At 35.3% G+C, this 144,179-nt stretch overlaps 11 protein-coding genes across 11 annotated transcripts; 7 read left to right on the top strand and 4 right to left on the bottom strand.

Annotated features, from left to right (window-relative positions):
* Positions 1 to 2,767: 2,767 nt before the first annotated feature.
* Positions 2,768 to 19,169, bottom strand: LOC113769424 (4-hydroxybenzoate geranyltransferase 2-like). The gene is made up of 7 exons (XM_027313870.1): positions 18,627 to 19,169; positions 17,796 to 17,917; positions 16,275 to 16,344; positions 4,822 to 4,971; positions 4,158 to 4,293; positions 3,674 to 3,770; positions 2,768 to 2,837 (listed from the first exon to the last, which is right to left on the bottom strand). Exons 1-7 carry the CDS (start codon positions 19,167 to 19,169, stop codon positions 2,768 to 2,770), a joined length of 1,188 nt encoding a protein of 395 aa, XP_027169671.1.
* A 10,666-nt stretch (positions 19,170 to 29,835) lies between these two features.
* On the bottom strand, positions 29,836 to 32,581 carry LOC113769425 (monomethylxanthine methyltransferase 2-like). Its single transcript, XM_027313871.1, has 4 exons — positions 32,507 to 32,581; positions 31,303 to 31,707; positions 30,896 to 31,156; positions 29,836 to 30,198 (listed from the first exon to the last, which is right to left on the bottom strand). The coding sequence occupies exons 1-4, from the start codon at positions 32,579 to 32,581 to the stop codon at positions 29,836 to 29,838; spliced, it is 1,104 nt and encodes a 367-aa protein (XP_027169672.1).
* A 19,368-nt stretch (positions 32,582 to 51,949) lies between these two features.
* Positions 51,950 to 52,561, bottom strand: LOC113769426 (premnaspirodiene oxygenase-like). The gene has a single exon (XM_027313872.1). The coding sequence runs from the start codon at positions 52,559 to 52,561 to the stop codon at positions 51,950 to 51,952; it is 612 nt and encodes a 203-aa protein (XP_027169673.1).
* A 3,252-nt stretch (positions 52,562 to 55,813) lies between these two features.
* Positions 55,814 to 64,536, top strand: LOC113769427 (4-hydroxybenzoate geranyltransferase 2-like). Its single transcript, XM_027313873.1, has 7 exons — positions 55,814 to 56,362; positions 60,428 to 60,549; positions 61,390 to 61,459; positions 62,449 to 62,598; positions 62,726 to 62,861; positions 63,534 to 63,630; positions 64,467 to 64,536. The coding sequence occupies exons 1-7, from the start codon at positions 55,814 to 55,816 to the stop codon at positions 64,534 to 64,536; spliced, it is 1,194 nt and encodes a 397-aa protein (XP_027169674.1).
* Positions 64,537 to 73,206: 8,670 nt separating this feature from the next.
* Positions 73,207 to 73,627, top strand: LOC113769428 (cytochrome P450 71D8-like). The gene is made up of 2 exons (XM_027313874.1): positions 73,207 to 73,380; positions 73,469 to 73,627. The coding sequence occupies exons 1-2, from the start codon at positions 73,207 to 73,209 to the stop codon at positions 73,625 to 73,627; spliced, it is 333 nt and encodes a 110-aa protein (XP_027169675.1).
* A 75-nt stretch (positions 73,628 to 73,702) lies between these two features.
* LOC113769429 (premnaspirodiene oxygenase-like) lies at positions 73,703 to 74,092 on the top strand. The gene has a single exon (XM_027313875.1). It carries the CDS (start codon positions 73,703 to 73,705, stop codon positions 74,090 to 74,092), a length of 390 nt encoding a protein of 129 aa, XP_027169676.1.
* Positions 74,093 to 84,619: 10,527 nt separating this feature from the next.
* On the top strand, positions 84,620 to 87,916 carry LOC113769430 (LOB domain-containing protein 27-like). The gene is made up of 3 exons (XM_027313876.1): positions 84,620 to 85,485; positions 85,592 to 85,653; positions 87,672 to 87,916. The coding sequence occupies exons 1-3, from the start codon at positions 84,620 to 84,622 to the stop codon at positions 87,914 to 87,916; spliced, it is 1,173 nt and encodes a 390-aa protein (XP_027169677.1).
* A 9,609-nt stretch (positions 87,917 to 97,525) lies between these two features.
* LOC113768015 (ABC transporter C family member 3-like) lies at positions 97,526 to 103,695 on the top strand. Its single transcript, XM_027312230.1, has 10 exons — positions 97,526 to 100,037; positions 100,153 to 100,239; positions 100,326 to 100,964; positions 101,081 to 101,245; positions 101,333 to 101,627; positions 101,720 to 101,934; positions 102,220 to 102,525; positions 102,613 to 102,676; positions 102,769 to 103,008; positions 103,098 to 103,695. The coding sequence occupies exons 1-10, from the start codon at positions 97,599 to 97,601 to the stop codon at positions 103,211 to 103,213; spliced, it is 4,566 nt and encodes a 1,521-aa protein (XP_027168031.1). The 5' UTR covers positions 97,526 to 97,598; the 3' UTR covers positions 103,214 to 103,695.
* A 971-nt stretch (positions 103,696 to 104,666) lies between these two features.
* LOC113768016 (cytochrome c1-2, heme protein, mitochondrial) lies at positions 104,667 to 111,604 on the top strand. The gene is made up of 8 exons (XM_027312231.1): positions 104,667 to 104,776; positions 104,956 to 105,049; positions 106,407 to 106,627; positions 108,150 to 108,429; positions 108,512 to 108,583; positions 110,777 to 110,893; positions 110,992 to 111,057; positions 111,132 to 111,604. The coding sequence occupies exons 2-8, from the start codon at positions 104,981 to 104,983 to the stop codon at positions 111,246 to 111,248; spliced, it is 942 nt and encodes a 313-aa protein (XP_027168032.1). The 5' UTR covers positions 104,667 to 104,776; positions 104,956 to 104,980; the 3' UTR covers positions 111,249 to 111,604.
* A 2,356-nt stretch (positions 111,605 to 113,960) lies between these two features.
* On the bottom strand, positions 113,961 to 120,539 carry LOC113767787 (calcium-dependent protein kinase 10-like). Its single transcript, XM_027311980.1, has 7 exons — positions 119,607 to 120,539; positions 118,557 to 118,700; positions 118,316 to 118,468; positions 116,599 to 116,714; positions 116,078 to 116,245; positions 114,800 to 115,030; positions 113,961 to 114,552 (listed from the first exon to the last, which is right to left on the bottom strand). The coding sequence occupies exons 1-7, from the start codon at positions 120,295 to 120,297 to the stop codon at positions 114,379 to 114,381; spliced, it is 1,677 nt and encodes a 558-aa protein (XP_027167781.1). The 5' UTR covers positions 120,298 to 120,539; the 3' UTR covers positions 113,961 to 114,378.
* An 11,699-nt stretch (positions 120,540 to 132,238) lies between these two features.
* LOC113767773 (pentatricopeptide repeat-containing protein At1g74750-like) lies at positions 132,239 to 137,524 on the top strand. Its single transcript, XM_027311960.1, has 2 exons — positions 132,239 to 132,430; positions 134,651 to 137,524. Exon 2 carries the CDS (start codon positions 134,654 to 134,656, stop codon positions 137,246 to 137,248), a length of 2,595 nt encoding a protein of 864 aa, XP_027167761.1. The 5' UTR covers positions 132,239 to 132,430; positions 134,651 to 134,653; the 3' UTR covers positions 137,249 to 137,524.
* The last annotated feature ends 6,655 nt before the right edge of the window (positions 137,525 to 144,179 follow it).

A 144,179-nucleotide genomic window follows, 5' to 3' on the forward strand; every position in this document is an offset into this window, starting at 1 on the left:
CCGCCTTCCAACAAGAGCACACTTCACCATAAGAATTCATACCAGGGCTATCAAAAGTGACAAAAAGTGTTGTACATAGGAAAATATGGTGGTAGATTTTTAGTTTTTCCTTGTTTGGCGTTAGTATATGAAATTAGTGGATTATTTTTAAGCCATATTAATAGTGTACTTAGAGCACGTATCATTCATATATTGGTTTATACCTCATCCATTTAATAGTTTCTTTTTGAAGGACTGCGTCGGGGCTATTGATGGGACACATATACCTGTTTCTGTCCCAAGAGGACAGCAAGTGGCATACACTAATAGCCACGGTGTACAATCGCAAAATGTTTTAGCTGTATGCAACAATGATATGCGATTTGTATATGTGTATGCCGGATGGGAGGGAAGTGCACATGATGCCCGAGTCTTGGATGGGGCTTTGACCGGCCCAAATCACTTCCCCGTGCCTCCTATATGTATAATTTGTAATCCCTCCCTTCACGTAAATTAAAACCTCAATTGTATATTTTTATCCCAATCCTTAGGAAATCTAATTATTTATTTTTTCACTTTCTTTTTGGCAGTGATTTGATTTAACCCTTATATTATTTGTTTTGCCTTTTTCAATTGAAAAATCTGGGCCAAAATCATCTTTTATTGTTTATCAAATCGTACGGACATTGAATAATTTGAAAAATAGTAAAAAAGTACAAAATGCAACTAATTCGATCGTATCTTTTAATTGTCATAGGAAAATATTATTTGGTTGACTCCGCGTATCGAAATTTGCCCAGTTTCTTACCCACCATATAGGGAACGCCAAGCAGATGTTAGTGGTCGTAGGAGAGGGAGATTTGCAACTACGAAAGAACTTTTTAATTACCGACACTCTGCACTACGGAATGTCTTAGAGCGAAGTTTCGGTGTCCTTAAAAGGAGATTTACCATTTTAAGGAGAGTCGTTCCGAACTACATGATGACAACACATATAAATGTAGTTAATGTTTGTTGTGTCGTGTATAACTTCATTAGGGATCAACAGGCGAATGATATATACTTTGCTAACTCCGAGAGGATGCTTGTTACATTTGGAACTTGCTGACTAAATCTCAAAGCCACATTTTCTATGTTCTATGTTTTGGTGTTATAATGATTCCAGGGATTGAGTATTTTCTTACCCAAATAAAATTAAAATAAAAAAAGGATTGAGACTTTCACCTTTCTAAGATTTTTCTTTTTTTTTTTTTAGTGTGATTTAGGTATTCAGTGGCATCAGATTGAAAAAAAGTTTTAGGCAACATACGATTAGTCCAAAGATTGGGCATACACATGAAACACTCGTATCAAACTTCATCATTATTATTATAACTTAAAACCGTTGATTAGCAGATTTGGCGATTACAACATGCACGAGAGGAAGCTTCAGTGATTTATCTATAGAAGACCATTATGAAATTTTTTATATTTTTCAAATTTGTTAATAATTTTTTACATACAATATCTAGCGATTGCAACATACACATAGAAGGGAGCTGTAGTGATTTATCTATTAGAAGATAATTATGAAATTTCTATAAATTTCTTGTTAACAAATACATTGTACATCTGTAATTTCGAGTGCATGTTTAATCTGTCATTAGGACAGTGATGTAATTGCTAGTGGATATTTAACCTGCCAAATTATAGATCTGCCAAATTGTAGATCTATAATTTCTAGTACATGTTTATCCTGCTATTAAGGTAGTGATATAATTTCAAATGCACGTTTAACATACCATTAGATTATAGATGTGTAATTTCTAGTTCATGTTTAACCTGCTATTAGGATAGTGATGTAAATCAAATCGTACAACCCCAACCCCTTAGGTGAATTTTAGGTGATATTTTTGTTTTTTTGGATAAGTGAGAAGATTTAAACTCAAAACCTCTTACTTATGACCCCTCTTACCTTGTGACCCAATCTAACCCTCCCCGGATTTTAAGTGAATTTGTTTTGTTACATTAATGTAAACATCTATCAAAAGATAATCTCACTTTGACTTTATTTGATGGCAAACAATGTCAACGGAAAATTATCAGATAATGGGAAAGCAAATCTCTTAAGAAAATCCGCTAAGAGTAATTGATATACAAAAATATCAAACAATTATGCCATAAATTATTCTAGGTACAAAGACGCTATGGTGCATTGTTTGAGGTTTCACCAGCCTTCTCCCTCGGACTACTGGGCACCAATTAATCATTTCCAATTCTCCCGATATTAATTAGTTTCAATTGTTATTTGCCTGCAAAATCAAATGGTGCCACAAAAAAAATTAGTGAAATTCAAAAAGCTAGCCATTGTCACTTCTGCAGTCCCAAGAGTAAGATTAAACCTTGTAAATCTCCCTTGTGCTATGGTAAATTTGTATTTTCTTTGCCCGCAAAATCAAATAGTGCATAGGAAAAATTAGTGAAATTTAAGGGCTAGACATTGTCAAATTTGCCGTGCAAAAAGTTAGATAAAACAAACCTTGTGAAAAGGAAAACCAACAGAAAAAGAAGTTCAAACCAAAAAAAAAAAAAAAACAGAGAGAGAGACACACACACACACTCAGAAAAAGTTCAACACGTTTGGAAACTATTATTTGGAAAAAAAACTCCTTATTTGTTAAATACATTTTTCAACCATCTTTTTATTGTTCATCGATCACCAAAAAATGCTATTGTAATAAAACAACAACAACAACAAAAAAAAAGCAGAGAATAAATGCAATAATGTATTTGATGGTTGTACGTACCTCTATGAGAAGAGTCTTCCACATAAGATCGCACCAAAGACAATAGCACCAAACCATATATTTGATACAAATCTGTAGAGTGCCAAGAGAATAACAAACTTAATTAACATATTATAAAGATACATTTTATTTATTTATCACATATATGTGGCAAGTGTAGACTTTTGATGGAGTGTGGCGTGTCTCTAGTCCTTGTTTCTGGAAATGATTAAGGTTCCATTTGGTTGGAAGCAATACATTTATACCAAAAAGTACTTTAGATGAAGAATCAGAGTTGTTCAAAGGATTTTGTAATTATTTCCTTGTTTATTTTTATTTCAACAATCCTAAGATCTATGATTAACATATGATAATAGGGAAATCAAATGATATACCTAAATAAACACACAAGCCTTGGTCTAATGGAATGAACGAGTGCATTGGTTAGATAATAGCATCATAGTTGAAACATTAATTGTAAAAATGCAAACAATGGTTCTATATACGATGCTATAAAATGCTAGAACAATGGTGGGGAATTTCAGTTTTTAAAACAAAATGTTCCATGCCAACGGATATTTGAGCATATGTCTTGTGCAGGAAACTTGTTGGATTCACCTTGAAGCCCTAATCCATGAGCACTACCAAGAATAGGTTAAGGATAATGAAATTAATACAACTAAATTTCCTGCCCCTCCAAAAGTACAACCTTATCCTCCTTGAACCTTAGTAAAATTAACGTTGCTGCTTATCACACAAAAACACTGTGTTGGTATGTTCTATGCAGCCGAAAGAGAGAATAATGTGTTGAAGATGTATATTCCTTTGCCTAAGAGGATGAGCCCAGTATAATTTGCTGAGGGCAATAATTACGCAAAAAACAAATAAGCAGAGAATTCGAACTTTATTTTCTTGACATAAATACTCACTTTCTGGAGCAATCAGCAGGATTTGATAAGTCAACATCCCAAATTTGCCAAGCAAGATGACCAGAAGCAGCAGCCAACAATCCATAGAATGGCCATCCTGCCACACTTGAAATTAAATAGGGAAATGGAACAGAAAAATATGAATGAAGAAAAATGGAGAATTCGAGTAATTCTATCTAATGTTGTCTTTGGGATACCATCTGTGATCTAACATCAAGGTTAGCAATTATAATATGCAGGAAATGTTTAAGGCTAGTTTTTGTATTGTACGAGTAGTTTAGGCATAAACGTTGTACACATTATTTCTTATTACTCTACACAAGTCAGAGTTACATGTGCAGTAAACTATGTGCTACCACGGTGGTCCAAAAGAAGGTCGATCCATAAATCAAAATCTCCCAAAAAACAAAAAGAAACAGGCGTCATTGAGCACGGTTATATTAAAGAATTCTCGGGTAAAGACAGAATAAGTAGAAGTAAATACCAATGTTAGCATTAAATCCGGTTAGAGCAAGACTAACAATGGATGCCGCTGCAAAACCAGAAATCCACAGTTTTGTTGAATCACCAAATAGCAAAGCTGTAGACTTGATGCCCACCTTCACATCATCTTCTTTGTCCTGCAGCAATCATTGGTACATGTTTTTTATTAGGGACCTTGTTAATCTTTTTTTTTTTTGTCCTTTTCTTAGCAGGGGAAGGATGGGATTTAAAAAGTTGGGTGGAAGGAAACAGTTTGTATTTGTTATTCAAGGGGGGGAGAAAAGGCCTAAAATCTTTGAAACATGTTACAAAGGGAAAGAAACCGGGACTAAAATCTTTCTTTGGCTTTTCTTTACCCCTGAAATTATTGGCACATAATTTTGGTGTGTACTTTTAAATCGGAAAATTGCCAAAAAGGGGATTTGGGATAAAAAATGAGGTACACTTTGACGGACAATTTGCTCTATTTTATACGTGAGGGACCAAAAAAGGATTTTTCAAAAATGTGTTTCCCCCGTTACGGAATATTAGATACCTTTCCATGAGAACACAAGTCTCCAGAATTTTATTTTGTTAGAGAAAACAGAAAAAGTTCCACGTTAAATTTATTTTTTTCATAGTTCATAAATGGATAGAATACCAAATTAGCAGAAGAATCGCTCTACCTGATGTGCATATATTGTATCAAATTCCAGAGTCCAAAAGAAGAAGGCAAGGACGAGTGGGAAGACAATAGCAGGCTCAAGACTTCCTTTAACAGCAGCCCATGAGTATGCTGCGCCCCAACTGACCGTCAGACCCAGATAGGCTTGAGGCTGCAGTAATATATTTGCATGTTGGTGATAGGGATATAATTATGCATTTTATTTGTGGTTATTTGGTCTTAATTTTGGCAGTCTAGTATACAAAGTATTGGATTTCTGCTCATAATTAGTATTTGTGTTAATTACAGGCAATTAGTGTTGAAAGTGACGAAAGGGAGACAAAATCCAGAAGACTCTTGCCTCTAAGGCGTGGCCACGCCTTAGAAGGTGGACGAAACCGAAAGACGGACCATGGTCCACGTGAACCCGAAGCACTGGATTGGAACCTTGAAACAAAAGTTGTGGGCCTCCTAACCCTTTGAAGACGACTGGCGGCTACAAAAGGCGAAAAAGACCAAAAGAAAAGGGGATTGACGTTTTGTGATTTGGGGAGATTAGCTCTAGTTTTCTTATTTTTGTTCCCTAGCCGTCAGACGTCGGGAGACCTTTTCGTTTTCGCACTTGGTCTTGGATTTTTCTTCTCTCGGCTTTTGCTTTATCATTGTGAGTGGCTTAGCGGCCGCATTGTTTTTCACTTCGTCTTGGGTTCAGCAAAAACTTCATGAAAACTATGAATTGCTTCGTCGTTATGTGGCAAGGCTGAATCTTTTATCTAGTTGAGGAATAAATCAAGGATTGGAGCACCATAACTGTGAGATCGTTTTAATTGTTTTATTTTTGATTTATATGTTCATGGGTATTTGATTATTCTCTATTTTTCCCTGAGTTATTACTGTTTAGATTTATTGGATAATTAGGCCTGTTATTCGATTGTCTAAATAATTGATAGCCAATTAGGATGTTGGCGCGTAGCCTTTAAACATCTTGATTAGTGGCAAACGAGACAACTTCACCGCCTCGCAAGCGGTCTAATTTGGATCGTGGGGATAATTAATCTAGCCTAAATAAACCCGCATGTGTGTTTGTCATCTAGAATTGGGTCTTTCTAATTCCTAATGCTGTGGCTACATTAAATCCTGTGAGCATTCCTGGGGTTGTCTAATCACAAGAGGGTAGTTTATGAGCGTCTCTTGACTACCATAAAATTAAGGAAAGATTGGTGGTTGGGTGCGTCGCTTGACCACTATAACCAGTTTATTCGTGAGTATATGAATTGTCCCTTGTATCTGTGATCAGTTGTGTGCTTCGGTGCCAAGATTAATTCCTTGACTAGGTTGTTTTAATTAATTGTTATTTGTGTAGTTTGGTTCCTGCTATCTTAATCAACTTTAAATTTCAGTTTTTATTCCTTTTTAATTAGTTGGTACTACTGCTAAAAATCCCCCCCCCCATTTTCCTGTGTGATTTGCCTACCTGTTCCCTGAGGAGACGACCCTACTCACCACTATACTCATTCAGTTTTGGTAGTAGGTCTAATATAAATTTTATTTTTGGTGGTTTGACACCCACCAAATTTTGGCGCCGTTGCCGGGGAACTGGTGTTTTAAGTGACTTATTGCACAGGCTTTAGTTTTTATTTCTATTTTTATTTTTATTTATTTTATTTTATGCCTCGATCTTCTCGTACAGGAGAATTAGAATTTGATCCAGAGATTGAGAAGACTGCAAGAAGGTTGACCAAGGAGGCAAAGTTGCGTAAGCAACAAGATTCAACGTCACCTTCAGAATCTAAGCAAGAGTTTGTTTCCAGTGATTCATCAAGTGAATCTGAAAAAGAAGAAGTGCATATTCCCCGAGTAGCAATGGCAGCCCCAAGAACTTTGAGGGAGTTGGCAACTCCTAACGTGAACCAGCAGCCATTATGCATTACATTTCCTAACACGGAAGAGGCATTTGAGCTTAAATCTGGTCTTATTCACTTACTTCCTACTTTTCGTGGTATTGCAGGTGAAGACCCACATAAACACTTGAAGGAATTTCATGTGGTGTGCTCCACAATGAAACCTCAAGGAGTCACTGAGGACCACATCAAATTGAGAGCCTTCCCTTTCTCTTTGGCGGATAAGGCTAAAGATTGGTTATTTTACCTGCCATCTGGATCCATCACTACGTGGGAAGAATTGAAAAGAAGATTCCTCGAGAAATTTTTCCCTGCCTCTAGAGCCGCCAATATAAGGAAAGAAATATGTGGAGTTAGGCAGGCAAATGGGGAAGTTCTATATGAGTACTGGGAGCGCTTTAAACAACTGTGTGCCAGCTGCCCGCATCATCAAATCCCTGATCAGCTCTTAATACAATATTTCTACGAGGGATTATCACCCATGGATAGGAGCATGTTAGATGCAGCCAGTGGCGGTGCTCTGGTTAACAAGACCACAGACGAAGCCACATTATTGATCTCCACCATGGCTGAAAATTCCCAACAATTTGGAGTGAGAGCTGAGGGAGCAATAAGAAGGGTCAATGAAGTGAATCACTCTGACTTAGAGGGTAAACTATCTGAGCTTACCTCTCTGATACGTCAAATGGCAAGGGGGCAATTACAATCTGTGAAGACTTGTGGTATCTGTGCTACTCCGGGACACATGACTGACATGTGTCCAACTCTCCAGGAGGATTCACCTGAACAAGCCAACATAGTGGGAGATTTTTCTGGACCACCTCCACGAAGGAATGATCCTTTTGCACCCACTTACAATCCTGGGTGGCGAAATCATCCTAACTTTAGCTATGCTTCAAAACCCCCTGGCTTTCAACAACATTTCCAGCCACGGCCACCAGTGCAACAACCATCCACTTCCAATTCAAACATGTCTCTTGAAGATATAGTGAAGTCACTGGCCCAAAGCACGAGTCAATTACAGCAAGAGGCTCAAAGATCTCAACAGGAGTCTCACAGATTTCAACAAGAGACTCGTGCTAGCATTAGGAATTTGGAAGTACAGATGTCTCAATTGGCAACTTCCATGAGCAACCTGGAAAATATCAATAGAGGAAAGTTACCATCTCAAGTAATTCCTAATCCCAAGGAGAATGCCAGTGCAATGCAATTACGGAGTGGCAAGGAGGTACAGTCTCCAAGGCGTGCCCACGCCAAAGAAGAAGAAGTGCCCAGGAAGGGGGAAGAGGAAGATGAGAAATAATCCTCTGAAGTCTCAAAGAAAGTTGACATTCCTCCTCCTTTTCCTGGCAGGTTTACAAGAGGCAAAAAGGAAGAATCTGAGCAAGAGATTTTGGACACCTTCAGGAAAGTGGAGATCAATATTCCTTTATTGGATGCTATTAGGCAATTGCCTAAATATGCTAAATTTTTGAAGGGCTTATGCACTAATCGCAATAAGTTGAGTCTGGATGACAAGGTGAAGGTGGGGGAGAATGTCTCAGCGATGTTTCAAAGGAAGTTGCCCCAGAAATGCAAGGATCCAGGTATGTTTACTATAACATGCATAATTGGCAATCAAAGAATTGAAAAAAGCATGCTTGACTTAGGTGCTTCAATAAATGTCATGCCTCTCTCAATTTTTAAAGTTTTGAATTTAGGACCACTCAAAGAAACTAGGGTAATCATTCAACTAGCTGATAGGTCGAATGTCTACCCTGAGGGCCTAGTTGAAGATGTTCTAGTAAAGGTCAATGAATTCATTTTTCCTGTGGATTTTTACATTGTTGATATGAATGATGCATACTCTACTGATTCAGCAGTGATTCTTTTGGGTAGACCCTTCATGAGTACAGCAAGGACTAAAATAGATGTACATGAAGGGACTTTATCTGTGGAATTTGATGGAGAGAAGGTCACTTTTAATATTTTTGATGCAATGAAGCATCCTGAGGATACTGAGTCTGTAAATTTTGTTGGCATGACTAACACTATTGTGCAAGAGAATTTTGAACAGAATTTCATGGGGGACAAGTTGGACTTTGTCTTGCAACAAGGCAAGACCAATTTGGAAGTGGACGACATGGAGGAGGAGGAAGTCAAAGAAGCTATCATGTCCTTACATTCACTACATCCGCTTCCAGGCAGGTTTGAAAATTCTTTTCTACCATTACCCACTTCTAATGAAAGGATTCTACCTTCTGTTCAACAGGCACCTAATGTGGAATTGAAGGAACTGCCCCAGCATTTGAAATATGCTTACTTGGGAGATAACAAGACTTTGCCTGTAATCATTGCCAATGATTTAACTGCGTTGCAAGAAGAGAGGCTCTTACGGGTCTTACGGGAATTTAAACCAGCAATTGGATGGACGTTAGCAGACATCAAAGGCATCAATCCATCCATTTGCATGCATCACATCCTTTTGGAGTCGGACGTAAAACCCGTGAGAGAGCATCAACGCAAGCTCAATCCTGCAATGAAGGAGGTGGTGATGAAGGAGATTCTCAAGCTCTTAGAATTAGGAATTATTTTTCCTATTTCTGACAGCCAGTGGGTGAGTCCAGTCCATGTTGTTCCCAAGAAAACTGGAATCACGTTGGTGAAAAATGAAAAGAATGAGTTAGTGCCAATGAGATTGCAAAATGGGTGGAGAATGTGCATTGACTTTAGGAAGTTAAATGCTGCAACTCGGAAAGACCATTTTCCACTCCCATTTATTGATGAAATGCTTGAGAGGTTGGCAGGTAAGTGTTTCTTTTGCTTTTTAGATGGTTACTCTGGATATTATCAAATTATTGTTGCTCAAGAGGACCAACATAAAACTACTTTTACCTGCCCTTTTGGAACTTTTGCATATCGCCGTATGCCTTTTGGTTTGTGTAATGCTCCTGGAACATTTCAAAGATGCATGATGAGTATTTTCTCTGATATGATTGATAATTGCATTGAAATTTTCATGGATGATTTTACAGTATACGGTGATTCTTTTGATCAGTGCCTAGACCATTTAACAAAGATTTTGAAAAGATGCATTGAAACAAACTTGGTTCTTAATTATGAAAAATGTCATTTCATGGTTAAGGAAGGCATAGTTTTGGGCCATGTTGTTTCATCAAGGGGTATTGAGGTAGATAAGGCTAAAATTGATTTGATCACTAGTCTACCTTACCCTACTAATGTCAAGGATATTCGTAGTTTTCTAGGCCATGCAGGTTTTTACAGGCGTTTCATAAAAGATTTTTCAAAAATTGCTCAACTATTGTCTCGCCTGCTTCAAAAGGAGGTGCCATTCATCTTTGGAGATGATTGCAAATTGTCCTTTGACACACTCAAGGGTATGTTGACCACGGCACCAATCATCCAACCCCCAGATTGGAAGCTATCCTTTGAGCTCATGTGTGACGCCAGTCAGTATGCCGTAGGAGCTGTGCTTGGACAGCGGAGTGGGAAGTGTAGTCACGTGATATACTATGCGTCAAAAACATTGACACCAGCTCAATGCAACTACACCACCACGGAGAAGGAGCTTCTAGCCATTGTTTTCGCTTTTGAGAAATTTAGATCATATCTATTGGGGTCAAAAGTAACGGTTTACTCTGATCATGCAGCTTTGAAGTATCTCTTGTCAAAAAGGGAGTCCAAGCCAAGACTCATTCGTTGGGTGCTCTTGCTGCAAGAATTTGACTGGGAGATCAAGGATCGGAAAGGGGTGGATAATTCAGTAGCTGACCATTTGAGTAGGTTGATAAGAGAAGAGGAAGCAGTTCCCATATCTGAGGTATTTCCTGATGAACATCTCTTCTATCTCAAAGGTAAGGAACCTTGGTATGCAGATATTGTGAACTTTTTGGTCAGTCATAAATTCCCTATTGGCATGAGTAAGAGTAAGAGAGATAAGATAGTCCATGATTCTCGATACTATATTTGGGACGAGCCATATCTGTGGAAAATAGGCTCTGATCAAATTATTCGTAGATGTGTACCTGAAAGTGAAACTCCTTCTATCCTTGCTCATTGTCATAATTATGCATGTGGTGGCCATTTTGGACCTAAGAGAACTACTAGAAAAATCCTTGATTGTGGCTTTTATTGGGAAACATTGTTTCGGGATGCTTATACATTTTGTAAAAGTTGTGACAAATGTCAAAAATTTGGAAGTTTGTCTCATAGGGATGAAATGCCTCAAGTGCCTATGTTATTTTGTGAAGTGTTTGATGTTTGGGGTATGGACTTTATGGGACCTTTTTCTAGCTCTTTTGAATTTTTGTATATTCTGTTAGCAGTTGACTATGTATCGAAATGGGTAGAAGCAAAGGCTACCCGGACTAATGATTCTCAAGTTGTTGTAGGATTTCTCAAATCCCACATTTTTAGTAGGTTCGGGGTGCCGAGAGCCATCATCAGTGATCAAGGTACCCATTTCTGCAATCGCACCATTGCAGCTCTCATGAGAAAATATGGAGTGCACCATCGTGTGAGTACAACATATCATCCTCAGACCAATGGGCAAGCTGAAGTCTCTAATTGAGAGATCAAGAGCATATTGGAGAAAACGGTTAACCCCAACCGTAAGGATTGGAGCTTGCGATTGGATGATGCTTTGTGGGCATATCGAACGGCGTATAAAACGCCCATTGGAATGTCCCCATATAGGTTGGTGTTTGGTAAGATGTGTCATTTACCTGTGGCTATTGAGCATCGTGCATTCTGGGCAGTCAAGCAATGCAATTTGCATGCGGATAGAGATGGCAAAGAGAGAAAGCTCCAACTCCAGGAGTTGGAGGAAATTCGTCTTGAAGCATATGACAATGCACGTTTGTACAAAGAGCGTACCAAGCAGTTTCATGACCGCCTATTGCGTGCGAAACACTTTTCTCCAGGACAAAAGGTACTCTTGTTCAATTCACGGTTGAAATTCATGCCAGGTAAGTTAAAATCTCGTTGGATTGGACCATATGTGGTAGCCAATGTTTTTCCCAATGGTGTGGTTGAAATCCAGAGTTTAGAGACTAATAAGAGTTTTACAGTTAATGGTCATCGTTTAAAACCGTTTGTTCATGTTTCAGACATTGGTACTGTGGAAGAGGTACACTTGATAGATCATATCTATGCCTAATTGCTCACTGAGGAGTCGTCTAGCCAAAGACGTTAAAGAAAGGCGCTTCTTGGGAGGCAACCCAAGGCCTCCATTTTTTGTTATAGTCCTCTTTCATTTTTCGTTGATTTTTGGTTGTTTTGTTTCATTGCCAGTGTTTTTGGTGTTGGGCAGGAGACTTGGATTTACAAGGCATGCCCACGCCCTATAAGTGATGCTGTTGAACATCGTAGAAATGCTTGGGCAGAAGACTCTGCCTTATAAGGCGTGGTCACGCCTTACAGCAACTCTAGTAAACTCTGGGGACATAGGCTTGGATTGAAGACTTCCGCTTCCATCTGAAGCAACGCTACACCACACTACCATCAGAGGCTCCACGCTGCCAGTCCCTGACACCTCCCCTACCATGGTGTTTTGCTGCAGTTTTTTATTCATTCAGGGAAGTTTTTTGCTCTCTTCACTTGACTTCAACTTTTCGTTCTTACATTGAGGACAATGTAGACTTTAGGTGTGGGGGGAGTAGTCTAGCTTTTCCTTCTTACTGCTTTCCCTTTTGCAAAAAAATAAAAAAATAAAAAAAAAAACTTTACCATGCCTTTTGGATTTTTATGGTTAGCCCTGATAAGCAATGGCTAAATTTTCAAATTTAACTATTGTTACGGTTTTAGATGATAATATGTTAAGTATGATATGATAACATTTTAGGATGTCTCTCTGGTAAATATTTGAGATTTTGTGACTCTTGCAATTTCTTTTGGTTAACTTTTCTAGGCATTGTAAATATTTTTCTGACATTTTTGTGTGAACTGGTTCAACTATTAATCTTAGTTCTCCATGTTAAGGAAATGAAGCAGGCTTGCATGGTTTTAATTTTACTTGGGTGTTTATTTGTGAATAACATTCGGCTATACTCCGCTGGTTATCATTGACTAGTAACCGGGGGTCTTCACCTAAAGTGTCGATTTTCGCGTCAAAAAGCAGCGATAACTATGAGTATATGGTCTTTAAGCGGTTAAAGTTGAGTAACCGGGCTCCTTCATTGGAGAGATGTCGGAGTTCGCGTCAAAAGACTTGAATGGCTCAAGACTTAGCACTTCCTTCAAGAAAAAGAAAAAAAAAAGGAAAAAGAAACAAAAAAAAATGAAAATGATGAAAAAGAAAAAAAAAGAAAGGAAAAGTATACGAGCATGAAAGTATGTGAATAATTATATTGCCTGCGGATCCATGAGTCTTTATGTTGAGATTTTGCTTAATAGTTAGACCAGTTATTAAAGAATGTTGGTTGGATATTTTCTATTCTTAGATTAGTTAGTCGGGATTTGAAAGAATCATTGGTTTTAAAAGCTAGTTGGAGAGTTATCTCGTAAAATTTGTCATTAGTACTTGACAGTTATCTAAATCATACATTGGCAATAGTTGCTTTGATTAATAGCCATTGTTTTGAATCCAACTGTTGCAAAAATGTTTGCTCGCTGGGTTGTGTATTTAAAGTTTGAAATGCCTGAGGACAAGCATTGTCTTGGTGTGGGGGAATTTGATAGGAATATAATTATGCACTTTATTTGTGGGTGTTTGGTCTTAATTTTGGCAGTTTAGTATGCAAAGTATTGGATTTCTGTTCATAATTAGTATTTGTGTTAATTACAGGCAATTAGTGTTGAAAGTGACAAAAGGGAGGCAAAATCCAGAAGACTCTTGCTTCTAAGGCGTGCCCACGCTAGACAATGCAGAGTTGCATGAAAAAGCCGGATTGCGGGTCCTATTCCTGGGGCCACCGCCTTTCCTTGGAGCCATACTTTAAAACTTACGTGGGATTAGGAAATAGAATGGGAAGAGGACTTTTTGGCAACACTTCAATAAGGGAAATAAGAAGAAGAACTTGGGAATTCTTTTCCAACAAAAATCCCACTTGGGAAAGCACGTGGGTGGCGGCGCAAGAATAAAAGAAGAAAACAGCAACAGACTAGGGATCATCTTCGTCTTGGACTTTTCTTCTCTCGGCTTTTGCTTTATCATTGTTAGTCGCTTAGCGGCCGCATTGTTTTTCACTTCGTCTTGGGTTCAGCAAAAACTTCATGAAAACTATGAATTGCTTCGTCGTTATGTGGCAAGGCTGAATCTTTTATCTAGTTGAGGAATAAATCAAGGATTGGAGCACCATAACTGTGAGATCGTTTTAATTGTTTTATTTTTGATTTATATGTTCATGGGTATTTGATTATTCTCTATTTTTCCCTGAGTTATTACTGTTTAGATTTATTGGATAATTAGGCCTGTTATTCGATTGTCTAAATAATTGATAGCCAATTAGGATGTTGGCGCGTAGCCTTTAAACATCTTGATTAGTGGCAAACGAGACAACTTCACCGCCTCGCAAGCGGTCTAATTTGGATCGTGGGGATAATTAATCTAGCCTAAATAAACCCGCATGTGTGTTTGTCATCTAGAATTGGGTCTTTCTAATTCCTAATGCTGTGGCTACATTAAATCCTGTGAGCATTCCTGGGGTTGTCTAATCACAAGAGGGTAGTTTATGAGCGTCTCTTGACTACCATAAAATTAAGGAAAGATTGGTGGTTGGGTGCGTCGCTTGACCACTATAACCAGTTTATTCGTGAGTATATGAATTGTCCTTTGTATCTGTGATCAGTTGTGTGCTTCGGTGCCAAGATTAATTCCTTGACTAGGTTGTTTTAATTAATTGTTATTTGTGTAGTTTGGTTCCTGCTATCTTAATCAACTTTAAATTTCAGTTTTTATTCCTTTTTAATTAGTTGGTACTACTGCTAAAAATCCCCCCCATTTTCCTGTGTGATTTGCCTACCTGTTCCCTGAGGAGACGACCCTACTCACCACTATACTCATTCAGTTTTGATAGTAAGTCTAATATAAATTTTATTTTTGGTGGTTTGACACCCACCAGTTGGAAATGAGGCTAAGTATGAATTAGATTTGCATGTTGGAATTAAGGCTAAGTATGAAAAAAGTTCATCGGGATGAGGTTAGAAAGTCATGGGAATAGTATCTGATAAAGAGTTAATTACAAGATGCCCCAATGAAGGTTGGACTTACTTGCACTTTGCCCTCCTAAATCCGAATAATATGCACTTTCCACCTAGATGAATATTTCATTTTGACTGTTAAAAGTTTTGGACAATCCTACCCTTCAAATAACCTCAAATTCTTTTGCTTCCATAAATATTAAGAGCCTTTTTATTTTTATTAATTATTTATATATTTTTTCTATTTTTAGGTATCAAAAATTTTCCTCTCTTTTATAGGACAAATATTTTATTTTTTTTTTCAATTTTTATGTATATATTAACTATTTTTTCTCATCCAAATTTTTTCCTAAAATTTATATTGTCACTATTTGAATTTTATCAATTCTTTATTTAGATATGAAATTTTTTACTTATCAAATTTTGGTCTTTTCTCTCAATACCACAAGTCTTTTCATTTTTTATTTATTTGGATATTAAGTTTTTCTCTCCTAAAAATTTTCCTTCCTTGTAGACTGAGTACTTTTAATTTTCATGAATTTCATTTACATAGGAAAATTCTCTCATCAATTTTTTTTCCTCATAGTTTTACTATGAGTATGTTTAATTTTCGTAACTTTTATTAAGATATTAAAATTTTCTCTTATCAAATTGTTTTCTTCCTTTCAAACTATAAGTGTTTGTATTTTTCATTATCTTTATTTACATATTAATCTTTTACTTGCATTTTGTACCTAATTCTTTTTTTTACAAAGTTTTTCACTCGGAAAGTTCTTTCCATCCTTTATATATAGAAGTCTTTTCATTTTTCTTGAACATTACATATATATTAGGTTTGTCAATTGTCAATATATTTCTCATTCATTTTCTACTTTAAGTCTTTTCAATTTTCATAATTTTATTTTTATTTCATCTATCTATGCTACTATATGTCTTTCATTCATCATGCAATTAGGATTGTCAATGGCATGGGGTTGACTCAAGTTCAGCCTGTTTGACCCGAATTGAGCTTTATGTATTGTTAGGATGAACAAAGTTTGGACCTAAATATTAGACTTAATTTAATTGTGAACTGAGTTTGGATTTTAGTAGGCTCTAGGCCAGGGTAATTATTTATATAAATATGTGTTTTATATACAAATTAATGTGAAAAATTTAATAGTTGTATACTATAATGTACACAAATTATATGTGAACTATCACATATAACTAGAATTTAAGATAATAAAAGTGTACTTGATTACAAGGCAGCAATATTTTGATTAGTGCGCAAAATATACCATGTAAACGAACAGTTATGTTTAAGATGTTCATGCATTTTGAGATCAAGGTTATTTTGGACATACTACAAAGAATGTGTGTGTGTGTGTGTGTATAACATTTTTATTTATTAAGTGTGCAAAAGTGTAGGAGCCATAGATTATAGATATAATACCCAATATGTTATTCTCTTCATGAGCGGGTAAGTAAAGATCCACGGCAAAGATGAAACCCATAATAGACGGCTGCATATAAATAAAAGAGACAAATTTAAAACTAAAATTTGAAGATGCATCACCAAACTGAAAATAAATAAATGAAGGAAAAAATGACTTAAATACTTAGAGCAGCATCGTGTACAATTAGATTTAGTATTTTAGCAACAACAAACTAAAATTCTGACTTATGAAATACTAAATTTGGAAAAGGATATAATTATTAACTCAATAAGGTTCAGACACATTCCATTTGCTATGGAGAATTCATGACAGCTCAGATGAACGCAAGGTATATGTTGAGTGAACACTTGGCAAAGCAAAGCACTCCTACTCTTTGCTGTTTTTCTGTTTGTAACAGTACTTAGCTTTTGAGTTGAATGCTATGAGGTGATTTTCCACTCCTTCGAATGCCTAAAAGCCTCCATATTTTTTGATTTGAAGTTTTTGAGCTATTTGGTGTCTATCACAAACCTTCAAAGTCCTCTCTCTTTCAGCGTCAGCCAATCTTATTTTCATTCATTGAATCTTTAGAGCTTCGGTTGTAAATTCACATTATTGACTATGATTGTACATCCACATTTCCAGAGTTCTATCATTTTCTTATATTCAACCAAACAATGTGCGAAAGTGAGGCTTGTGAGAGTGTAAAACCTTGACTCAAGTGAAGTTGGCTAATTTGACATAGAGTTTTGGATTAATTATATTTACCTCCACTAACATACAGTCAAATTACAAAGTTTAGCTTGTGGTTTTACCAAATTACAGTTAAATCTCTTGAATGGCAAAATGTTTATCAAATGCCTTGCTAATGTTAATTTGTGTTAGAAGCATTAATGTTTTTATCAAGAAAATATGTGGATAATAAATCATAAAGTCTAGCTAATTTTTTTTTTTTTTGGTCTCATACTGAATTATAGATTTGAATGTAACAGATGATTATTGTGTGGAGGAAGTGATCTAGGAGAGTGCATTAGCGATCGAAATTAGCAGTAAACAGGAAAAGAGAAAGAAAATGAGGTTTTTTTTAAAAAAAAAAATTCTCTTTTTATATATCATTCCTCAATAGTTAGCAACTGATTGTTTTCTTTTCATTCGGTTGTCATATTTTCTTGTATGACATTAAGGGCTTTTCTTATAGATAGTTGTCTATTCAAAAGGTTTAAATTGAATTCTGGTCAAATTACACGGTCCTTTTTGTAATTTTTACAAATCTTAAAGGGTGGTAAATTAATATGTTTTTTCAGAGGATAGTTTCATCATTTTACTACTCCTGTTAGGTCAATTTGGATGCCATCACTCTAATTTCGTCAGATAGGGATAATTTAGTCAGACTTTAGAGGAGGTAAATGTAATAAATCCTAAAGAGTTAAGTTTGGGACGAACTCAAAATTGCAATTTTGGTGTGGAACGAAGGTAGGTAGTAAGGGACACAAATTAATGTGATTAGGATAGGAGAGCAAGGTAAAGGTGGCACAAACCTTAGTTTGTTTACTGCGAAAAGAACACCATAACCGAGTAGCAATTGAATGGCAAGGAAAAGAAGTGCTTGAAATCCCGCTATTGCGCCGGAGGCAAGCGGCCTTCCCTTGGTTCGCTCAACCTAGTGGAATAATACTGTCAGTCTATATAAGATTTACTTTAAAATTTATCTTGACCATGATACAATTTGTATATCTATGCAGCTAACATTTGAACATTTAGAGTGCGATATTAATTTTGGCCTTTTGTCAGTCTAGCAGTTAAAGCTCATTTGCTTTGTCAAATCTAAAGGGGTTTTTTCTTTATTAATCCATAAAAGATAGATTAAGACCTCAAAAAAGAATAACAAGGAAAAAGCTAACAACCGCAATTTTTTCTTACCCATGCTTATTATCCCAAATATTACGTTAAGAAAAAGTAATAATAAATAAATGAACTGTACATTATCGGCACTCTATATTTATTAATGACAATTCCTTTATCTTTTACAGATCCCAATCTTAACTCCCCATGTAATTGGAGTGTCATGTAGGGCACATGATTAGAAACGTCAATTTTGAATTGGAAAAAAAAAAGAAGAAAGAAAGCTTGAAAGAAATTTTCAATTGAATGACTTTGATCAGATCTAGACGAGCTGAAGTGCACAGATTTCAAATATAAATTGTGATTTGTGAAAATAAGAGATCTTGAATTAGAATCCTTCTACTTATGCTAAAAGAAAATACCTGTGTCCCTTGATCCGTTTAAGAACGTCAATATTACACATATCCCAACCCCCAAAAAAAAAAGAAAAAAAAAAGACAAATAATCAAATGAAAAGAAATCATCACCTGCGAATCGAAATCCTTATCAAAGTAATCGTTGATGGTGCATGCAATATTTCTTGACATGAAAGAGACGAAGAAAAAAAATGCTAACATCTTCAGATCAGGAAGCGTGCCGGCATTCGCCGTGAATGCAAGCGACCAAATACATGGCCATGCAAATAAAAACGTCCCAACTGGCTTGTCCAAGCGGACTAGGTGGGCGTAAGGCCGAGCTTGTTCAGGAAAAATTGCTTCAATCCAAGGAGGAACGGGTTGTCCTCCTTCGCCTCGCTCTAAGGACTTTGCTGAGGCTGAAAAATGTGGATCTCGGATAGGTAAGTGGCAGCAGCCTCTGCCAAGGAATTTGATATGTTCAACCGAAGAACGGCGGAAGCTGGCTGAGCTATTTTCCAGTATTGTGCAAGGGCTGATTTTGGAGTTTGATTTGACTGGTTTCAGGAAGGATTTGGGGAGATCAGCTAAGGAGGGGCGACGTTGATGGTTCAAGCTGGAGATGAAATGAACACTACTGTGAGAGGAAGCCATAAGCTTGGAAGCTTGGGCCATTTTCTTCCGGTTTGGAGTCGAGCTTGTCTTGTGACTGCTTACCATATGTATATATACTCCCATCAAATCTTACCTTACCAATCCTAAGAGAATAAAAGAGGGAATGGAGTTAGGAACAGTACTTTCGTCCCCTATCAACACCATTAGTGTGTGGATTGTTTGGTCATTTCGTCCCCTAATGGGTTGCACGTATTTCTGGCTGCAATACGTTGATTTTTTTTCCTGACCATGCTACCCTTGGATTTCACTTTTACCCTCGATGGAGTAATCTGTGTTTTCAAACTCGGACCGGACCGGCCGGTCTGACCGGGAACCGGCCAAGTGTCCGGTCCGAGTTGGTCATCAGAACCGGGAGATTTAAAACCCGGTCAACTCCGGTCAAAAATCGGGTTTGACCGGTACAGAACTGGAAAAACCGGTCCAACAGGAGATTTTGTAAAAAAAGTTCAAACTTTTTTAATATTATGTTTTGACCCCCTAAATTGTGAAAACTTATTAATATACTCAAATATTTCATACTTTATAAATATTGTCCTAAAATTTGATGTTATTTTTCAATTAAATCCATAATTTTAATTCTAAACTTGTTAATGTTTATTAAATAATATAAATTGTTACTTGATTGTTCTAATTTCTTTGTATTTTCTTGTTAAATATATTTGAAACATCAAATATATATAAATATACCTTTATTAATATCAATATGTTATTGGATATTTTATACTCCCTCCGTCCCATTGATAGTGTCATACTTTCCTTTTTGGTCTGTCCCAAAATTAATGTCACTTACCACAATTGGCAATAAAAACTTTCCCCCATTTCCATCTCATGCCCTTAAATATACCAGATTCTTTTAAGATTTTGATGGGCCCCAAAAAATTACAAGGATTGCACTTGATATGCGTGAGTTTCACAGCAAATGGAAACAATGGTCGTGCAAAGAACATTCCAAAAAAGCGGCTGAGACATTGTTTGAAACATGGGTCCCACAGGTCTGTCACCACTCCATTATCATTCTAATAGTCAATAAGTTACGCTGCTCCATAGAAACCGGATAGGGGCATTGCTGGAAGTTACACCAAAATCGTTTGAAATCCAGACACTGTTGAAAATAAACACAACTCCCGAAGTGCGACAATTATTTCGGGACGGAGGGAGTATACAATAATTTAATTTTTAAATAATTTTTATTTATGACGTCATCCGGTTCGACCCCTATCGACCCCCGGTCGAATCCATTGACCCCTGACCCCTGACCTCGGCCGAGTCGATATCCGGTCCGGTTCTGAAAACATAGGGAGTAATTAGCCAAAAGAAATAGAGTTGGCTTTATGGTCTTTTGGTTCGGTCTAACTCTTGTAGACACACCTGCTGTATTATCATTTATGAAATAGTTTGACTTCCAATTTAGCGGTGCTATGGAGCCTGCCTTCAAATGAGTGAGTTTATACTACTTAGCATATCTTTTTGTGTTCCTGCTACAATGGATAGATTATTTCTGCACAATTTCTGCTTCCAAGATATCTGAATCTTTTCCATATAGTTATCTATAAGGTTAAATTATTTTTGTTTAAACAGTCAGAATTGTCTTCTCCATACAATAACAAAAGGAAACAAAAAAAAATTGGGGGTGCAACTCAAACACTGACGGTAAGTGATGACTGCTTGCTATCTACAACCTTGTTACCAATGTCACTTCCCAAATAGAACCTCCTCCACTATCACAGACTTTTATGATTTATTTTTTGAATTTTCTTTATTTTCCCATATATTGTTAAACTGAATATTCAAAAGAAGATGAATTATGATTTCATATTTTTGTCTTTTTTGCTTATAAAAATTTCGATTTTTAAGCCTGTTTTGTATCAATTTTTTTCCCTTATAAAATTTTTTTTTGCTTATTAGCTCAACGCTAATAACAAATATCATGAAAAACTACGATGATTAATATTGTTGAATCATAAAGTTTTAGTGTGAAAACATATGTAGAAAGATTCTTATATATGTAAATATAACAGTTTACTATTAGCCTAGATAATCACTATTTTTTTTTAACTTTGATGTGTTCAACTGCAGCAATACTGTATTTTCAATTTATCATGACCCTTTTGAAAACATACCAATTATTATATCTGGGCAACCTCGCGCCTCACGCGAGACCCAAATTAACTAGTATACACAAGTGTGCGAATCGTAAGAATGAACAGTGAATTTCGTCCCCTATCAACAGCAATTGTTTGTGGATATCTTCGTCATTTCGCACGCATTTTATGCTCATGGGTTGCTGCACTGGCACATATGTTTGGCTGGAATTGGCTGCCGCCTTTTTCGTTGACCATATGACCTCTGGATTTCACTTTTGTCCTTGATGGACTAACTGGCCGCGACGAATACAATTGGCTTTATGGTCCTTTACTCTGTTCTAGCTGTTTTGGATAGCTTTATGACGCCATTCCGTTTTAAATGTTTCATATTTCAGAGTCTTGGAAGTTTGTATGACGTCTGTCTCAGAAGAGACTTCCATCAATAACTGATGTTTGATGTTTTTAATGCACAATTAACATCAATAAGTGAATTGCTTATCTATTTGAATGATTTGTTTTATGTTGACTAATAATACTTTCTTTCTTAATCATGCAGCTGAAAAGTTTGATTAAGCAAATTTTTTATTCTTCACCTCAATGATTAATTATCTCTTATTTCATATAATCCAATTGATTATTGTGTATCATATTTTCTAATTCAGGTATAGTTTCATTTCTGCTGGTTAACTAGAATACCAATAAATTAGAAAGGGTGAAATACAAAAAACCCCCGTTCTGGTTAGAAAAATTGACACGAAACCCCCTCATTGTTTAGAAATACCCACTTAACCCATTGTGCTTTGGACTTGTTTGAATTTTACCTGCTAACCAATAGGGAAGCCAGTAACAATATAAAGTACTAAAAATACCCTCATTTATAATATCTGAAAAGATATAGATGCAATTAGCAGATCTTGAGCGGCACTTTATGTGTAGAGAGAGAAACCCTAAACCTACAGTCAAGTTTCGCTGCAATCAGCATCGCCTTCCATGGCACAGATAAACAACGGGATTTTCGTGTGTAGCTCGCAGATGAAAAAGACGTTTCTGTGCAGATCGGTCGAGGGTTGCTACGCATCGAACATAACGATTAACGAGGTAATCTCAAATTTGAATCCTAAATTTCAAAGAAGTTGATTGGTTTGATGGCAGGTGTTTTCGTAGTAAATTGTTGGGGATATTTTGAAACTTGGTAAAAGAAGTGTCAATTTTGGCTTAGTTAGAAGTTTTTCTGACAATCTTTGTTGGAAATTTTTTTTAAAAATTGCTAAATACGCAAAAAAAATAGAAAAGAATGGGTCTTTTTGAAGTAATCAGGACTATTGTGATCTATACTGGTATTGATTATGTTTTTTATCCTTCTAGATAAGTGTGTTAATGTTGACTGTATTTTTTTGAAACCGAAAGTGTATGAAATATTGCATGTCCTTTTCGATACATCTGAAAATGAAATTAATAAATTAATCTCTATTACTTTGGTTTAGGTGTATAAGAATGGGAGATAATCCATTTAAGACCATAGACATACACATGCATTATGGTGAATATTTCAAATGAAAACCGAGAATTAGATACACTGGCGAACATATGAGGGTATTTTGTGAATGGTGCCATGATGAATTATCTCCATTTGAGTTTCAAAAAATTTATGACACAATTGAGCGCGGCATAACAAATATGAATTTTTGGTACTCTATCCTCTTTCATGACCTTGATGTTGGTGTTGTTAGCATTGAGGATGATGTCGACATCGAGTTATTGACAACATGTTATGAGGGGCTTCCAGAAATGCACATATATGCTGAGAAGGGGCCTAATCCCATTGAAGTTGTGTCTCCGGATGAAAAATTACTATACAAGAGAATGGCTTGTGATGGCCTACTTGCACTTCCATATCATGACAATTTGCATGCTGAAATTAGTTCATCCTCAGCTGTTAAAGGCAGTGAAAACATTGACCTTTTAGTAATTGGGAATGAGAACAATAATGACATTCCACACACTCACTCTACAGGAAAGGGAATTCGTGATGAAGGGTCATCACAAATGGAGTCGGATCTAACTTTTGTGGGACCACATAGAGAAGAGATATATGATGCAACTAACAAGTCCAAGAAAAAGAAGACAACAAATGATAAATAAGCTAAGTGGCAAAGAGTAAAGTTAAGTGCAAGAAAGTCAGTCAGACAGTTATTTAAAGAGAAAGAAAAAGTTGATACATCCACATAGGTCCAGTAGTCTCCCACAAGGAATTCAGCAGAAGAAACAACAGCTGAGAGAGATCTAACAGAAGAAACAACTAATTTTAGGGAGAAAAAATAGTTCATGAAGGTGGAGAAGAAGATGATGTCAAACCAGATTATTCAGATCTTCCTTGACTAGCTAAGAGAAGCACTAGAACGGCCTGAAGATGATGACATATTTGTAGGTTTAAATGATCAAGGATCAACACAGGCATCTATAAATCTAGGATCTGCAAATTCTGTTGGAGTTGGTTCAGAGTAGCAACAAGAAAATTAGCAAGCAAAAGCTAGAAAACAAGCTGATTTAGATCAACAAGAAGAAAATCAGCAGGCCCAATCCAAAAAACAAACTTTAGCAATCGCAATAAAAAAAAAAGCAAAGAAACAGCCCATGAACTGGGGAGTCAACCAACATCAAGTGTGGATGATAGCTGCCGTGCCAATGAGCAGGAAGAGGACTGGAATGAGCCAATAGAGGATGATGAAAACATGTTTGACAAAGGGATAAGATCTGATGATGAAATCATCTCTGGTTACAATTACTTCAATACGGAGGAAGAGTTTAAGAAAGAGCACTTTGAACTAAAGGTTGGCCATAAATTTACTAGTTTCTATAAATTTAGAGAGGCTTTGTTGGAATAAGAAATTAGGGAAGGATATGAGCACAAACACATCAAAAATGAAGGCTCTCGAATCACAACTAAATGTGCAAAGGGGTGCAGTTGGAGAATTTATGCAAGTAGAATCTAGAGAACAAAGATATTTATGATCAAAACTCTTAAGGGAGAGACCATTGTGGTAGGGATTACAGCAATAGATATGTCACTTCAACATATCTAAGTAATAAATTTCAAGCCAAGGTGAGGGATGATCTTGGGTGCAATATTCCTGGCATAGTGAATGAGACAAGAAAACTGTTTATGATAGATATTAGTCAGAAAAAAGCTGCCAGGACAAAGCAGAAAGCATTAAAGGCACTGAGGGGAAATGACATGGAGCAATACCACAGACTTTAGAATTATGTAGCTATTGTAAAAAAATCCAATCCTAAGAGTGATATTTCATTACAAATTGATAGGTGAAATATTGAGGAAAGGGTTACATTTTAGAGGATATATTATGAATTAGGTGCTCTAAAAAATGGTTTCCTAGAAGGATGCAGACCTATAATAGGACTAGATGGTTGCTTCCTGAAGAATTCCTTTGGAGTTCAGTTACTTACAGCCCTGGGTATGGATGCCAATGAAAATATGTTCCCTATTTCTTTTGATGTTGCGGAGGTAGAGAACTACGACAACTAGAGTTGATTTTTGCGGGAATTAATCACCCAAATTGGAAGAGGAAATAAAGGAGTGGCTTACACTTTCATTTCGGATAGGCAAAAGGGTCTTGTCCATGCAATTGAGTTGTTCCCTGAATCAGAGCACATATTCTGCCTGAAACATATGTTCGACAACTTCAAACAAAGATTCAAGAATGATGACCTTAGAGACATGTTTTGGGAAGTTGCTGTAGCAGCAAGTATGTCGGAGTATGAAACTGCCTGAGCAAATCTTGAAAGGACTGACCCACAGGAAGGTGACAAGCTAACAGCTATAGGATGGTTCAAACAGTTGCCTCCAAAACTATGGTTCAGAGCCCACTTTAGTATAGCTTGTAGGAGTGACACATGCAACATGAGCGAATCATGAAATAATTACATTCTAAAAGCCAGAGGTGAGCCAATAATAATAATGTTGGAGTGGATTCGAAAGAGATTAATGCAAAGGTTGGTAACCAAACGAGAGGGCATGCTGAAACATGGTGGCACTTTATATCCAAAAATTCATGAGAAGTTAGAGAAACTAAAGATAAAGGCAAGAAATTGTATTGCGGTTTATGGAGGAAATGGGAATTTGGAAGTTGATGGTTATGGAAGGACAAATGTTGTCAATTTGAAGATGAAAACATGTACCTGTGGTCATTTTCAACTTAGTGGCATTCCATGCATGCATGCGGTTGCCTGCATTCAGAGCAGAAAGTTTGAATTCGAGCAATATATTGATGTTTGTTATCATAGGGAAGCATATTTAAAGCCCTACAACTTCACAATTAATCCTACTCCTTCGAAACAGTCTTGGATGGATAACAAAATGCAATATTTGAACCCACCATTGAGAAAAAACAGCCTAGAAGGCCAAAGAAACAGAGAAAGAAGAGTCCAAAAAAGTTTGCAAATCAGCAAAAAACAAGTAGGAAGGGTCTTGCAGTTTACTGCCGGAGGTGTTTGAAATCTGGACATAACATAAGAACCTGCAAATCAGCAATTCACCCTAAGTCCAAACTTTACAAAGGAATGTAACATTCTAAAACCAAATCAATTCTTTAGTTTGTTTTGTTGCTACTTATACACTCATTCATTTCGATTTGAACTTTAGGCACCTGAAGTCGGTCCAATAGTTTCAAATGCAAAATCCATAGCTTCTATAACTCAAGCTAGTGTCTCCAGTACTACTAATACTACTCTTTCGCAGGTATTAGTTCTTAATTGTCTATTTTTAGATGCTACGATCTACTTACATACTAATCATGAGGGCTTATATGCAGGAACCAATTCAGTCTATAAGTGGTACCAACCATGAAAGCTAGCAAAGTAGATCCTTAAAGAGGAAGCAACCATCTGCAAGGATGTCAAGGCTGCGACATTGTGGTTCCAAGAGACCAAGAAAATGAACTGCAGTTATTTCCCTTTTGTTGGTTGAATATACTGCTTATGTTAACTAGAAAACTCAGATTTTTAGCTATGTTTTTGTTGATTGATACAATTATGGTATGGATGTGGCAATATGCTGCCTTGTTGTGGCTTTTGTGACAGTATTACTAGTGAATCTTTTTGAGATTGGATTGTAATATTTATTAAAATTAGAAAACTAAATTTTTTGGCCATGTTATGACAAATTGATACCATTGTGGTATGGTTGTGGCAATATGCCACGTTTTAATGGTCGTGGATAGCAGTATTGAGGGTCATATCTTTGCTGAAGATGACTTAATTTGACAAGTTCTATATCTTGTTTGTGATCTTTATTTGGTGATTTGATGATATTATTTTGACCAAATTATTTATCACTTTTGCTTTTCTAATCATGATTAACCGGCCATTAATTGTGATAATTTTAAGGTGTTAAGTTTGCAATAAGAATTGAAATTTAGCACTAGTTCAAAGAAGTGATAAACCTAGGGAGTTCACTCACGAGAGTAGATGAGCACCTTTGTGGGTTTAGTGATTTGTTTCATGTAATTTTATAGAAGAAATGAAGTTGTAGTTAATTTCATAATCCCGAGAGTAGGTATGGTTTAGTTACAAGTATAGTTGATTCATTACGAGAGTAGATTTCACATACATTAGGAAATTACGCCATAACTAGTCAAGATAATAGCATTCACTTAACCGGTAATCTCATTTGCAAGAGTAGTAAGAAATTTCATATCTCTAGGAGTTTTCTAGTGTTATTTTCATTATTTTTATGTTTATGATAGTTTAGATAATAAAGGAGTTCGAAAATCACCGGTAATTGAAAATCTTCTCTGTGGGATCGACTCTGAATACCCTATACTCGCTCTCGACTAGTATACTTACGAAAAATCGCATGTGGGATATTTAGAATTTATAAAAGTAAAACTTGATTGTGGATGAACAAATTGTATATGTGTATCCCGCGCTCGTCAATGAGCCAATAATAACAATGCTGTAGTGGATTTGGAGGAGATTAATATAAAGATTGGTAACCAAACGAGAGGACATGCTGAAACATGGTGGCACTTTATATCTAAACATTCATGAGAAGTTGGAGAAACTGTAGATAAATGCAAGAAATTGTATTGCGGTTTATGGAGGCAATGGGAAGTTGGAAGTTGATGGTTATGGAAGGACAAATGTTGTCAATTTGGAGATGAAAACATGTACTTGTGGTCATTTTCAACTTAATGGCATTCCATGCGTACATGCGGTTGCCTGCATTCAGAGCAAAAAGTTGGAATTTGAGCAATATATTGATGTTTGTTACCATAGGGAAGCATATTTACGGCCTACAACTTCACAATTGGTCCTATTTCTTCGAAACAGTCTTGGGTGGATAGCAAAATGCAATATTTGAACCCACCATTGATGAAAAAACAGACTGGTAGGCCAAAGAAGCAGAGGAATAAGGGTCCAAATGAGTCTACAAATTAGTAGAAAGCAAGTAGGAAGGGTCTTGCAGTTAACTGGTGAAGGTGTTTGAAATCTGGACATAACATAAGAATCTGCAAATCAACAATTCACGCTAAGTCCAAACTTTACGAAGTAATGTAACATTTCAAAACCAAATCAATTCTTTAGTTTGTTTTGTTGCTACTTATACACTCATTCATTTCGATTTGAACTATAGGCATCTAAAGTTGGTCCAGCAGTTTCAAATGCAACATCCGTAGCTTTTGTAGCTCAGGCTAGTGTCTCAAGTACTACTGCTACTACTCTTTCACAAGTACTAGTTCTTAATTGCCTATTTTTGGGTGTTGTGCTCTACTTACATACTAACCATGAGGACTTAAATGCAGGAATGAATTCAGCCTATAAGTGGTACCAACCAAGAAAGCCAGCAAAATAGATCCTCAAAGAGGAAGCAACCAGTTGCAAGGATGTCAAGCCTGCGACATTGTGGTTCTAAGAGACCAGGAAAATGAACTGCAGTTATCTCCCCTTTGTTGGTTGAATATACTGCTTATGTTAATTAGAAAACTCAGATTTTTTGCTATGCTTTTGTTGACTGATACCATTATGGTATGGATGTGGCAATATGCTGCCTTGTTGTGGCATTTGTGGCAGTATTACTGGTGAACCTTTTTGGGATTGGATTGTAATATTTATTGAAATTAGAAAATTAAATTTTTTTTGCCATGTTATGGCATACTGATACCACTGTGGTATGGTTGTGGCAATATGCCATGTTTTTATGGTTGTGGATGGCAGTATTGCTGGTCATATCTTTGCTGAAGATGTCTTAATTTAACAAGTTCATTGCAGTGAAATCTCGGGTCTTTTAAGTTTTTTGTGATGTATTTTTTCAATGTCCTGCAACAAAAGCAGCTTCATTCGTTCTTCTTAATTGAAACCTGAATGTGTACTTCATTACATGCAATATGTGGCAACATATTGGACATGACAAAATCTTCTATCGTGCCCAACTCCCTCATTTTCTACATATTTTTTACACTACAATTTGTCCCAACTCCAGATTCTGCTACAATACTTTTACACTACAATTTGTCCCCAACATTCATCTCATACATATAACAATTAGTGACAAAAGAGATACAACTACATACACCATCATCATCATCTTCATCAGCCCCATCATTGCTTTGACATTATGAATTTTCAACTGTAGTCTCATAATGATGTTATAGTTGTTACTTTCCATTCCTTGCTTAGATGTGAAAAATCTTTCCACCGTTGCAGGTCCAGTTGGTGAAACCTTTTCCACGTATGGACTTTGGCAGGATGATTCATTAGTGCCTTCCTCTCTACTAATTGGGCTGCACCATGCCCAAAATGAACAAGCACCATTTTCACATATAAAATACAACATACATTTTGATGGTTTCTCAGATTCCACTACCTTGATCTTTGCTTTATTCTTGCAGAAACATCATTGGTTCTGGTAACTTAGGTCCCTCGATCCACTGCCAAAGTTTTGGGAGCTTGACATTTTCGGCTTCTCCCTTGAATAAAGCTTTTTTTTCCCCCTCCAAAGTTGTGCTACACTCTTACAAATTTTTGTCTTAGTTTTGCATCTCTCTGCCCAATTTTTTCATTTGCAAAACTACAACTATGGTGGGTTTCATTTGTAAAGGACATGGAGGGCAAAATTAGAATGAAAACTAGTATCTTATTTCATAAATAAGTCTCTTTCAATCACCAGCGACCATTAGGTCACGTCAGTGTCACTCGCTAGCTTCTCAGCCGGTTAGCAGGTAAAATCTAAATAAATTCAAAGTACAAGGGGGTTAAGTGGGTGTTTCTAAACAATGAAGAGGTTTCATATCCATTTCCGTAACCACAGGAGGGTTTACTATATTTTACCCAATTAGAAATAATGATGTGAGCCACAAGTGTCTCTAAAGGAGGCAAGTCTTACAAGAAGTTGATAAAACAAAATAACAAGCCCGGGAGTGGAGACCCATAAAATAAAAGGTTCGAGACGAAGCTATAAAAATCCACATGAAGACGAATTCTCGTTTCAATTCATCTGTCTGATTCATGAAGACATTTGAGGAGCCATGGGTTCCGGTATCACTTTCTGTAGTTTAACGATCGTATCACTTTTTTCCAAGGGAAACGACCAAATTATCAACATAACCCTTTCCTACCTCCAGATGTTCAGATAATTTCTTTGCTAACCTGCGAAAAAATTCATCCATGATAGCGTCGCCGAAGTGACTGGTTAGGATAGGTTCCAGTATGGCTCTTAAGCTCGCAGCCACATACTCCCCCCTGATGTAATTATCTTCCGGTTTCTTCTTAAAAACCTCCATGTAGAAATCGTCCCAGTGCAACTTAAATGTCTCAAGACTCAAAATGTTGAAGCTATTTTCATTCTCAATTATGCTCCTTAGTTCCTCCATTGATGGTCCGTAAAATGGAATGTTGAACGCATCTAAATTTGCTTCTTCTATCATTCCCTGGATCAGACAACGAAAGAAAAAAGAAAAGAAGTGGTGCGAAAGAAGAATTTAAGGCTCCTGTCACAATTCCATTATTCATAGAGCCAGAGCTAGTTAAATTAATTGAGCACTAGCATATCAGTTAAAAATCTAATATGAAACTAATTGGGGTTGGAAAACTTTTTAACACATCAACTAGTGACAATAATTTCCATTGTCATTTGAGGTGATTGAGTTTTGCACACTTGGCATGATGTTTGCTTTAGATTGATAGGAACTTTGCAACTTGCTACTTTTGAGGAAATTTTGTGAAAGAGGTTTTTTTTTTTTTTTTCCCTATTGAAAGCAAACAATTAACTTTGTGTAATCTAGAAATTTTTCTACACCTACAATATATATATATTAAAACAGTTTAGATGCATGTCACATTTACAAAATTTAGAATTCAAATTAAAATTATGCATATGAGTTATGTCTTTATACATTGTACATGAAGGAAAAATTTGTCATTTACCATTAATAACTCAAATTTTTATTAATTACTCAGAAAGGCATCCCTTTCACCCATTTCTCCATACTGTTGGGGGATTAGATTATTCATAAAGTCTTCTAAATAGAATAGTGGTGTATTTTATTTTATTTATTTTTTGCAAAATACTTCATCCCAAAACTCTTGATAGTTTACTCCAGTGGTAACACGAAGAGAAACACCTACCTGCATTACCATGTCGTTCAGAGTCATCCCAACGGACACCCAGTGATCAAAACTGTCATTCTCATCCATCTTTCCTTGAAGAGTGAGAAATAAATGTCCCTGAGGAACCATCTCCGTAGAGCGCATCCTCAAAAACAATGTAAAATCTTTTCTAAATTGATCCAAGAATGCCTCGTGCACACCGGGCGGACTTGTGACAGTATAGCAAATATTGCGTTTGTTCGATCCCCTTCCTGATTCAACTTCCAATTCCCTAGGAACCTGCAGCCAATATCTGTCTGTTTAATATGCTATTTCTTGTTTTTCTTGTTTTCTTGGTTTTAAGCTTCCTCAAAAATGAAGCCCTTTTGAATCACATAGGTATTGAATGTACCTAATGTGGGCAAAAAGATTACAGAATTACTAACCTGAGACAACCAATGGATTGAATAAGAAGAGTGTATAAAATGGGTGGAATGATCTGGGAAAAGTCTGCCGTAGAAAGAACCAGGCGTAGCTGCAACAAAACATGATCCGCGTTTGCTTCCATTTTTTTCAAGTTTATCATAAAACTTGCTTAATGACCTGAAAACGTTGTTAAAATCATTGCCCTCGAGGTCATTCAAGAAAACTTCAATTGAAGGCGGTTTATGTCCCAATTTATGATAAACTTTGTGAATACTTTCTATCATATTCTCCGCTGGCACCAAGGCGTTAGGTCCCGAAGAGCATCCCAGATCTGCTATTCTTATGCACTTTGCACTTGGGTAAGAGTGAAACAACTTCTCTATGCTTTGTACAAGAAAATGCTTCACCTTCATTATCACCAACTTCTGGAAAGAAAATGATAAGAGGGGGAAAAAAAGAAGCAAAACATATAGTATGAAAACAAAGCAGATTTGAGGAAAGAATTTGAAGTCCATTAGTAATAGAAAAAAATCTGAATGAGAAAACAATATCATTGAAGCAAGGTAAACATGATTATCTGATATTATGATGGATTTGATGTGCATTCTGCAAAAGCGTCGTCTGTGGTAGAGGCATCTAGCATTGTGAATGCGAGCTGGACAAATGCCAGGAAAAGAAAGCCGATCATTTAACTCTTTTGCAGGCAGAACCATAGCTGGCAAAACTTATGCTAATTTTCTTAGTTAAACTTTGGCACTTGCTGATTCCTTTAGCAATATCCTAGAATCATATATCCAAGAAATGCCAATGGTGTGAGGCGAAACTGCATGTGCCCCCGCAACACCAAGCACAAATAGTATAATGTTCTTATTGCCGAAGAATCCAAGATCTCAGTGAACTCGGATGTCCGCGCAATTTAGAATGTAAGCACAATAAGCTTACATTCTGCAAACGCAAAGACCTTGGTTTCAGAAGCCTGCCCCCGAATCAATCGTTTTGCAGAACGATTTACATATCTATTACAATTCTACATATCTATTACAATTCTAGAATTTCCACTAGATGGATCAGTAAAAGTTCAGTCAATTTGCTATCAAAAACTTGTGCAAACAGGCTTGGGATCCATATCCACCCATATGCCCTTATCCAAAAGAACCCATTAATTAAGCCTTGGAATTATAGAGAGAAATCTATATAAATGGACAACAGATGGTGGTTACTTACTTGCCCTGATGAATTTTTGGCATAGCTTGCATCGTCGTCCCCTTTGTTCATGTGCAGAACACGTTGCACTTCCATTGCTCCTGAGTAGAACGTCTAGTTTCAATGAAAATGTACGTACATCTGATGTAGTTATTTGTATATTTATATTCATATATTCATTGTAGAAGTCAAAACCGACTTTTCGATTAATATTTTACCAGTTGGCAATTTTGGTTTGGAATTCTCTAGGCCCTTGTTTAGTAGTATCCCTACAATAATAGTAGAAGTATGGTTTAGTGTAAACAATTTAGCGTCACTTTTTGTGATTTCAATTTTACCCTTCAAATTAACTATTAATTAATAAACATATATATCATGAAAGCATAACTACTTAATCGCCGATATACCACAGTTCCTTAAACTCCACAACTACAAAAGAGATTCCAAGTACACAAAAGAGAACAAATATATGAGATTGAAAACTCTACTACTAATGTTGTCTTCTAAATATTGATGACAACAAACCAATAATGAAAAAAGTAGTAATATTTTACTTGAGTATTTTTAAATTATTAAAGATTTATTGAAACCACAATATCTAGCATACTCAACTCCAAGGGGTTAATTTCACTTTGCATTTGACAACTATATTTGAATTTCCGCTTTGCACCTTTTAACTATATTTGAATTTTCACTTTGGCCCCTACATTTTACATAAAAACTTTAATTCCTAAAATATAAATTTTATCTCATTTAAGTACACTCATTGATGAAAGTGATAAAATATTAAACTAAGTTAGACAAATTCATATTCTAGGGACTAAAGTGGAACATATTTTATATGTTAGGGACTAAATTGAGACAAACTAATTATGAAAAAATAGTACTCCCTCCGTCCCATTGTTAATGTCATGTTTCACCTTTTTCATTGTCCCAAAATTAGAGTCACGCTACACTATTTTCCTTCTAACATTCCGTCCTTGCCCTCATAGTGCATGTGCTAGAAAATCCAAATAAATTTGGTGGGACCTGCTATTTATTATCCATTTGGAGAAGCTAGAGGAGTACGTGAGACTAACTCTCACTTTATAAGGCCAATAATAGTGCGTGTCTCTAACATACAAAGGGATGCTTTTGGTTAAGATGGGACCCACGAAATCATTACTCCATGAAAACACAAAGTGCAGCTGACCATTGTACTTGCGACGGGGTAAATTTGGAACAAAGGCTTGGCTGTCAATAATGATACCACTGTACATAAAAAGTTGCATTCCCTATAAACGTCTCTAATATTGGGACGGAGGGAGTAATATTTTACTTGAGTATTTTTAAATTATTAAAGATTTATTGAAAGCACAATATCTAGCATACTCAAACCCAAGGGGTTAATTTCACTTTACATCTTTCAACTATATTTGAATTTTCTCTTTGCACCTTTTAACTATATTTGAATTTTCACTTTGGTCCCTACATTTTACATAAAAACTTTAATTCTTAAAATATAAATTTTATCTCATTTAAGTATACTCATTGATGAAAGTGATACAATATTATACTAAGTTAGACAAATTCAGGTTCTAGGGACTAAAGTGGAACATATTTTATATGTTAGGCACTAAATTGAGAAAAATATTATATTTGGGACAAATTTTATACGGAAAAGCGTTCAAAATATTTATCACATTTTGCTGAATAAATTTTTTCATCCTTCACTGATAGGGTGTGTAATTGATATTAAATTTGTGAATATTTTCCCTTGATATTTGTCAAATATTACATTATTTGATGGATTTTATTTAAATTTGACAATTGGTACTAATTATAGGAATTTGGCTAGCAAAAGAGTAAAAAGTATTTTAATGAAAATTTTTAGCCAGTTCCTCGTGGCCGCGCCTAAAGGTAGCCTACAAGTTTGGAGAAGTCGGCTTCAAATCCTCTGTCCCCAAAGTAGTCTCTGTCCCCTCTGTCCCTTATTTATACAGCTGTCACGTGTTTCTAATCTTTTGTTAACCCAAACTCAAATAAACCATGGGTTTGTTTGCATGAAAAGCAAGCTTTTAATTAGATATTATGCTGATATAATTTTTTTTGAGTCTTGATGATATAATTATTCATTTATATTTTTTATTTTTAAGCATGTGCATGAAGGTCCTACTGGTAGTAGAGATGGTTTAAACATATGGGAACCAAATAGCCAATGTATGTTGTGCTCAACGCAATTGTCACAGGTAATATTTTCTTGTTTATAATTAAATTTTAGTTATTCCAAAATTCACTTGTTTGCAAGAAATAGTTATTTAATCTAAAATTTATTTGAGTTTGGGTTAACAAAAGATTAAAGACACGTGACAGCTGTATAAATAAGGGACAAAGGAAACAGATACTACTTTGGGAATAGAGGATTTGAAGCCGCTACCGAGGCCTATTACGTGAAAGAAGATGACTTGAATCACGGGTCAATGACATATATAATCCAATTTTAAGTAGAAATTTTAAAATCAGTCCAAGCTTTTGAGGTCTTTTTAAAGTTGAGACTTTACCTTACCACTTCAACTAACAAATTTTATATGTTACGAAGCCTTCATTTCGGAGATTGGCTTCCAAGCCCACAATTGACTTTGACAAGGAGTTGTCCTAGGTATTACTTGCATTTTGTCTGCTTGTCAAAAAGAATATCGCTTAAAAGACATCATTCCAAATAAAGTAGATAGTTTACAATTTTGCTAACCAAATACATTTACCGAAGTCTTAAAAATAGGAAGTCATGTAGACAATGAACCAAGGTTTTGAAACTCAAATCGTTCCTTGACCCAAAAAAATGACTAAGTCAAAAGTCACTAGTCTAACCGTTGGGCTGATCATAATTAACTCATGACAATATTAATACGTCATAAATACTTTTATATTTATTAATTATCTAAAATATTAAAAAAATTGTAAATAATTCACTCTCATGCTATAAATGTTCACTTCAATATCTTTTAACCATTTGAAATTCAAAACTAACCTTCATTAAATAAAAAGTAAAGGAGTTATACAAAGCATTTTTTCTAAAATTTTAACTAATTATATACATATTAGTTTATAAAAAAGGTATTAAAGAAATTAAAGGTAATTAAAAAACATAAGATACATTAAAGAGTCACAAATAACCGAGCTTAATATTACTTTATGCTTACCAAATTTTAGTAACTTATTTATTGTTAATATTGTCATCATCATCATCATTGTCATTCAATTTAAACTCTAATAGACTATATATAAAAATAAATCTTAATGCAACACGAATTGGATTCTAAGGAAAAAAAAAATAACAGTCTGTTTCGATTTTGTCAATATAATATTCTACCTCCAATAGTATTGTAGAGTAAAGGATATATTTGACAATAAAGAGATGACAATAAGATAAAATAAATAGGTATTTTTATATTTTGTGCCATAAAAAGATGAACAAACAAAATATGGGATACTTTTTTTTAAAATCTTTTTTCATCTTTTTATCAATAAAATTTTTCATCTTGAGTATACAAATGTATTTAAGTGATCAAGCAAAAAGAAAAAGAAACTTTCTTTTGTTTATTTTGGTTAAAAATTTTTCTTATTCCTGTTGGATTATTGTTTGTTTGTATATTCTATTTTTTACTTATTTCATTTTAGATTGAATCATAATAATGAGGACAGTAATAAGTAATAACAACAATAAGTGATGCTAAAAAATTTTTGTTAATATAAGATAATAATAAGCTTCTTATTTTATGGATAGTAACTCTTCATTTTTCTTAGTTTAGGTAAACTGTTAGAACGATATGTTGTTATTCTTTGTTAGTTAAAATTTTAAACTATTGTATAATTGAAAAAAATATTAAAAGGGACTAATAAACCACATTTTTAATCTGAATGATGAAAATAGACATCAATTTAGATATTTCTGTCAAATGAATTTCAAATCCATCATAATCTTAGATATTTTTTGGTGGGAAATAGATAGATTGGATGGTATGGAAGAAGAAGGGAAAGTGTAAGTAAGAGGTTTTGAATCTGAGACCTCCCACTTATACTTTAAAAAATGTTATAAAAAAAAACTACTTTGGTCTATTTATTAATGTGCCAGTTGGAAGTAAGGATGGCAATGGGGGTGCGGGCACCTGCACCGCAGGGGTAGAAATGGGGCGGGGGCAAAATATTTCCCCCCACCTTAAAACGGGGCGGGGGGTGGGGAAACATACACCCGCCCCATCCCTTGGCCCGTCCCCTGTATACAATAATATATATATATAAATAATACAATCCTAAATTTTTCAAAGTTGCACCCTTACTTACAAGTACGACGCTAATCAGTGTCAACGGCCGCCGCAACAACTGAAGAAATTTCTTGAACTATTGTTGATTTGTTTCTAACGCCACCCTCCCAAGACTAAGCTATCCAATTCCAACCTGTTTTGCTCCTAACCCTTTTTTATTTCGATCGGTTCCCTTCCTCCGCACAGAATGTAACTTGACTTGTTATACTTTATTTCCATCTTGACAGCTTTTTAATCTTATTTAACAGTGTTTACAATTGTATTATTGTAAATGAACATTTATGATAAGTTGATTTCTTCCCCCGCGGGGGACCGCAGGAGAAACGGGGCCGGGGCGGGGTGGGGGGCAAGGGACAGGGGATGGGGCAGGGGACGGGGGGAGTTATTTGACAACGGGGCGAGGGATGGGGGAAGGATCCCCCGCCTATGCCACCCCTAGTTGGAAGTCAATTACCTTGTATTGGATCTGTGGTGGCCGATCAGCTACAAGTTTTAGCTTGTTTGGTGACTCTGCAGTCATTTTGTGTTCAATGTAGAGGCTGTAATGCAACTGTGGCTTTAGGTAAATTACACATAACTCCCTATAGTTTTACCTATTAGCACATGTCTTCCTTAATGTCTCAAAATATTCATTTTATGCTCCTATAGTTTCAAGTAGAGTGAAAATTTGATGAAAAATAGCCTATGTAACTCCGTTCATTGAAATATCAGTATTGTCCTTATTTAAAATACTAAATCGAACAACGACCTAACCATCATGCATTAAAAATAGGAAGATTATGTGGATAAATACGAAAATTACACATGGTGATCAAAGGGATTAAATAGATATTATAACTCCATCACACGTACTTTTGAAGCCCTTCTAGTTCAATTGCAGTAACCAATGGCACATTCCGTCTATTTGCTACTTTACACAAATAATAGGAAAGTTATATAGTTATTTTGAAACCTTAAAAGGATCATCCAGCATTGTGCAAAATCACATGTGGAGTTATATGTAATTTATCCTTAAATTTATCATACTCCAATAGATGTTTACAACCACCCTCGAATGCATAGTAGAGGAGATTTTGATCTTTAACGATAACATTGGAACAAATTGTTAGAATTATTTTCAAATTTGGGTTTCCACTGATTATATTTGTTTTGTTAAAATGGGTTAAATGAAAACCAATAAAACTCTCCAATAGTATGATCCACTACATATGGGGCTTAGTTATATCTTAGTCATCTATGGTGTGATATGTAAAGTATAGAACCTGTAATTCATATTAAGATTATTTAAATGAGAGGTCCTACCACATCGGCCTCCTCGATTGTCTTTTTTCCCTCACAGATTTGTCTTACTTCGTCTTGTGCCTTTGCCATTAGGTTTGGTTGCCTCATCGATTCTGACATGGCCCATTGGACTGTTACTGATGAATTATCTGTTAATTCAAATAAGTACAAATAACTTGTACTAGGCAGCGGAAATTTAAATGATTTACCTCCAGCCATTGTTGTTGAACAGAGATTGATCTTTGCAACTTCTTGTCTTCTTACTTTGTTCTTGTCTGTGTAGACAAAGAGACTATGTAGATGTGTAGAAGAAGAGAAAAGTAGAAGGAGAATTTAGAGTAGGGATCTTCTAGCCTATGCCTAACCAAAAAGTGTATAATTGATGGAATACCACAGGCTATTTATAGGCTAGGCTAGGGACCCTTACTAGCAAATACAAAAATCCCTAGGATTTCCTTCCATCAAGGAACTCTTGCCAAAATCCATAACTGAAATTAATATTTTCTGACTAATTGATTGATTTGATTGATTAACTGATTGAATAAGTTATCAATTAATAATAGATATCAATCAATCACTAACAAATGGAATATACTAATTAATTATTGACAAGATGTCAATCAATTAATTAGGATACCAATCACCAATCATTGCCTAATGGGAGATACCAATTAATTGTCAATCAATTAATTAGAATATCAATCAATCATGTGGGTCATAATTTGCCTCTAAAGGAGGTAAGTCTTACATTCTCCCACTTGACCCACATGCCATAGTCAGATAACCTTGAGTGACTAGATGCTTAAGTGGCCATAAGTCTTTATTGTCACTCAATAGGCTCGACAGTTATGAGCAGTTGCTTAATTAGGAAATGATAATATTCGAATCATGGCGGTTATGTTCTTATTGCGAACACTTCCTTCCATGTATTACAATATATTATACTTCCTAATTAAGTGCTTTAAAAGAACTTTATGAATAACTTCATATAAGTTACTCAGGGTCCAACTTTATGGATCAAAAGATCACTTCTTTATACATGTATCAATTTTAATGCGTGCAAACATTAATAACAAATGTCTAGACACAAATAGTCAAGAAAATAGAAATAATCTAGCACGAGCTACTGAGTCCCATATGAGTTGCATGATCCTGAAAGACTTTTGCCGACAGTCCTTTAGTCATAGGATCAGCAATTATTAATTCAGTATTAATGTGCTCAATGATTACTTCTTGTTTTTTAACATGATCTCTGACCATTAAGAACTTGATGTCGATATGCTTACTTCGACTTCCACTCTTGTTGTTCTTAGCAAAGAACACAGCAGCAGAGTTGTCACAAAAGATCTTCAGTAGCCTACTTATTGAATCTATCACTTTTAGGCCAGATATGAAGTTCTTCAACCATAAAGCCTGTGATGTAGTCTCATAGCAAGCAATGAATTCTGCTTCCATTGTGGATGATGCAACAATTGTTTGTTTTATACTTCTCCAAGATGCTGCTCCTCCAGCAAGAAGGAAAATGTACCCCGAAGTAGATTTGCTTGAGTCCACAGATCCAGCAAAATCCGAATCAGAATATCCAACTACCTCTAAATAATCAGACTGTTTGTATGTAAGTCTGTAGTCCTTGGTCCCTTGCAGATATCTCAGAACTCTTTTGGCAGCTTTCCAGTGATCCTTTCCAGGATTACTTTGATACCTACCTAGCATTCCAACTATGAAAGCAATATCAGGTCTGGTACAGACCTGAGCATACATAAGGCTTCCAACAAGTGAAGCATACGGAATGCTATCCATCTCTTTTCGTTCCAACTCATCCTTAGGACATTGATCCAAACTAAATTTTTCTCCTTTGACAATGGGAGCCGCAATGGAAGAGCAGTGCTTCATTCCAAATCTTTCCAAAACTTTTTCAATGTAGGCCTTTTGAGACAGACCAAGAACCTTTCTTATTCTATCTCTATGAATCTCTATGCCAATGACATAAGAGGCTTCACCCATATCCTTCATTTCAAAGTTTTGTGTAAGAAACATTTTAGTTTCATGCAGCAAACCCATATCATTACTTGCAAGAAGAATATCATCTACATATAGGACTAAAAAGATATATTTACTCCCATTTATCTTAAGGTATATGCATTGGTCAACGATATTGTCTACAAAACCAAATGAAGAGATAACGTTGTGAAACTTAATATACCATTGACGGGAAGACTGTTTTAGCCCATATATAGATTTCTTTAACTTACAAACAAGTTGGTTGTTATCATTATTGACAAAACCCTCAAGTTGACACATGTATACCTCTTCTTCAAGATCCCCATTAAGGAATGCCGTTTTCACATCCATTTGATGTAGCTCCAAATCAAAGTGGGCTACTATTGCCATGATAACACGTAATAAATCATTCTTTGAAACAGGAGAGAAGGTTTCATGGTAGTCAATGCCTTCCTTCTGAGTAAAACTTTTGGCTACAAGTCTAGCTTTATATCGTTAGATATTACCCATTGAATCTCTTTTGGTTTTGAAAACTCATTTGCAACCCACAATAGAGATCTTTTTGGGTAATTCAACGAGATCCCAGACTTTATTTTTAGCCATTGATTCCATTTCTTCTTTCATGGCATTATACCAAGATGTGGAGTTTTCTCCATTCATGACTTGTGAAAATGAATTAGGGTCATCCTTAAGTCCAACATCATGGTCAGACTCTTGGAGATATACTTCATAATCACTAGAAATTGCTGGCCTTCTAATTCTTGTAGATCTTCTAACTCCCACTGTTTCATGGGGAGTTTGATTAGTGGGATCAACTATTGTTGATTGTTCTTGTTGTGGTAGCTCAAGTGGAGATTGCTCAATTGGTTGCTCTTCAATATTTTGAATAACAACTAGATCATGTAAAGGTGGCACAGGTGCATCCTTTACTTCTTCAAATTCCACTTTTTGAGAACCACTCCCACTGATTTCATGCTCCTCAAGAAATTTAGCATTTCTAGCTTCAACAATATTTGGAGTGTGTGAAAGACAGTAAAATCTAAACCCTTTGGAGTTAACAGCATAGCCTATGAAGAAGCCACTAACTGTACGTTCATCCAATTTCTTAATGTGTGGGTTATATACCCTCACTTCAACTCGACAACCCCATATGTGTAAATGTTTTAAACTAGGTTTCCATCCATCCCAAATCTCAAAAGGCGTCTTGGGGACAGCCTTGGATGGTACCCTATTCAAAATATACACAGCTGTTTTTAAAGTTTCACTCCATAAGGATAAAGGTAAACTGGTACGGCTAATCATGCTTCTAACCATGTCCATGAGAGTTCTATTTCTCATTTCGGCTACACCATTTTGTTGTGGTGTGCCAGGCATTGTATATTGAGCAACAATACCTTCTTCTTGGAGAAACTTGGCAAATGGACCATATGCCTGTCCTTTATCTGTGTGCCTTCCATAATATTCGCCACCCCTATCTGATCTCATAATTTTGATTTTCTTTTCCTTTTGTTTCTCTACCTCTAATTTGAAAATTTTAAAAGCATCAAGTGCTTCTGATTTATCAAACAAGAGATAGAGATACATAAATCTTGAATAATCATCTATAAATGAGATAAAATATCTCTGACCATTCAAGCAAGGGGTAGGAAAAGGTCCACAGATATCTATGTGTATAATCTCAAGTAATTGAGAACTTCTTTTGGCACCTTTTGAGGTCTTGTTAGTCTGCTTACCCTTTATGCAGCCTACACAAGTACCAAAGTCAGTGAAATCTAAAGTCTGTAAGACTCCATCATTCACCAACCTTTTGATTCTATCAATGGAGATATGTCCCAATCTCCTATGCCAAAGTTTTAGAGAGTTCTCATTGATAATACTGCGTTTAGTACCAGTACCATGCACAGTTAAAAGGCTATATTCATATGTGGGGTCTAACTCAAGTTTAAATAACATTCCATCCAAATTGGCAGAACCAATAATTTTATTATTTTTTAAAAGATTCATAGTTGAAAGATGAGAATTGGAATCATATCCAATAATAGATAGTCTAGAAAGAGTAATCAAATTTCTAGAAGAAGATGGAACATAAAAAGTATTTTCAAGATCTAATTGAAAACCGGTCTTTTAAATGAGTCTATAGGTCCCCACGCCTTCAACAGATGAACGCATCCGATTTCCAGAATAGATGCTTTGTTCACTTCCCAATGGCTTCCTTAGGTTTAGAAAGCCCTGCATGGTTTTGGAAATGTGAATTGTAGAACCACAATCAATCCACCAAGCATTATCAGAAACTTCAGTAAAGTTAGATTCATAACACACAAAGGTGAGATTACCTTTCTTTTCGAGCCATTTCTTGTACTTGAGGCAATCTTTCTTCCAGTGCCCTTTCTTTTTGCAAAAACGGCATTTGTCTTTATTGCCATCTTTTTTCATAAGAACACTCTTGCCTTTTCCTTTCTTTGTGTTTCCTTTACCATGAGTCACTAGATGAACACTTTCTGGTGTCTCATGTTTCAATCTCTCCTCCTCTTGAACACACATGGTCAATAGTTCATTAATTGACCATTCTTCTTTATGTGTGTTATAAGAGATCTTAAACGGAGTATATTCCGACGGAAGAGAGTTGAGAATGAAATGTACAAGAAATGATTCAGAAATCTCAACTTTAAGGGACTTTAATTTAGCCTCAATATCCCTCATTTCCATAATGTGCTCGCGCACACTCCTACTTTTGTCAAGTGTCATGCTTGCAAGTTTCTTCATAAGGGTGCTAGCCAAAGCCTTGTCAGAGCTTACAAATTGTTCATCAATTGCTTTCATGTAAGCTTTGACTCGGTCACAATCTGGAATTGAACCCCTAATGCTTTGACTGATATGCGACTTAATGAGCATCAAACTTAGGCGATTAGATCGCTCCCACCGCTCATAAGTAGCCTTTTCATTTGGCAAACTAGAATCCGTGAAAATGGGTGGTTCATTCTCACGAAGGGCCAAATCAAGATCCATGCACCCTAAAGTTAGAAGAATCTTGTCCTTCCATTCGGTGTAGTTTTCACCGGATAGCATTGGAATACGAGATGAATCATTAAAAAGAGTAGTGGTAGAAAAAACTGCAATATCCAAGAATAAACATACATTATTGCTATGAAATTTAAGACATAAGGATTGAATTAACCAATGTTAATTCAAATAATAAATTCAAACCTTCCTGTGGGTAGAGGTTGCCAAACACGCATTGAATTTACTTTCTTTATAATAAGACTGGTAAATTAAAACTACTAACAAAAATAGAAATTTTCCATACCTGTGGGTCTAGGAAAATCTCTTAGCACAATGTTAAATTTACCATCTTATTTCAACTAATCTTATTAAAACTATCACTTTCCTGTGAGCCAAGTGATAATTTTAATAAATTAATTGTTTACTTAATTAGATGTTATTCAAGTAATCACTAGACATTTATGTGATTAAAATTCTAAACATCAAACATATAAGATGCTGTGGCTACTCTTAAATACAAGATGCAAAATCTTTATGATAACATCTATAACGGTGACAAAATGAAAGGTTGATAAATGTCACAAATTATAGTTTAAATAATTAGGTGAAACAAGCAACTTGCTATGCCAATTATTAACCAATAATTTCAAGAGGCATGGAGTTATTTAAATAGAACTCATAAAGTGCCTCAAAAGCAAAGTTCAACCTTCATTTAGCATACATGATGCAAAGTCAAAAGGCATAAGTATACTAATCATAATTCATGCAAGATAAAATTAGTTATGTTGTTATATATATACAAGCATAACCAAATGAAAATTAAATATCATACTAACGATATATGTATGACACATACTTGCATGATAAATAAATCATCACAAGGATGATACATATACATGGAATTAGCCATTAATTCTCAATAATTGAGATAATGGATACATAGATCCCATGACAAATTGAATTTGATTCATTCACTATTAAATGAATCTATATAACTTTTCTCAGATTGCCAACAAACCATGAAGTTATATGTTAAACAACATGGGCTAGAGGGTGGCTCTGATACCACATGTTAATTCAAATAAGTACAAATAACTTGTACTAGGCAGCGGAAATTTAAATGATTTACCTCCAGCCATTGTTGTTGAACAGATCGAGATTGATCTTTGCAACTCCTTGTCTTCTTACTTTGCTCTTGTTTGTGTAGACAAAGAGACTATGTAGATGTGTAGAAGAAGAGAAAAGTGGAAGGAGAATTTAGAATAGGGATCTTCTAGCCTATGCCTAACCAAAAAGTGTATAATTGATGGAATACCACAGGCTATTTATAGGCTAGGCTAGGGACCCTTACTGGCAAATACAAAAATCCCTAGGGTTTCCTTCCATCAAGGAACTCTTGCCAAAATCCATAACTGAAATTAATATTTTCTGACTAATTGATTGATTTGATTGATTAACTGATTGAATAAGATATCAATTAATAATAGATATCAATCAATCACTAACAAATGGAATATACTAATTAATTATTGACAAGATGTCAATCAATTAATTAGGATACCAATCACCAATCATTGCCTAATGGGAGATACCAATTAATTGTCAATCAATTAATTAGAATATCAATCAATCATGCGGGTCATAATTTGCCTCTAAAGGAGGTAAGTCTTATCAGTTCCTGCATTGAAAATATCCTGGAGCAGATAATTTAACAGGTGCTTCGAGCTTAACCAAAAACGGAGTTACATAAGCAAAAGATGATGATCTGCTAAATATGGTCATTATACTTACTAGAAGGAGAGCTTTGATGTTTCTAGTTGTGATTGGAACTTGGAGGTTGCCACTTTCCTGCAGTCGAAGCAGAACATCAATAATATCTTCATCTCCCGACTCAGCATTCCCCATTTTCCCATTTTCGCGGTTGGCTTGATGTTGTTTGATGACGTCGTCCAGAATATCTGACGGGTATTTTACATACGTGCAAGCTAAAAAATACCGAATTACACCCGTTCACTGCAAGTATACAGATCAACTAGTAGTTTAGGGTATATATCGGGTCGATCCCACAGGGAAGAGTGAACAATTACCGGTATTACTAAAGCTTCTCTATTATTTAGACTATCAATGAATTATAACAAATTTAACCTACTGAAATTATACAAAATAACAAATAAAAGCTCCTTGGGTTGTGGTATTCCTAACTACTCATGCAAGTGCTATATTTGGATCATTGAGTACTACATCTAGGCTAGTTATGGTGTAATTTCCTTATGCATTTGAATCCTACTTTCGTAGTGAATCAATTATACTTATAACTAATCCATACCTATTCTCATGGTTATGAAATTAGCTACAAGTTCATTTCTTCAATGAAATTACATGAAATGAATCACTAAAAACCACATAGATGCACATCTACTTTCGTGAGTGTACTCCCTATGTTTAGCACTTCTTGAACCAGTGTTAAATCTCAATTTTTATTGCAGAAACAACACCTTAGATAATCACAATCAATGGTACCAGATTAATCATGATTTAAAGAGCCAAAGTGCTAAATAACTTGCTCAAATCATAACAATCAAATAACCAAATAATAAACACTAACAATTATAGAAAGTTCAACCAAACCCAAGGCTTAAACTTTAGAGACACATATTGAACACAAAATCCAAAACTTGTATATTAACCAAACTTGGAATCAAATACAAAAGATAAAGAGTTTGGAAGGAATGTAACCCTTGTCACATGAGTTCATCTCCTTGCCTTCTTCATCCTCCATCTTCTTCTTCATCTAGCTAATAAACAACAATGGATAACACTCTACTCTATACTAACCTACTGCTACTACTCAGAAAATGCAAGAGCTACATCTCTGCACTCCAAGCTTCTCCCGTATGTCTCTCCCTCTCTCTTACAATGAATTTGGCTATTTTATGATGAAAATGGTCAAGGAATGAAGCTTTACACTTTCTCCTTACAGCTGGTAATGTCTCTCACATGTCTAGCATCCAATGTGAGTTGGTGGGGGTGAAATTGAGTTTTACGCGTACAGAGCAGCCTTTTCTGACCACAATCCGGCCAGGAATCCGGCCACAAATCCGGCCAAATTCCGGCCGGATTGCTACAGTGACCATTTGGTCACTTCTGGTTCAATTTCCAGCTCTGCTCCGATTTTGCATCAACTTCCACTGAACTTTTCTTGATGCTAAAAGCTGATTTAGCTCTTGACCAAAACATAAAACTTGTAGCCCTTTGAGTTAGCTTTCCAATGCATCAAGAATCATCTCATTTGAATCTGTGTAGGCGGAGAAATGACCGAAATACCCTTACCTGCTCATTGCCCTGTTCCAGTTTCGACCAGTAGAAATTTGCTATTGTAATTCGGCATTTTGACCTGGAAAACCTTCAAACTGGATTTAGATGTCTTCACCAAAGTTGTAGATCTATCTCTTATCTTCAAATTGGTTCAAGAATCATCTTAATCCGATCATTGTAGCTCAAGTTATAGCCGAAATACGAAAATGTGTCAAAACTGTCAAAATACACAAAATCCAAGTAAAAAATGATAAAAACCTCATTTAATCACTTAAAAGCATTTTTCACCAATTATAGCCAAAATGATTCATATTCTACCAATAATATAACTAAAGTGACTAAAAATAATATAAAATATCATACAATTATTACGTAAATTAGTCACTTATCAAACTCCCCCACACTTAAACCATTGCTTGTCCTCAAGCAATAAAAATACAAACCAACAATGATCCAAAATTTGAAAATAAACATATGTAGCATTTCAACTTCATTTCCTCAAAACAAAGTAAATAACCATTATGCAATTATTCAATTAAGTTCAAGTACTCATAATATCGAGTAAAGGAGAGCCAATTATACCACCATTATAACAAATTCAAGTCAATTTCTCATCCTTAACCAATTTCATACGCAAGTAACTCATATGGCCAATAATATGCTTTCTAAACCCATGATCATCTTCTTATTTAACTTTAAAGAGGGATTTATTTATATAATATCGCTAAATATTACTTAAGTTGTGAAGGTATCTTTTTACGCGAGGATCGACATTTTTAGATGAAGATCACCGGTTACTCAACACTTCACATACTCAAGTTGCTTTGCATACTCTTAATTCAAGTACCGTTTTACGCGAAAGTCGACATTTTTAGATGAAGACACCCGGTTACTAAGTACAAGAATCATTGGAGTAGAACAAATCTTATTCTATTTTTGTCTTTTTCTTTTGTTTCTTCATTTTTTTTTTCATTCATTTTTTTTTTAAAGTAAAGATAATAACATTCCCTCGAAAGCATAATCATGAGAAGAGTATTGCAATTATTGACCATATTTATCACTTAACTTATAAAATCCAATAAAGAGAAGAAATTTCATCAAATATGCAAAAAAAATATATAGGCATAATTTTCTCCACTTTAAAAGATATACTTTCCTACAAATGCAAAAATTATAATCACATAATAGTCATTTCCAAGTTAAATGAGAAAAGAAGTGCTTAAACCACATATATTTATCTCAAATGTAGAAGGACTTTGAACTACTAATGGTATGGAACTTGTTACCCCTTGGATAAAATCGAAAAAAATTTAAAAATTGTTGAGGCAAGTTTGCAATTTTGGACAAGATTGTAGAAAAATTTTGAATTTTAACACAAGTCCAATATTTGCAACTAATAAGTCAATCACATACAATATATATAATCTCAATTCTCCCCCCACACTTAACATACACATTGTCCTCAATGTGTAAAAAGGAAAATCAAGATAAAGAAAGTAATACTCCCCTATGATGTGATTGAATATGAAGCTTCAAGGTACGTTGTTCGCTTGTCATCATCGCTTCATCAGTTCCATTTGGTAACCATTAGTGATATAAACCTAAAAATGGAAAATGAGAAACAAAAGTGATAACAAAGGCTCAAGACATCAAAACGGCGATCCGTAACTTCAAGCCCTTGTTTTGGTGATGTACCTATAAAAAATACACAATAAGAAACTCAAGGTACAAGAAAATATATGAGGAAAAGAAGAAAAAGAGAATCAAGGAAACTGCATTTTTTTTTTTTTAAAAAATGCTCAGAAAACGCGGCTCAAGAAAACGCGCCTCAAGGTGCGTTTTTAAAGTCGCGTTTCTCCACAAAATTTGCAGCATTGAAAACGCGACTACGTGAGAAAACGCGACTTAAAGTCGCGTATTTGAAGGCGCGTTTTTGGTTTCTGAACAGGCTGGAAAACGCGACTTGGTAGAAAACGCGACTTCCTGTCGCGTTTTGAAGGCGCGTTTTATTCATTATAGGCACAGAATTGAAAACGCGATTTAATGAAAACGCGATTCAGTGGCGCGTTTCTTTGAAAAACGCATTTTCTGCTGCGAAATTTAGCAGAAATTTAACTTTTGAATAATTACAAATGATACCCCAATTTCCCAAAATGCATCAAAGATCATTTGTTTGCTAAAATACTCAATGCATGCACATGTAAAATGATCAAAACATGCATTTTAACCCCTTGTAACGAATCAAAAACAACAATTACTCAAATCGAGGGGTTGAGTTCCTTGATCAAACTTCGCCTTTTTCACCTCATTTGGTCACTTTTGCTTTCATTTCCAATACCTATAAATGAAAAATAACAAAATAAATCAAACACATACTTTAAACATAAAATCACCCCAAAATAACATAAATAGCCAAAACATTGGGTTGCCTCCCAATAAGCGCTTTTGTTTATAGTCGTTGGCTCGACTATTGAACCTCATTTTTCAAGGAGGCTTGGTTAAAGAATAATCCATCATTTTAGGCTGTGGTGGATCATTAAATGGTGACTTTATAGCCAAAGCCACATGATCTAATGATGTGAGAAATGAAAGTGACTTACCTATCCCAAGTGTCCCATAGATATTACCTTGAATATGCACTACTTGAGAACTTACCAAAGGACATGTCATAAGAGTATCTTGGGCAGGAATACCTTTAGAACCTATACTTTCACTGCACTCCTCAAGAGGGGTGAAAAATGAGTCATTAAAACTCACCTCTTGAGGCTCAAAGTTAGTTTCAAAGGTATTATCATGTTAAATGGATATTTGCTCATTGAAATATAATTGAGATTCATCATTTTCATCCAAATGCAATCCATTTTCACATACAACATTCTCACCATTCATGCTAGGATTATTTTGCAAATTATTAGAAAAAATAACTTCACACAATACATTCAATTGCTCATGTATATCACCAAAGTGAGAAGCTAATTCATCTAACCTTTCCTCAATCCTATCAAAACGGTCAGAGGTTGCATTTGCTAGCTTTTCTATGGCTAAATCAAATTGATTAGAAAAATTTTCTACAGCTAGCTCCCAAGATGCATTAGAATCATTAGCTAATGGTTCACTTTCTAACTCCCAAGGTAGAGGTGTATTAGCTAACTTCTCTATTGCCAACTCCCAAGATGGTTTTGATTCATATTGGACACTTTCAGGTTGGTGATCATAAAAATATGAATTATCACTATAAGTACATTGATTATTCCAACCATAAGCAGGAGAATTGCTCCAATTAGCACTATATCGATCAAAACAGGGATTGTAATGCTCTAATTCATCATAATAATCCACATTTTGTGCTTGCATACATGTATTAGTAGCATGATAACCTCCACACAAGTCACAAATCACATGATAAGAATTAAAAACATTAACATTCCTCCTCTGCTCAATTTCATGCATCATGGTGTCCATTTGAACTTGTAACTTAATTACATCAAATTTTGCCTTTAAGCACCTTAAACCATCTTCAAAAGACATGCATTCAGTAAATTCTTGGTTACCTCTATTAAAGGAGCTTTGCACTTGGTAACCATCCATTGCCAATCTTCCACTTCTCAAGCATTGTCCTCCAAATTGACCTACCCTTCTCATTACCTAAAATTACTTTTAAACAACCTCAAAAGCAAAATTAGGAAGAAAAATAGGTAATGAAACATACACACATAAAATACAAAAATAACAGAAAATAACATTCATATTATAACTAATATTATGTCTAAACTAATAAAGTTGCTCTTCACACCGATATTGCCAAATCTTCCCCGGCAACGGCGCCAAAAACTTGACGGGTATTTTACATACGTGCAAGCTAAAAAATACCGAATTACACCCGTTCACTGCAAGTATACAGATCAACTAGTAGTTTAGGGTATATATCGGGTCGATCCCACAGGGAAGAGTGAACAATTACCGGTATTACTAAAATTTCTCTATTATTTAGACTATCAATGAATTATAACAAATTTAACCTACTGAAATTATACAAAATAACAAATAAAAGCTCCTTAGGTTGTGGTATCCCTAACTACTCATGCAAGTGCTATATTTGGATCATTAATTACTACATCTAGGCTAGTTATGGTGTAATTTCCTTATGCATTTGAATCCTACTTTCGTAGTGAATCAATTATACTCATAACTAATCCATACCTATTTTCATGGTTATGAAATTAGCTACAAGTTCATTTCTTCAATGAAATTACATGAAATGAATCACTAAAAACCACATAAGTGCACCTCTACTTTCGTGAGTGTACTTCCTATGTTTAGCACTTCTTGAACTAGTGTTAAATCTCAATTTTCATTGCAGAAACAACACCTTAGATAATCACAATTAATGGTACCAGATTAATCATGATTTCAAGAGCTAAAGTGCTAAATAACTTGCTCAAATCATAGCAGTCAAATAACCAAATAATAAACACTAACAATTATAGAAAGTTCAACCAAACCCAAGGCATAAACTTTAGAGACACATATTGAACACAAAATCCAAAACTTGTATATTAACCAAACTTGGAATCAAGTACAAAAGATAAAGAGTTTGGAAGGAATGTAACCCTTGTCACATGAGTTCATCTCCTTGCCTTCTTCATCCTCCATCTTCTTCTTCATCTAGCTAATAAACAACAATGGATAACACTCTACTCTATACTAACCTACTGCTACTACTCAGAAAATGCAAGAGCTACATCTCTGCACTCCAAGCTTCTCCCGTATGTCTCTCCCTCTCTCTTACAATGAATTTGACTATTTTATGATGAAAATGGTCAAGGAATGAAGCTTTACACTTTCTCCTTACAGCTGGTAATGTCTCTCACATGTCTAGCATCCAATGTGAGTTGGTGGGGGTGAAATTGAGTTTTACGCGTACAGAGCAGCCTTTTCTGACCACAATCCGGCCAGGAATCCGGCCACAAATCCGGCCAAATTCCGGCCGGATTGCTACAGTGACCATTTGGTCACTTCTGGTTCAATTTCCAGCTCTGCTCCGATTTTGCATCAACTTCCACTGAACTTTTCTTGATGCTAAAAGCTGATTTAGCTCTTGACCAAAACATAAAACTTGTAGCCCTTTGAGTTAGCTTTCCAATGCATCAAGAATCATCTCATTTGAATCTGTGTAGGCGGAGAAATGACCGAAATACCCTTACCTGCTCATTGCCCTGTTCCAGTTTCGACCAGTAGAAATTTGCTATTGTAATTCGGCATTTTGACCTGGAAAACCTTCAAACTGGATTTAGATGTCTTCATCAAAGTTGTAGATCTATCTCTTATCTTCAAATTGGTTCAAGAATCATCTTAATCCGATCATTGTAGCTCAAGTTATAGCCGAAATACGAAAATGTGTCAAAACTGTCAAAATACACAAAATCCAAGTAAAAAATGATAAAAACCTCATTTAATCACTTAAAAGCATTTTTCACCAATTATAGCCAAAATGATTCATATTCTACCAATAATATAACTAAAGTGACTAAAAATAATATAAAATATCATACAATTATTACGTAAATTAGTCACTTATCAATATCATCCATTCATGGTGCATCTTTTTCCATTTACGTTTCAACCCAGTGCTAATAGGCAAAATTTCCAGTGAAGGGAAAAAATCTGCCAAATTGAAGCCTCCCGCTATGGCAACTGATGTTGTCAATTGCTTGAGCATGGTTTCTTTATTCTTGCATACTCTAACAAATGCGGCTTTACAAGCCATTGAACTTGAATAGGCCAAAATCATCTTAGTTACATTGACTGGCCTCCCTTGAGCAGATCGAATTGTGCTGATAAGTTTTGAATTTTCGTCCTGTCGAATAAATGTAAAGGACCGGACGTTCTTCCCACTAAGAAGCTCCGTCACACATATTTTGCGCATTTGCTTGACAAAGTCTCCATAAAAGCCAAATGCCAAATCGTCCCGTTTATACCAGATGGTTTTGGTGGCTAGACTCTCGGGCCTTGTAGCAAAGGCAGGATCATGAGTTACTAAAATCTCTTTGGCCATCTTGGCTGATGACACAACCACTGCAGACACTTGACCAAGCTGGATGTGCATGAGTGGTCCATATTTTCTGGCCAATTCCCTGAGAATTTGGTGCGGAAGTTGTCGACCGGCCAAGTTGTGCATGTTTCCAATGAGTGGCAGCTTTGGAGGACCTGGTGGTAGTGTTGGAGTTATTTTATTAGATCTTCCTTTCTTCCAAATTTTAAGTAGCAAAAACATGAAGGAGAAGAGAAGGAACAGATTAAGGGAGCTCAAGAGAAAAGGAAATAACTGAAGCTCCATTTTGAGAAATCTGAACAAATTACGAGGCTCTATTCGTTGCTATTTCACTTGAAGTAATCTATATATACAAATGCTTGATTTGTTGGTCGACTGTCGCCACACATTAAGTTGCGTGCGTGTAGCTGGCTTCTTCCTTTCTCTCTTCTTTTACTGTATTATTTTCTACCCATTGCATGTGCATCGGGTTTGTTATGGCCGAAAATTATAGTATTTAATGAATAAAGACAACTATTTCTACATTTTATTCATTGTCAATTGGCATGATTTGAAGATTTGAAAATCTTGATGATGACAAATAATGTTGTACTAGCAAGAAACAATCAGATTCTGACTCCATATTCAATCTTCAACCGGTTTTATTTTATGCTTGGGTGATGATGCTGTGTGGCCTTGCAGCTTATTACTCTTTCCAATATTCAATTCAAGAGATTAGACCAAGAAAAAATGAAGTCGTTGCTCAATAAAGAATCTCCGAATTCACAAGGTACTCAGTACCGAGTCCCTATTATGCTTTGAAACTCGAACCGAGAAGCGAGTCGGTGAAGCTCAGAATTAGAGGTCAATGGGTCCAACCGATTCGGGTCAAATCAGAAATGACGTCATAGATACGTCAAAAACTAGATCTAAGATTTAGAGTGCATGCAAGTACAAATCTGTTTTTGGATCTAAGATTAGTTGCCTGGTACAATCCTTTGTTTGAGCACTACCATGTTCCTTTTTTAGTTTGATGACAGGTGTCGAGCCTGTGCAATAATAAATACCTACTCGAGAAAAATAAATTTTCTGTGTATAGTAGTGAGTATGGTCAAATCCACAGGGATTGGGAAAAATTCGATTCTTTTCAAGTTCGGGATACGGGGGATTTTTATCAGAAATAAACTAAAAATAATTAAACAATTTAACTAAAAATAATTAAATAATTTAACCAAAAATAAATAATTAATTAATACAATTGTAAATAGCAATTAAATAAATGATAAATAAATTCTAGCTAAGGATACAACTACGCAGACACAGTCCATTCATCCGATCATTGATCCACAGGGGTTCATTTAATTTAATTAATAGGCTAGTTATAGTCGCCGATAATCTCTAACGATCAGCTTTTCCTTAATTTATTGATAACCAAGGTACGACCGTTGATTACCCCTAACCAGGAAATACTCCTAGGTACGACCATAGGAATTAATTTCCTAATTGCTTTAAAAACTAGAAAAGCCTAACCCAAATTAATAACACGCTACGAGGGTTATTTAAATCAGATTGCATGTTCCCCTAGTATGTGCAAATACTAGTTGCCACTTATATTAACCAATTAAACAATTACGGATTTAATTGATTAATTTGACAGGAAATTAATAAGTCAAATTGCACATCGGGCCCTTGATATCCAATTAACAAAATAATCCCATGGAAATTAAAATAGAAAACATGCAAATATTAACAAATTAAGGAACACGTAAAATTAATTAGATCTCACAGATATTTGGGACTGCGTCTTCACGTTGATCCTTGACTAGAGGAGAAAATTAGCCACGCCTCATAAGAAAATTCCCACGTAATTTAGTTGGAATCAAAGACATAAATAACTAACTAAGAATTTAGAAAGAAACTTGAGTCTCCGTAGACTCTTTGAACCAAAATTGCACACTACAAACAAGGAAAGGAAGAACTCCTCTATTCTCTCCCGTAGAGAGCTAAACATCATCTAATGTCCTCTGCACTAGTTCTATATGAGAACTAGTTACGTAGGAAGCAAATGCAAATGGAATAGTTACAATCATCAAAGCCAACATCTTGGCTAATGAGTATATCTCCCACAATAAGGACAAACTTTCTACGTGGTCCCCGTTAGATAATGAAAGAAAACATCATCCCAATTAATTCCAGCACAATCATCAATTCCTCTGCAATTATCAAAACAGAGGAGTCCACTATAATCATCAATTTCAGTACAAATACACCCGTGGAACCTAGCTTGTATTTTCTTTAGAAACTTCCCACGTGTGGATTATTTGTTGTAAGAAGATCTCTCTTTTCTGCTCCACTTCCTGAAATTGAGTCCAGATGCCAAATATAAGTATATGTTAACAATTAAAATAATATTTGGCATGAAAAAAGGAAAAAATTAACAATAAAATTGCTAACAATTAACACCCTATCATTTGAAAAAAAGGGCCTCATGTACGTTCGGGTTGTGACCTTTAATTCATGCATATATTTGTATTGTTTGTGCGGATTTGTTAGATTGTAGTGTTCAAGTATTTCTCAAGATAATTTCTAACAAATTTGTGAAATTTAGTTGGTATTTGAGTTAGATGAAAGAGGAGTAGCCATGATATTCATCCCTTAATTAAGCAGTGACGGACTCAGGACTCTAAACTTAGGAGAGTCAATTTGTCGTAATAGTAAAGTTTAAAATTATAGCAATAGTAGGTCTGTGCACCTATTAGTTCCTACCACAAAAAGCCTCTTTAGGCTCCTCTCCCCTCTAATTTAGGATAAATAGGTTATACAATAGTTATCGTCTAAAAATAAAATAAAATTGGGTTTTGGCAGCCTACTTGTTCACGGCCTGACGTCGGCAAAACAGTCTTCATCTCTGGTTGCTCTCTCAGTGCATCTTCTCCTGTCCCTCTTAGCCTCTGTTCTTGGAGAAAACACATTCATCTCTTTGCAAGTTGACTTCCTCTCAGTCTTGTGTGTGCGTGCTAATGGAATACTCCAACTTATCCTTCTTTTTTATTGAATGATGAGATGGGGTGGGGGGGGGGGGGGCGGCGGTATGTGATGACCAATTCTCATCAATTTGGTTCAATTTATGGCCAATAAAATAAAAATAATTTTAAAATCAAGCCTTGAAAACCAATTGAGAACAAGACCTTAATGTGTTGATTCATCGTTGGCCGAGTCTATCTAACTGTTTCAAAAATAATAACAATAATAAAAAAATTACAGACTGTTAGTCCATGTAAGTTCACAGGTAGCCAACTTTTATGTAGCTAGATTATTCGTATTTATTTATATATTTATTTGATGACAGTATATATGGTAAGCAGTCACAACACAAGCTCGACTCCAAGCGGGAAGAAAATGGCCCAAGCATCCAAGCTTATGGCTTCCTCTCACAGTGGTGTTCATTTCATCTCCGGCTTGAACCATCAACGTCGCCCCTCCTTAGCTGATCTCCCCAAATCCTCCCTGAAACCAGTCAAATCAAACTCCAAAATCAGCCCTTACACAGTACTGGAAAACAGCTCAGCCACCTTCCGCCGTTGTTCGGTTGTTAAACATATAAAATTCCTTGGCAGAGGCTGCTCCAACTTACCTATCCGAGACCCGCATTTTTCAGCCTCAGCGAAGTCATTAGAGCGAGGCGAAGGAGGACAACCCGTTCCTTCTTCTTGGATTGAAGCAATTTTTCCTGAACAAGCTCGGCCTTACGCCTACCTAGTCCGCTTGGACAAGCCAGCTGGGACGTTTTTATTTGCATGGCCATGTATGTGGTCGCTTGCATTCACGGCGAATGCCGGCACGCTTCCTGATCTGAAGATGTTAGCATTCTTTTTCTTGGTCTCTTTCATGTCAAGAAATATTGCATGCAACATCAACGATTACTTTGATAAGGATTTCGATTCGCAGGTGATGATTTCTTTTCATTTGATTACTTGACTCTATTTTATTTGTTTGTACTTTGTTTTGTTCTTTTTTTTTTTTTTGGGTTGGGATATGTGTAAAGTTGACGTTGTCAAACGAATCAAGGGCCATAAGGCATCTTTTTTTTTAGCATAAGTAGAAGGGTTCTAAGTTCTAACTGAGGATCTCTCATTTTCGCAAAGCACAATTCATGTTTCAAATCTACGCACTTCAGCTCGTCTAGATCTAAATCGTTCAATTGAAAATTTCTTTCAAGCTTTTCTTTTTTTTTTTATTCAATTCAAAATTGATAGCCTAAATATGGGTTACCTTGAACGTTTTTAATCATGTGCCTTACACGACACTTCAATTAGATGGGGAGTTATGACTGGGATCTGTAAAAGATAAGGGAATTTTCATTAATTAATAAAGATAACAGTTCATTTATTTATTATTAATTTTTCTTAATGTAATATTTGGGGTAATAAGTTGGGTAAGAAAAAAGGATAATTTCAAAAATCTCCCCTAAGGTTTCTGACGATTTTACTGAGCTCCCTTGAGATTTTTAATATTACACTTATATTCTTTGATGATAGACAATGACTATAATAACCTTCATAATTTTTTAAAAGATAAGCCATTGATAAAAAAAGGGAAATGATAACAAAAAAAAGGGAAATGAAAAAAAAAATAATTCTTCTTGACCAAGCCATATATTGTGGCCAAACCGTTTCAACTATGATCATTAAATTGTAACCTTCTATTACTCAGATATGCTAATCAAGGTAGATGTCTCCTTCTTTATCGTCAACCTGCCATCACCATCTCCACCACCCTTCTTAAAGTGTCTCTTGAATTCCCAATCTCCTAAATGCTAATCCTAAACTTGTAACTCTTTTCTATTTTGCTACCCTATTCATTACAACATTGGTAATTCTATCCATGAATTGAAATAGAATGAAAATCTAAAAGTTTCAAACAAAAAACCCATTAAAAGTGGAAATCTAAAATTTTCACATAGAAAACCCATGAAAAGCCTTTATCTCTCTAATCCTATTGTCATGCTATTGTTGTTGTTGATGATCAAAGCAATCATCACTGCCAACAACCCAATTGTTCATGTCATTGAGTATAAAAAAACTACTGGATTACGGGAAAGTATAATTTGATAGACTGTACTAAAATTACTACCCCAAACTTGCACTTTGTGGATGTTTTACTTGGTTTCTCTTAATAGACATCAAACTTGTTCTCAACAAAATCGTGTCAATTTAGAGGAAAAAATGTGGGCTAATTTAGGATAACCAACCCAAATGTTGAGAGTAGAGGTTAGAAGAATTTTGGTGACTGAGAACTTGGCTGTTTGAGTGGGAAAAAGGTAAGGATTGTGAGTTTTATTACTAACGGTTTGGTTGGCAATATATGAAAGAAACCTATAGAGAGATAAAGATTATGAAGGTAAGAATTACGACGGTGGATTTTGGCATCCAAAACAAAGAGTTTGTTTAGAAGAAGAAAATGTGATAAGAGTTTGAAAACTTAGGTGGATGTAGAAAACCATGTGGCTGAAAAACATCAAGACATTGGCTAAGCAATAAAACTCAAAATTTTGGTAGTATACAAGTGTATTCTTGACTTTTAAAAATTTTGAATGATTATTCATATTAAAGAAATTTAGATGAGGGCAATTTTGGGCATTCATATACTTTTTTGGTCTTACATCATCAAGGTGAAATCCAAACCTATGTTCTAGGGGAGGTATGTGTAATTTTCAGGTTTCTGAAAGTATTCCTAAGAAAAAATATTAAACCTAGTCCACCATGGTGGATGCAAGTGGTATACATTTTTCACTAGAATTAAATATCCTTGTCTTCTGACTACATCAATCTCGAAGTGCAGGGGCAACTAATGCTAGGGTTGGACAAAATTATCCGCTAACTCGAAAACCAATCATATCCGATCTGATCCGATCCGATCCAAAAATTAGAATACCCGATTTGTATTATTTGATCGAATCAAAAGAAGGTCGGGTACCTGTTAAAATGCGAAGCAAGTTAGAATCACATAATTAAAAATCCGAGGGTACCCGATACCCCCGCATATAAATATATATTTTTTATTTAATTTTTATATATAATACTACAAAATAATAATTTAGAGATAAATAAGTAATTTCATTGAACAAATTGTATTATAAATATGAGAAACTATAGTTTATTATAGAAAAGATTTTAATTAATGTGGAACATATATTTCAAATTTTTATTGATTTTGAATTCTTTTAATTTTTTTCTTTATATTGTATTCTCTTCACATGCTTGTTTCTTGGTGGGAGACTTTTTTTGAGACAAAAATCTTTATTAAATCTTAAATAAATGTACAAAATATAAAATTAAATTAGTATAAATCACTTTTTAAAAAAATTAAATGATAAGTGGAGCGGAACGGGTACCCATTGACCCGACCCTATCTCAGCGGATACCTTATAATCGAGTACTCACTGATATGTGGGGCCGGTAAGAATCAGAAAATAATTAACCCGCAAGATATGAGTCGGATCAGCCAAATGGTGGATGAGTACTCGACCTGCGCCCACCCCTAGCTAATGCACCATCGAGGAATTAAACTTAGACAAATTCAGAACTTAAGTCAGCACTTGGCACTATTTGGTTAATATATATATATTTTTTTTTTGGTTAATAGATTAGTCAATAAAGTTAGAAGCACAAAAGAAAAAGGAGTAATGGCTGTTTATCCTTAACTTTATTGTAAAGGATATTTAATTTCAATATTTTCCCTTTGGTCATTGCCCAAGGGAGACCCCTTGCCTAGGCATGCCAATGACCCACTAAATTTATCACTGCTTGTACCAAAATTCAGACTTTGATGGTTTCGGACCAAAAAAAAAAATTCAGAATCGGACCCTCATGGATTTAGATACTTAATGAGTACATATGAGTATTTCTTAATATGCAATTAAAAGTTAAATTTAATAACTATAAAGACAAACGTAACAAAAATACAGTCCAATTACCATTGCCAAACAACACAATCACCATCCAAGATTGTTGAGTGCAATAATTATAATCCACACCTTCACAATCTAAATTCACACCCTTCTAATCGAGTTGACCAAAAAGTCCATAGCATTTATGGGACTTGGTAGATACTTTTTCAATAAAAAAAAAAAACTAACCTTTTCTTTGTGAAAATAGATGCTGCTAATTTGGATTTAAATTTTACATCATTATGAATGGTCTTAAAATTTCTGACATTTTTTTATTCACTTTGATGGCATTTATTTGTTTTCCTCTCTTATTTGGTGGAGAGAATGCTTTTATCTCTTTTTTATCATGCAAGAGGAGATGCGAGATTTTTCTTAATTGTGTTAATGAAATATTTTTACCTTTTTGGCACGTTGCATTTCAAAGTTGATTGAAGTATAATTTTAGAAAACACTAGAGGATCAATAATTAGGATGATGGTATCAAACAATTTCAATTAATTAAAATTTATAATTAATTTTTTAAACATATCTTGTTATATGAAAGACAAGTTTTTATATTGAAAATTTTTTTTAATCAAACTCCTATGGACTTTATTGTCATCTTAATGTTAGGGGTGCAGATTTAGACTGAAGAGATATGGATTTAGTCCCACCCTTATTATAAACTCAAAGCATGAACTATTGTCAAATAACTGTATTTGCTTTTAACTTTTTATTTATATTTAACATTTAAGTTTGCATGTGTTTAAACCTCCTCCAAAGTTTCTCATATATAGATATAGGTTTAAAAAAGGATATAGGTTTGATTAGGATTTTGATTTGGATATATATTTGAGCATGGATCACATAAAATAGACCAGATCCGAACTCATGATTCTCTCACAAGGTTTAGTGAAAAATTGTATCATGGCCAAGGTTTTATAGTGAAAACACTTTGTAAGCCTTTTAAATACCTTACATTTATTAACTTTGTCGCCCCCTCCCCAAAAGAAACATAGAGCTGAGTAAGGGGTGTAGTTATTTGTATTTTGTAATATGATAAAGACTAGTATTTGTTCCACCAGGTTGAGCGAACCAAAGGAAGGCCGCTTGCCTCTGGCGCAATAGCGGGATTTCAAGCACTTCTTTTCCTTGCCATTCAATTGCTACTCGGTTATGGTGTTCTTTTCGCAGTAAACAAACTAAGGTTTGTGCCACCTTTGCTTTGCTCTCCTATCCTAGTCACATTAATTTGTGGATGTGGATGTACAATCATAGATCACAAACATCCTCAATATATAATGTGAATTTACAGCCGAAGCTCTAAAGGTTCAATGAATTGAACTAAGATCAGGTGAGGCTCAAAAATAGTAGACTTTGAAAGTTTTTGATAGACACAGATAGCTCAAAAACTTCAAATAAAAAAGGGAATATGGAGGCTTTTAGGCATTCAAAGGAGTGCAAAATCACCTCATAACAATTGTTAACATGTTGAATGAGTCTCATTCAAATTTTAATTTCAGTACAATGAACTCGTAAACACAAAATTTGACTAATAAGCACTGCTTAATAACATTTCTCAATTGAACCATTCGTCAAGTTCATAGGATATTTGCAGGTATCAACTTATAAATGTGCAAATCGCCACCTTCAGCAATAACAGCTGTCTAATACTTATCGTGTTAGGTTAATTATATTTGCAACCACACCCTAATCAGGTTTGATATTTGGACTACTAAATAACCTCTCCATATATGAGAGGAATTCGACAAAGTTTTTCTCATATCTTTATCTTTTGTGTTTAGATGGGGAAAAAACATAAACTGGGCTGTGCTGTGAACCATAGCAAATGGAATGTGTCTGAACCTTATTGAGTTAATAATTATATCCTTTTCCAAATTTAGTATTTCATAAGTCAGAATTTTAGTGTACACGATGCTTCTCTAAGTATTTAAGTCATTTTTTTTTTCCTTCATTTATTTATTTTCAGTTTGGTGATGCATCTTCAAATTTTAGTTTTAAATTTGTCTCTTTTATTTATATGCAGCCGTCTATTATGGGTTTCATCTTTGCCGTGGATCTTTACTTACCCGCTCATGAAGAGAATAACATATTGGGTATTATATCTATAATCTATGGCTCCTACACTTTTGCTGCCTTGTAATCATGTACACTTTTATTATCTTAAGTTCTAGTTATATGTGATAGTTCACATATAATTTGTGTACATTATAGTATACTACTACTAAATTATACACATTAATTTGTATATAAAACACATATTTATATAAATAATTACCCTGGCCTAGAGCCTACTAAAATCCAAACTCAGTTCACAATTAAATTAAGTCTAATATTTAGGTCCAAACTTTGTTCATCCTAACAATACATAAAGCTCAATTCGGGTCAAACAGGCTGAACTTGAGTCAACCCCATGCCATTGACAATCCTAATTGCATGATGAATGAAAGACATATAGTAGCATAGATAGATGAAATAAAAATAAAATTATGAAAATTGAAAAGACTTAAAGTAGAAAATGAATGAGAAATATATTGACAATTGGCAAACCTAATATATATGTAATGTTCAAGAAAAATGAAAAGACTTCTATATATAAAGGATGGAAAGAACTTTCCGAGTGAAAAACTTTGTAAAAAAAAGAATTAGGTACAAAATGCAAGTTAATATATACATAAAAATTGAAAATAAAATAAAATATTTGCCCTATAAAAGAGAGGAAAATTTTTTATAGCTAAAAATAGAAAAAATATATAAATAATTAATAAAATAAAAAGGTTCTTAATTTTTATGGAAGCAAAAGAAGTTGAGGTTATTCGAAGGGTAGGATTGTCCAAACATTTTAACAGTCAAAATGGAATATTCTTCTCTGTGGAAAGCGCAAATTATTAGGATTTCGGGAGGCAAAGTGCAAGTAAGTCCAACCTTCATGGGAGCATTTTGTAATTAACTCTTTATCATATACTATTCCCATGACTTTCTAACCTCATCCCGATGAACTTTTGTCATACTTAGCCTTAATTCCAACATGCAAGTCTAAATTCATACTTAGCCTCATTGCCAACATGCAAATATTTTACTGCAGCCTCAAGCCTACCTGGGTCTGACGGTCAGTTGGGGCGCAGCATACTCATGGGCTGCTGTTAAAGGAAGTCTTGATCCTGCGATTGTCTTCCCACTCGTCCTTGCCTTCTTCTTTTGGACTCTGGAATTTGATACAATATATGCACATCAGGTAGAGGGATTCTTCTTCTAATTTGGTATTCTATCTATTTACGAACTATGAAAAGAAAAATTAACGTGGAACTTTTTTCTGCTTTCGCTAACCAAATAAGAGGGATTCTCCAACATGATTGCTGCAGGACAAAGAAGATGATGTGAAGGTGGGCATCAAGTCTACAGCTTTGCTATTTGGTGATTCAACAAAACTATGGATTTCTGGTTTTGCAGCGGCATCCATTGCTGGTCTTGCTCTAACGGGATTTAATGCTAATATTGGTATTTACTTCTACTTATTCTGGCTCCGTTTGGATTCCTTGTTTTTGGGTCTGTTTTTGAAAAACTGTTTTTCACATTCCAAATACTACAGTATATGTGTATTTCAAAAATAACTTCAAAAATACCATATCCAAACAATATATCAAAAACAACTCCAAATACATCTGTCTTTACCCGAGAATTCTTTAACATAACCGTTCTTCAAATTTATAACTATAATTAATATTTCAAGAAAACTCTCTATAAGCATAATTACCTAGATTAGCTCAATGACACCTGTTTCTTTTTTGTTTTGTTTGTTTTTTTTTTTTGGGAGATTCTGATTGATGGATCAATAAAGCGAAGCAATGGATGTAACTCTGACTTGTGTAGCGTAATAAAAAAAAAAGGGTACAACGTTTATGCACATGGTCTTAATTCTTGCCGTCGTTTGCCTAAACTACTTGTACAATACAAAAACTAGCCTCAAACATCTCTCCCTGTTTTCACAAGCTATTTTTGTCTCTGAGAATTCCACTATTTCCTGCATAATACATATTATAATTGCTAACCTTGATGTTAGATCACAGATGGTATCCCAAAGACAACATTAGATAGAATTACTCGAATTCTCCATTTTTCTTCATTCATATTTTTCTGTTCCATTTCCCTATTTAATTTCAAGTGTGGCAGGATGGCCATTCTATGGATTGTTGGCTGCTGCTTCTGGTCATCTTGCTTGGCAAATTTGGGATGTTGACTTATCAAATCCTGCTGATTGCTCCAGAAAGTGAGTATTTATGTCAAGAAAATAAAGTTCGAATTCTCTGCTTATTTGTTTTTTGCGTAATTATTGCCCTCAGCAAATTATACTGGGCTCATCCTCTTAGGCAAAGGAATATACATCTTCAACACATTATTCTCTCTTTCGGCTGCATAGAACATACCAACACAGTGTTTTTGTGTGATAAGCAGCAACGTTAATTTTACTAAGGTTCAAGGAGGATAAGGTTGTACTTTTGGAGGGGCAGGAAATTTAGTTGTATTAATTTCATTATCCTTAACCTATTCTTGGTAGTGCTCATGGATTAGGGCTTCAAGGTGAATCCAACAAGTTTCCTGCACAAGACATATGCTCAAATATCCGTTGGCATGGAACATTTTGTTTTAAAAACTGAAATTCCCCACCATTGTTCTAGCATTTTATAGCATCGTATATAGAACCATTGTTTGCATTTTTACAATTAATGTTTCAACTATGATGCTATTATCTAACCAATGCACTCGTTCATTCCATTAGACCAAGGCTTGTGTGTTTATTTAGGTATATCATTTGATTTCCCTATTATCATATGTTAATCATAGATCTTAGGATTGTTGAAATAAAAATAAACAAGGAAATAATTACAAAATCCTTTGAACAACTCTGATTCTTCATCTAAAGTACTTTTTGGTATAAATGTATTGCTTCCAACCAAATGGAACCTTAATCATTTCCAGAAACAAGGACTAGAGACACGCCACACTCCATCAAAAGTCTACACTTGCCACATATATGTGATAAATAAATAAAATGTATCTTTATAATATGTTAATTAAGTTTGTTATTCTCTTGGCACTCTACAGATTTGTATCAAATATATGGTTTGGTGCTATTGTCTTTGGTGCGATCTTATGTGGAAGACTCTTCTCATAGAGGTACGTACAACCATCAAATACATTATTGCATTTATTCTCTGCTTTTTTTTTGTTGTTGTTGTTGTTTTATTACAATAGCATTTTTTGGTGATCGATGAACAATAAAAAGATGGTTGAAAAATGTATTTAACAAATAAGGAGTTTTTTTTCCAAATAATAGTTTCCAAACGTGTTGAACTTTTTCTGAGTGTGTGTGTGTGTCTCTCTCTCTGTTTTTTTTTTTTTTTTGGTTTGAACTTCTTTTTCTGTTGGTTTTCCTTTTCACAAGGTTTGTTTTATCTAACTTTTTGCACGGCAAATTTGACAATGTCTAGCCCTTAAATTTCACTAATTTTTCCTATGCACTATTTGATTTTGCGGGCAAAGAAAATACAAATTTACCATAGCACAAGGGAGATTTACAAGGTTTAATCTTACTCTTGGGACTGCAGAAGTGACAATGGCTAGCTTTTTGAATTTCACTAATTTTTTTTGTGGCACCATTTGATTTTGCAGGCAAATAACAATTGAAACTAATTAATATCGGGAGAATTGGAAATGATTAATTGGTGCCCAGTAGTCCGAGGGAGAAGGCTGGTGAAACCTCAAACAATGCACCATAGCGTCTTTGTACCTAGAATAATTTATGGCATAATTGTTTGATATTTTTGTATATCAATTACTCTTAGCGGATTTTCTTAAGAGATTTGCTTTCCCATTATCTGATAATTTTCCGTTGACATTGTTTGCCATCAAATAAAGTCAAAGTGAGATTATCTTTTGATAGATGTTTACATTAATGTAACAAAACAAATTCACTTAAAATCCGGGGAGGGTTAGATTGGGTCACAAGGTAAGAGGGGTCATAAGTAAGAGGTTTTGAGTTTAAATCTTCTCACTTATCCAAAAAAACAAAAATATCACCTAAAATTCACCTAAGGGGTTGGGGTTGTACGATTTGATTTACATCACTATCCTAATAGCAGGTTAAACATGAACTAGAAATTACACATCTATAATCTAATGGTATGTTAAACGTGCATTTGAAATTATATCACTACCTTAATAGCAGGATAAACATGTACTAGAAATTATAGATCTACAATTTGGCAGATCTATAATTTGGCGGGTTAAATATCCACTAGCAATTACATCACTGTCCTAATGATAGATTAAACATGCACTCGAAATTACAGATGTACAATGTATTTGTTAACAACAAATTTATAGAAATTTCATAATTATCTTCTAATAGATAAATCACTACAGCTCCCTTCTATGTGTATGTTGCAATCGCTAGATATTGTCTGTAATTATTAACAAATTTGAAAAATATAAGAAATTTCATAATGGTCTTCTATAGATAAATCACTGAAACTCCCTCTCTGCATGTTGTAATTGCCAAATCTGCTAATCAACGGTTTTAAGTTCTAATAATGATGATGAAGTTTGATATGAGTGTTTCATGTGTTTCCCCAATCTTTGGACTAATCGTATGTTGCCTAATACATTTGTCCAATCTGATGCCACTGAATACCTAAATCACACTAAAAAAATAAAAAGGAAAAATCTTAGAAAGGTGAAAGTCTCAATCCCTTTTTTATTTTAATTTTATTTGGGTAAGAAAATACTCAATCCCTGGAATCATTATAACACGAAAACGTAGAACATAGAAAAGGTTGCTTTGAGATTTAGTGGGCGAGTTCCAAATGTAACAAGCATCCTCTTGGATTCCACTGAAATAGGATGCCTGAAGGCCCAGAAATGACACATTCACATTTGATTGACAAAACTAACAGAGCCCTTTGCACTTTAAGATAGCTCCATCTATTAGAGGTACTTGTGTCAAGGCAGACATACTATGTTTGTGCAAATAATTAAAATTATGATCATTTGTTAAAAAAAAATTTAAAAAATGGGTGTTCACTTTGAAATATTTCCATAAGAATCTTATTATAAATATATAAATTTTGGTGACGTTTTGTTTTGTATTTATTTATTTATATGGTAGTTACTAACACAATTTAAAAATTGCTACATGAAGTGCCCCAAATAATGGAAGGAAAATAAAAGCTTACTAAGCAACATTGATCCATTTCAAAACACATACCTCGCATTGATGAATCCTATCACTACAGTCTAAAATCAATTCAATCTGCATATGTCAACCCTTGTGACAATGTGACAATACTCAAGTTGACCCAAATCACTTCAGATTCTAGATTATCACCTTATTAGTGCCAAATCTAAAGGTCTCACTCAAAATTCTCTTCGACAATCATATGGCAACCTAGTTTACGGAACCAAAATAAAGTCAATCCACAACTCAGGCCGGTCAATTCCAGGTGTAGGTTATCCATATTTCAGAATCTAGATCAGTGTGAAATGTCTTTTTTCCCAAGATTTGTTAGGTACATGAGTAAAGGATTGTATCCCACATTGATCCGGGAGATAGAAAAAGAGCGGTTAATATGTAGGTAAGGATCTAAGACCTAATAGCTTAAGCTTTTGGGTCAGAGTTGTGTTCCTAACTTACATATTAGACTCTTTGGTGGACTCTTTCGAAGTGTTTCTCCCCGATCAAATTGGTATCAGAACTTCAGGTTGTGAGACTGGGTTACTCATGGGCAAGTGAATTCTTTTTGGAATTGAACCGATGAAACTTCTCTTCTTGGTAGTGGACCAAAGTGCTAAAGAGTTTGGCTCCTGTTGGACCAAGTGTGCCATGGGTTTGGCAGGGGGTCCAGTTGGTGGAAGATAGAGCCAAGAGTTGGCAGGGGTCCAGAATACAGTTTGGATGTTGAAGAAGAGTGGGTTCATGTTTGGGAGAAGAGGTGACATTGGTGATAAAGGTGGGCTTGCATTGAGTATTAAAGTGGGCTCGAAAAAAGGTTTGTAAATTTGGGTTTAATGTGGGGATTACTCATGAAGGAAAAGATTTGTTAGATTCATGAGTAAAGGGTTGTATTCTACATTGGTTCGAGAGATGGATAAAGAACGGTTAATATGTAAGTAAGGGACTAAGACCTAATAGCTTAAGTTTTTGAATCAGAATTGGGTTCCTGATTTATATATTAAGTTTTTTGGTAGACTCTCTCGAAATGTTTCTCCTTGGGAAATAAAAGATGGTATACAAGGGTTGGGTTTGAATTCAAATTGTATTCTTATATAGAGGTTTCCTCTCATAATAAAGAAGGGGTTTCTCTCTGTGGACGTAGGCTCAATAGTAGAGTCGAACCATGTTAAATATTGTGTGTCATTTATCTTTCATGCTTGTAGTTTGTTTACCATTAAATTGTTGTGCACTTGATATCTCAATAATTGTTTATTCCGCGCCTGGATCCTAACAAGTGGTATCATAGTTTGGTTGCGAGACTGGACTGCTCACAAACACTTAGATCCCAACAAACTGAATGGTTGGATCAAGAGATTTGTTGTTCATGGTTGGATCTTGGTTAACTATTGAAATTAAGTGGGTTGGTGGTTGTTACCAATTGAACAATTTAATGAGTGATATCCTTATTTTCAATGGGTTGACAAAAAAGTATTGATGGTAAAGGATGGGAACGCGAAAAGTATGAAGATATTTAATGGTGAATCTAGTCAGGTGATTCAAGGGTCAAGAAAAAGGTGGAGTCCAATGTTGATTTTGGACATGAATTGGTGGAGACTTTCTCACACCTCTAACGGTTGATATTTCATCCCGGTAAATTTTAGATTTTGGTTATATTCTTTTGGTGGTGTGACACGTGTCCCAAAGAAACAAAGAGATCTAATTTCCATGCGCTAGAAGACTTTGACAATTACGTATTTTTCGTTTTAGGTGGAGTCTTGAAAATCACACATGACGAGACAGTCCTGAGGATGGGAAGAAGTATGGTAATTTTACCATTTGGTTGCCTAAATGGTTAGAGTTCGATCTCACAGAAGGAGATTCCCGATTGAAAGTGGTAGTGAGAAGAAATCCTGCAAAAGGAGATGGTGAATCAAGACACCTTCTCACGAGTCAACTGGAGGTTGGACTCGGGGTAACTACACATGTTCATTTGCCGATTGAATCAATTTGGTTTCAAGACTGTATTGATTCGGGTGTGTAGTTCGGTACCAAATTATTTGATAGTTGAAAACAAATAGTTGCTGAAAGAAATTTTCGCCAAGGTAGAGATTTGTTAGGAAATTAGTTTAATTTCTTTTATATAGGTTTCTTGTTTTATATGGAAGTAACTAATTTTCTAATTAGTTTTAGTTACTTGAAGTAATAGTCAAGAAATATTCTATTTAGTTTAGAATTAGAAGTTATTTTCTATTTTGTATAAGTTTAGAAATTAGAATTGGTTTCCTATTGTTATTTAGGTTTTGGCCTTATAATGTTCCCTATAAATAGATAGATTGGCATACTACACAGGTGACACACAAAGGCACACTAGAGGCGACATGTAACCTTATACATGGGGTAGTGAGAGAGGATTCTTGGAAGATGAGAAATAGTATACAAGAGTTAAGTTTGGGTTCAAGTTATATTCTTGTATAGGATTTTCCTCTCATAATAAAGAACGGGTTTCTCTCCATGGACGTAAGCTCAATGGTGAAACCAAACCACATTAAATATTGTACTCCCTCTGTTCCGTTTTGTTAGTCTTGTTTTTCTTTTTCGTCTGTCCTAAATTGTAGTCCACTTTCCCATTAAGGAATGTAGTAATCTTTCAAATTGTCTAAAATACCCTTATTAAATATCTTGTTATTAATACATTGTTATTAAATACTAACCCACTACATTGAATACATTGAGTTTTTCCAATACATAGATAAATGAAAAGTCTATCTTTGTTATTCTTTGAAATTTATTTATATCAGGAGGGAAACAAATAATGCCATCATTATTTACAAAATCATGAGTGAAAATTTGAAAAACCATCCATATTCTCACAATTTTTCTGATGAAACACCAACAAAAGAATATGATCTCATCTCAACTAGTCAAGAATGTGCACAAGATGTCTTTGAAATGCAGAGGATTTTTTTGCCCAAGTTGAAATCGGTGAAGTCTTCAATTGACGTGAATGTTCCATCACAAGAAGATAGTTTTGCTCCTACAACTGAAGAGCATGAATCTACTTTTTCTCAAGTGCAAGAATATTTTCAGCCCAAGTTCAAATCGGTGAGACCATTATTGGATTTAAATACTCTACCAAAAGAAGATGGCTATGTATCTGCTTCTCAAGAACGTGAGCGTGTTGTTTCTGGAAGATGATTTAAATCAATGAAAGTATTTTTTTGCAAAGTTGAGGAGACGTTTTCTGGCAAAATATTCAAATCGATGGCACTAATTATGGATGAATTATTCATTTTTTAATTGCCTTTGCTTAAGCTTAATTAGTTGCCATATTTATAGAGTTCAGTGTAAAAATTGAAGATAATTCTGCACCTGGATCCTAACAAGATTAAGTCAAGATTCAGTCCTACACCTACAGCAATTGTACCAGTTTTTCATGGGCCTACCTAACCCATCCTTGGACGAAAATTGAATGCCTTCTTTGCTCTCACCAGGATTCAGTAGTTCACTATTCCTTTAAACAAAGGTACTAATCAAAAATAAAGATTGAAATTTCATCCAATCCTTAAAATATAAATCTGACGCCCGGGCATCCATGCAAAAGAAACTAGGTCTATCTCTTAGAAACTCAAGTTCTAGTACACTTATGTTCTACGTAAATAGACACACACATTCCACCAGCAAATAAGAACATGAGGAGTCAGGAGAATAAATAAGCATGAGAGAATCAATAACAAGCCACCTGGTCCAATTCATGATATTACAAAATAAATTCTATTCAGCCAAATATTTACTAAAATTCCATTCACAGGTCCTTAACATCACTATTAATGACTTAAACCCCTAAATCTTGGAGGCTTGTAATTGTCTAGCGGTGAGTGGCTCTGCAATTTCCCTTAAGTGATACCACAAAGAGTTTCCATGGGTCAAATTGCTTGAAGTACTTAAAAACAAATCCCTTTTCTCCCTCTTTTGCTTTATCTTGCTACACAAAACAGCTCATTCAACTCAACCCATCCCAAGATTCCTTCTTTGGAAGCCTTAGTCAGATATTTCCAGGGCATACCATTGAGACCTTCAAGCTATAGCTTTAATAAATATCAGAACACTACTATCCATATGTAGTATCCATTTTATCAGGTCGAAAAACTTTATCTCCATTTTGATATTATTTTCTTTAACTAAAGAAGAATAGAATTAAGCTTGTTTCAAATGAGGAATTATGAGAAACTAACTAGTACAAAGCAAGCAAAATTCCAACCCATAGGATGGTAATATGTAAGTTCATAGGGCAACAAACAAGCAAAGTAGCTAAGGATATAAAATTCAAATATTAATGAGCAACAAAACCAATCAGAGCTTTGAGCTACCTAAAGTGATCACACCATCTGCTCACTCCCCAACTTAAACTCTCCCTAGACGACTCTTAGCTCTCACTTCTTCTATATTACAATAGACAAAGGCACTTGTCAAAAAATAAATCTGAGGTCTTATCTAATATCTAGACCTTGAAGAGATCAATCCACAAACTAGACATCCATGCGAAAGACATTAGTTGAGTGTCATAGAACGTCAGGCACAGGCACACTTATTAGTTAATAGAAGTGACTTCTCAAGTTTACATGCTATCAAACCATTGCAATGACCTTCGGTTTCTGAAAGCTGAATGAGGAAAACTATTATTCGAGCTCATTATAATACATGCAGCCTACAGTTGCAACCAGATTATGTCTACTTAATAAGACTGTATCTACTGCAAAACATGTACAATAACTCATTAAATTATTAAAGTGATTATTAAATTAATTAAATAATTCACCTTATAATATAAATTTTATAACTGGTGCAATATTTAGATATAAAATCACTATATTATGTGTTTTTATTAATTAAAACATTACACAAAGAACTGATTCAAATGGAAGACCTTTCCGACTTGTTCATTTCATTCTTATGTTTGGCATGAATCTTTTGAATTGGAAAAACCTTTTTCCATAGAAAATTTTGTTCGACTTTTTTCTTGGAAACCCCGTTACTCATTTAGGAGGTGGAACATCATTTAATTATAGAAGAACTATTGTTTAATTTGTATCTGTCGTACAAGTCACAAGTGACTCAAAACAAAAATTTTCTAAAAAAATATCCTCTGTTTCTTCACTTGAATTTTGGGGCTAGACTAAAATTTTTACAATGATTCCATTTTTACTCACAGGGACGATAGAATCTTCAAGAAAGATAACCAATACATACTTGCTAGTATTAATTATCTATTGGCATGATTTTGAGTAATCGTTATCCAAGAAAGATTTTTTGAAGCCACATCATGCTGGCTTTTAATACGGATTTGGTTTCTCAGAGCGGTAAAAGTAACACTAGAAGAGAATGAGTGCCGTCTAATGCCAGCAACGTTCCCAACTAGTTTCCGATGAAAACAACCTTGGAAATCGACGGACGAAGAGTTGAGCAACCCAGATTAGTCAAGAGAACCCGCCACGAGGCTTATTGAAGGCAGCGTCCGATGTGAACCAAAGAAGTTCAAGCATCGATCTTCTGAGGAATTTATTCCCAATTCGAGCCCTAGATTAGAAAAAGGGGGAAGGCCGTCACATCCCATCTCCCTTTCCTCCTATATTGCCCTAGTCAGGAAAGTCATTCGCATAAGCCCTCAAGGAGAAACCAAGTAAGAATGATTTTTATGATGGTTCTGAAGAGGACATGGAAGCTGCTGATGAAAGTCTGGAGGAAGAAGAGGATCTAGCAAAGGAGGCAGAAATTGCAGCCTCGAATTTCCCTAGAGTGAAGCCCAGGAAGGAGGAGATCTCTGATTTTTGGAAACCTTGGAGGAAGAGCCTGGTGGTCAAAATGCTAGGATGGAAAGTCAATTACGAGTTCTAGAAACGAAGTTGAGAGAGATATGGAGCCTAGATCAGCATTTTGAGATAATAGATCTGGAAAATGGTTGCTTCCTCTCCAAGTTCCTGAAGAAAGAGGACTATCATAAGGTTTTGGAGAGAGGACCATGGATGTTCCAGGGGAACTATGTAACCGTAAGCAAATGGAAGCCAGATTTTCGACCAGCAGAAACAAACATAAAGACTACTCTAGCTTGGGTCAGGTTGCCGGGGTTACCGATTGAATATTATGTTGAAGATTTCCTTATGAAAATTGGTAATGTGTTGGGCAAGGCAGTCAAAGTGGACTGCCAGACGTTGGAGGTAGCTAGAGGCAAATATGCAAGGATTTGTGTGGAAGTGGATCTGAAAAAACTACTAATACCTTTCATCTGGGTGAATAAAGATTTACAAGCTATAGAATATAAAGGCTTGGATGAGATCTGCTTCGATTGTAGCCACCATGGTCATATTGCTGCCGCCTACCACATGAATTCCTATGTGGGAGGTGTGAAGGGAACAGAGAAGGGTCCTGAGGCTGGGGAAGATCACCGGAAGGAGGTGTGGGGGGTGCCAGAGGCCAGACCATACGGGCCTTGGATGCTTGCGAAACAGAGAAACAGAAAGGTAGATTGTAAGACACAAAGTACCCGAGCCCAAGACAGGGGTAGGCCAAAATCGTATCATGCTTTTGGGCCTATCAGGGATGCACAAGAAACGTAAATGGAAAATGATGCACCATGAAATGGATGATATTCTGGACGAGGTCATCAAACAGCATCAAGCCAACCGCGAAAATGGGAAAGTGGGGAATGCTGAGTCGGAAGATGAAGATATTATTGATGTTCTGCTTCGACTGCAGGAAAGTGGCAACCTCCAAGTTCCAATCACAACTAGAAACATCAAAGCTCTCCTTCTAGTAAGTATAATGAATAGATCATCATCTTTTGCTTATGTAACTCCGTTTTTGGCTAAGTTCGAAGCACCTGTTAAATTATTTGCTCCAGGATATTTTCAATGCCGGAACTGATAATTCATCAGTAACAGTCCAATGGGCCATGTCAGAATTGATGAGGCAACCAAACCTAATGGCAAAGGCACAAGACGAAGTAGACAAATCTGTGAGGGAAAAAGGACAATCGAGGAGGCCGATATGGAAAAGTTGAAGTACCTCAAAATGGTCATACATGAAACTTTAAGGCTTCACCCACCTACTCCTATAATCCCAAGATTAAGTAAGCATGGAAAAGCGAGTGGTCAGTGGATATACAATACCCGACAAAACCCAAATAATAGTTAATGCTTGGGCAATTGGGAGAGACCCTGAATACTGGGATGATGCTGAGAACTTTAAACCAGAGCGGTTCGATCATAAATCAATTGATTACTTTGGATCTCAACATGGATATTTCCCATTCGGGTTAGGAAGGAGAATGTGCCCCGGGATAACATTTGGTCTAGCCAATATGGAGCTTCCATTAGCCCATTTGCTTTACCATTTTGACTGGAAGTTACCTGATGGAATGGAGCCGGCTGATCTAGACATGGAAGAACCCGAGGGATTAACCGTTCAAAGGAAAAATAATTTATTCTTGATTGCAACACCATTTGGTCCTTCCAGTGACCGATGACACTAATCAGTACCAACAATAAGCTGCAGTCTCGAAGGAGTACTAGGTTTCTAAATGTTGTACCTTGCTGACCAACCTTGTCGAGAAAAATGATTCAGATGGATAAGCTAATTAGTGGGTACTTTATATTTTAATTTTTTAAATAAAAGAATGATGGGGCTTAAGAAATGAAGAGAGAGAAAGGAAAATTGAGAAGTAAAGAGAGATAAGGAAAATTTGAACTCAGAACCTCCTCGGTATCAAAATTCAAAACTCCTTTAAAAGTTATTTTGTTTGTCCAAATTGCTTGGAGATTTGTGTAGGATTTTCCAATAACTCAATATTAGATATTTGAATACAATTATAAGATAAAATGCTTATCATTCTTCAAAGATTAAACAAGAGATTGAGAGATGCACAAGAAGCTTGGTTGACACATTGTGATGTGTGTGTCTGACATAGGTGACTTCGTCTCTCTCCAAGTTCTATATGATAGGGTAAACTGGTCTAACAAAATGATGCTATTGTTGAGAGAGACCTAACCTTTTATAACTATGGTAGGACCTCTCATTTAAATAATCCTAATATGAATTACAGGTTCTATACTTTACTATCACATCAAATATATGACTAAGATATGACTAGGCCCCATATGTAGTAGATCATGCTATTAGAGAGTTTTATTGGTTTTCATTTAACCCATTTTAACAAAACAAATATAATCAGTGGAAACCCAAATCTGAAAATAATTCTAACAATTTGTTCCAATGTTATTGCTAAAGATCAAAATCACCTCTACTATGCATTTGAGGGTGGTTGTAAACATCTACTGGAATATGATAATTTAAGGGTAAATTACATATAAATCCACATGTGATTTTATACAATGCCGGATGATCCTTTTAAGGTTTCAAAATAACTATATAACTTTCCTGTAGTTTATGTAAAGTAACAAATAGACGAAATGTACCATTGGTTACTTTGATTGAACTAGAAGAGCTTCAAAAGTACATGTGATGGAATTATAATATCTATTTAATCCCTATGATCACCCCCTGTAATTTTCGTTTTTATCCACATAATCTTCCTATTTTTAATACATGATGGTGAGGTCATTGTTCGATTTAGTATTTAAGTAAGGGTAGTACTGATATTTCAATGAACGAAGTTACATAGGCTATTTTTCATCAAATTTTCACTCTTCTTGAAACTATATGAGCATAAAATGGATATTTTGAAACATTAGAGAAGACATGTGCCAATAGGTAAAACTATAGGGAGTTATGTGTAATTTACACAAAACCACAATTGCATTACAGCTTGAACATTGAACACAAAACGACTGCAGAGTCACCAAACAAGCTAAAACTTGTAGCTAATTGACTTCCAACTGGCACATTAATAAATAGACCAAAGCAGTTTTTTTATAACATTTTTTAAAGTATAATTCGAGATCTCTTAATTACACTATCTCTTCTTTTTTTCGTACCATCCAACCTATCTATTCCCCATCAAGGCAGTTCTTACTGCAATAGGTAAATTGATCGAGAAATATCTAAGATTATGATGGATTTGAAATTCATTCGACAAAAATATCTAAATTGATGTCTATTTTCATCATTTAGATTAAAAAATGTGGTTTATTAGTCCCTTTTAATAGTTTTTTCAATTATACAACAGTTTAATAATTTAACTAACAAACAATAACAACATATCACTCAAACAGTTTACCTAAACTAAAAAGAATGAAGAGCTACTATCCATAAAATAAGAAGCTTAATATTATCTTATATTGACAAAATTTTATTAGCTTCACTTATTGTTATTATTACTGTCCTCATTATTATGATTCAATCTAAAATGAAATAAATAAAAAATACTAGTATATAAAAATAAACAATAATCCAACAAGAATAAAAAAAATTTTAACCAAAATAAACAAAAGAAAGTTTCTTTTTCTTTTTGCTTGATCACTTAAATACATTTGTATACTCAAGATGATAAATTTTATTGATAAAAAGAACAAAAAAGATTAAAAAAAGGTATGCCATATTTTGTTTGTTCATCTTTTTATGGCACAAAATATAAAAATACCTATTTGTTTTATCTTATAGTCATCCCTTTATTGTCAAATATATCATTCACTCTACAATACTATTGGAGGTAGAATATTATATTGACAAAATTGAAATAGACTGCCGTTTATTTCTCCTTAGAATCCAATTCATGTTGGATTAAGATTTATTTTTATATATAGTCTATTAGAGTTTAAATTGAATGACAATGATGATGATGATAACAATATTAACAATAAATGAGTTACTAAAATTTGGTATGCATAAAGTAATAGTAAGCTCGGTTATTAGTAACTCTTTAATGTATCTTATGTTTTTTAATTACCTTTAATTTCTTTAATACCTTTTTTTATAAACTAATATGTATATAATGAGTTAAAATTTTAGAAAAAATGCTTTGTATAACTTCTTTACTTTTTATTTAATGAAAGCTACTTTTGAATTTCAAATGGTTAAAAGATATTGAAGTGAACATTTATAGCATGAGAGTGAATTATTTACAAATTTTTAATATTTTAGATAATTAATAAATATAAAAAGTATTTATGACGTATTAATAATGTCACGAGTCAATTACGGTCAATGAGTTGGAATTTTTACCTCTTATCTGAAGGTGCTAGTTCATCTATGGCTGAGGGTAGTAATCGAGCAGAATCGCGGGTAAAATCCTAGGCATAGGTTACTCGAGCTACATATGGCTGTATGGGTCTGAAATTTCTACCTCCTCGGGACAATTGCCCGATGCCGGTGAAATCGAATAATGTGGCATCTACAGTGGAGAAGTGGAAGAATGCCATAGTAATTAGTAGGGTTCATAGTTGGATACTCTTCCTTTTTCTGTAATACACAAATTTGTGGATTCAAGATGGAGTGAATTTGGAGGGGTGATGTACATCTGTTGAAGAATGGTGTTTATGTGTTCAACTTTAAGGATGGAGATAGCAAAATTAATTGAGGCTCTGGAGCAATCTCCATGGTCAATAGCTACTAAGATGTTGTTCCTTAAACCCTAGAGTCTGGTGATGGATTTATACAAAGAGGATTTGGCTAGGGTTCCTCTGTGGGTGACATTTCTTCATCTTAAATTGCACTATTATATGGAAGGAGGATTGAGCAAACTTGCGAGTTTTCTTGGGAAACCACTTTACACTAACAAGCAAACTGAGAGAGTTTCATACGTTAGAGTCTGTATAGAATTGGCTGCTGATACTGCTAGATCTTTTGTCATTCCGTACATTTGTATTGCTGGAAAATGTCCTTTCTTGGTTCTTAGCAAATTGCACTATTATATGCTACCTCAAACTATTGTATCAGAACTCCGAAGTGCCCGTCTACAGGAGTACCAAATGGTTGCATAGGGTAGCCGACGGATCCTTCCCTCCACACAACACCCAGAAAAAGCAAAATCCAACCCCTCCATATAACTAAATAGACCAAATACGAGGTGACAAAATCAACAGTACTTCCATTTCATGCGTGAAAGCTATTCTTTAACTACATTAATCCCCTGGAAAAAAAATATTCCTAAGATAGCATGTTTACATAAAACTGTATCTCTGTATGTGTGTGTGTATATATATATATAAGCAACCAAAGAACAGACAAAATCCACACGAAAATACATTATTATGCTTTAGAAATCTAGAACAGGCTAAGCAAAAGTACTTAAGGGACTGATGTTGGATTCTTAATCCAACGTTGGACTTATATGTGAATAATTATGGGTTGCAAACTGTCAAATAAGATTAAGTCCAATTAAAGTGATCAAATATGGTTTGGGATTAATGTATCTAATAGGGTGTAGGCCTTTAATGTGTAGAGATTTAAGAGATCCTATTTCTATGATGGGCTGAAATATGGTTCCAAAGGGTAACAAGAATGTTATCTATAAATAGAGTTATAGTCCCCAAGTCACACGTATCAGTCTATTTGTCGTATTTTCTAGTACCACAAAATAGTTTTTCCTTGATATCCCATCGTTTGAAAAGATATCAGAGAAATACTAAAGAGTTCTCTCAAGGATTGGCAAATACATGTTGACCTGGAAGGCCACCCCAATATCTTTAAAAATTCAAATATCAGTTTGTCGATATGAATCCAGGTATGCTTCCGTAGTTTTATCCAGGTACGCTTACGTCAAGACTGAAAGATCGATAGTTGTGTACCACATAACAAAATTTTTTTTTTTTGGATAAATAAGAGGAATTGAACCCATGAACTCTTATTTACAATCCCTTTTATCTTATCATTCAACCCAACCATTTCCCTAATAGCTCATTTGGAAGAGCAAATTTGGTGAGAAAGGAAAAGATTACGAAGGAAAGTTGATCTTTTTCACGTTTGGGACTTTGGATAAGAAAGAATTGAAAAGAAACGAAAGGATATCAAATCCCTTCCAAGTCAGAAAAACTTTCTGCCCAAAATCGGGTGGAAAACGGGAGAAAATGAAGTGGGTTAAATGAATTATATCATATACCACTTTTACCCGTAAAAGATTACAATATAACTATATAACCTAATAGAATTTTCATGTAATCTTAAGATTTAAGGACCTTTATGTAAAATTGAATCTTTTCTTTTCACTTTCTCCATTTCCAAACAAAGGAAAGTTACCTCATTTCCTTTCTTCTCCAAAACTCCCATATAACATGGGAAGATATTACAATCTTTCCTATTCTTTTCTAACTTTAAGATTTCTGTTCTTTTCTTTTCTTTCCTAAAATCCCAAACTAGTCATAAAAGCAATTAATTAAATGCATTGAACATATATTATGGTTTGGCCAAAACTTGAAGTCTTAGATGCAAGTAAAACAAAGCTTTGCTAGCTAAATACTGGCAATTCTTTGCTTTGTTGTTTAAAAACACTCTCAGTTTAGCACCAAAACTTTACCTTAGAAGGAGGTTTTCCAATATTTTGTCCCTTTTGTCCACGAGACTTCTATCTCAAAATTTTCCTGCAATTATCCAAATTCTGAGCCTCTTTCTTGCTTAAAGCTATCAAGATTGTTGAGAAATAAAGGATTATTTTGATGTTTTCAGGCGACACAGAGTCCCTAAACTATATTAAAGGGCAAATAGTATTGCACAGCATAAATTTTAGGTCTACAGTAGATTCTCTGTGAAATGACAACTATGCATTTCACTGATCAAATATTAAGATCATTTTGAAAAGGTTGAAATGACACGTTTCATGAATAATTTAATGGGTAATTAAAATAGATGCTGTGGTATTATCACTAGCTGCTATGGAAAAGAGTGCTAAGTCACATCTACGTTCTAGACTCCTCTCTATTGTATTGGAGAGAATTTCTCTCCATTCCACTTCAATAAAATTAATTTAAAAATTTTTTTTGAAAATACATTTCATCCTTTGTGTTAGCTATGAATAAAACTTTGTATTAAATTGACTAAGTTTTACTCTTTGATTAATCATTACAAATTTTGTATAATTTTTACTCATTTTTCACTATTTAAATTTTTCGTGTAAATTAAATGTCAAAGTATTCTCAAAAGAATATTATTTTTTAGTATGTTGATATAAAGATTAAAAGAAAAATAATAACATGATCAAATAATTTTATAGAGTTATAAAATATTAGACATAAATAAATGGAGGGAATAATAGAGAGAAATTCTATGAAAAGATCCTAACTCCACACCTAAAGCACCTATTTCTAGATATGGCCACGGATCCAAAACTGCCAGTTCCAATTTAAAAACTAATGATTCCAGTTCTTCCTAAAAGCAGAACCTAAACTAGCCTTTATAGGAATGGTTATAGTTAGAGTTGCGATACTTGAACCTCTAGTTCTGGTTCGGTTTCGGTTCTAATTTTATTCCGGTTTCTTCCGATTACGGTTCCAATTCTTTCAATTATGTTTAAACATTTATTTTTATGAAATTGATTCTAAGAAAATATGACAATGAGTGTAGAAAAGAAAGAACCTTATCATATTATCATGTGCAAGGAAAAAAAAGAATGTAAATTTTATTTTAAAAAAATGCCTCATTTTTTATTAGATTAGATTGATCTTAAACTTGGATCAGTTATGAGGTCTATGCTTACCAATGGGATGGAACAATGACTTGTTGGATTAGGATTAAGGCTACTAGTGTTAGGTGCTAATTATTAATATTAAACTCTGAACTGGCGAAATAGATTTAGGTATCAAGTACTTTTTAAGATGGTTTGAAATAGTTCTAAACCATTGGTTCCAATTTCAATTCAAGTTTTTGGTAAACCTGAACCTGAATCTTTGGTTTTGGTTATGGTTCTGATTCTGGTTTCCAAAATCCAGTTCTAGATTCAATTCAACAAATTGCTAGTCCGATTCTGATTTAAACCTGAACTGTGGCTACCCTGCCTTTTTCTAGTCTACAAAGGCCTGAGGAAGTTTCCTTTTGTTTGGGTGGATTAGTTAGTACCAAATTGGAATCTTTTTAATTTATCCCAAGAACAAAAAGATTAGGAAGAAAGACTTCGCATTATTCTTCTTCTCATCAGCCTCAGTTACTCCATTCGCGTGGCATGATCAATAACAGTTGCAGCACCACTCAATCTATCGATGCTCTGCCTTTTTTCCAGCAACATTCTGCTGGCAGTATGCATGATTATGAAATGCCTTTTACGATGGATTATTTTCTGGCAAATGAAAATTATGATGATGATGCTGATGCTGATGATGACGAGGGTGTTTGACACCGCAACTCCAATGATCATGTGGTTAAACCTTTACTTGAATTGGAGCCCGTCGGCGTCTATACCAATACGCCCGACCCTTATTGTGATTTTATAAGAAATAACGTTAATTCAGTTGTAGGTAATCAACCTAAAGTTATTGCCAATTCAAATCAGGCTTTTGGGATTCAACCAGAGATCAAAGTATTCAACCAAAGAAGGTCACATGATTTTGTTCTTTACTCGATTTATTAAAGTAGGACTTCAGTTAAGGTAAAACTTGGCATATTATCTATTTCATAGAAACACGAGACTCAATAGGAGAAATGTCATCATAACAAGTCTTCATTTATTTTTTGGTTTTCTTTCGAGAAAGGGAAACAAGAACCTAAAATTGACTACATTTAGGATCCAAAAGTTGTTCAAGAGGCTCACAATTAAAAGATGAAACTTCAAGAGAAGTTGGTTTTTTTTTCTTTCAAAAAAAAATAAAAATCTGCCTACTGATAAAATAAACTATAGTATAGTAACAGCATTAAGTGCTTCCTTACGGAACCCACCAAATTTGGTAATGCTCCACTTGTATCATTTGCTCTAATAAGCAACTGATATTCACATGGCCGTGAACAAAAAACAATAGCAAACCACCTGTAGTAATTAACATCCTACAAATGTTAATTATAATGTATTTTGACTCCTAAGCTGGTCATGACAAGTCTGAGATTATTTCACAATATAACAATCTGAAATTATTCCCGCAATATTACATGTTATTCCACAATATTACTTGTGAGGTGCAGTTAGTATGGATCATATCCATACAATCGGATATAGGGCAACTCTCACAATGTTTTTTCAGTTCAAGAAAAAACATTGAAGCAAAACAACAAATAATCAATATGATTTACCTTACTAAACAGGAAAAAAAAAGGGGGGGGGTACCAAGTGAGAGGAAGAAAAAAAAATAGAAGCAATGTTGAGGAGTAAATGACAAAATTATGACGAAGTAGAAAGGTGGTAGTTAGAAGAAGAAAATATGTGAAGAGTATAGAGAAGAAGGATTAAAGTCATTAAATGGAGAGAGTAAAGAGGAGAAATAAAAAATCATTAGATTGTAGTTTAATTGGAGTTAACAAATAAAGGTAGATTTGACAAATAAGATAAAATAGTTGGAGTAAATCCGCTAATTAAAATTTTAATGCCCAATTACGTGTAACAATTTTCAGAAAATTAAGATTTTGTTTATTAACAACCAAAATCTCTGGAAAGATTCAGTTCAGAATTCAAACAAATATTCAAAAAGAGTATAAAAAGTTCATTGCGTTTCAATTGATTTTAAAAAATTGTGCCAAAAATTAATGATGATATAACGTAACAAAGTGCTAAAGTGGATAATTTAGAGGGCAAAATACAAAATTGTGGTACGGTAACAAAGGCTCGTCGCAATCAACCCTTGTTTGATGGATCTAGAGTAGTAATTTGTTGCTTTGCCTAGCAAGAAGCTAGGATGGATTACAAATGCTATTAACTTGCCAAACTTCAGCCAAATGCTTTGGCTTTAGCTTTAAAAAGAGTTCAATGAGAACCAAAACTTTTTGTGTAATACAAAAATTGTAATGATGCAACGAACCCAACGTTCCAAAAATTGTGGATAAGAAGTTTTGAAGAATACGAATAAATATACCAAAACTCACGTCTGAAATCTTCAATTACCACGCAGTCGTGGCATGGTCTTCCATTAGCACCATAGATCAAATAAGTTAGGATTCAAGAGCCTCAATCTTAACTGTCCTAATCGCTTTCAGTTACCTTACCGCCCCACTACCAGTATTGTGGGATGAGATAATATAGTTCCAAAGTTGTTTACAACGTTGTTGGATGTTGTGAACTTTTGAAACCTACTACTATATAAGAATCTAGGCTTGCGATTTACTTAGCAATTTGGATTAACCATTTCAACTTGTGATTTCGTTCAAAGCAACCCGTAGACTCGGAGCATTATCATTGGTATTAAGGCAAAAGGTCTTTATGCAAATGAGGTTAGGGTCAAGTGGTGTTATGGTTCTGACTACGCAAGAGAGTATAAAGAATTAAATACTATGTGTGGGATTAAATGTTACATTCGATGAGGCCTACCTCTAAAACCTGTGGAACTAATTGCAGAGTCCTTAAATGAGGTTGGATATATGTGAGATTCCAAAGGAAATGAATGATACAGGAATCTAGCTCCGATTATTTAATAAATTGAGTTAATCATTTTAAACTCATGACTTCGCTCAAAAGTTATTTATGCGAGCCTGTGGGCTCGGGGCATTATCTTGTACACTCGAAATATTGTATCAATATATTCCCAAATCTAAATGAGGTGTTGTTTGATAAGACTGAATCTATATTCTGACATCTGAATATTGAAATAATTGATCCGTTGAATTTTAAGTGCCAAAAAAATATATGAATGCTTGAATATGAATATTGAACCTATCTATAATGTTTGATAAATATCTAAAACTAAATGGTTAATGAGCTAAGTTGTACAATTTTTCCAATCTATCTTTTCATCAAAAAAAAATAGACCTATGATTTAATTAGCTTGAAATTGTCAAGTATGAAAAAGACAATAATTTTTTTTTAACTCAAATGAACATAAAAGATGAAATGTATTATGGAAAACATTAAAAAAATAATTACTATCCAATAATTCATCTAAAATCAAATTTGACCCCAAAAAAAAGTCAAAAATGATTGTTTGTAATTACCCAAAAAAAAAAAGAGTTCACATCTTTAAACTTTCTTGAAGTTTGAGAAAACTGGATTTTAACGCTTGATTCTTATCTCTTAATAAATTTTTTAGAGTAAATTTTATATATACGGTCAAAATATAATATACGCTATCATGGTTGGATAGATGGCACATGAGTAAATTTTGAATTTCAAATTTAATTTTGCACGTGTATCATATATCTGATGGTAATAGTGTACACACTGACAATTTATATAAGATTAATCTAAATTTTTATTGATAATTTATACAGACTAGTGCTCAATGCCCATCCAATTTGTGCGCAATCAAAAAATACATAATATTTATGATCATATTTATTAAATAAAAGTTTTATTACTGAAGCAAACTTTAATCTTTTAAATACTTTTTATAAAATAATTTTATATTAGTAGTTTTGTAATATTTAGGGTTAGTTATGTTGAAAATATATACTTATAAATGGTAAAAATAGTTATGAGTAGTTATAGGCAGTTAAAGTAAAAGTAATTTTTTATAAGGACAAAAAAGAAAGTTCATAAAGTATTAACCCCAATATTAACCCCAAATCCCTTCCTCGGGCATTATGTGTGTATATATATATAGTAAGTATAGATGGTAAAAATGATATTTATATATCTTGTCAAGATGAATATATATACTTCGAGTGGCAACACCTGAAGTGATTAATTAACATCCAGCTGTAGTAAATCCGCTGATTAAAATTAAGTAAATTGCAACAATTTTCGGCAGATAGGTTTTTGTTTATTAACAACCAAATCTCTGAAAAGATTCAGAAGAGATTCAAGTCAGACCCTAAGTTCAAACAAATACTCTTCCTTCAGTATCGGAATCAAAGAGTTTACTTGGTCGTCTTCTGAATTCACAAATTTACACGTGTTTTGCAGTTGCAACCGTTCAAGAACTAATAAGGGAACCAGCCCGTCTCTTTCCAGTCCACCACTGCTACCATTCTCTCGTCAAAATTGGCCACATAATATAATCAAGTTTTCTGATCAGTACCTACTACTACCAAGATGACCGTAAAAGGTGGCACCAGCCCTGCCTGCGCTGCATGCAAATATCAGAGGAGAAAGTGCTCATCAGACTGCGTTCTTGCTCCATATTTTCCTGCCAATCAACACAAGTCCTTTCAAAATGCGCATCGGCTCTTTGGGGTGTCCAAGATTGTGAAGATACTCGAGCAGTTAAGCACTCTTGAACAGCAGGAAGAAGCCATGAAATCTATTAAATACGAGTCAGATATGAGGGAAAGATACCCTGTTCACGGCTGTGCAGGGATCGTCCACCACCTTCGTGAACAATTACGACTAGCCACGGAAGAACTTCACTATGTTTATGCACAACTTGCTGCCTATCGCGAACAGATTCCCAATAATCAACAACAGTTGGGCTGTTCTTCTTCGGATTATTCTTCTTCTCATCAGCCTCAGTTACTCCACTCGGGCGGCATGATCAATAACAGTTGCAGCACCACTCAATCTATCGATGCTCTGCCGTTTTTCCAGCACCATTCTGCTGGCAGTATGCATGATTATGAAATGCCTTTTACGATGGATTATTTTCTGGCAAATGAAAATTATGCTGATGATGACGAGGGTGTTCGACACCGTGACTCCAATGATCATGTGGCTAAACCTTTACTTGGATCGGAGCCCGTCTATACCAATACGCCCCCCGACCCTTATTGTGATTTGATAAGAAATAACGTTAATTCAGTAGTAGGTAATCAACCTGAAGTTATTGCCAATTCAAATCAGGTTTTTGGGATTCAACCAGAGATCAAAGTTTTTGATCAGGACTATGAAGACATGCCGCCCTTCAATGCAGTGGTGGACGACAGACAATCATATGTTGAAACCAAGGAAGCCTGTGAATCCAGGTATATATATATACACACACACACTTGAATTCTTCTTGATTAGCACTTGACATTTCTCCTGTAAAATACTAGCTACTCATTTCCAAAAATTTCAATTTATGTCCAGCTCCGTGGAATCATCGTTCCGGGATTTTCCACAACCGGTAGAACAGGAATCAGAGATGGAGAGTGAGTTACGGACTGCTGCGGCCTGCTTTAGCCTTACCAGCGTCAACTAACTAAGACAGGGAGTAAACTTTTTTTTTTTTCTTCTAATTCATACTTCTCTTCTTTCGTCATTTCTTGAATTCTTTTGGAATTTCAATTTTGAGAATTTTTTTGCTTATAGATAAAAAGATTTTGAGTTTCAAATGTTCCATCAGTCAAACTGTGGATATTTGTATTGCCACATAACTAAACAGTCCAAATACAAGACATCCGATTTGATGCAGGAAAAATATTCCTTCACTGAAACACATTAATCCACAGGAAGAATTACTGTTAATCCGATTTTACGAATTACTGTTAACTTTATCCGATTTTACGAATTACTGTTAACTTTATCTTCTATAGATTTTTTTTTTTTAAGAAATTGGTTTGAAGAATTGGTTTTTCACTTCGCTCAATAAAGCCCATCCCTTATTTTTGATAATCTAGGAAGAATTATTCTTGAAATAACTTCCATAAATAACTTGAAATAAATTCAAAATTCTTGTGATGGTAACATTTATGAATTTTTAATTGTTTAGAGAATTTGTTAAAATTTAGTGGGGTCAAATAAGATACAACTTTAAAATTTTCTAAATTTTTCAAGCCTAAAAAGTAATTTCTAAAGCTCTTGATTTTTTTAAAAAAAAATATTTTGTGAATTACTGTTAACTTGATCTTCTATGAATTTTTTTAAGAAATTTGTCTATAGCCTATCATAAATAAAAAATCATAATAACTTAATTCCGTATTATAGATAAAAAAAAAATTTACCATTCACTTGAAAAAATCTTGTTTTTGGAAACTTTGAAGTTTGAAAATTTTGGTTTGAAGAATTGGTTTTTCACTCCACTCAATAAAGCCCTTCCCTTATTTTTGGAAATCTAGGAAGAATTATTCTTGAAATAACTTCCATAAATAACTTGATATAAATTCAAAATTCTTATGATGGTAACAATTATGAATTTTCAATTGTTAAGGGATCCATTTTCAATTGTTTAAAGAATTTGTTAAAATTTAGTGGGCCAAATAAGATACAATTTTAAAACTTTATAAATTTTCCAAGCCTAAAAACCAATTTTTCCATAGTTAAGTGGGGTCAATTGACCCCACTTGCTTACATGTAGCCCTCCACTGATTGAGACATCTTCGTGAATTTTTTTTCTTTTTTCTTCCCTTTTTTTTTTCCCAGCTCCTTACCAAAATAATGCGAGGCAAGGAATCAAATTTTTTTACTTAATGATTAAGTAACATCTTAGAATTTACCCTGTAAATGACGTTAAATTTGGAATTTGAGATAGGTCAAGACTGAGAAGATCAATGGTTGTGCATTACATTACAAAAGTGATTAATTAAATGTATTGAACATTTATAATAAGGTTTGGTCAAAACTTGGGCCTTAGATGCAAATAATGCAAGTTTTGACTGTTAATTACTAGCCGGTTTAGTAACTTTCCGAGATTAGTTCGGCGTAAGGGATTTTCCAATTTTTTTTTCCCCCTCTCTTCGCAAGGCTACTCTCTCAAAATGTTCATGCGATTGTCCAAATTCTAAACAGTCTTTCTTGCTTAAAAAGCTCTCAAAATCACTAAGAAATAAATAAAACCACAGGAGGGTTGTATGATTCTTTTGAAATTTTAGGAAGGTCGTATCAAATTCTACAAAATCATAGAGGATTATATGTAATTTATCCGATTTGTTATCACATCTTTCAATTACTTTTTTTATTTCAGATACATCATACATCACATCTTTCAAAAAAAAATATAACAATACATTTTTCTATAAAAATTTCCAAACAATTACAATCCAAACAATTCCCTTCTTAGCCAATTCGGTAAATGCCCATTCGCACATAAAAATAAGTATCCGAGTGTAATGGAATTGACCATTTTTTTCCCTCCTAATTCTGCAATCAGATCCAATATAGTATGCGGACGAAATGATTTTAGTACAGAAGACTTGTTGATACGCGACTTGTTTTCTAGTAATATGCTCAGATTCTAAGTCTAAGCACAAGTGGAAAATGGGTGCCATCTTGGCCCATATGAGACCGATTGTTGTGGTGGTGGTCCATGGTGAGCTGAATCTTCCACTTTTAGATTTTGCTGCAGACCAAGTGACATTTTTCCCAACGCAGAAATGTCTCTTTTTAAGTCTGTCAGGATTCCCTCGATTGGAGTTGCGTGTCAGTGCCACTGTAGGAGCAGGAAAATCCTGCCTGGAAAACTGGAAAGATCGCTGATCTCTGTTTCACGGCTTGAAAAGTCTGTTTTCCACTTATGTAAAAATAGTTGCTGACAAAGTCCCTAGGAAGTGAATTCCTTCTGTTTGGGAGGACTGTTTCTGTTCAGTACCAAATGGGGATCTTTTTTGTTTGTCCCAAAAAGATTAGAAAGAAAGACTCACTCAGGAGGCCTTTTGCTTCTCCCATTCATAATAAGGGATAATTTCAAAAATTTCAGTGACAATTTTACTTAACTCTCTTATAATTTGAAAAAGTATACTTGCTTCCCTTGATTTGATAGTTTTAATAACAAAATCTTAAAATAATATTCAAAAATGCTCTTGTGTAATGAATTTTAATTTATTTTCCAATATAATTATAAGATTATTTAGTATAATTATAAGGAAAATGTGTCAAATTTTTCATGTCCATATTTACTATAAACAACTATAATAATAATTTTTTTAGTGGGATTATCATAATTTAGTAGTGCTTTTGGTCTTTTTCTTTTTGATTTATTATTAATTTTAATACCAAAAAATAGAAAACAAAGATCAGTAAAAATATTGGATAACATTTAAAATTAAGTCGTCAAAAAAATTACTAGTCCGACATTGATTATAATAGAAACTAGAGGCAATAGTGGTAGTTCTATAGTTTTATTAGCAAAAAAATTAAAAAAAAAAAAGAATAAGAAGGAAAAAGAATGAAAAAATAATTTTAAAATTCATTCTAAGTATAAGCATACCAAATAAGGAAATTTCATTAAACTATTTAAGAGTAAAATTGTTATTTTAAATAATAAGAGAGGTATGTGTAATTGTTCAAAAGCTTAGTGAAATTATGGGGGGAGGTTTCTAAAATTATCCCTCATAATAATGCATCCTTCTTCTTCTTTTTTTCCTTGTAAAGTGCTAAAGTAGATTTAGTTCTATGTCAGCACGGTAGCCTCGGAACTAGAAAACCCTGAAATTACATGCATGAACATATGTAATTACTGAATGGTCGGATACCAATTTTAATTAAATTATGCACTCATTTCTTCATTCAAGAAAACATATATTACTCCATTTACTTATCCTTTCTTTTCTTTCTTTCTTTTTTTGCCCTTTTGTGAAAATTGTGGACTTTGCCCCATCAAAGAGGGCCACGTGATTTTGATCTTTATTATTAGATTTATTGAAGTAGCAGGACTTTAGTAGCAGGACTTCAGTTAAAGTAAAACTAGCCACATGTAGAAACACGAGACCAACCAGAGAAATGTCGCCATGCATGAAAATCTAAAAAGTCTTCTTTTTTTTTTTTTTTTGTTCCTTCGAAAAAAGGAATCAGGAAAACCTGAAATTAAGGATATTTAGGGGGCGTTTGGTAAGAGGGTATCGGAATGGGGTTATGGAATAAACCCCATAACTCATGTTTGGTTTACTGGTATTGAAATTGAAATATTGGAATGATATCTAAAAATATGTCATTTCTCCATTCCTGACTAAGTTCGTGGGTTTTGTCCAAAACCCAAATCTTATTCCCGGTCCCTCTTCTTCCTCTCTTTTTCATTATTTCCGTCGCCTTTCTCCCCCCAATTCTCTGCCCTAATTACCCCTTAAAAACACGACAAGCTGGAGCTTTTGCCGTGGGAAGAAGAAAAAAAACGAATGAAAACCACATCTGTGCTACTAGAGAGGTACGCAAGTTTTCTTCTGTTTGTTTTCTTGTCCCAAGTTCTCTATTCTCCAAGTCCATAAACAAGAATAATTTGTGCAATAGTGGATCTTCTTCTGCTGATTCTCAATCTTCCATTTCCCTTGTAGATTGCTCCTTAAAAGGTTTGTATCTCTAGTTTCTTTAGATTTTTTGCTCTTGGGAGCAGTACGTACTATGCTTTCTGTACGGTCCGGCAAATCTGCACACTTTTCTTATTTTGTTTTCTCTTCTGATATTAGCAGTTAGCAGATCTTCATGATTCTTGAGCTTTAGTGCTTCTTTTTTGTGGGTTCTGGCTCTTTTTTGTTTTGTCTTCCGCTATTGACTTTGTGGGGTCAAAATGAAAATCATAGTTTATTCCATCATCTTCTTGAATGCTGATCTCAAATGCAACCCAAAAAATGCAAAAGAATCCAAAACCAATAAGCATCAGATTTGTATCAATAGGATGAAGTACGGATCTGCATCATATCACCAAAGGTTCCCCACTCGCAAATCGAATTGGAATTTAGGCGTTACTCAAACCATTGATTTTGTGAGTTGAGTTATCACTTGAAACCCACCTACTTCATATTGGTGCAAGATTAGAAGTGCAGACCGTGGAATATTATAAATTTGTTAAATAGCCTGAAACCCGCTTGCGGGTTTCCCCCTTATGTAAAATGACTAAAAGCTGCGTTTCTGTTCTATTTATATCAAACACATACTCTCAAACCCTCACCTGAAGGGTGAGGATGAGAGGGGAGGTTTGCTGGGCATCCTAGGGCCCTCCGATGGGCATGTGCAACTCAACGCAGCTTGCATGTAAAATTTTTTTTTTTTTAAGTAATTTGTTAAATAGCCTGCCTGAAACCCGCTTGCGGGTTTCCCCCTTATTTTCGTCTATTCACTCAGCTCCGTCTGTTTTGACGATTTTCGTCCACTTTTCAGGTTAATTCAAACCACGGGGTATCGACTGGTATGATATGAAACCACAGGGGGTTTTTATGTATGATTGCTTAACCACAGGGGGATTTTTTGTTGTTTACCCTTAAAAATACAAAAACCTGCATAACTCTCCCCAACATATGACAAGATTATTAATAAGATTTATGTAATTTTTCTTTTGAAACTCTAAGACAAGGTTTATTGTCAATTTTACAGGTAAGGTTAAAATTGGAAATTTATTAGATTCCATTCCGAAAGAACCAACGAACCAAACATCAAATATAGTAATGATACCCATTTCAGATACTTGAACCAAACAGATGTATTGGAATGAAAGGTCTCATTCCAAACCCAGGATATCCGATTCCAAATCCGAATCCGATTCCAAGCTGCGAACCAAACGCCCCCTTAGAATCCAAAAGTTGATCAAGAGGCTAGTACAATTCAAAAGATGAACTTGAAGAGTCCAACTGAACCGCCTGACAAGGTAATTTTGTACCTTTCGGCCAGATTTCACGGGCCACTGATAATCATGACTAACTACAAATGACTTTTATGAGTATAGGGTTGCATACGGTCGAACCGCTAGCGAACGAATCGATTTAAAACTGGTTTCGAACTCGATGTTGACTTTTATGAATAGGGTTGCATACGGATTGAACCGCTAGCCAGCAAATCAAGTTTGATTTAAAACTGGTTTCAAACTCGATCAACATCGAGTTCGAGCTGATCAAATTTGAACTTGATCTAAAAAATGCTCAATTCGTTAACTCGCGAGTCGACTTAATTTTATATTTATTTTTTTATTTTATTTTAATAGTAAAATTACATATATATTTATAATACTTCATTATTTGTTAAGAAAAATTACTATTTTATTTATTTTTTAAAAAATAAATTAATTTTTTAAGCTCGAGCTTGAGCTCGAATTTGAGATTAAACTTAAGGTCAAACTTTACATTGAGATCTCGTCGAGCTCGAACTGAGTAAAATTAATTCGAAACTCGATTCAATTAGATCAAAACTCGACTCAACTCAATTCGTTTGCAGATATGAGGAAACTAGTTGCATTGACATCCATTTATGTTTCCTCATAATTCCAAAATACTTTCCTTATAGTTGCATTATCATCCATTCAAACTATTAGAGCCGGTTTGGATTGTTACTTTTGTAGAAAAATGTATTATAGTTATTTGATGTGTGTGAGATAAAAAGGTGATTGGAAAATATATTCATGAAAATATATGAGATAGATTTTAAAATATTTTCTCTAAAAGAATTCCTTAAAGTTTGAAAATCTTCGTTATTAAGGTTGAGAAATCCTCCAATATACGTCCATGGTAGTTTATTTTTGTGTATATCCCAAAACAAATAGAAGAATGATTGGAGTTTTTTCACCCTGCTTGTAGAAAAACAAAATTAGTTTATCCCACACATGACTCAATTAAATTATTACAGAAAGTATAAATTCTAAATTGGTAGTTTTGTATTTGATGACTTCATGATCATATAGCTTTCAACTCCTTTTGTCCCACTCTATTCTGGTCTTAAATAATGGGACACAGGTCCATCATTGACTAAAAGGATACTTAAATACGTGGGACTGAAAATATATTTTTCTTCACACGGGTTGTAGATTTTGACTACAAAAGGAACGCAAGGTTTCACATGAAATTTAAAAAAAAAAATCAAAAATCAAACTTGCAAAAAAATAAAAGAAAAAGATCTACCTACTGATAAAATAAACCATAATAGTAGCAGCATTGAGTGCTGCTCCCTTAAGGGAACCTACGAAATTTGGTAATGCTTCACTTATACCAATTGCTCAAAAATAACAAGCGACTTCTCATGGATGTTTCTCAAGAATCAATTAAACACCATGCATTGGACAGCATCACTTACCAGTAACTAGTTTTCAATCATTCTTATTTCATATTTGACCATATTACATGATATGATGCGTATTTTAGGACTGTCAATTGGATCGGCCAAGCCTGTTCAATTTAAAAAAAAAAGTTTGTTAAATCTAAACTTTAATTAGATCGGGTAGAGTTTGAACCTCAATATTAGGTCCGAACTAAATACGAGTCTAGTTTAGATCATACTAGGGTTAGACCCAATTAAGGCTCAACCCATATCTGAGTATAATTATATATAATAATATTCATAATTTATAATTATACATATTATGACATAAAGCATTAATAATTTAGAAATATATTGATAGTAATTCATAATTATACAATATATATTATAGTATATAATTATGAATTTGGATTGAGCCCAATTTGAACCCGAAACTCAAATGATAAGTGTAAGCTGAACTTAAACTTTTTAATTTAAACCCAAAGCCTAAAAGCTTATATTTAGAAAGTCCAATTGACACCCGTAGCATATTTTGCCGAATTCCTCCTAGTCCACTCTCTGAGTTTTAAAGCATCACAGTCAGTAAAATAATTTTTTTCGGGAACAAAAAACAATAACAAACTCCTCGCAAAACGATGTCGTAAAAAATGCGAGGCCCAGTCACAGTGCGACAAAAATACGTACATCCTTTAGCCAACCGACAAGATACTTTTTCTGTGTACCAATTATTTGTTTGACTTGTTGATTCCGCCGTTCACTGCTTTTTCCTTCATTCCACAAATCTAGCATTTTTGTTCTAGTCGTGCCACCAAATGATTGGAAGAACAAAGAGCTAAGATTATTTAACGTAAGTATCGTTGATAAGCTTGAAAATGAGTGATCATTTGCTACGGATTGGTTCTGTTTGGATTGTAAATTATTTAAAATATTTTTACTGTAGTATTTTTTGTGATGTGATGTATGTGAGATAAAAAAGTAATTGAAAAAATAAAAAGATATATTAAAAATTGTAATGATGATGTAAACAAATAAATTTTGACAAATAATCCTCCATCCAAACAAACCCTGATTAGAATCAAGTGCCAATTTGTTAACTTATATTCACAATCTACCATGTCAACCAAGTTAACCATCGTAACATATTTGCTTTTTACCATATCAACCAAGTTATATTCATATTTTCAAGTAGTCCTTGTTTCCTTTCCCAAAAAAAAAAAAAAAAAAAAAGAGAGAGAGAGAGAGATCCTGGGCTTGCTTTGAATTTCACATGGAGGGCATTAGGTCTTTACGTACAATTAATACTAGATCGATTACTGCATAGCTTTCAATTTGCCTCCGACCATAAAAAAAAATGGGCGGGCTTGCTTTGAATTTCACATGTAGGGCATTAAGTATTTACATACAATTAAAACTACATCGACTGGAGTTGGGGAAATAAAAACATATCTAGCTAAATGATGCCTCGAGAAGGGACCATCAATTACACATTTAGGGTTGTCAATCACGTCATCTCCGAGTCGAGTTTTAACAAACCCAGATTTAGTTCATTTAACTAGTAAGACATTCAGGCTTCGATTTACGAGTTTCGGGTTAATATATGTAAAACTCATACTTGATTCATAATACATTCGAATTTTGAGCCTAATTCGGGTTTAGCCAAACTCATTTATTACTTCTTAATTTTCTTAATATTATTACTATAATCATTAAGTAATAAAATTATTTTGAAATTTACAATTTTAAAACTACACAAGAACAGGTAAAAAATTCATTAAACATACAAAAAAAATTCCAATAATAATTGTATCTGATTCTTTTCAAATACATGAAAATTAACAGTCATTAGTCAATAGACTACTAATTCTCTTTCTAAATATATTTAATGAATCTAATTCTCTTTATGTTAATTACTAATAGTCTAATTCTACATTACGTATTTATTGAATGAATCTAATTGTCTTTCTGCTAATTACTAATAGTTTAATTATACATTAAATACTCTGATTCCATCTTTCTCTTTAAATATATCTATTTAATGAATCTAATTCTTTTTCTGCTAATTGATAATGGTCTAATATTATACATTACATATTTAAAAATAATACATTTATAGTTATATATCTTAGGGTGCATATATATATATATATAATTATATAATTATATACCAAAATATAAATATTATATATGTGTGTGTGTGTGAGAGAGAGATAATTGGCTGAGCTTTAATTGAGCTGAGTGTATGGAGGCAAAACTCGACTCAGATTTTAATCAGAACTCAAATTGAGGCCCAAATTTTGTCCAACCTAGAATTATAATAGGTTTAGCCCCTTTTACTTTCGGCTGAATGAGCCGAACTCAGACTGATTCTATCCCATTGACAGCTCTAGACACAAAGTGGTGCATACTTCCCACCCCCTCTAGAAAGTGGAATACTTGTGTATTGGTCTCCTTTTCAACCAAATAATGGATATTTATTCTAATCTTTTCAATAGTAAGTTGTCATAAGAAGCGACTTAAACTCATTTTCCAGGTTGTGGGTTTGGAATTTTAAACCTTTAATCTCGTACTTGATAAATAAATCAATAAAGGGGGTATACAGGGTGTATTATCAATGAACACGTGCGTGTATAACATTGTAAAAAACATTTTTAAATTCTTAGCAAAATATTCAATGTGAAATCAAGGTTAAAAATCATTTTGATCATTTTAAATTTATTTCTTTACTTTTATATCCATACATTATTGATATGCGGTTGTAATGTGTGTATTAGTAACGGGGATGGGCGGAGGATGAGGCAGCAGTATCCTCCCCATCCACTGCACCATTTCAGATGGGTGGAGAGATATCCTATCCCATGACTTCCACGGTTCCACCGCCCCCACAAAAAAAGGGGGCGGGTGCCCACTGCCCCGAGCGCGTTGCCATTCTGCCACCTTTCGTTTTCATCCGTTCAACAAAAGGAGCTATGGAGTAAAACAAAAAATCAAACACATCACCAATGAGAATGAAGAGTTACAAAAAGGTTGCTATCTCATTGTCAGATTATCAATCACTCGTCGCCTTGACTGACCGACTTAGTGCTCTCCCAATTCTCGTACCCATTAATTGCTCCCTTCCAACCCCATTTATTTGTTTTTTGCCCACTTGCATTCCTCCCCGTAGCCTTTGCTCTCTCCGTCGTCGTCAACTGACTCTTGCTCCCCACGCTATCCCTCGCCCAAGGAATAGATACCCCAGTAGAACACCTCAGCCTTTTTTTGACTTCAAAATTAGTCCATTTCTTCAACGTCATCAATTGGACGGGATATATATATATATATGTATATGTATATGTGCACGTGCACGTGCACGTATTTATATATATATATATACGCCCTCCGTCCTATAAAGATAAATTTATTTCTTTTTCCATATCTTATAAAGATAATATTAATGAGTTTGTTTGGATAAGAGTTTATTTGGATGATTTATTTGATTTAATTACTGTTGCACTTTTTGTGATGTGATGTATGTGAGATAAAAAGGTGATTGGGAAGATAAAAAGGTGATTGGAATTTGTGAAGCAAATTATTTTATCTGAAATGATGCCAATCCAAACAAACCATGATTACAATAGTTATTTTTTGTTCATATTTTTCTCAAATACCCTCTATTAATATCAGATCATTCATTCAAAATAAGAGACATATTTTTGAAACTTTAGAGTACTTTAGTTTTTCAGTGTAAGAATAAATCTAATTAATGTTATATGTTTGGTTAAAATGAACAACAAGAATAAAATTGCCAAATAAATTCAATTTGGAGCCACGAGAAGGCAACTAATATATTAAAAAATTTCTAATAATTATGTACACTAAATATGAATGAATATGTTAATAAAATAACAAACTAACTTCTCTTTAAAAAAAGAAATAGGTCTACAATTTAGGACAGATACAAAAGGAAAATGAATCTATTTTTACGAGACAGACAGAATATATATATATATATATATATAAATTGTTAATTTTATAGTATAATAAATGATAGTCATTTTCTTGACTGGTTGTTACTAACTGAAAAGTGCTCCATGCGACCGGCTCTTTAATCGTGTTCTGCACGCAAAAAATTAGAGACAACTGTTAAGACTAAATGAGAAGAACGTTGAACTTTTGCTGCAATTTCTAACTGTTTTTTACTTGGGTAATAAATAGTACATGAAATAAAAATGAAAAGAAAAGAACCTAAAAATGAAAGGCAGACTTTTAAAAGGTTTTGGATTTTTTAAAGTTGAGATGAACTTCAGTAGCGCCCGACTTAGGTAGAAACACAAAAGAAACCAAAATCTCTTTGCTTTGGTTTTAAATAAATACGAATGAACTATTATGTAGTGAAAAATGGAGAATATAAACCAAATAAAGTCAATTTTATAGTTTTTTTTTATTATTTAATTTTCCTTGCAGGGGACTTGTTGGATTTGAAAAAATTGGGAGGGGGAAGGAGGGATTGGAATCTAGAATCTTTATTAAATTCTAAAACCATAGTCGATCAGCACTAATATATATATATATATATATATATAAATACTTGAATAATATATTTTAAAATATAAAAAATATAAAAAAAAATGTACTCAAGAAGAAGCAGTCTAGTATATTGAAAAAATTGCCACTATATCAAATTACATATTACAGACGTTACTAAAAGGTCACGTGATAAAGTGGAAGGGATTATAAATAGGAGTATCTGAATTCAAAACCTCCTCCAACTCATCGAAAAAATAAAATAAAGACTGCATACATTAATGCACATCCATTGGAACCACATCAAAGTACAAATTATAGACATTAATGCACATCAACAACCAATTTCAGAAACTTAAATAGCTAAAATCTTAATCATATTATATTATGAATAATTTGATTTCCGCATGACCAAGACTTTGCTTTTTAAGAAATGTTAATCATATTCTATTATTGATAATTTGATTTCCTTGCAACGTATGAACAGGACTTTTTTTTTTTTTTTTGCTTCGTGGAAGTTGCCGTCAGACTCAGGCACAGCCCGACTCTCTTTTGAATAGCTTGCTCAACACACACAATCACACATGATTCATCCCACGCCTTATATATAAGATGCAAAGCCTGCAGAGTGCAAAATAAACACAGAAGCTTCACCCAAGAATCACAGACGTACTGTCGACGGACCTCACCCATCTGACAAACAATGGAAGCTCTTCAAACCTTAATGCCGTCCATAAAGGGTATGTCTGTGTTTTCTTCCTCCTCCTCATCAATAATGCCTTTGCACCTTAGCTTTGATTTCCTTGACCCTGTTTTCTTGCATGGTTTATCTGGTTTGTTGCACCTTGTATTGTTGTTCCTTCTGTTTTTCTCATGGGTTTACAAGAAAATCAAGGGGGCCAAACCCGATCAGATTACAAAGGAACACGGTGGTAGTACTGGTAGTAATAGGGGAGCTAAGGTTTCTTCACGTCATAAAGCAACCCTTTTGGGCTGTGTGTTTCTGGCGGGCTTTAATCTTGTTCTCTGTTTATTGAACCATTTCCTTTGGTACAGAAATGGTTGGTCGGAGGAAAAGATTATAACCCTTTTTGATTTGAGCCTGAAGGCTCTAGCTTGGTTACTTGTTTCAATCTTCTTGCACGCCCAATTATTGTTGGAATCGAGTGAAAATAAGTGCCCGTCTGTTTTGAGAGTGTGGTGGGTGCTTTTCTTCTTTGTATCCTGCTATTGCCTTGTCATAGACTTCGTTGCTTTCTACAAAAAGCACCAATCTTTGACAACTCTGTTTTGGGTGTCGGACATTGGTTCCACGTTAGTGGGCTTATTTTTCTGCGTCGTGGGGTTTTTGGGTAAAAATGAAGGGGAAGGTAGCCTTCTTCAGGAACCCCTTTTGAATGGTAGTGCTAGTGCTAATTATGTCAGTGAGGCTAAGAAAGCTACTGGGGAGGATAATCTCACTCCTTATGCTAGTGCTAGTCTTTTTAGTGTTCTTTGTTTCTCTTGGATGGGCCCTTTGATTTCTCTTGGCAATAAGAAAACTCTGGACCTTGAGGATGTTCCTCAGCTCATGGGACCTGATAGTGTAAGAGAGGCCTTTCCAATTTTAGAGCATAAGCTAGAATCCGAGTGTCAGGGGAGTAATAAAGTTACCACACTCATGCTGGTGAAGGGCTTGATGTCCACTGTGTGGAAGGAAGTTCTGTTGTCAGCTGTTTTTGTGCTTCTGTACACATTGGCTAATTATGTTGGTCCAGCCCTCATCGACACTCTTGTTCAGTACCTTAACGGGCAGACAGAGTTCGACAATGAAGGGTATATCTTGGTTTTTGCATTTTTTGGTGCAAAGGTTGTTGAGTGCTTGGCACAGAGGCACTGGTTCTTTAGGGTACAGCAGGCTGGATTTAGAGCCAGGGCTTCCCTGGTTGAGAAAATCTATACCAAGGGCTTGACCCTCTCGTGCCAATCCAAGCAGGGGCACACAAGCGGCGAAATCATCAATTTCATGGCTGTCGATGCCGAGAGAATTGGTGATTTTGGCTGGTATATGCATGATCCTTGGATGGTTCTCATACAGGTTGTTCTAGCATTGGCAATTTTGTATAAGAATCTTGGACTTGCTTCCCTTGCTACATTGGTTGCCACAGTATTAGTGATGCTGGCTAATATACCATTGGGAAAGTTGCAAGAGAACTTTCAGGATCAACTGATGAAATCAAAAGACAGAAGGATGAAGGCCATGTCTGAAGTCTTGAGGAACATGAGAATCCTCAAGCTACAGGCTTGGGAAATGAAGTTTTTGGCCAAAATCCAGGAGCTCAGGAACAGTGAAGCCGGATGGCTGAAAAAATTCATGTACACGTCAGCAATGACCAGCTTTGTCTTCTGGGGTGCTCCAACTTTTGTGTCTGCAGTTACATTCGGTGCTTGCGTGTTAATGGGTATCCCATTGGAGACGGGCAAGATATTAGCTGCCCTGGCAACATTCAGGATCCTTCAAGAGCCCATTTACAATCTTCCTGATACAATTTCCATGATTGTTCAGACTAAAGTTTCTCTGGACCGTATTGCTTCATTCCTTTCCCTTGCTGACCTGCCACACGATGTAATTGAGAAGCTCCCAAGGAGCAGCTCTGACATAGCTATTGAGATTGTTGATGGGAATTTCTCCTGGGAAGCGATATCTTCTAGCCTGTCTCTCAGAGATATAAATGTCAATGTTTCTCACGGCATGAGGGTGGCAATTTGTGGTGCTGTTGGTGCTGGCAAGTCTAGTTTACTTTCATGTATATTGGGAGAAATACCCAAATTATCAGGGATTGTTAAGCTGTGTGGCACAAAGGCCTATGTTGCTCAATCACCGTGGATACAGAGTGGAAAAATCGAAGAGAATATATTGTTTGGTAAGGAAATGGAAAGAGAGAAGTATGATCGTGTTCTTGAAGCATGTGCATTCAAGAAGGACCTCGAAATTCTTTCATTTGGTGATCAAACTGTTGTAGGTGAGAGAGGTATCAATTTGAGTGGTGGACAGAAGCAAAGAATACAGATTGCACGTGCACTCTACCAGGATGCTGACATCTATCTGTTTGATGATCCATTTAGTGCTGTGGATGCTCATACGGGAACTCATCTCTTCAATGTAATGCTGTCCTCCTCTCTTATTGTGTTTACAATTTATTTTTCTCTCTGTGGTCTCCTTCTCTGTGGAACTAAGTTTAACTGGAAAATTCCCTCTTATTATCTCTGAATTGCAGGAATGCATACTGGGACTTCTGTCTCGTAAAACAGTTGTTTATGTCACTCATCAAGTAGAGTTTTTGCCAGCAGCAGATCTTATTTTGGTCAGTTATCCTTTCTTTATTGTGTTATTGAGTTGGCAGCTCATCTCCTAAGACAAAGTTAAATAACCTAACATCTCTGTCATCAGGTTATGAAAGACGGAAAAGTTACACAGGCTGGAAACTACAATGACATTCTGAAATCAGGAAGTGACTTTATGGAACTTGTGGGTGCACACAGGGAGGCTCTGTCTGTGCTCGATTCTGTTGAAGTGACGTCGGCGAATATCAGTGAGGATGGTAGCGGGGTGGGAAGCACTAAGAAAGCAGTAAAAAAAGAGGAAACTGGAGATGGTGAAAATGGTAAAATTGATGATGGTGCTGGGCCTAAAGGACAGCTGGTTCAAGAAGAAGAAAGAGAGAAAGGCAAGGTTGGGTTTCCAGTTTACTGGAAATACATCACAACAGCGTATGGAGGAGCTCTTGTGCCCTTCATCTTGTTGGCACAGATTTTGTTTCAAGTACTTCAAATTGGAAGCAACTACTGGATGTCTTGGGCTACACCTGTTTCAGAGGATGTTGCTCCTCCAGTAACATCATCCACTCTCATCACTGTCTATGTTGCTTTGGCAATTGGAAGTTCCTTTTGCATCCTTTTCAGATCCTTGTTTCTTGCGACAGCCGGGTATCAGACCGCCACACTACTTTTCAATAAGATGCATTTCAGCATTTTTCGTGCTCCGATGTCCTTTTTTGATGCCACCCCAAGTGGACGAATTCTCAACCGAGTAAGGCAACAATGAAATTCCTTGACTGTCAAAAAAAACTTTAATATCACATTTACATTAATGCATCTAGAAGTTTTAACTTTGAAGTTGTACTTAGCTGCTCTTTCCTACCACAGGCTTCTACAGACCAATCTGCCGTGGATTTGAATATTCCATACCAAGTTGGGTCGTTTGCATTCTCCACAATACAGCTTTTGGGAATTATTGCAGTAATGACACAAGTTTCATGGCAGATCATCATCATTGTCATTCCTGCAATAGCAATCTGCATTTGGTTACAGGTACCTTTATATTTGCTTATCAATAATTAGCAAGTGTTGCACATCATTATGGATTGGTGGAAGGGTTCTTATTTTTGTTGTATGCAGCGATATTATATATCTTCAGCAAGAGAACTGGCAAGACTTGTTGGGGTCTGCAAAGCTCCAGTTATTCAGCATTTTGCCGAGACCATCTCAGGATCCAGTACAATTAGAAGTTTTGATCAGGAAACTAGATTCCAGGACACAAGTATGAAGCTGATTGATGGTTATTCTCGTCCAAAGTTTCATACTGCTGCTGCAATGGAGTGGCTTTGCTTTCGCTTAGACATTCTGTCTCTGATCACTTTTACCTTTTTATTAGTTTTCTTGGTCTCTATTCCTGAAGGAACAATTGATCCAGGTGAGTAGCTTTTAATTTACCATCTGTACCAGATCGCTATTGCTGATGGTATTCTGAGATTGTCTAATTGCTTTCCATATTGAAATCTGAAGGTGTTGCGGGATTGGCAGTCACATATGGGCTTAACCTGAACATGATACAAGCTTGGGTTGTGTGGGTCATTTGTCTGATGGAGAATAAAATCATATCAGTTGAAAGAATTCTCCAGTATATGAGTATTCCTAGTGAGCCTCCACTTGTGGTTGAATCAGATAGACCCGACAATCACTGGCCATCACAAGGGGAAGTTGATATTTGTGATCTTAAGGTAAATTATTCTGGAAAAATTGAAAAATGATCAACACATGGCTCATCAAAAGCGTCAAAATTGAGGCAGGATGCTATTTTTATTTGGCTATTCTCCAAAAACTCCCCCTGGGGTATTTGCACAATTCACTCATTGCTTCCATAATTTACTAAGGCATCTACGCTTATCAAATTTGCCAACAAGAAAAGGGATGAATTTCCAAATTATTGGATATACATGGACTTTTAGTAATTATGTGCCTCTTGTGGAGAAAATGACTATTAATATCATCTACTATAATTGTAGGTCCGATATGCTCCGCATATGCCGCTAGTATTAAGAGGCTTAACGTGCACTTTCTTTGGAGGAAAAAAGACTGGAATTGTAGGGAGGACGGGAAGCGGTAAATCAACACTTATACAGACCCTCTTCCGAATTGTTGATCCAGCTGGTGGACAAATAAAGATAGATAGTATTAATATCTCTTCTATCGGACTACATGATTTGCGATCTCGATTGAGTATAATTCCACAGGATCCAACCATGTTTGAGGGAACAGTGCGGACAAATTTGGATCCACTTGAAGAGTATACTGATGAACAGATTTGGGAGGTTAGCTTGCTTTTCGAATGAAAATTGTGTCAGATCAGTTTTAGTGACTTCCTGAAACCTGTTGATGAGCTTTTTTCTTTACGTTAGGTTCTGGATAAGTGCCAGCTTGGAGAAGAAGTTAGGAAAAAGGAAGCGAAGCTTGAGTCTGCAGGTCTTCTAGTCTACAAATTTTTCTAATTTGGTGTCTTTATAACTATACTTATTGCTGCTGCTTAATCATAATATTCCCCTCGGTGATTGCAGTTTCTGAGAATGGAGAGAACTGGAGTGTTGGTCAAAGGCAGCTGGTATGTCTTGGTCGTGTGCTGCTCAAGAAAAGCAAGGTTCTGGTGCTTGATGAGGCCACAGCATCAGTTGATACGGCAACTGATAATCTGATCCAGCAAACTCTTAGGCAACATTTTACTGATTCAACAGTAATTACAATTGCACACAGAATAACATCCGTGTTGGGCAGTGACATGGTCCTGCTGCTGGATCACGGTACTCTATAACCTTAAGAATTCAATGTCAGGTTTTCTTTGGTTACACTACTATTTTGCCTTTGTCCACAATTTCTTCCTCTCGTGTAGGTCTCATCGAAGAATATGATTCTCCGACAAGGTTACTGGAAGACAAGACATCTTCATTTTCCAAGCTTGTAGCTGAATACAGCACGAGATCAACTTCTAGCTTTGGAGAGACCTAGAAAACAGCCGAATAAAGTGTTGGTTTATTTTGTCTGCTGTGATGTGCATGATAATGACGAAAACTAACAGTATCCGCATGTCATGAGTTCTGCATAGCAAGTATAAAGGTGAGGCTAGAGCTTATAGCTTCAGTATGGTGTCTAAATTCATTTTCTTGAAAGGCAAAGTTACCTTCAAGCTTATGGTGCTCTCGCAAGGAGGGACATTCCTATGCTGCTAGATGACTAATTATGTCCAAGACTCAGTTGAAGCTCACCTGCACACGGCAGTTGGAAGCAGGTTATAGCCCAACTCATATTCTGCAATCTTGATGGCGAATCAGTTGATGCAGCTTCATTTTGAGTTAGATCATTTCATCCATGTTATGTACTCTAAACTAAATTTCAGTTTTCTGGTAATAAAAGATTGGAGGATTAAGTACATGTCCTTCTTTTGTATGTACCAGGCGCTATTTAAATCATTGGAACATTATTAAGCGTTTAAATTTTGTAGAGCCCCAAAATCTAATCACCGTTTTATCTCACGTATATCAAATTGTTACAGTAATTTTTTTTTTTACAAAAAATCCAGAAAAATATAATCCAAACAAAGCCGTTCATTGAGTTTTAAGTTACAATGGTGTCTGCTAAATGTCAAATTTAATTTTTGTGCGCCGGTGGCCTTGTTTGGAAAGCTACTTTCTATCAAAAAATTTCTACATTTTTCGTAAATAAATTTTTTAATTATATTTTTATCTCACATATATCAAATCGTTACAATACATTTTTTATAAAAATTTCAGAAAATTACAACCCAAACAAGACTTGGTCAAAGTGTACTGAATCGACAAGCCATAAGTACCCTCCCAAACACCCTAAAGTCTGGTTATCAGCAGAAAGGAAAAATGTCATTCAATCTCTGAGGCTTGTACTTGTCAATTAACAAGTGAAATGCCGTTTTCACCATGAATATTTGGTTCATCATGAATGGTGCATATTTACACGAATTGTTGCGACTGGGTATTCAATTCAATATGCCTACGTGTCTTCATATAAGCCAGATTACTCTACTAGCCCCAGTGCCATAAACTAGTTCAAGTACGTGGTGAGAGCCGAGATTAACATATTTTTGTGCAATTATTTTTTAAAAATAACGTGCGTGCGTGCGTTATCGTATTAAATTCTTACTTTACTTTTATGATTATTACATTACTTAATCCTATTATATATAAATAATTGATTAATTGATCAATGCTTTTGTAGCGCAAAGTTTGCCATCAATCCATTTTGCAAATAAAATAACAAAAGCCAGCGAAAAAGAAAGGAAAAATACACAAAGGGCACTTGTTTATCTCAAAGGTTTAGAAGGGGGAAAGTGAGAAATAACAAAATTGAAGGGGGGAAAGTGAGGCAATGGTATAAATGTAGGAGGTAAAATGTAATTTATGCGAAGTTTGTTGGTTCTCTTTTCTTCCCTTTCCTCGGCACATCTACCGGCAGAAGAGTCCTTCCAATACTTTTTCAGCCGCAACAATCAGATCGAAGACGCAATCAAAACTCCCACTTTTTATTCGAGCAGCCCAGGTAAGTAGTATCAATATCCTCTCCTGCTCCGCCATCTTTTAACTTCGTTAGCCTCAAAACAATTTTATAATTAGGGCCCCTTTTGATTTTCACCCGAGATTTGGAAATTTTTTAAGCTCATTCTATTGATTTCATTCCGTTTCGATGTGGGTCTATTGATTTTTTTTGTTAATGAAAAGGGTTGTTTGCTTTTGAGTGGTGAAAATGTTCGGAGCCGGAGGTAGAGCAGCCTTCCACAGGTTGAGGGAAAGGCTTCAGTCGACGAAAACCACTGTGAGATTTTTACTATATTTTCTTGATTTTTTTGGGGGCATTATGTGCGTAGAAATGATTTCTCTTTCCTGTTTAAATAGCTGGGATATCGGTGTTTTGGGCTGGAAAAACAGGTTGTAGTTTTTGGGTTTTACAGTATATGTAATTAAAAGTTGATGTATGAATGTGATTAAATGAAGAATGCCTTTGGCTGGAAAAGCAGTGAGAGGCGAGTGACTTGACGGTATTGCGTTGACTATTTTGCGTTCGTTGGAACCGGTTTGGTGTTTAGGTTATTCTTGGAAATCATCTATGGCGTGATAATTTTAGATGACTGAATCTTTCTCTCAAAGCAGCTCAATCAGAAGATTTTCTTTTTTAGCTTTTTGTGAATTTCTGCTGTTGAATTTTGTGTTTAGTTTGTTCATTGCGAGTCCGCGTATTTGTTAGGTTAATTGAACTTTTTATCTGTTTCAGTTTGCTTCATTTTCTTTTCCCTGCTTGCACCTTACTAGATTGTCTGCTATAAAGATAGCGACTTTTAGCGTTTATCTAATGTTTGCAGGTGAATAGACGTGTTTGTGTCTAGAATTCTTTGTAGACACATGATTTTAAGCTTTGTCATTTAAGGTCCAAAGTGTTAGAGAGAGAAATAACCAATAACGGACACATTTTTGGAGGGTACAAATATATCTCAGCTAGACTATCCTCCAAGGGGAGAACGGCATTTGGTTGGGTTGTGGTTGCATGTATGGCTTCTATCTTCTTTATTTATTTATTTATTTTTCAATTATAGAAGTTACACGTGAACATAAAAGTCGGGAACCAAGCCAAGCTATGGCCATGGATGGTTGTTTGTTAGGCTTCCTAGGGATTATATTTTACTAAAATCATTCACCTCTTACTTTGAGGGTTTTGTGTTTTAGTACTTTAAAAGATATTCAAGAGACACGGGCTAAGTGCAAAGGATACTGGAGAGATGATGAGTAATGTCTAATACCCAGGCTTTTGAAAAAGGGTTATCACAGTACCTGTGTCATCAAGTTTAACTTTGGAAATCACCACTTTCTGCAGGTCAATAGTGTAGTTTTGTTTCTTTTTATGTGGTGTTGTCCTCTCATTTCCCTGAGCTGTGCTATGTTGTTGCATGGTTATGCATAAATCAAAAGCAGAGTGGAAAAAAAAGGGTCTAACCTTAATCCACTCTTTGATCTGAGAGAAAATTTGTTTTCCTTAACATTGCCGTTATCTGGGATTCAATTTATGACTCAAAATTTCATATTTAGAATTGTTCTGTGTCAACAAGTAATGAAGTGCTTTTCTGGTTAATTTGGCCTTGGACTTGTTAACTATTAGACCATCGTGCTTCATCTTGCAGGCCTCTCCATTTTTGTCATCCCTTGTTTCCAAGAAAGGTCCAGAGGATGTGGGATCTGCTAGCATGAAATCTCTTAGAGCATTGGCTCTAGCTGGGGCTGGTGTATCAGGGCTTCTAAGTTTTGCATCAGTAGCATCTGCTGATGAGGCTGAACATGGTTTGGGGGTTGCAAGTTATCCTTGGCCTCATAAAGGAATCCTCAGTTCATATGACCATGCCTCGTGAGTCTCACTAAAACTTTCTAGTTATTTTGAGCTCTATGTTCTTTACTTGTATTGCAAGTGGATCTTTGAGTCTTCTGAAAATTCAGTCACTGCTGCAGCAAGATAACTACTTGATCTGGTGCTAGATGCTCTACTGCTCTCCACACCCCTTTCTTTTAGGAAAAAATTAATCTGGGGGCAGTTTGGTTTTTTTATGGTACAGAAGTGTGTTGGGAATCATATGCTAGAGAAAAGTATTTGGTTAAAATGTGGAGTTGGTGTAATTGCAATTTTAGCAGTTTGGTTTGTTGAAGATTGGTTCTTTTCTTATTTTATCCCTGCAATGAAACCCAAGTACTTTTAGCGATGCCCATTTGCTCCGTTAAGTCCATTTCTGATTTGTTCCTTATATTTCAAATATAACTGGTCTCCCTTTTCCCTGCAGAGTCCATTTGCACCATTAAGTTTGCTAACATCATACTTATGGCTGCTCTGCTGTACCAACCTCTCAAGCCATGTTTAATGGTACAAAATGTTGAACTAAAACAGTCCTTCAACCTCCTAATCCTATTTTAGAGCATAAATTTTCCCAGTAAAGGACAGAACCTTGCTTAATAAACTGTCAAAAAGTTTATGGTTAAACATCTTGTGACTATTTTTCCCTATCCAAATTTCATATCAGCTTCACTTAAGCAGAAGAAGGTGTGGGCAAAGGAAGGGGTAGAGAAAAGATTATGGATAAGAGGGAGAGTAGAGAGGCATTTTGGTGCTCCTCATGTTGTGTGTGTGGATGTTTCTTTGTGGCTTCTTTTTTTTATTTAAATAGCTGAGGAATTGACCATGAAATGGACTAAAAGCCCAGAGGTCAGTCACTGATATCACCATTTCCCACTTTCGGTATATGAAAATGCTATAGCTGATGGCACAATTTGGTGTACCAAGCACTATTAATACCTGCACCAGTTTAGGATTCCAATTTTGTAGTTCAAAAGCCTCCAACGTCTCTTCATTTTCGCATTCTATGTTGCCATTTGATCTCCCTGAATTGTATATAAAACATGGAATTGATTGGCCAATGTTCTGTTTATCTAGTGTCAGTGCATAAATAATGTGGAAAAACTATTCACCTCTGTTTGAAGCTCTTGATAGTTAATGAAAACGAGGTTTTTTTTTTATCATCCCATGGCTTGAACAGTAAAAGAAAAGCACACACATCCGTCATCTTACTAGAAGTGCGCGGCACTAATTTATGATGCATATTGATTGTCCTTGGCTTGGAATTATGCCTGGATGTAATGTGATACTATCATGCTTCTGCACTAATAGATTCCATAGAGTCTACAAATATGCTATTCATGTTTCATAACTGGCAATTTGAAGCAAAATTATGTCTCATCATTTCTATTGTGCAATATTGAGTCCACGGATTGTAGATTTACAAAGATGATGGATGCTACTGGAGCAGAATATGCATGAATGCTTTGTAGTTGATTGACTTTGTTTAATAATCTAAATCATTGTGGTCATTTTATGCAAACAGGATCCGTCGTGGTCACCAGGTTTACCAGGAAGTGTGTGCATCCTGTCATTCCATGTCTCTGATTTCATATCGTGACTTGGTGGGTGTGGCGTATACAGAGGAGGAAACAAAAGCTATGGCTGCTGAGATTGAGGTGGTTGATGGGCCTAACGATGAGGGTGAGATGTTCACTCGTCCTGGGAAACTAAGTGACCGTTTCCCACAGCCATATGCAAATGAACAAGCAGCGAGATTTGCCAATGGAGGCGCCTATCCTCCAGACTTGAGTCTCATCACCAAAGTATCTTAGTCCTTCCAGATTCTTTTTTTTTTTTTGAATGAAATATCTATGTAATGTCTAACGCTCTTCTTTTTCATTTTAGGCTCGTCACGATGGTCAAAACTATGTATTTGCCCTTTTAACTGGTTATCGTGATCCTCCTGCTGGTGTTTCAGTAAGTTCAGTTTCTTTTGATGAACAGCTGGTCTAATGGTTTTCTATTGTCTATAACCGCACTATATTTTACTATGGACAAAAAACATTATCACGATAGGAAGATGCTTCAGAAGGTTGTCATGTTTTTCTTCCTTTTTTTTGTTGTATTTCTGCTGTTTTTTTATTGAAAGATCAAGTAACCAAACTATGCATGGAGTAGGCTTAACCCTAAAAAACGTACAGCATAAAATGGCGCATACCATTGCCATACAAGATAAAAACAGTTGATGTAGGAATATCATAGGAAAACTTGTTAATCTTAGTGTTCAAATATTTTTAAGGACAACTTTGACACTGGGAAAAGTACCCACATATTGTAACTAGAGGAAGAGGAGAGAAGAAGAAACCATGGAGGGGGAGGGAGCAGCAGAATAACGCTACTCAGTGATAACCAAAATTTTAGTAAATCAACTCTTCAGTCATCAGTTGCGAAGAGATTCAGAAAAGAAAAAGTTTCCTAAAGATGAATCCTATTGTAATCAGGACTAACAATTGTACTTCCAACAGATGACTAAATAATTATGTTACTTAGATACCTGTGACCAAATAGAGCCGTTAAAGAATAAAATTTTTTCATTATCTTGGTAATTGTCAATTAGGAACCAGCAAGAAGGATTGTATCCTAGAGAATATTTCTATCACATCTTCCTTTGATGAAATGGCTTTTGCTTGTTACAACCCTATGGCTTTTGTTTCAGTTCTCGGATAATTATAAGTTATTGTCCAACCAAATTATAGCCATCATCATCTGAAAAACTTGTTGGCATATGGTGCATCCAACATGCCACTGTTGATTTCCAGCATACATGGGTTCAAGCAGCATAGTTCCACAGAGTTGCGTACACTCTGAGCATATATGGGCTATTTGTACTGCAGTAGGAGACGAGTTATTCTGTTGTCAATCTTTGTACACAAAGACAAGCAGAGATGTGTTGTAGTGTATATTTTCTAGTATGAAATTGAAGATTTTGAGGACCGATTATGATTTAAAATGGAGGATGGTCATGGATGACCATTTGGGTAATATACGGTGCCAAATCACAGATCTCTGTGATAACTCTGGAGTCAGCTTTCGGGCATTTCTAATATCTGAACAAAATCAGTCATTTAACTAGACAGAATCTTTAATGTCATTGGAAGCGTTATCCTTCTCCAAGCTGTCGGAGCTTGTAGTATCAAAAACTTGAAGCTTTGACTATCTCTAGTGCTCTGCCACTCTGGTGACTATTTGGTGGCATTTTGTGAGTATTGTGATGTATAGCTGTTCTTTGGATGATCCCTTTTTCCTCCTATTTGCTTTTGACTTTTCAGGCAATCTTTTTTCATCTCTTCACCTTATGCAACAGAGATTTGGTCCACCTGTGCCCTGTGCCATTGCCAGGGTCTTTTCAACATTCCTTCTCTTTGGCAAACTGACATGCCCATGAAATAAATGTGATGATTTCTTTCGCACTACGTAAAGCGGATGGCATAACATCTTTTGCTGCCATCTCTTAGAGCAATTTCCTTGGAATACCCCCACCTCATAGCTGCTTGCATGAGATGCACAGTTAATACCACAGCCTGAATAGTAGCAGTGGATACCCGAAAAAGAAAATTTGGTCCATAGATCGATCTTCCAGTCCAGTTTAATACCACAATCCACCTTCAATCTACCTTTCCTTTAGTTTATATCAGTCTATAACTTCTGCTAATAGGCAAAGCCAGAGAACAGGGTTAAGGATTCTGTTTCTAAACCATGTCTGTTTATAGGAATCCACTCTGGCAAGCATTTCCTTAAATGTTCCAGAGTAAAAAAACTGAAAAATGTATGATATTGAACTCGATTGGAGGTTTGGAAGGACTTCTTCTCTGGACTTCCTTGAAGCCATTGGTGGTTCTTTGGCTCATTTTCCTCCTGGCTCTGTTTCTCTGTCATTTAGATATTGGACTTTGTGATGATTGCCATGATTTTGCAGGCAATGTGAATTGTGAAGACTAGCACATGTCAAAAAAGAGAAAATGCCTGTATTTGTATGGTTGACTAATATAACATGTCTATAACTGGAGCAAAATAATAGTTTCCTTCAGTTGACGGGTTACTCCCTTTTTTTTTTGTGGGCAATATGGTTGGTATTGTGGCTTAATGTTTTGGCTTGTTATGTTATTGTAGATTCGAGAAGGATTGCACTATAATCCTTACTTCCCTGGTGGTGCTATTGCTATGCCCAAAATGCTTAATGATGGTGCCTTGGAGTATGAAGATGGTACTCCTGCAACAGAAGCTCAGGTTGGTGTCTTCTTTCATGACCTTTGAGGTTGTTACTGGTAAACATCCATTGTTTTGGTTAGCACTAATCATATCATTCTATTGCCTTGAAATTGTAGATGGGGAAAGATGTTGTGACATTTTTGTCGTGGGCTGCGGAGCCAGAGATGGAAGAAAGAAAGCTGGTAAGTAGGGTTCTAAGTTGTGGAACATGAGAATTCCTAGAATATAATTTCACTTACATATCTTCACACCTCAGATGGGATTCAAGTGGATATTTGTACTGTCACTGGCACTCCTTCAGGCTGCTTACTACAGGCGTTTGAAATGGTCGGTTTTGAAGTCACGTAAGCTGGTCCTCGATGTTGTCAACTAAACTCGGTTTATTCTTCTCCTTGATGTTTATCAGAGGATTGAAATCAGGGAATAATATTTGTTTCTTGCTACAATATGTGTCTCTCTGCTGTGTTAAGTTTGTTCAACCTGCTTGGTGGTAATTTGTGCTAGCAGAGCAACCTCCTTCCACACGGTGAGGTAAAATAAGAGACGAATACAAAGCGAAAGCTTTTTTGGTCTTCATTTTGGACCGCTTAGAAATCTAATTTTATAAGTCTTTTGTTTTGGTTAGTCTATATGGTAGAGTGGTGAATTTGTCCCTCGAGAGAGCTGCAGTTATTATGCAAAATTGACACTGAAATTTTTGTAATGTAAGGGTACCTTTTTCTTCATTCACGTCCTTTGCAAGGTTAGATATGTCTGCTTTCTACGATTTCATCGTCTTCCAGCCATCAAATAAATGATCAGATAATGTTTGAATGAACAACAAATTAGACTATAGTAGTAGTCTGAATGTGTGGATCCGAGACTGAACGGTGCATGCGGATGCGGATAGGTTTTGAAGCCGTCCCAGAAAGAACATTTTCTCGTTTTTCTCATTTTGATTCCATCTAAAATATATGGATGCTTCATCTAAAAATAATGTACTTTTGGTACCATGAAAAACACAATAACCATTTTACGAAATGTAAGGAGGACACAGGTTTAGAGGTAGAATCCAGGTTCATCATGGTGTCTGTCTTGTGTCTCCACACCTATAACTTCTTTTGAAGTTTGGCAGCAGATGAATTGTTGTTTCTTTTATCATGACTTTGTATTAGCAAATTCCTTTCTTCTTACCAGGGATATGTATTGGTGGTAGTTTAATCTTTTTCATGTTTAGATACTATTTCTTCTTGTGCTTAGTATAAACTCCTTGCATGTTATGCTTATTTGTTTAGGGTTTCATCATTATATGAATTTCTAGCACTCTCTTCTCGCCAATCTACATCATGAAAGCTAAGGAATTTACCATTGAATACGTATGGTGATTAGAAAGGCCAGAATTTGTCACTCCAAGCCATTCCCTACATGTTAAATTGTATTGGTTGCATAGTTTGCGGTTTAGGTCGCGGTCGCGGTTGTTCCACATTCGTCATGACATATCGGTTGGATATTGGGTGGTACGCACATTATAGCACATAAAAATTATAACAAACATAATTATCAAATTAGATTTGTTAAGTAACTACATTGTCTCTCTCTTACACACACACACATATACTCACTAATTAGTTAAACAAATTGATGCTGCCATAACCAATGACCCATAGCATTAAAAGTAAATCATTTTATCATTAAGAACACCTTTTATTCCTATTTTATATGACATCAAAAGTTAAATGTAAGATTAAAACCATTATATTTTATACAACACAATACTAATTCCACTCGAGCTGATGATTACATATAAATGAAGAAATTTGTTGAACAAACCATAAATCTAATCTAAGTAATTATATTGTTAAGCATATGTAACATAAATTTGCAAATCACACCAAAAAAAATATTATATATTTAATCTAGAAAAAATAGTAAATTAGAAATAAAACCTTTAACAATTTCAAATAAATGAACAAATTAATAAAACTAAATTAACAAACCTTTGCTCAAAATGCTGATTTGCACTTCCATGGAATAGGCCCAATAAAATTCATTTGTAAAAATCACCTTCAAAATGTCAATTCCCCTAATTATCATATTGATTGAAAGCGCATAAATTTGAAAGTTGAAAAGCCCATTTTTCTCCTAATTATCACATTAGCACCTATTTAAGTCTTTAACCCCCAAAGCTTCCTAACTGCTTCACCTTCGATCGACTTGTCAGATTAGCATCACTAGTCACAATCACCATTGCATCATCCTTATCGGTTGCCAAATCTTGAGCTCTTCCCTCCCTTCCCTTCCTTTCCCTGCCCGTTACTGATGGATTAAGCTTTCCTAAAAGTTTCTTTTTTCTAACAAAAACAAAGGCAAAGGCAGGATTTGATGGAGATGGGATTCAACTCACACATGATTGTTGGCTACTGCTAGGAAACATGGAGATGGGCTTGACTTCTAGAAAGATGAGTGCATAACCTTTCAATTTGCTTGTTTGGTTTCAATTATTAGGTGTTCAATTTTTCAATAAAAGTTAAAAAAAAAAAAAGAGGTAAAACAATAGAGATGTGATAGAAAGCAATCGTTGTTGTGAACCGTTGGAGTAGCACCAATTTGTGTGCATCTGAAATGGTAGGATAATAACCTCTCTATTTTTGCAAATTTTTGTCCGACTTTGTTTGATTCTCGAGTCGACTCCGAATTGACTCGAAGATTTAGATTCACTCCAGGCATCACAATTTCGACTCAACCAATATTAGTCAAATTAGAGTGAGTTACCGCAATTATGAATTTACCTACAATTCAGAGATCGATATCGTAACGGTCGATATCGTAACGGTGCTCTCTGTTCTAGTTCGGACTCGACTGAGATGGCTAACCATGATTGGTTGTCTGTAATCACCAGTCATTTTGCTAGAGAATGTAAACTATAATTTTATCAAGTTCAATTAGCATTTTTTTTGTTTTTAAAGAACCACTTTCTCATCTAGCCATCAATTTAATTAGTTTTCATCATTGAACTAAATTCGAGTTTTATTCATCTTAGCCCTTGCATGTTTTGGGCATTTGCTGAAAACATTGTACTATAGAAGATAGGATGAAGACTTTGAACTGCAGCTTTTCAATCAGAGGAAACAACTTTTAACAAATTAAAGAATGCCTCCAGCACTGACATGTACCCAATAAGCAACTCTTAACTGCTTTTTGTGCAGTTCAAAGAGGCACAATAGTGGATATGGAACTCAAATCACATGACAATTTACAAGTTAAAAATCGAATCAACCAGCAAAACATGGATGCCTGAACAATAAACAATCGCGACCAAAATGTATCATCCTTCAACTGTCACAGCCCAACCCCCCTCCCCCTCCCCCCTCGGGAACCTGAAAATTAAAGGTTCATCCTTCATTCTGCAATTCCTATAACACAGACTATCCACATAGCAGAAATTATAGACATGGCAGAACTGGTTTTCGTAGGCTATTTACTTCTGAAGCAAAGAAACACTAACTGAGGGTGAAGCATTGAGATCAAACGACGACAGTTTGACCCGTAAACCCATCTTGAAGCTGCAAAGATCCATCCTTCATCAGATTAAGGCTCAAACTCTTGAACCTTTCTCTCGAGTACTGCCGAGATGCCTTTCTCCAGTCGGTTCCAGTTTTCATCATTGCAACAAACTCTTCATAACTAATTTGTCCATCCTGGGAGGAACAGTTCAGAATGAGCAAGGTGAGAGAGAGGAATGGATAGGCAACTCTAGTTTGATTTATGATAGGAAGCGCATGCAATTTCGAATCAACTCCTGCTTAAATAATGTCCTAAAGGTAACAAGTACCTTTTTGCTCAATGAGCAAAGCTTGACTGGTGTTTTAAGGTGAACTATTTTACAGAATGATGATAATTAGGCCTTAAATTGATTAGAGGAGATAATTAAATTAGCTGTCATACCTTGTCTGTATCAACTTCTCGCATAATTTCATTCAGTACAGCCACATCAGTCTCGCCTGATTCATCCGCCAAAGCTTCTTTGAGCTCATCCAGATCAATATACCCGCTTCCGTCTTTGTCAAAAAACATGAATGCTCTACGAAAGTGCTCATCATTCTCCATCCTCTGCAAGTGTATCGTCACTGCTACAAACTCTCCATAGTCCAGAACTCCATTTCCATCAACATCAGCCTAATAAGTTTCAGTAGAGACAGTAGAAAAAGCACATTAACCCTTATGATGGACAAATAGACATACCCATTGGTAATTCGACCTTCCTTGGTCAATCAATAATGTCTTCAATAGCATATAGGATTCCAGTGACATCGAAAACTCGATATCTCTGTTTGTCGTTACCAACTTTTTCTGGAGTTTGGTCACACAGTCACATGTAAATACATGTTCAAAGTAGTGCAGCTATTAGAAATTAGTCGTACTGTAACTTCTCTGGTCAAGAAGTAATGAGTGAATTAAAAGAGCAATCTGTGTTACAGGATTCTTCTTTTCCTTTTATGGTCTCTAGAGATCTTTCTTTTGACATTGACTTCTATTCAGAAAAATATGCGGAAAACAAAGTCAAGGCTCCCAAGACCAATACCAAAATTTAATGCCTTAGTGTAGATTGACCAAATACTTCAACAGATTGATAAAATATAGACAACATTAAGTGCAGAGCAGACTTCACATCCAGGTAGAATCTGATGATCTTCTGCTAGAGCATCAAGTTCAGAAAACACTTTTTTCCACAGAAGATTGTTTTACTGATTTTTATAGAAACAATTACTTAGTTTGCCCTCAAAAATAAAGAAGTTAAATAAGGGAAATAGACTTCTCATGTTCAAGCCAAACAGGCAAATGCAAAAGGAAGCGTTGGTTATTTGTGGTTTGAGCCGAGTCCAAAGCTATAATATCTTCTACAATAAGAGTTTACATTCCTCATTTATATGGTACAGTGTTTCATAAATTATAGACAGGATGAAGAGGAAAGGCAAAGTAGACGTGAGGACAAAGGTTTAACTACATGCAGCTGTACAGGCACAAGTGTAATACGATAAAAGAGCATATTTCCAAGTAGTGACTAAATAAAACCACGACTGATGGTCAAGATATTAAGTGACCCATTGAAATATCAAGAACAAGTTTATACAGCCCTAGAACAGACAAAGAGTAATGGAAGAAGGATCACTCTTTAACATTAAAGCAAGCCAACCTCAGAGTTTCAAGAGAAATGACATTTACCACTTCCATAAGCAATTTTATCTCTGGTTCAGCCAACTGTGAACCAACTTTCCGAAGCCCTGCCCTTAACTCCTCATATGTTACTTTCCCATCATTGTCAGTGTCCATCAACGTAAACATATCCCTTATGACCTCTACCTCTTCAACAGATAAGTGTTCTGCAATCACCTACAGATTCGACAAAGAACAAAAATGTATCTTGGTTATCCTAATGAAAATATCTGCATAACTGACATTGGAGTACTAAAAAGCAATTCAAAAAGAAAAAAAACTTATATGCAACCATAAACTTATAACTAAATCAAATACAAATTTAGCATATATTTCAAAATTTGCTCATTGAATTCATCCAGAGCAAAAGCTTTTTTATTTATCCAATTGTAACATTTTGAGGCTTTGGCATTAAAAAAAATTGAGGCATTGACAAAATAATAATAATAATAATATTTGTAACATCTTGCACAAACAGTAATTGCAACCTGGACTTGGAAAAAGACAAAAAAAAAAATTATGATGCTCACCCGAAGTGCTTTCTTCTTGAACTTATTCATCACAGAAAATTGCTTGAGCCTTGTCCGGACTATATCACCCAATGGAACATTTGAAGCTTTTTTAGCATTTTGTAACCAGGGGTGGTCTGACCAAAGAAACAGACATATTGCAACTAGTTAGTCGCATAATTGCTGCTGGACACCAAAACTATTTTCATTACCCCTAAACGCCAAAATTCCCCAATGTTCTACCAAACTTCTAGTTCTGATCATCTACAATTCAGTATGCTTTCACATTTTCCAGACATTCTAAATTTTAAGATATTCCATCCAAGAACATTGAGTTACCAGAATGAAGAGATAAATGTAAAGAAAGTATCAAAAACATGAAATAAAGTGGTAGACATCCAAGCAGGTAAACAGTAACAGCAGATTAAACACATAGTCCTCCATGACTGTAGTATTAAGTCCATGAATTTTACATTTACATGAGAATTAACTCAGAGAACCATCCAAAACAAGAGTTTTAATTCCCATAAAGCAAACTTTTGATTAAACTATTTTGCTACAACAAGAGGACCAGCCGAATACATCAAAAAAGTTTCAAGAGGGGTTTTACCATCTCTATGAAGGTGCAGCAAGATAACAGATTTAAATTGGAGCTAGTATTACTTAGAATACTTGCAGTTTAAATCAAGTACTACACTTAGAAGAGTATGATCAGTATCAACTATCACGAGGAAGGCACAAATTGAAGATTATGATGAGGAAGAGATTTTGTGCTGGATCAAATATGATTCAAATACAAGGATGTGAACTCTGATATGAAATCAGCAATTATGTTTAGAAAGAATGTTGAGGAAGAAAGTAGGCAGCTGGTGCCATAGGCACTTCATGGAGTCAAACCAGTTCAGCAATCGCTTGGTGCTTGGTAGATAAAAGATTCAGACTTTGAGTCCTAAGCAGAGAAGGATTGAAAGATTGTTCCAGTTATTCCTCTAATTGGATCACTGGGTCACAAGCATAGGAGGGGAAACTGCTCATTTGAGGGAAAGAAGTTATGCTTGAATCCTTTTTATCAGTACTTCTGGTTTACTCTATAATCTTGTTTTGGGATTTTCAAAAAATTTTAAGAAAATAAAAAATAAATTTTGAGACAGACATCGACTGATATCATGGATCGATTCTGATTGACTAGAACAAGCTCTTGCATGTCAAAGGTTTGGTGGAGTCATAATTTAGAGATTTATAAGCATCCAACATTGCTATGCAAAACAGCATCAGATATCATGCTCTAAGCATAAGATATTTATTGGTTTAAAGAGGTTTCATAGGCAAAAACTATTGAAGTTATTCCTACTGCAAGCTACAATAGCCTTCACTTACCTCATTTTGGTGATTTAGTTTATCAAGTTGTAACAGTGACAAGTGTATAGTTTAGATACGAAACCAAAGCTAAAGCATTTGTTCTGGAAGTGTTTACAACCCATACTTCCACCGGTTAACACATAATGGACACTGATCCAACGCGTAAATGCTGCAATTAAGCTATGGAATCAGCTTAACACACTCCAACCCAATCGTCCAAGTCTTATCTTTTGCCCCAATGAAAGAACTAGTAAAGCACCAAATAAACTATCTCCACTGCTTTCATATCTCTTTGGAGAATCATCAACCATAATTAAAGATAAGAAACAATTTGTGGGTTATATTAGACATACAGCCAAACTTCAGAAGATATACTTACCAAGCACCTGTTGGGCAGTCAAACGCTTTTTGGGATCTGGCTCCAACATCTGCTTAACAAGGCTCTTCGCACTTTCAGATATTTGGGGCCATGGTTCCCTTTTAAAATCGATCACACCCCGTAAAATTGCCAGAGCAACACCCTGTTCAGTTTCTACGGCAGACAATTCAAAAAAAAAAAAAAAACTGTTAGTATAGAAGTTAACTTCTGGGATACTTTGCATAGTTAATATTAAAATTACCTGCCCAAAATGGAGGAACTCCACATAGCAAAATGTAAAGGATCACACCAGAGCTCCAAATGTCCACCTCAGGTCCATAACTGCGCTTCAAAACCTCTGGAGCCATGTAATATGGACTTCCAACAATCTCAGAAAATCTTTCACCTTCACAACAAAAATGAAGATAAAGCAAAGTAACGACTTGATGTCATAAATAAATAAATAAATGATTCACCTGTAACAATACAAAATTATGGAAACTATCAAATTGATGGCAAAATGGAAATTTAATTCTGTAAAAGTTAGAAATTTTACCAGAAAATTCAACAAAAGTAACATAAAATCTAATGAAGATATATCATGATTTTCTGAATATTTTACCACAAAAGTTTGCTATAACGTTGTAAAATATTCTGAATTTGGCAACTTGTTGCCAAAATATCAACCAAAATTTAGAGATAATTAAGAAGAACTAACAATCGTTGAGTAAACTAAATAAATATTCAGGGAAATAATCACATGCCACTTTATAATTTCCTGATACTTTCCAAATTCAACCAAATATCCTGTTGTACCCTCCAAAGACCAAACAAGATAAGTAGAAACCAACTGAATTTCCAACATTAAAACTGAAATCAGAGATCTCCTGAAATCATTAAAATACACTGAAACCGAAATTTCAGAATTAATCCACCTCCACCCTAATTTTATTGTTGTTGGGGGGTTTTGGGTGGGGGGGGGGGGGAGTTGAAAAAGAATAAAAAACTAGAAACATTTCCAGACTTAGACAAAGCTGTAACCTCTAATTAATTCGAGCAAAACCCAAAATTTCACACAAATCCACAACATACAAAAAAAAAAGAAAAAAAAAACAAACTTTTAGCCAAATCCCCAACACAATACCCAAAAAAAATGTTGAAAACTAAAAATTAAAACTTGAAACTGTCCCAGGCTTAAACAATCCAAATTCAATGCGAAAACTAAATAACTTTAGGTGTAAAGCAAGAAAAAAAGTTTAATTCATTAAAAAACCAAAATTTCCATTCTTTTGGATTGGAAGTATAAACACACCGGGCTTAAAAAACACAGACAAGCCGAAATCAATAGCCTTGAGAGGAGAATTCTCCTTCTTATTAGCAAACAAGAAATTCTCCGGCTTCAAATCCCTATGCATCACTCCATTGGCATGACACATCATCACCACCTCCGCAATAGTCTTGGCCACCGCGGCCGCCGCCCTCTCGCTGTAATGCCCTCTCGCCACTATCCTATCAAACAGCTCCCCGCCTTCGCACAGCTCCATCACCAGATGAACCGCCTCGTTGTCCTCGTACGTGGCCCTCAGCTTCACTATGTTGGGATGCTCCGGCAAGCTCGACATGATGGCCACCTCCCGCCTCACGTCCTCTATGTCCACCGCCGTCCTCAGCTTCTTCTTGGAGATTGACTTGCAGGCCAGCGCGTCCCGGGTCTCCCGGTCGGTGCAGAGGTAAGTTATCCCGAATTCGCCCCGGCCGAGCTCCCGGCCGAGGATGTACTTGTCGGAGATTCGGGTGCGGGGGATGAAGTCCTTGAGGACCCGGATGGTAGCTGGGGATTCGGCGTAGGGGTTGGGCCTTCGCTCCCGGGTTTTTCTGGGTTTTGGAGAAGGAGGTTTCTTGTGGTGTTTATGACGGCGGTCGGACGAGGAGGTGGTGGTGGGGGAGGACGCTGCTTGGGGAAGCTCGTTTTCGGGGCGTATGCAGGCGTTGCAGTTGCCCATGGTTTAACTTTCGTGGGTTGAAAGTGGTGGTGGCCAGCGGGTGAATATGAAGTAGAATACTCAAAACAGTGGGTTCGTCGCTCGGCCGTGAGTGGTGGTGGTGGAGGAAGCGGGCATGGCGGAGGGTGGGTGCAGAGCAGGTGGGTGGGAGGTTAGTTGGTGAGAGTTGAGAAATGAGTAGAGAGAGAGAGAGAAAACGCGGGGAGGAAAGCAATGGATTGAGGGGGGTGATGAAAAGTTGGCTTTTTTTGAAAATTGTTGAATTTATTAAGAAGTTATTTTTCTATTGGACTCTTGCAATTATTATATATTTGTTTGATTTGTTTACTACTCCAGTAATTAGTAAGTTTACCAGTCCAAGTAAAGTGTTGAGCATGATGTTTTTGACCTTTTAAATAGAGAGAAGAGAATCAGTAGCTTAAGCACATTTTTTTATTTTAATTTTTGTAACTGTAGAGAAAGGTGAGATTCAGAAAGTAAGGCAAAATTAGAACTCATAATCTCAGTAGTGTTCTAGAAAAAGATGAGATTCAAAAAGTAAGGAGACAACAAGGAAATTAGAACTATAAAGTACTATTTATGTAAAGAAACTAAATTATGAATGAGCAAGTGTAATGTTTTTAGTGGCTTTTTTAGTTTTGTTTCCAAAAGGTGACAAGAAATTTATGTGGTCAAGAGCATGAGATCATCCTAACAATTAATGCTAATACATGGGGGAAAGTGAATGGATACTTGTAATTACTTAGTAGTATTACCTAAGCATTTGAAACATTTGCGCTATGTTGTCCTTATTGCATGGGACAAAGGGTTGTTAAGTTAATTAATTGAACCTACCTATTCCCTTTTTTTTTTTTCTTTTGAGCAAATGTATTCTCTTTGTTTTATTCTTATTAATATCCTTGTGGAAGTGAGATTAAAGCCCGTTTGGAAGGCGAGTTTTTTGGGTGTTTGTCTGAAACTTTACCGTAACTTACTGTAGAAGTTTTTTAAAAATTTTTTGAAGTGTGTTTTTTTTTTAATATTTTGAAGTGTATAGTTTAAAAACTTTGAAAAGTTTTTTGATGTTACTGCAGTTAAAGTTTTTAAAAAACTTGTAACAGACAAACTTGACAAAAAACTTAGCTTCCAAACAAGGCGTATATAGATGCTTGTTGGGGATTTGTGGATGGGGAGAGATGGTCAAATGTGACTCCTCTTATATAATTTAATGAATGAGAAAATGAATTAAAGTATTCTTTGCTTGTTTATGTTCGGTTTTTTAGTTTAACAAGTCTTCTCAACAAAAGACATCCCCACCATTGACTTAGGATGATTAGTTCAGAGACCATTTATATTCTTCTTCTAGAAAGAAGATTAGGAAAAAAGAAAGTTTATGTGTGCATCCGCTGCAAATCAAAGAAAATACCATCTATTTTACACCATTTCAAACTAGCTTAACAAATCTTTCATGAACTTACAAAATGCAATTAATCTCCGTGTTGGAGACTACATACGTACAATATATTTGATAATCATTAATTAACACTTGAAGTAAATATTTGATAATCATATTTGTTTCTTTTTTTTTTTTCCCACAAAAAACATGACTTGGGCAAACTTTTAAATTATCTGCATGCAACTAAAAATGGTGTCGAGCGGACAAAGCGAAACGAGACAGTAGACATGCAAGAACAAGTTAAGGATGATGAGAAAGAAGACAGATGTGTTGCCAACTTACCATGACTGGTTCTAGTGAGTGGTGAATGAAACTCATGAAAAAAGCAGAAAGAACAGTAGTATAACATAAAAACTACAAGAAGCAAATGCCCAGTATCTACTTTCAAAGCAAATACCCAATATCTGGCTCTGAAATAAGATAACAACAGCTTTGGAAGAGCTTCCTAGTATTTTACACAGAGACAAAAGTTGATGTTCGTTTATTGTTTTATGATTTGTTTCGACCAGCGAAAGGCACCAAATGGATCTCATTTACACTAGAAAACATTTTACTGAGGAAGAATGGAAATGGACACATCAAGAAAGAAGTTTGGATAGTTTAACAAACTTGTCTCACTAATTACTATATTGCTTTCGAAATGAAGATTAATTAAAGAACTAATATTGGTCATTGAAGGGTTGGAATGATCAGGAGCATTGCAATTTTGGAGTTGTTCACCAATTACACCTTTGTCGTTTGTATTCATCATCAAGTGCATTAATCAAGTGCATTAATCAATTGCATTGATGAAAAAGATAGAGGATAAATTACATATAATCCCTTATGGTTTCATCTATTGCCACATGTCCCCCCTAGAGTTTCAAAATATTCATTTCATCCCTCTATAATTTTATGTAAAGTGAAAATTTGATAAAAAATAGTCTATATAACGTCGTTAGTTGAAATACCGATAGTGTTCTTATTTAAATGTTAAATCAATCGACGGCTTAACCACCTTGTATAAAAGCACAGAGAGATTATGGGGATAAATTAAAAAAATCATAACGGGATAAAGTGGATATTTATACAAACTATAAGGGAATTATACGGATATTAAGATTTTATCGTACGCGCTTTTAAAGTGCATTTAGTATATAAACGCCGTAACTGATTGTGCATTTTGTTCATTTTTCACTTTACATAAAATCACAGGGGGGTTATGTAGCTATTTTAAAATCTTAGAGAGATCATCTGGCATGATGTAAAACCATAGGCGGGAATAAGTAATTTATCCAAAAATAAATTAATATGAAGGGAGGAAATACAAAATGATGAATGGGATAGTACATTAATTGTGAGCTAAGTGCCAAGCAAGATTTAAGCCCCTACAACTAATGGCCCTAATCTAACACTTCTTTTTTCGTTTTCATCACAAAGGAGGAAAAAGAAAGGGGTACTAATAAGTGTTAATTAATGATGAGATAGAAGTAATGATCATAATCATGTTACTCACCTAAAAAAATAAATATAAAAATTGAGTTTGATCATTTTATGTACATCTAGTGTGTAATTTTGCTTTTCTTTGGTCATAGTTTCTCGGGACAAGTTGTCTGTTAAATCTTCAAAAGCTACGCAAGAACATTCCCTTCTGGTATAATGCAACTTCCAACAAATTATAAGGAGCTATCGATTTCATGACGATGCATTACATTAGAAGTCACATTCATTGAGTTACCAACCACTACTATAAACCTATATTCTTACAAAACTTTATCATAGCTCGTCAACAATTGATTCTCTAAAAGTAAAACTTATCATTCCCTACATATATATATATATATATATATATCTAGAAACTGTTTGTACTACTTCAAAAAAAAAAAAAATTCATCCTCTCATTTGACTTTGTCAACGAAAAGGAATCAAGCCTGTTTATTTTCTAGAATTTTTGTAAAAAAATGTATTACAGCAATGTAATGTACGTGAGATAGAAATGTGACTGAAAAATATAGTCGTGAAAAACGTAAAAATTTATTGAGAAAAAATATCAATCCAAACAAGGCATATAAAGCTCACCAAAATATATCATAGGCTACTTTCGTTTGCCTCGGAGAGGAAAGGGGGGAATAGAGGTATCTAATTCTCACAGAAAGAGTAATAAATAAGTGAAGGAGCCTTTTTGACGTTGGTGAGATAAGCCAACCTCTCCAAACACTTTCTGTTGTCCTAAATTTATATCCACAAAAAGAAATGGAATTATTTTGATTTGGTAGATCTGTTCACGCCCATGCTTTTATTGATTAGTGGTTTTGGACTGCTTTTGACTAGGGTTAAAATTCCATGCATGAAGTCAAGTCAGGGGCATTCACTTACTGATTAATCAAAGGTATTCAATTCCATGATCGATACGCGTAACATTTGTACGTGTTAATTCTTGTAGATACAATTAATGCGTATTTTAGAACTTCGGTATTTAATATGACAAAGACTCCTCCTTCGTAACTTATGGTCACGGGCTGGTTTTGAAGCATTAACCATCCAAGAAAGTCGAGAAAAGAAATCACCTAGTCCTCCAACACTCCCTAGAGTCGTCTCGGCAAGTCTGATCTGATGGTGGTTCAGTTGGGCCATTTCTTACAGTAGGTTCCTCCCTTCGAATAGGAGTAGGTTAGATTAGATTAGATATAACGTTACGTAAAAAAAAAAAGTCCTCCACAAGGCTTTCTTTCTTTTTGTTTCTTCACTTCCCTTTCCTCCCCAAGCCGTCCCCGTACCGTTCTCACCCCAAAATTAAACTATCGGATTCAGAATTCGAACAAAGTCCTCAAACACAAACAGTCATCTCTCAAAATTCAATCGTATATACGTCACCAATCTTTAACCTATTTGAAGACTTGGTAAAATTATTATGTTTTCACCCAATCTTCATTGCATTAGTCACAAAATTGGTAAAAACAAAAGGTAAGAAAAGTCTTGGGATCCATTGTGGCAGTTTACCCTGTAAATTATTTCCAAAATTTTCTTACTTTTGGCCATGGAAGAAGTGGGATTACTTAGTACCAGCAGCCAGCAGGATGGATCAAGAAGTCAACATAGTGAGGCAATGCTGGCTAAGAATTCAAGGCCAACCGAGCTAGACAATTGACCAGAGTCGTAGATAATTATGTACGTTGATCGTTCTTTCTTCATACACATCACCCTTGAAGCAAGTCAACAGAATTGAATTCCAGGACAACAACGCCAACAATTAATCGCAAGGGCCAACAGGAGATTATTGTTATTCCTGTAGCATGACAGGTTTTTCTCCATGAACAAACTCTACACACCTCAGCGCATTTAATAATTTGGTTAGAAATTAAGTGCTAGCAATTTATGGACGAGATCTTTCTAGTTCAATTTTTGTGGGGTGGAGAATCAATCAAAGTATAAGTGCATTATTCTGACACGTGTCAAACATGTTTAGAGGACGCGTGACTTATTATGTAAATAAATGCACACAATTATAGTCATTGCGCTTCCTGTATTTAGATACTTTTTTCGAATTAATTACACTTCTTCTTTTTTACAAAATTAGCACTTGAAATTTCTCTTGTCGAGTGCTCACTAAGCGCCCGATAATCAAACCGTATATAAATATAATTATTCTCTCTCATGTAAAGAGTATCAATTGTAGGTCAATATTTACCTGTGAAATATGTTATAGTCTGGTGAGTCTCACTTCTCCTTCAAAGTTCAAACACAACATCAAAGTCAGAACGGTCCAGGCCCTGGTCTGGAGTTTGGACCACCATCAAGTAGCTGTCTCCTGGCTTCTACCTCTACAAAAAGCCTCATGACAATGGAATATTGCACTATTCGTAAGTTGTGGTTCGGTGGAAAATCGGTGGGGAAGAGAATTGGAATTCCCTCTCATATCCCGGGGAATTGGAATTCTGCAGAATGTTGAATCTTGGTGGCTATTTTATGTCGTCTCTTAGCTCATGATACTGATTTATCCTTTACACATGCGTCCGCGCGAGCACATGTATATATATATATATGTATATATCCAAAAGCTGTTTCCTTAGCGACAAAATTTTTGTAATCAAGCTACATTACAATAGTTCTTTCATCCAAGATCAAAATAGGCCATCATATTTTAGAAGATAAAAAGAATGAGTTTGGTAGAAATGTTAATCAACAAGCGAGCGAACTTTGACGGACAAGGGCCCGAATGGAAACTAGGAAAACCGTTCAGGGTGGTTTTGTGTAAAATGCAAGTAGCGTAATTTTGTCTGCACGCGGCGTAACTTACTTTCAACAATGTGTAATTATAGAACAAAATTTTACGAGACCCACACATGGTATTAAAAACGAGATACAAGATGAAATCTAAAACTTATATATTTTTTTTTTTGGCCATGATTCCTGCCCCTCTTCCAACTTTGATACCATAAATCCGATTACGCAGTGTCATTTATGTACCTTGGATGTTAGGACTCCTTAATTAACATCATCTGAATCCATGTGGACGGAACTAACTCCCACTGAAGGAGTTGGCCAACACATTAATTGTGAGGTAGGAGGCAAGGTTTCCCATCAATGTGTCTTTATATGTAGATTGTTCTAAATCCATATGGGTGCGTGGTGCACTCGTCTGGTCTGATGGTGGTTTAGTCCCCGTCAAGTTCCTTCGACTGAATTGGATCACCCCTAGAGTAGGCCCCCCCTCCCCTTCAGTGTAGGAGTTGGTGTAGTTACGTTGTAGAACATGTAAGCGAACTAGCTAAAGAAAAGGGGAAAAATGGTTTTCATTTAATGCATATGATTAAGAAAGCAATGATGGAAAGAAATTAGTCTCATTCTCGTGTGGGTGTCTTTATACCCTGGCATTGCGGCAAAGTAGGGCAGCCGGGAAGAAAAGGGAAAAAAGGGAAGCCATGTTGTGTAGTTTTTGAGTATGGTGGCTGGCTATTATGATGTTTGAACTTTTGATGATGCAAAGGAAGAATGCATTTCTCTCACAGCTCATTCTCTCACGCCTACCGCATAAAAGAATCACTTTCTGGAGTCTTTTTTAAGATTTTGTACAGGGGATAGGGACTTTGCCTCATCCTGTTTTTATTTTTTTTAGGTATAACGTACCTACAACATCGATCTTGTTGTTTTAGATTCATCTTTTTCTTTTTCTTATATTTGGATAACAGAAAGTGCCTTTTTTTTTTCTCGGAGACGATAACTGTTGTATAATCTAATCTAACCTACACTAGGGGGAGGGGGCGGACCTAAGGAGGTGCAGGGGTAACCCAGAGAGGATTAAATCATCACCGAATCAAACGGGTGCACTACGCACCCACCTGGATTTTTTGAAGCCAAGCCACTTTAAATGTGACATTTTGGTGGGAGACAAGGGTTAATGGCCGAGTGGTGGCCACCAGCCCAAAGACAGGTGGTTAGAAAGTGCCTTTTAGGGTCCTATTACATTATGCTGATAGGAGAACTTTTAGGCAGGAGTTAAACATCCTGCTTGATAGACCAAAAGTTTTTCATATTTATTAGGGTCAGTCATAGTTTGCACCCCTGATTTAGTTTGGGATGGTCACACTTCGCATCCTCTAACTTTGGGAATATATACTTCACCACCTCAAGTTAAGACCATTGGTGGTTTCTAACGCTATCACTTCACTTGAACCCAAAATTTATCTTTCAAAATTACCCTTAGCCTCTTATAAGTTATAGCCCAATGGTCGAGAATGAATCAAATTCTAAACTCTATACAATCTACCTTTAACAAATGAATGAAAACAACTGTTCCCCGAGTAGCTCATTCAATTCATGATAGAATTAATCACTTCCAATGCTTCTTAATCAACTCATTCATCCCTTTTGTTGATGATTAAACCATTTAATTGAGTTGAGATTCAATGAGGATGTAGCTATTGTGAGTAGTATTGAGAAGGAAAATAGCAAAGTCACAAAACGCTTTGGTTTTGTTAACCACGAAAATACAATAGTAGTATTACTTAACATCATTCCTTTTCTCTAAAGTTTACACATACTTGTGCGGTTTTCTAAAAGTATCAATAGTTGGAATGTAATAATTCCAATTTTTTTCCTACATGTCTAGTACTCTCAAAATGAAAACGTCTGTTACAAGCCATAATTTTCTTCAGCAGAAGAAGAATGCATACCCGTTTTTTTTTTTTTTTTTTTTTTTTTTATCGCTGGGTATCGGTCACTCCAGACCGGTAATACCGTCTGTGCCACTATTCCTATCGTCCGGGGAGAGCGGACCCCACCGATCCCCGAGAGTATCACCCCGAACACTCAGCCTTGGGGTCGAACCCCAGACCTGTCTCACCTGAAGAGGCTACACAAGCCAGCTGACCTGAAGAATGCATACCCGTTCGTCTATCGTAAATTGTCTGACAACTATTGAATTATAGCGTCCTCCCTTGCAAAATTTCGGCGAGGCCCAATTTAGGTTTGTGTAGATGAGTTGAACGTATAGTATGGGCTTCAAGGATTTCCAACAAGCCCACTGCTTGACCTGGGCTAAGCATGAACTTGCCTACACTCAACAGTCGTTTATTTCTGGCATTGGGCTCACAGACACAACGACCTCGAGCTTTCATATCCAAACTCGTCTCACTGGCATTGGACGGTCTTAGATTTATAACATTTCAGTTACACTCACTTCTTTTGTACAATCTAATTCATCCCTTCTTCACATAAAAAAAAATATATGATAAAGAAAGACATTAATGTAAGAAAGTAGTTTTAATTTGTATTAAACACTGGAGAAAAAATTTGAGTGGAAACCACAAAAAAAAAGAAAAGAAAAGAAAACATTACAAATGAAAATTATAATATCAAATCTATCCAACCTATAGCACAATCTAACTTTAACTTATTCGGTATAAACTCTTGCAGTGTTTGACCTATTTTATAGTCCAAACTTACCAAGCCTGAATTAATAAAATGATCAAAGGAAGTACAAACTTGTTCTTATGAAATCTGTATCGAAAATTGAAAATGAAGCATAAAGTACGTTAGACACTTGATAGATTATCAATGCATAATTCCCCAATCAAGTAAAATTTGGATTGCCATTTTTCTCCCTCAAAAATTTTTTACGTTTTTAATGAATATATTTTTCAATCACCTTTTTACCTCGGCATATGTACCAAATCGTTACAGTACATTTTTTTTTTCAGAAACTCTAAAAAGATAGCAATCTAAAAGGGCTAAACAATGTTTAGATTTTTAAAGGGATAATTTCATAAACCTCCCCTGAGGTTTTATGAAATATCACCTAGCTCCCTTGAGATTTTCAAAATCTCACTTAGCACCCCTTGAATTGACATTTTGGTAACATTGGAAGCCCTTCTAACCAAAAGTAATATTAAAAAATTCATGTTTGAGGAGAGAGATTATTTTAGTGCCTTTAATACCCTTAGGCTATAAAAAATGAACATTTTACAAACCAAGGAAAAAAAGTACTAAATTGGAACCATCTTAAGAGTGAGGAGATGAAAATTGATAAGATTTTATGTTACAGCCAATAGTCACTTCTACAGCATGAAGAGATAGTAAAAGAAAATACTATTTTTTTAAACAATTTTTACAAATAGAACCCTTTATAGTGTTAAAGGTAATTAGTATGTAAAATCATACATTTGAGCCAAAAAAACTTAGTAATAGATGAAATTCAACTTCAATATCATACAAAAAATTTACTCAAAATAGACAGACTTTTTTTATGGGCGTGAAATATGAAAATTTTATTATAGAAAAAGTCAGAATTTGAAAAACTATTTGGAGTTGCGCTCTACATGAATAGGAATAAATAAATAAATAAAGTTGTGAAACACCAAAAAAGGGAAAAAATAAAAAAAAACCTGCAGCTATTCTTCTCCAAATGCATTGAATATTTCATTGATTAAATCCTATATTTCATTGACATTTACAATTCAATTATACATACATATATATATGTATGTATGTATGTTTGTATGTTTGTATAGACATTGTTAAAGAAAAGTAGGAAATTTAGAGAAAGAAAAACAAGTTCAGAAAGTTTAAATATGAGGGTATTATTGACAATTCATTACCTTTGATGTTGGTATATGGCCCTACTATCATTTTAAGGGTGCTAAGTGAGATTTTAAAAAGTTTAGGAGAGCTAAGTGATATTTCATGAAACCTCAAGGGAGGTTTCTGAAATTATCCCAATTTTAAATCACTTTATTAACGTAGCAAGATTCTCTATTTGTGCTTAGGATAAAAGTATATTCCGCTCATGGGACGAAAACATGTGGACCCTCGGATGGGACAAGGCTAATTTGTTAATTTAGATTTAGACTCGAGGGATTCCCACAGGCCACAACCAATAAAAGCGTTTCTTGGGGTTCAAGACATATTTCAAACTCCGATGCGGTTCGAATTTTCTCCCCCATGGACCAAAAGCTACGGCTGACTCTTATCACAATATGCCCCTGCAGTTCTGCTGTGCTTATGGATACGCCCAGAAAGTTCTTTTAGATTGCAATGACCTCCTCTCCATAACGTAATTTGTGCTTTAGATTAGAAAATGTTACTCCATTGTTTTACAGTGCAAAAAGGTATGTTTTTTTTATCTCGGTAATTATCATTTTATAATCGTTACAGCTAATCATAAAAGTAGCCGTAAATATAAATATAAGATCAGTAATACTAACAAACTTAATACTAGTGAATTTCTCAAACTTCAAAATGATAATTAAAGTTTGGAAAATTTTTCATTGTAGACGGGGAAAACTTTGCTAATTTATATTCACCAATTGGTGGAGCGCAAACTTTGCTGAGGGTGTGTTTGGATTGCAGATTTTCAAAGAAAAATTGCTACATTTTCTGTGAACACATTTTTCAATCACCTTTTTATCTGACATATATTAAATAGCTACCGTAATTTTTTTACAAAAAGTTCAGAAAAATGCAATCCAAACGAAAAATCAGAAAAGCATTTTTATACATGCAAATGGTTATCGTAGTGCATGCAAATGTGTGTAGTATGTTAGGAAAATTCTTTTGTGAAAATTTGAGCAGTTTTGTGTCACATGTATTGTTTACTTCCCATAAAGCAAAACTTCAAGAACTCTAATCTTTGATCATTTCAAATACTAGTTCATACGGCAAAAGGGTAGTGGACTTGCATATTTTCTGTCTGCTAAAGTGTTATCATAATTTTTAAGCGACAAAGACAATAATCTCTTCACACGTTTACAGCTCTGTCTTTAGACTAGTAGTATTCATTTTGACCATCTTTTAATACTCATTCAAACTAAGATCCTTAATTTTGGGCACTGCTTAAAACTTACCTTATTCATCAGCACAAATTTGCTCAAGCAATTTAATGGTTTTTGAACTGTATAGCAGATTAGTAATTCTTGAAATTTACTTTGATTCTCGAATCTTTTCTGTGATTAGATCTTTTATTGAAACATTTTCTCTTCACTTCTTGACCGAAAATGAGTGAAAATAAAATATATGGCAAGTTGAACAAGTACTTCATAAAGATATCTTTCTTTTACCCTTCACTAAATTGGTGCATCAATTTGCACATCTCTTAAACTTATGTAATGATTTAACCCCCACCTTCATGTTTGTATAAACAACTGACTCAAGAAAAGAAAAGAAAATGTTCATATAATCTTCTATAAGTTTTTTTTTTGGGGGTCAAACGTCATTGTATATGAATACTTGATAATCAAGAGTTTAATTACAAAAGAGAAGCAACTGCCCTTGCATCCTCCTGGGCATGGTGTTTAAGCCACACTGGGAATTTTCTTCCCACTTCATATCGTTAACTAGCTCTATTGCAAATTTTGCTAACTTACGTCTATGCATGTTTTCAAATTTTGGTATATGTGTGGATCAAATATCGTAACACTTATATATATATATATATATATATATATATATATATATATATATATAAAAGAAGGTAGTTGGAACACAGAAAAAAATGATTCAAAAATATATTTATGATACAAGTGTCCAAACACACCCAGAGTCACTACTAAGAGTTTTGTGAGAAACTAATAGGGGTAAAAGTGTAGTAAAAGGGGCTCTTATAGGCAATTGGCCAAAAGGGAAAAAGCACACTATGCATACTATTTGAAAACATTCAGGGACAAAATTATACTTGGATGTAAATTCATGGGAGTTGAATGTAATTATACCAAAATCCAGAACACTCCCCATCCGAACCTAGTCAAAGCCAACAACCACACCCAAAAGTCAAAATCATTAGCAAAAAAAAAAAAAAATCCAAAAAAGAAAAAAGAAAATGGTGATAAATCTTTTTGTCACTGTCGGACTTTTACAGTCAAGGTGTGAACACGTGGCTTATGTAATCATCAGATAGTATCTCCCAAAAAAAAAAGGAAAAAAAGAAAAGCTAAAAGGTTAAAAAGAAAAAAAAGAAAAAAGAAAAAAAAAAAGAAAATCAACAGTGCATCTCACTAGCAACAGCCCCAGTTGCTTGGAAACTCAGGGGTTTGAGTTTGAGTTAGTTGACGGCAGCAGGACAGAGGGAGAGAGAAAATAAAGCCGCCCCCTCCTTTTAACCCCTTCTCCTGTCTTTTTGCCTCTCTTCAATTTCTTCTTCTTCTTCTCCTCCAGTGTTTATGTTTTCTCTCATTATTTATCACTCCCAGTAATACGTACTCTTTGAAGCCTCAAATACCATTTTAGGTACTTCTGGACTCTGTTACTCGTGTTACTTTATGCTGTTACAGTATAAAGTTTGAGTATTTATTTTATTTTATTTTTTTTTGGTAGCTGGGTTCTGGCTGTTACGGTTAGTTCTGCTTCTTATGGCTATAATGTGGGTTTGTGATGATTTTTCGTTGCTCCGTTTCTTTTGGGGCCAGGGTGAAGGGGTGTGATTGATCCTGTGATTTTGGGTTGTGCTCAATTTGCTGATACAATAGAAAGTAAAGGTTTGTTTGTTGGGTGTGGATTAGTAAGGGAAAATGTGGGTTCTTTTTTATTTGGCTTGGATTTGGTAAAGACTGATGCTTTTGTATTTTACATGAATTGAAATGTTTTAAAAGTTTTATGTTGGTTGTAGTTTTACTTGTATAGAAGTGGCAAAGATTGTTTTTTTCTTTCTTTTTTTTTGCATTTTTAGACTTTTATTATTATTATTCTTTAATTTGGATGGACTATTTGCAAATCGTTGTCATGGTTACGGTTTTTTTTTCCTTCCTTGAACCTCCTGATAGAGGTATCTGTACATAGTTTCTGCTTATGAGAGTTGAAGCTGCTTCTTTCCGAACATAGGAGTTGGGTGGGTTTTGTTTCTATTTACTCATTATTGGTAGGTTGGGTATTTTAAACATTTAGATTTGATCATGAGTAATGCCACGAGGAGGGCAAGATATAAGTTGAATAATTATTGTTATGAAATATGAACACTTTTTTTTTTGGTTGAGAGGTTTGAATGTAGCAGTTGTCTTTTTCATTTATACTATGAGGAGCTTCCATTGTTGTTTTTCTGCTTCCACGGAGAACCTTCAATGGCAGCTTTTGTGTTGCCTGTTTACTTTTATGGTGATTGCTGATGGTGTGTGTGATATTAAGGAGGAATAAAAAAAAATCTTCTATGTGCTTCCATTGTCTGGTTTTTGTTTAATTGCAGTTCTTGATCACAAGGTGTGGACTAGCAGAGAGCTGCCTTTTTTTTTTTGCTGCATTCTTGCTTGTGTTTAACCGAGTCATGCTTGTAGTTATAACTGTATATAGGTACAATAATCAGGTGTTTTTTGTTTTGGCTTTGCTGCTTGCATGGTGTTTTCATGTCTTTCTTTTTAATGTTCAGAGAGACCTAAGATGTATGTATATAGTTTTTGTTTAATGACTAAGTTTTTCCTTTCTCTTGCAATTAGATGTTTATGTAATGAAATTCAAACTTGTGAGTGCTTGTGCATGTTTTGCCTCATGGGTATTTTCCAGCTTCTCCATGGCCATGACAAGGGTTTTCTCCTCCATTTTTTAATGAGAGGGTGTAGGAGGATGGCTAACTTTTACTTCTTCTTTTTTTTTTCCCTCCAGCGTGATGCTCATAAACTTTGCTACTACTTCATTTTAAAGTGTCTATCACCTTTATTGAAGAAAGAGATTACTTCCAACTCTCAAACCCTTTCATCATTTCCCTCAAAAACTGAAGTGGCAGATGAAATATAGTGGTGAAGTTTGTTTAACTACTTCTTAGTCTTCCTTAATGTATTGACTTAGTTGGCTTCACGTTTGGTGAATATGATCAGAAATTTTGTTTTGCCAAACCAGTGTTTATGGCATCGACATATTTTGTCCTTGGGCTTTATGTTTCCTGTGTCCTGTACATCTGTGTATCTTCAGCATTCCATAATTAGCATAGGTTTTCTTGTTCATGGAGATATGAGTTTGTTGGTCATATGTGATGCCTAATTTCCATTGGAATATGGACGTTGTGATCCCCCATCCTGCTGCAATCTAAAATTCTGCATCTCACTCTCCATCGGTCAGACTTGAATTGCTGAATTGACATATGCTTCTATTCAGTTTAGGTCCCTTGGCAGTTCTTTCTGTGCTGCGTGCAGTAGTCTGTAGAAAATGATGAAATATCTAATTAAGACTGATTTAGTGCTGCTGATGTAAGCAGGTCCTTTTTTTTTTTTTTGGTTTTTGGCTAGGTTCCTTGGCTTTTTTATTACAGCAAAGTGTCCATAAGTTGTTAATTAGTTTAATCTAAAATCAAGATACATTAAGGTGCATGGTGTCTGCTTACTAATATATTGTATAAACTGCCAATGCCGTTTGTTACCTTATGTTGAGTGGATTTGTGGAACAAAGACTAAATTAATGCTTGTAGCTTTCAAGGTGGAATTGTCAATAATCTGTTTCTCTCATTTCTGTACCACAACATTCCAGATTATGCTACGTGCAAAGCAGCTTGGTACACTTTCTCAGTCAGCGAGGTCTTTTATTCTTGGTGGTTCAAGGTGTAGTGCAGCAGATGGAAGTTCATGCACTTGTTCTGAAGATGAGACCTGTGTTTCTGGGAGGCCTCATAGGAAACATGAATTGCCACAACGGGCAATATCATCCCCCGTTGTGTCTAGACCTTCGGTAGCAGTAGGTTCTCTCATTTCAAAAGATGCTGGAAAAACTGCAGACAATCAAAAACTGGATGTTAAGCATCCAGTCTCGCAGCCCCAAGTCATACCTGTCTCCAGCTCAATCAGAAGAGAAAATTGTGTAAATTATGCTGACTTTGATGGTACTGGTGTAATGCATCCATCACCTCCAATTGCTGACCAGTTTGTTAAGGCTGGCATTGCTGCTGTCGGCTTTTTGTCTGATTTGGTAAGTTATAAGATTCCAATGACAGATGGAGGTGGAATTCTTGGCTCACCTCAAAACTCTGTTGTTGAGCAGGCAAAGCCAATCCATGTCAGAGCTTCAAATGTTAAAACTGTAAGAAGAGAAAAAGTCCATCCACAATCCCACCCTCATACCACAGCTGGACCAAGTGCAACAAATAACTCGAATGCTTCAAAGGGCAGAGCAGATAAATCTACTTCAGTGAAAAGTACTGGTAATTTGTCAAATAATGGAATGGGAAACTATGTGGAAGCCAATGGGATTGCTTTGGAATCTTGTGACAGGAAAAGATCAATGCCTCAGAGATCTAAAACCTACCCTAGTCACTTTGTTCCAAATGTGCACAATGGAGAAAAAAAGATAGTCAAAGACATGACTGAAGGTTTTGCTAGGTCTGTGAGAGAAACTAAGGTACTGAGAGGAGTTGCTCCTATTGCTAGGGAGTTTTCAGGCTCTGGCCATGTGGTTGATAATGTTTCTCACATGTTACAGCAGATGAAGTGGGGACCTGTAACTGAAGAGTCTCTTAGAAAACTCAACTGCTCTCTGGATGCTTTCCAAGCTAACAAAATTTTAAAGCAGCTTCAAGATTATACCGTTGCTCTTGGATTTTTCTATTGGTTGAAAAAGCAACCTGGGTTCAAGCATGATGGACATACCTACACCACCATGGTTGGTATCCTTGGCCGAGCCAGGCAATTTGGGGCAATAAACAAGTTGCTTGACCAAATGGTCATGGAGGGATGCCAACCTAATGTTGTAACATACAATCGACTTATTCACAGTTATGGCCGGGCAAACTATTTAAATGAGGCTATCAATGTCTTCAACAAGATGCAGAAGGCAGGGTGTCAACCTGACCGTGTAACCTATTGTACGCTTATTGATATTCATGCAAAAGCAGGGTATCTAGATGTTGCTATGGACATGTACCAGAGGATGCAAGAATTTGGGCTCTCTCCAGACACATTCACTTATAGTGTCATCATTAATTGTCTTGGGAAAGCTGGTCACTTGGCTGATGCTCATAAGCTGTTTTGCGAGATGGTTAATCAGGGATGCGTACCTAATTTAGTGACATACAATATCATGATTGCTCTGCATGCTAAGGCAAGGAATTACCAAAATGCTTTGCAGCTGTACCGTGACATGCAAAATGCTGGCTTTGAACCAGACAAAGTGACGTACAGCATAGTGATGGAGGTGCTTGGTCACTGTGGCTATCTGGAGGAAGCGGAGGCAGTTTTTGCTGAGATGAAAAGGAAGAACTGGGTTCCAGATGAGCCAGTGTATGGTCTTCTTGTGGACCTCTGGGGAAAGGTTGGGAATGCTGAAAAGGCCTGGGAATGGTATAGAGCCATGCTTAATGCAGGTTTACGCCCTAATGTGCCTACTTGTAATTCTCTTCTCAGTGCTTTTCTTAGGGTTCATCGACTCTCAGATGCATATAACCTGCTTCAGAGCATGCTTAGTTTGGGGCTCAATCCTTCTTTGCAAACTTACACCTTACTCCTTAGTTGTTGTACAGAAGCCAAAACATCATTTGACATGTCATTTTGTTGCCAGCTGATGGCTGTCACATGCCACCCAGCACATATGTTCTTGTTGTCCATGCCAGCAGCAGGACCTGACGGGCAGAATGTGAGGGATCATGTGAGCAACTTCTTAGATTTTATGCATAGTGAAGATAGAGAGAGTAAGAGGGGACTTGTGGATGCAGTAGTTGATTTTCTTCACAAGACAGGTCTTAAGGAGGAAGCTGGGTCTGTTTGGGAGGTTGCTGCACAGAAAAATGTTTATCCTGATGCTGTTAGGGAGAAAAGTTCTTGTTATTGGCTTATAAACTTGCACGTCATGTCGGATGGAACCGCTGTAACAGCACTGTCAAGGACACTTGCCTGGTTTCGTCGTCAGATGCTTGCTTCAGGGATTTGTCCAAGCCGGATCGATATTGTGACAGGCTGGGGCAGGAGGAGCAGGGTAACGGGGTCATCTCTGGTGCGGCAGGCTGTGCAGGAGTTGCTTAACGTGTTTAGCTTCCCTTTTGTCACTGAGAATGGTAATTCTGGGTGTTTTGTGGGGTGTGGAGAACCTCTTAGCAGGTGGTTGGTGCAATCATATGTTGAGCGCATGCATTTGCTGTAGGTTCTGATAGGGGGAAGGTTTTGTATTCCCCCATCTTCAGGAAATTTTGTTGTGGAAGAGGAACTTTGATTGCCTCAGGGATTAGCATGTAATCGTCATGTACCTAAATGTTCTTATTGTGTAGTGTTAAGATCTAGTTTACATTAGTTTCTGTCCCCTTCCAGTTGCTTTCACTCAGTATCAGCTTCAAATGAGTCCTAAGCGTGAGTCAAATTTTGCTGGAGTCCTTCCATTGATCATGACAAATGGAAAGTTTAAAGCCTCTATGTCTTGAAAGCTGGTGAATAGTTTTGTTTGAAAGCTTGTGAATAGTTTTGTTTGATATGCTTCCCGAATCTGGAGCTGCTTCAAATCTGGTAATTGTCGTAAAGACATTGATTACTGGGCTTAAATTCCTTATTCCTCAGTATATCACTCTGGACTTTTTCTTTGTATTTTACATTTGGGAGACAGTTCGAGCAAGTGGCAGGTGCTGCAGATGTGCTTGTCAAATGAAGTTGGGAGATGAAGTTCAAATTCGAAATATATTTTTGCCATTCGAAAGCTTTAGGCTTTGGCATGGCAAAAATTGATTTAGCAGGGTGAGCAGCTGCATCTAGTTTAACCTCTTCAAGCCAAAGAATCACACATATACGTTCAAACTTTGGTACCATCAGCAAGTAAAAACATAATCGATTCTATAATCAAATCCAACTTTTGAGTTTTTAACAAGCACTTAACTTGTCTAAGCACTTACTTTAGAGTTTTGAACTGAGAAGAACTGTAAGGAAAACAAACGACTTATTTGTGCCACATCAAATACGCAATGAATTTTTGTTACTAGTGCCTTGGGTTTTACCCTACAACAATGGCCTTTGTTACCATTTTTGCAAGGTTTGTACAACAAACTCATCAAGGGATGAGCAATATGACCTGTTCAATGTCTGACGTTTTGGTTTCTTCCAAGTTGCATTCTGGATTTGATGCCAATATCAAGAGGTTGGTTTTGAACTCATTTCCTGAGCAGTTGCAATGAAAGCACCTAAAGGGTCAAATCAAAATTTCTCTTTTTTCGGCTCATTATTGTTTTCCATGTACACTGGAGAACAGATGCAAACTTAAAATGGTATGGTATACAAATAGGATACATTGTGAAGAAGGATCAATTGTTGCCATGAAAAAGTTACAATTTGGATCAATGCAACATATAACTGAAACTGAAGTTCTTCCACGTCTCTAACAATTAGAACATCTTCAACCTTCAGATTTCCTTTTCTTATTCGATTTTTTTTGCTCAGGATGTTCTAATGATCCAGAAGAGACATCAGCTCTATGTTCTTTTCCTGAATCTTGGACAGAATGGTCAATGGACCTGCCTGGCTCATCCACAGGTCTTCTCAATGGACTCTTTGATGCATCCCCGGACCCAGAACTTCTGTTTCTTGGAGTACGTATAGAGGAAGTATAGCCACTCACAGCCCCTAAACTTCTTGTCCTTGTACTTTGCGTAGGAGTTGTATAACGATGTGCTGAATTTGTCAATGAAGCAGCAGACCTTTGCACCATTTGTTTAATGGCTAACCCACCAGATTTCAGTTCAGTGGGCTCCGGATAATGCAGTAGAGAAACGCGCCGTGAGATCTTCCCAGCTGTTACCACATATAAGTCATATTCAAGTGTAGCGTCATTGAAAACAATAGCAGCATCGAGCTATATTTCATTCACACGAAAATCTGGAGTGAGATCTTTGATTCTCTAGCTTTAAATAAACCATTTGAGCAAAACCATAATTGGATTTGTTGTTTTAGTTTTACATGATTCTGCTAGCAATACCTATTTCGTCAAACTGCACGGAAACTTTTGCATGCAACAAGGCCTATGATATTAGAAATCCATAGAGTAATTTAGGACATGCCTTTGTTAATATAGACTCAAACTCAACATCTTAAATAGGTAACCGGAATAGGTTTCTCTATCTTCACTTTCCTTGTTTTAACAACTCAAATAGAAACTCATAACTTGCTTTGACTGTAATATTTTTTTGGCCAACCAATGTTCAACTTAGAACCTACTCCAATATTATTGAACAAAAAAAAAAAAACATGGCAACAATCTTAGTTAGATTAGTTTTAAAAAATAAAAAATAAAAAAGGTGAGGGATGACAGTAGTTACTGCAAGAAGAAAAAGAAGAAATGGAGTTGATTTTTACAAGGAGAAAAAATATTTTAATTCTTTAGCCCAATTGAATCAAAAAAGGGAAGGAAAAATTTAGGTAAAATAATCAAAGGTCCATTTGTCAAAAATATATGCAATACATGTGTCAAAAAGATGGTTAGCTACAGTAACTTGGATTTCTTTTTATATACAAGGTAGATTTTGAAGGGAAAAAAGAAGATAAAGAAAAAAAGATAGAAATAAGGGTTGTGGAGCAAAAATTCAACTAAAAAAGGAAACTGCCACTTGTCAAAAGAAGTAACTATACACATGGTAAAAAGAGAAGTTGCTACAGTAACCTTTCTTTTTTTTTATATACAAGGTAGATTTTTCCTTTTGCAATAAAAGTCCACAAAAAATAATTAAAATCCATCTAAGCCACTCTTTGACTGATAGTTAGGATTAGGGTCTAGTACGGCTGCTAGGGTGGGCAAAAAAGTTCGCTGATCGAAAAATCCATGGATTCGATCCGATTTGCTCAGAAAAATAGAGCACCTGCTTATATGGGAGGTTGGTTTGGATTAGAGACTAAAAAAGCGTAGATACTCGACATTCCTCGCTTATATATTTTTAAGTTTTTATTTTATGTACATGCACAAAAATATTATTTTTAGAGCTAACAAAATAATTTTAGAATTAATTTTCTATGTACTGACAGTGTATACATTTTCACCATTAGATGCATGATACATAATTCGAATTTGAATCTAAAACTCAAATTTTGCACGTGTCGTATATCCAACTGTGATAGTGTATACACCGTCAATGTATATAAGATTTAATCATAATTTTATTAAGCAAATTATATCCCAAATATGAGCACCTATAATTTGTTTACAAGATTCATTTTTAGAAATCATGAACTTATTTTTTTTTTAGAAAAAGGTTTAATTGATGTAGAATAGTACATATAAAAAGATTTCATTACTTTTGGATTCTTTTTTCTTATTATTCTCTTTACATGTTTATTTCTCGACATGAAACTTTTTTTTGGATATTTATGTTGAATCTTAGGTAAATATGTAAAATATAAAAGTAAATTAGTATAAATTATTTTTTAAAAAATTAAATGATGAGAAAGGCGGGCCAATACCCGATGATGAAATACCCATTAATATGCGAGGCGAATAAAGTTCACACGATGACCTGACCTGCAAGACGCAGATCGGATCAGCCAAATGCCTCGCAGTGAAGTTGCTCAACCCATGTCCACCCCTAGAGTGAGGTTGCACTTGCAATCGCACCATATGATTGACTCTCCTCATCCAGAAAAAATCTAATGCAAATTTGAACTGGATAATCCAGATCAACTCGATCATTTATGACAAATCTGGGCCGCAACCACATACAACCCCATCTTGATAGTTACAAGGATATCAGAAGAGAATATTCTATTGGAGTAGGTTTCTATTGAGCAGGAAAGATTATAAGAGTTTGGGCTATCGCACTCTAGCAGAACAAAACAAAGGTGATGCGGTAACCAAAGAAGTTTGTCCTTATTGGGCTTCATGTGCCACTGTCTTTTGGTTCATTTCTGGGATCCAATAATTGATTCTGGCATTGCATATACGAGGCCATTAGGCTTATCTTATTGGGCGTTCTAAACTCAAATGTCATCCACAGGAGAGGTATATAACGGATTCAAGGTTCTGCTTGACATATTGGCCCGGGAACAAGAACGAGATACTTTTCCAGCTTGATTGAGCTTATCTCATCACAAGGTCCACAGTGAAAAATCTTGAATCCAGAACCTTCTATTTATAATTTCTTCCATCTTATCGTCTAATTCAACCCTCTCTGCTCCTGCTAGGTTAGATGTGACAAATCAATTTCGTCTTAATTCAACTTCATAATAAATAAACAAGATCAAACACAAAAAATTATAGGATCGAGCTTTATTTTATAGCCAAAAATCCATTTTAAAAGATCAATATATTTTTTTTTATGAAATCTTTGAGTTTTCAACATTTGATGTCCTTTTTGTTATTATTAATTTTTTTTTTAATGTAGTCAAACAACTTGTAGGCTGCCAAAGTTAATCATTTCAAAGCCTAGTTACCCAAAACTCGGATATTTTGTTTTTCAAAAAATATCTTCAACAATCTAATTTCATCCTCGCAATTGGTATATATGCTTAGTTTATGAACATGAGAATTGAGGACTACCATTTTACAAAAATTTAAGGAACAGAATATTAAAGTCATCGCCAAAATTTCTACATTATCTTAAGACAATTCATTAGCTTTGGCCCTAATATGCAAATGTACATTTGATTAATCCTGGACATATACCTTCATCCTTTAGAAAAACTTGCACAGATTATTCTTGTGAGCAAATTTGTGGAACATAGTAAGAAACCTGGTTTTGATTTTGAATATTTCAGAGAGCTTCAGAGTTCATATGACCAGCTAAAACAAGTTTTCGAGAAAGATTTCAAAGTTGTTCAGCTATATAGCATGCTGCACAATTGAAGGGATATGTCAAGAAAAATCAAGGACTTACATCCAAACAGGTATGTCTTGATTTTCTAGTGGAGACTTCAGTCAATCACTTTGGATAATGAGGTCCAAAATGACATGTTGAGCAGTTAGCCCAACAAAAGTGTGTGTTAATAGTTAGACATAGAATCATCAAGTATTAATTACGTAACAAGGTGGTCATTATTAGTGGAATCAGGACAAAATGTAATAAATGCATAATCAAAAGGATCATTTATGAGATTATCAATTGTTTAGTACCCTATACCTATAGGACTGTCTGTCTGTGGTGCTCCATAATTATCACATTGTCACCTCAGAGTAATGGGGTCATTTTATTACATAATCAATTCTTACTCACCAAACAAAAGTATCATGCATTAGTTTGCTCTGTGTCTGATCTCATAAATTACTACTAAGATCTTCATAAGTTCTCTGCAGTAGGATCCCATATCATTTATTACACTTATATTTCTTGGCAACCGAAAAAAATGCGGATCATTGATTTTTAACGTTCATTTCCATTTTCTTGGAAAGCCAACTCAATTGAAGAGGTAAGAAATAGCCCCATTAGGCAAAAGAAAGACGAATTTGACTTGATGCATGCCGAGAATGATTTGTTTTCCAAACAGTCGTCCAATTGTTGGTTACTGTTTTGTACTCCTTTGTTAATAAAACTGGTCTCTTCTCTTTACCTTTCTCAAGGAATGAACATCAGATCAATTCAAAATCTACCTCATAAAATAAAGAACTACTCTTTTCAGTGAGAATTAATCTTTTCTATACTGACAGTGCATACACTATCAGCGTTGGATGATAAAATTTTGCATAGTTATCATCCATCCAATGCTGACAGTATATATAAAATTTACTCTAAAATAAATGTTCTCAAATTGGTAGAAGTTGAGCTGTGATAAATATTGCTATACCCAGAAGGGAAAAGAAAAGAAAAACTAATACAATAGATGTCTTTTTCTCTTTAGGAATAGCAAGATGAGGATTGCTTAATAATTGTGTCATCAGTTCAGAAGTATCTGAATATTGGGTGGGTATGATTGAAGAAGTCCTGTCCTGTGATATTATTACATCCAGGGCAGTGCCCCATAATTAGGGTTCTGAAAATTCCGTAACAAGTTGACTAATTTTCACATGGTAAGTACCCAATTGAACAATTGATAGTCTCTTTACCTTGCAAGCCTTAAGGTGGGCAAACAATGAAATGAACCATATGAAAAGTTGTCATGGCCTAAAGAAAATAAACAAATGAATAAAGGAGGAAGAAGAAAGGTTCCACTCATGACTCAAACCGGTCATTGTTTCGCAAGACCTGAATGATTACATCTGTTATTGTTGATGTGTTATCATACCAAACTCGTCTTTCTTCTCTTAGCCTGGTCAAATCTACCCAGGACAACCAAATTTATTTAGTCAAAAGTGTCAAAGATATCTTTTAAGAGTCCTGTCCTGTACTGCAGGGCAAAATACTCTGAAGAGTACTGAGCCCCTCACCAGGGACCACATTATGCTTTTCCAACATATACAGGCCATGTTAAGAACAGTCAAGAAACTGATCAAGTACCATTTGAGAACTTTCAGTGTGTGATTCAAACATGTCTGTGCTCAAAATGAACACCTGAAGAGTCAGAAAATGGATGATAGTACATCTGTTTTTAAACAACGCCTAGATCATCAGCATATATGAGAAGTTAGTTTTGCCACCATCACAAGAAATAAAGGTATGCTACGAGTACAAAATTGGCACCACAGTCCCCACCACAGAAATGAGTAACATCTCCATCAGTTTAGCACTATTCTACCACAAAAGTGCGGCAGTAATTGCACACACAAGTAACAGACATGAGGAAACAAGAAGCAAGCTTTGCCTTTGAGTTACAATTGTGATGCAGCACCTCATTCAGAGTTACTGAGCTTCAGTTTAGTGTTGTTACGATTTAGTTGTCACACATTAAACAACATCGACAGCAATAAAGGATTAGGATTGATAAAAAAAAAGAGTAAGATCTGCATATGATGCTGAAAGCTCACAATTAATACATTTTAAATTGTCAGAACAAGTATACAAAAGCAAACTTCTAAAGTTCCTTAGAATGGAATTTTCCCTAATAATTGACCAGGATTCTGGAGCCGGAAACACAAAGAGAGCTTTTCAAAATCAGGCTAGGTATTAAACTTAGCACCAAGCACAAACCAGTACACTTGTAGCAGCATAAAAGAAACTCACTTCATATCCAAGGACCTT

Source organism: Coffea eugenioides, chromosome 4 (assembly GCF_003713205.1).
Source record: "Coffea eugenioides isolate CCC68of chromosome 4, Ceug_1.0, whole genome shotgun sequence".
Lineage (NCBI taxonomy): Eukaryota > Viridiplantae > Streptophyta > Magnoliopsida > Gentianales > Rubiaceae > Coffea > Coffea eugenioides.

Coding starts and splice junctions, on each gene's coding strand:
- LOC113769430 (XM_027313876.1), top strand. CDS start 84,620: ATGACCGTAAAAGGTGGCACCAGCCCTGCCTGCGCTGCATGCAAATAT. Junction 85,486..85,591: donor AAGGAAGCCTGTGAATCCAG/GTATATATATAT, acceptor ATTTATGTCCAG/CTCCGTGGAATCATCGTTCC. Junction 85,654..87,671: donor ACAGGAATCAGAGATGGAGA/GTGAGTTACGGA, acceptor TAATATGCTCAG/ATTCTAAGTCTAAGCACAAG.
- LOC113767773 (XM_027311960.1), top strand. CDS start 134,654: ATGCTACGTGCAAAGCAGCTTGGTACACTTTCTCAGTCAGCGAGGTCT.
- LOC113769429 (XM_027313875.1), top strand. CDS start 73,703: ATGGAAAAGCGAGTGGTCAGTGGATATACAATACCCGACAAAACCCAA.
- LOC113769426 (XM_027313872.1), bottom strand. CDS start 52,561: ATGCACAACTTGGCCGGTCGACAACTTCCGCACCAAATTCTCAGGGAA.
- LOC113768015 (XM_027312230.1), top strand. CDS start 97,599: ATGGAAGCTCTTCAAACCTTAATGCCGTCCATAAAGGGTATGTCTGTG. Junction 100,965..101,080: donor GTGGACGAATTCTCAACCGA/GTAAGGCAACAA, acceptor TTCCTACCACAG/GCTTCTACAGACCAATCTGC. Junction 102,677..102,768: donor AGCGAAGCTTGAGTCTGCAG/GTCTTCTAGTCT, acceptor CGGTGATTGCAG/TTTCTGAGAATGGAGAGAAC.
- LOC113767787 (XM_027311980.1), bottom strand. CDS start 120,297: ATGGGCAACTGCAACGCCTGCATACGCCCCGAAAACGAGCTTCCCCAA. Junction 118,701..119,606: donor GTCTGTGTTTTTTAAGCCCG/GTGTGTTTATAC, acceptor TTTGTTGTGAAG/GTGAAAGATTTTCTGAGATT. Junction 116,715..118,315: donor GACTGCCCAACAGGTGCTTG/GTAAGTATATCT, acceptor TTCTTTGGTCAG/ACCACCCCTGGTTACAAAAT.
- LOC113769424 (XM_027313870.1), bottom strand. CDS start 19,169: ATGGCCCAAGCTTCCAAGCTTATGGCTTCCTCTCACAGTAGTGTTCAT. Junction 17,918..18,626: donor ATAAGGATTTCGATTCGCAG/GTGATGATTTCT, acceptor TTATTCCACTAG/GTTGAGCGAACCAAGGGAAG. Junction 3,771..4,157: donor CGGATTTAATGCTAACATTG/GTATTTACTTCT, acceptor CAAGTGTGGCAG/GATGGCCATTCTATGGATTG.
- LOC113769427 (XM_027313873.1), top strand. CDS start 55,814: ATGGCCCAAGCATCCAAGCTTATGGCTTCCTCTCACAGTGGTGTTCAT. Junction 62,599..62,725: donor ATACAATATATGCACATCAG/GTAGAGGGATTC, acceptor TGATTGCTGCAG/GACAAAGAAGATGATGTGAA. Junction 63,631..64,466: donor CCTGCTGATTGCTCCAGAAA/GTGAGTATTTAT, acceptor GGCACTCTACAG/ATTTGTATCAAATATATGGT.
- LOC113769425 (XM_027313871.1), bottom strand. CDS start 32,581: ATGGAAGTGCAACGTGTTCTGCACATGAACAAAGGGGACGACGATGCA. Junction 31,157..31,302: donor CAATCCATTGGTTGTCTCAG/GTTAGTAATTCT, acceptor TATTGGCTGCAG/GTTCCTAGGGAATTGGAAGT. Junction 30,199..30,895: donor TGAACGACATGGTAATGCAG/GTAGGTGTTTCT, acceptor TGTCTGATCCAG/GGAATGATAGAAGAAGCAAA.
- LOC113768016 (XM_027312231.1), top strand. CDS start 104,981: ATGTTCGGAGCCGGAGGTAGAGCAGCCTTCCACAGGTTGAGGGAAAGG. Junction 106,628..108,149: donor AGTTCATATGACCATGCCTC/GTGAGTCTCACT, acceptor TTATGCAAACAG/GATCCGTCGTGGTCACCAGG. Junction 110,894..110,991: donor CTCCTGCAACAGAAGCTCAG/GTTGGTGTCTTC, acceptor TTGAAATTGTAG/ATGGGGAAAGATGTTGTGAC.
- LOC113769428 (XM_027313874.1), top strand. CDS start 73,207: ATGGATGATATTCTGGACGAGGTCATCAAACAGCATCAAGCCAACCGC. Junction 73,381..73,468: donor ACATCAAAGCTCTCCTTCTA/GTAAGTATAATG, acceptor TATTTGCTCCAG/GATATTTTCAATGCCGGAAC.